Source organism: Gopherus flavomarginatus, chromosome 2 (genome assembly GCF_025201925.1).
Source record: "Gopherus flavomarginatus isolate rGopFla2 chromosome 2, rGopFla2.mat.asm, whole genome shotgun sequence".
In the NCBI taxonomy this organism is placed as follows: Eukaryota; Metazoa; Chordata; order Testudines; family Testudinidae; genus Gopherus; species Gopherus flavomarginatus.
The window spans coordinates 80914084-81031671 of NC_066618.1; the positions used below are offsets into that span (position 1 = coordinate 80914084).

Sequence of the window (117588 nt, forward strand, 5' to 3'; positions counted from 1 at the left end):
TCAAACTGATGTTAGCTAGGAAAAAAGAGCATCTGACTTCCATTAAGGAAAATGGGAGAACCATTGTGTTGAAAACTGCTAACGCAGGTAATTAGCAATTACATGCAGAGTAAATGGGATATTTATGAAGCATTGAAGTTATGTGATCTCAGTCATTTAACTGTCCTGAGTCCTAACTGTAATTGACATTCATGAACCTGTCTTGATCAAAAAATATTATATAACAGTTTATTAGCAGGATCAGTTTATTAGCAGGATCACTTACATTCCAGATAAGCCACATTCAATACATTTATTTTTGGTTAGCTAATGTTATCTTTGTCCCGTGATAATTCACGTATATACACTCTATGTATGAACTTCTGCATTTATGCCTTGATTCTAACAAGGAGTTCCGTGCAGACATCAGCCTATATGGAACGATTTGCAGGACTGGACACAATTTGGTAATCCAAAGGAAAAACTTGCTCTCCTTGATTTGACAATAGGCATGTGTTTGACACAGTTGATTGCTAGCTGGTTTGGTGAACTTCCCCCACACTGAGCGACCAGCACCTCTTCATAGGTAATATAAACTCTCACTCTTCATGTGAGTTCCTTCTGAAAGTATTGAATTGGAACCAGGCATTTATATCTGTACCAATATACACCTGTGAAGGTATCTGTAACCTTCAGATCATGTGCTACTTGCAGGTCACTTAGACTAGAGCACAGCCCACCACCACCGCATTAGATGTCATTGTTCATCTCATTGTCCTTTGTCTTGCATTTTTCCCAAAAGTGCTAGCCAACATCTTCTATAGTATAATGCTGAAAACCAAGTCTCTGGTCCACAAGTGCCTACAAGGAAAAGAAATTTCTGATTGCAGATGGCTCTTTAACCCATTTAAGTCATGACTAGATAACTTTCTGGGAGAGCTACTATGGCTTAAGCAAAAGTTATTGACTTGATGCAGAAATTACTGAGTGAGGCTGTTTGGCCTGTTGTACAGGAGATCAGATTAGATTTAAAACTATCCTTTTTTACTTTAAAATCTATTAATCTGATCACATGAAAACAACAGGGAAACAGAGAATGAGACCCTTAATTATTAAATGCAATAAATAAGAATGCTTATTTATAGGCCAAGCAGAATTAGAGCTACAGTGGTGTGTATGTATAAAATATAGCATACTTAAGTTCAACACCATGTTTATCACCATTTCTTATAACACATCCTGGATGTACCTGCATATGATTCACCTGGGCTTTGGACACAGAGGCCTAACAAATGGTAAGCACCACGTGTCTCCTTAAGGGTGGCAATTTAAGAATTCTGCAGAAGCCCAGATCTACTTTTTTTACTCAGGAAAGAGTCCAGAGCTCTGTTCTGACTAGGAATTACCATAAGGATGAAGCCAAGGAGTCTGACTGGGACGCATGGCCTAAGGTGGGGATCTCCTGGCAGATAGTGCGGAAATAGCTGTCAGCCAGGAGTTTAGATCAAATCTCATTGAAATTAACTCCCACCTTCTCCTCTCCCCAACACACACCTGAGCAAACCTCCAACTGGAAATGATACGACTTGAGCAGAAAACCCAGAAGCCACAGTTCTGTTCTCATCTTCTATGGCTATTAATGTATGTTGGGAGGCGGGTGCTGGCCCCATATTGTTGCTTTTAAATTAATAGCTGAGCACTGGAAGGTCAAATCTCTTATCCTCAGCAACATGACAGAAGTGGTGGTAAAAGCATCTGTCCAACAATTCAAAGTATCACCAGTGACAATCAAATAAAACAAGAGGGGTTAAAACCTTGGACTGTCTCAGTCTTTAGTCTGCAGAAGAACAAAGACAAGGCTGTCTGTACTAGAGGTGTTTTCTTTTAGTGCAGTGAAATGATCTGCAAAGCAATGGTTACTACTAGTGACTTACTCCTTTATTAGGAATGCATTAAGAAAACTATACAGTTAAATAAAAAGGTCTCTTATTTCAGAGGGAACGCCAACATCAAACTAGGTTTATTTTAAAAATGCTAATGCAATTACCAGTATTTGCTTGTAAACTCTGCAAAAATGACATTTAAAGTAGGGCTGTCAAGTGATTAAAACAATTAATCATGATTAATCACATTGTTAAACAATAGAATGTCATTTATTTAAATATTTTTAGATGTTTTCTACTCAGAGACAAACAAGTTTGTTTACATTTACAGGAGATAATGCTGCCCACTTCTTGCTCAAAATATCACATGAAAGTGAGAACAGGTGTTCTCATGGTGCTGTTGTAAATGGTGTTGCAAGATATTTGTGCCAGATGCACTAATGATTCATATGTCCCTTCATGCTTCAAATACCATTCCAGGGGACATGCATCCATGCTGATGATGGGTTCTGCTCGATAACAATCCAAGCAGTGCAACCAACACATGTTCACTTTCATTTTGAATCGGATACCACCAGCAGAAGGTTGATTTTTTTTCTTTTTTGGTGGTTGATTCTGTAGTTTCTGCATCAGAGTGTTGCTCCTTGAAGACTTCTGAAAGCATGCTCCACATCTCATCCCTCTCAGATTTTGGAAGGCACTTCAGATTCTTAAACCTTGGGTCAAGTGCAGTAGCTGTCTTTAGAAATCTCACATTGGTATCTTTGCGTTTTTTTTGTCAGATCTGCAGTGAAAGTGTTCTTTAAACAAACATGTGCTGGGTCATCATCCAAGATTGCTATAACATGAAATATATGCAGTGGGGAGCTGGTTTGCACCGGTTTGCAAGAACTGGTTGTTTAATAACTGGTTCAACACCCTCTTCTAAATTTAAGGGGCTGGCAGGTGAGCAAACTCTGGTCCACGGGCCACATCCAGCCTGTGGGACTGCCTTGTCCGGCCCACCTGAGCTCCCAGCTCGGGAGGGTCCCCCGGCCCTTCCCCTGCTTCTCCCCCCATCTCACAGAGCCCCAGAAAGCCATGCCGCTGGTGCCAGTGCTCTGGGCTGCTTTGAGCAGCATGGTAAGGGGGCTGGGCTGGGACTAGGAGGAGGGGTAGGATAAGGGGCAGGGGCCAGTTGGAAGGGGTGGAGGTTCTGCAGGGGCAGTCGGGGACAGGGAACCAGGGGGTTTGGTAGGCATGGGAGTTCTGGGAGTCTTTCGGGGTGGTGGAGGATGGGGTCAGGGGACAGTGAGCAGGGAGAGTTGGGTAGGGGGTGGGGTCCTGGGGGGAAGGTAGGGTGGGGGGTCTCAGGAGGGGGTGGTCAAGGGACAAGGAGCAGGGGGGATTGATGGGCTGTGGGTTCTGAGGGGGCAGGATGTGGGTTGGGGTCAGATGGGAGGCAGGATGTGGGTTGGGGTCAGATGGGAGGGGACAGAAGGGCACGTGGGGCTTGTACCTCATCACATGGTTCCGTACCAGGTCTTCGGAGGTGGGGGGAGGGGGTGTCTTCACTTGCTCCAGGTGAAGGACCTGCCACCAAATCTTGGAGTGAGTGAACACCCCCGCCCCCGCCACTGAAGTGCCAGCGAGGACCTGGTAGGGAACTGGTTATTAGAACTTTGAGAGCTCATCACTGAATATATGGCAGAATGTGGGTAAAACAGAACAGGGGACATACAATTCTCCCCCAAGGAGTTCAGTCACAAATTTAATTAACACATTCTTTTTTTTTTAATGAGTGTCATCAGCATGGAAGCATGTCCTCTAGGATGGTGGCTAAAGTATGAAGGGGCATATGAACATTTAGCTTATCTGGCACTTAAATACCTTGCAATGCCAGCTATAAAACTACCATGCAAATACCTGTTCTCACTTCTTGATGACATTGTAAATAAGAGGACAGCATTATCTCCTGTCAGTGTAAACAAATTTGTTTGGCTGAACAAGTAGGACTGAGTGGACTTGTAGGCTCTGAAGTTTTACACTGTTATGTAACTGCACTCAAACAAAACAAAAAATCTACATTTGTAAGTTGCATTTTCACAACAGATTGCACTACAGTACTTTTTATGAGGTGAATTGAAAAATATTTTACAGTGCAAATATTTGTAATAAAAATATACGGTCTGATTTTAATTATAACACAGAATACAATATATATGAAAATGTAGAGGAAATCCAAAATATTGGATAAATTTCAATTGGTATTCTGTTTAACAGTGTGATTAAAACTGTGATTAATCATGATTAATTTTTTGAATGAATCCTGTGAGTTAACTGCAATTAATTGGTAGCACTATTTTTAAGTGACCTCTTGAAAGTGCTGCCTGTTGTGTATAATAAAGTTAACCAGACTTTGTTTCAAACAGAAGTTTGCCTCATGTCTCAAGCTAAAACTTTCCCTACTCACCTCGCTTCATTTCTGTGAAGCATGATATGCACTAATTGGTTGCTGTCCTTCATCCAATATGTGGCTGCATTTCCCTGTGGCATCAAAGTGCTATGAAACTGAAGGCATATTATATTATCATTTAGACTCACTTTGACGCCTACAGTAATTTTTGCCATAACTGAGTTGTTTGCTGCTCACTGAATTTCCTTAGAAAATATGTATCTGCCAATAGGGAGTGGTAGTCCAGGTGTTCCATCAGTCACGTTATGCTAATTCCAAATTTATTCAGAAAGTGTTTGAGTTGTAATCCCTCAGTTACGTGAATTGTTGTGCTTCAGAAGCTAAATTACCTGAAAACTGCACTAAATATGGAATTCTGCATTTAATAGTATAAAAATATTATGGTACAACAGAGGCACCTCAGGATCAGGCCCCCATTGTACCAAGTAATGTATAAAACATATGAAATGTATCCTTGCCCAAAATAATTTATTTCCTTCTGGAATTGTGCTCACTGGTATCAAATAAAACTTAATTGTTTTCCATCTAGGATAAACTCTTTTGCTGATTCATCTTCCTGTGTTTTCGGAGTTGACATTCAAGCCACATCTCAAATGCCTTACAGTAAGCACCTGACATGCTAGCCCTTCAGACACACATTTTAAGTGAACAAATTAAGGACCACTTCCAGCATTCCTGTAAGGAAATGGGGAATAAATGACCAGCTTGTGGGGGGAGTTGTGAAACTCAGTAGGAGCCTTATCCTGAGGTATTTGAGCACCTGCAATCCCCAGTGAAGTAAATGAGAGTTGAGGATGTTCAGCCATTTCTGACAATTAGGCTGCCATCCAAAACTACTAGCAAGTGAAGCTTGTTTAGCATCCTCAACTATTTACACATGTGTTTGCTGTTCAAATCCCTGCATTTGTTCAAATAAAACAGCAAATGGTTTGTCATAAAACAATGCACTACACTAAAATTGACAGTGATTCTAAGGGTCGTTTCTTTTCTAGCAGCCTGGGGGATTTGAGACAATGGCTAACCAAATCTTATGCTTCAGGGCTTTAGCAAGTCACCTGTGGGGGTCAGGAAGGAATCTTTCCTAGATGTACAATTGGTTAAAACAAAACTTATGCATGGGGTCTCAGCAACACTCAGGTTGGTAAACCCTCTGAGGCCTCTCCAGTGAATTGGCCCTTGGCACATGCCTACGTTGTCCATTCCTAATCTGGCCCTGCTCTGAAGTGGTACAGAGAATCCTGTTTCTAGAATGGCTGGCTGGGGTTTCTTGCTCACATGCTCAAGGTCATGCTAATTGCTCGATTTGGGGTTGGGAAGGAATTTCCCCCAGGTCACATTGCCAGAGACCTTGCGTTTTTTCACCTTCCTCTGTTATATGGGGCATAGTTTGCCTGCTGGGATCACCTAGGCAAATGTCACTATTGCAGGGACCTCACACATTGGTGTAGTACCTTGGTCTTTCTTGTTCTCTGTCCATGGCACGCCAGTTCAGTCTTCAGTTAGACCAAAGCATTTCAGTCCCAGAAGTCTTTGGGGTTCATATCAGATTATCTGGTGAAACTTAGTGGCATATGATAGACACAGGGTCAGATTTGATTATCCCTTCTGACCTTTAACTCTATGAAACAGAAGTACAGAGTTTGTACATTAACATGGTGCATGATAGAATTCTAGTCAAGTTTAGATTGACAACAGAAAATTGCATATTCCCTATATAAATGACCTTTCTTTTAGGAACTTGACAATACCAATGACAGATGACATCTCACCAATGACGCATTGTCATGTCATTCACTTACATCAGTATCACTAAAATCATGGCTGAATGTGACTGTATCAATGACAGCAAAACTGATTATTGAAGCAATTTCTTAAGTAGTTTTCTTTTTTTGCAAAATTTTAATAAGTTAAATAGGCAACAGTAACACGAAACTTAATGAAGTCAACTTAACCAAATACTAAGTCTATGTAGATGACTCATATTAACATAATTATACAAACATTGGGTGTACAAAAAAGACTACAAATGAGAAAAGTTAAGATTTTAAAATATAGAAAAACCCTGTTGCTTTAATCTGTAATAGCACTCTTGCTTCTCCACTAGATATCTGTGACGTACAAACTTTGACTTATAGCTAGTTTATCCATTCATATTATAATACATCTTAATCTAAGATCCCTCCCCCCACCCAGCCACGATAAAAAGTTGCTAGATAAAACCAGGGGGGTTCACTATGAGGAGACCTATCTCAAGAACTTGTTACAAATATCATGAATGTTAATCAAAAAGCACTAAAATTAAGCTAAAACCAGGGAGTTTGAGTGAAACTGTGTCCAAGAGCTGTAACCAGCACTAAGTGAGTTTACCTCAGCACTACTCATTAAATATTCAACTGTTGCTATCAAGCTATTTTGATCACAAACCTCGGATGCACAACATATTTTTCTTTCACTACTTTTGATTCTCCAGAAGAAACTGTAGTCTTCTAGGAATTTGCACAGTGCCTAGCACAATAAGGCCACAATTCCAGTTGAGGTCCTGGAATTCTACTGCAATATAAACAAATAACTAGTCAGCAGAAAATGTTCAATTAGACTGAATTTGTCTACTAATCTTAGTGATAAATTCCTACCAAACAAGATAGATACATGCTGGAGTTTGTATCTTGCCAATTCCAAAAACTCAATCATGAGACTTGGAAAAAGAAATTTGGGTCTCTCTTTATTCGCAGCCTGGTTCTTAAGCCTTTACAGTTCACATTTTCAAGCTTTTCTTCCAGCTACAGGGGCTAGAATTCAATAATGAACACTAAGCAGCTCCCCAATCACATGAGTCCATGAACTGGCTGTTTCAGAAATATACCAATTATTGCAAGACTTGTGATTAAAATCTCAAGAGTTGGCAATGCTGCTATTAGCACCGTCTTTTCATAAGAACCGGGATGTCCCACTATCTCCCATGCACGTTATACCAGATCTCTTCTCCACCTCCTCATCCTTATTCTATGGATGCAAAGCAGTGGAACTTCTTATAGTTCTACACAGTAAAACACCCCCTCAGCGGTTCGGGTGAACCTACACAGCCTGGGTAGACTCATGTTAGCAGAGCTAAAGCTATGGCCCTAAAAATACCAGCGTGCATGTTGCAGCTCAAGCTCTCAAACCTAAGGGATTGGGTGGGTTTGAGATCCTGATCTCAAGCCCAATGTCCATAGTGAGTCAGTGTACTTGGGCTGAGAGGCTCACTCCTAGCTGCAGGGTAGACATACCCTGACAGGCCAAAGGAAAGGGAGGTGTATACACTTGCTGTAGTACCAGTCAACTGGTAGTGGTAGTCTTATGCTACAGTTATGAGGTCTTCCACTAGGTGTGTATGTGATCACTGCAATTCACTTAAGGAGTCAGAAGGTTAATTAGTTTTCCAACAGAAATATCAGAAAACTTGTTAATTCAAACTAAATCTGATAAATCATTAGCTTTCCATTGTTCCAGAAATAAACACTTGACTCAAAGCACTATGAATCTAAAATACATGAATTTAAAATGTATCAAGTACAAGATAAATAAGACATCTGATCCTTTGTTGAGTATTTGTGACATTATCCAGTGTACGATCTGGACTACTGAACAGCTGTGTCCCCTTAATTCTCTAACCTGGGGTGCCTTTTACACTGTCTTGCTGTCAGAACATCCACTCCTGACCTGCTCTCACAGCCTTCAGCACACAAATTCTCTCCAAGCTAAGTACATGGGCACTGACCAGTCACTCATTAATTTAGCTGCAGAGTGATGCCTGCAAATTTTTAATCCCAGCCTTGTCTACCAAAATGTGCATTTTTGTAGTGTCCAGCATGCTACTGAACAATGCAAGCTCACAAAGTCCATTGTTTCATCAAAGGAAAATGATATATGCACCATCTTTGCAATCCCAAATAGTTTCCCATACAACTTAATCCAAACATACTAGTGAAGATAAAACAATAAGAAAAGTATTAACAGAGAATTTAAGTGATTACAAATATTGATGCATAAAAGTCAGGATTAGTTACAAAGAAAAATAAGAGGTATTTGCTTGCCTATTACTAACTTAAAAGCAAAGGTTTTGTCTCATCATACCCTGTAGTAAATCACCATCTTCTCCAATTTAACTGGTAATTTCCCATGTGAAACTGTATCATATGCTTTACTGAAATCCAAGTAGATTAGATTTATTGCACTTCCCTTGTCTAAAGTCAGTTATATTCTCAAAGGCGACCAGGTTGGTCTGGCATGATCTAAGTTTTGTAAAATTATGTTGTATTTTATTCCCAGTTACTGTTCACCTCTGTCCTTGACTACTTTCTCTTTCAAAATTGGTTCCAAGACTTTACATACAATTGAGGTTAAACTAATAGGCCTGTAGTTTCCTGGATCACTTACTTAAAAACAGGAATTATATTAGCAATTCTCCAGTCAGAGGGTCTGAGCCCTGAGTTTAGATTCTTTAAAAATCCTTGCTATTGAGCTTGCAATTTCATGTGCCAATTCCTTTAATATTCTTGGACTGATATTATTTGCTCCCCTCTCCCCAATTTAGTCCCATTAAGCTGTTTGAATGAGAAATTACCACATCTGAGGTGGAAGTCAACCTCTGTATCCTACAGTAGAATCTTATAACATCACATATAGTGTGGCTACACATTTTAACAGGATTATGATATTCAGCAGATTAATTTTCAAGATACCTCACAAGACCAAATTTGTACAAAATTTATCATAGTCTTGTGAAAATGGTGACCATAATATAGACTGTTAGAATATTCAGTAACTAAACACAACTTTAATTTTTCCCCTCATATTGCATTTGTTAAAATTTCTTTATCACAGTTCTACATGCTTCAGGCCCAGAGGTACAGTGACTTGAAAATAGGCTCACTGATGACATCAGAGCTTGTCTTGCTGCAAACCCAGCTTTCTCATCAGCAACTCTAACATGATTCTGGCTTCCAATAAAATGGACCTTCACATAAGAACAATAAAAAACACTATGGATAGTAGATTCTTAATCCTCACATCTCCAATGATCAAGTGAAGAAAAGACTTTAAAGAATTATGTGGGGGACATGGAAGGACTTGTCACAATCATGGACTTCAACTAATTTAAAAAGCTAAGACAACACAACTCAGCTGTGAAATTTTAAAAGCTCTGCAACTTTTACAAACTGTTAATACACACTGGGCCTACTGGAAGTTTCTTCAACTTGAAATGGAAGTCTTATCCTACAACTTTAGGAAACTATATCAGGGATTTTATGACATCTGCATATGCAGTGGGCACCTTGTAACTAATCTAAGTCACTGCTCTGGGTTGGGTCTCATCAAGATTCTGAGAGAGTTCTGACTCCTCCCTAGATGGATGACTTTCCATATAGCACACACAACTGCAAAAACTAGAAATGTTTAACATTCTGCATGTTGGTATTTCCTACTTCAGCAAATCAAATGAGTGACCATTTTTGTAGGGGTACTACAAAAACACTCAATGCCAGAAATGAGCTTCTGAAATCTGAACATAAATCTGTAAATTGACCAGAACATATCAATATTATCTCTGATTTGGATGACTTTTTAAAAGTTAACTGTAAACATAAAAAGAAAGAAGCTTCTTCCAGATTTGTACATTTATTGCCAATTTTTGAAATCTAGAAACTGAAACACCTTTTAATTCTGACTTAAGGGACCTTGCCTAATCCTGGTTTATAACAGACAATGGGAAATTGATGAATATTTTGCTGAAAAACAAATTTCTTCCTTCAGAATATGCAGTTGAAATTATGCATTTGTATAGAATGTCCCCACTACCAGATGGTAGGGAGGATTCAAATTCACTTGCAATTAAGCATGAGTTTTAACTCCTGAAATTAAATTAAACCCCCCCACCTCCCTACACTTTCTGGTTTGCTGAAGATAGGCAAGAATGCGACTGATAACACGGATTGCAGTATGTGACCTTATATCTGCCACAAATACATGCTAGACTATTTTCAGTAAACGAGGAGAGCTAGCAGACTTCAAAAGAAGGGTGTGTGTACACACATAATAGCCTTATTCTTTGTCCTCTCCCTGGCCAAATTCCATAGCCATATTAGCAGAGAGAATAAAAATAAAAATGTGCTTTCATCCACTTCAGCATTTCATGTTATCTTAAAGCTACTGGCCTTTATTCTAGAGGGTACTTTTTATAGAAACAAAGACAATAGCAACATGCTGCAGAAATCACTTAATCTCTACCCACCTTAAAATCTGACTTTTTAAAATAGATTCCTTCTAAAAGGGGAGGAAGAACCTCTAAGCGGAAGAATAGATTTCTATTTCTGTGCAAGTAGTGATTCTTTTTTGTAACAGAATGTGAATTGTCCTACAAGACAAAAGTTTAGAATAAATCTTTTGCCAAGAAAACTATAGCATGCTTCCACTAGATCAAAATTTTGGCTCAGTCTGAATGAATTTATAGAAACAAACCCATCACCTCTAAGAACTCATCGCTGAAATTAGCTTATTTTTGCCCAGAGCTGAAATTTTACAAGTAGGTAATGATCTATTCATTAACTTATTATGTAAATCCTCCTCACTCCAATTTTCAAGATCAGAACAGGAATCCTGTGAATTGTCTTAAGTGTTGAGACAGGTGGCTTTCTCTTTTTAATATATGCAACATACGTAAAATTCTTGGCATGTCAGCTTGGTCTTGATTGAAACTAAGCTGCTCTACCACCACTAATTAATTATTTTCATTTTGCTTCATAGCCTTATTGTTGGAATGTCTTTATGCTTTACCACAGACATGTCAATACTGTAACTGAAACCTTTTAATAACACTCTGTGCTGGAGTGCTCTTCTTTTTCCTCTTGTTTTAAATTCAAGGAACAATCATAGTTTTCCTCTGAGCCGTAGAACATTTTACTCCACTATCGAACTGGTGGTATCTTTCATCCTGGCACTAGTACTGCATCATGGCTTTAAGCAATGGTTGGTGTTGAATGGATGTGGTTGAAATACTGTAGCAGGAGCCTCTAGAAGGCACTGTGGCTGTCTCAGCTGGGCATCCTGCTTGACATATGGTGCAATTTAAGCTGCTGTCCCAGGATAGTGTATAACATGCACTTTTTCTTCCTGGCTTGGCTAGCTCTGTTGGCTATTTCTGTGAGCAGGGCCATGGCACTTCGCTAGTGTGTGTGAACAGGGGTGCCATCATGGGTGTTAGAGTCCTATGTACAACAGGGAAACTCACCTTCTGTGAAGAGTCTGCACTTGAGAATCCTACTTGAACAGGGGCAGTTGAGAACATACCAGCAACAGTTGAAGATCCTCACTTGTGTTAATGTAGGGGAAGAGCAGGCTGTCTAGAAAGACTCCGGTGCGGGTTTTGACCTAATCCAAAACGCAAGCTGCCCAAGATGAGGATTAGCTGGGGTGTGCTCTGTATGAAATCTTCAGGAGAAACAGAAGATGCTAGGGGGAAAGAATATGAGAGCGAAATATTATGAATATGGAAGAAGGTTAGACATCTTTCCTGATTACAAAGTTAGAAAATTAATTAATCTTGTCTTGCTGACAGATAATTGAGGCTAGAGTCTGAAATCTTTATAATTATGCTACAGAAGGAAAAGATTTGAACAGTCTAATGTTTAAAGAAACATTAGGCATTTTAGTGTTGGTGGTCTCAGATTACATGAAATGAACCATAAGTATATCGTTATTTCATTGTCATTATGGGGGAGAACGAAGGTTGTTTGGGTACCTAGTTGTGCATTTCTTACATTAAGGTTTCACTTAAATCTGCCCCCCCAAAAAATCATAATTAAGGCTTCACTTAAAATAACACTTTATGAAAATTTTAAAACATCCCTGGGACGTTTTTACTCTTAACTTGCTCGTACATATACTCAAACTTAACTCCATCTTAGCATCCTTTTCTGTTCTGGGAATTCTATACACCGGGGGTTCTCAAACCAGGGGTCATGACCCTTCAGGCGCAGTGGTCCCCAACCTTTTCTGTGTGGTGGGTGCCGGACCAAGGACTGTGGCCGCCAGACAAGCAGCTGCTGAAATGCCACTGAGAAGCGGCAACATCGAGAAATGTTGCCGCCAAAATGCTGCCGAAAAGCAGCAGCAGCATCGACAGCATTTCGGCAGTGATGCTTCTTGACGTTGCCACTTTTTGGCGGCTGCTTGTCCGGTGGCCAATAGGTGGAAGCACATAGATGCCCCAGCGGGTGCCATGACACCCACAGGCACAGCGTTGGGAACCCCTGCTTCAGGGGATCATGAGGTTATTACATGGGGGTCATGAACTGTCCACCTCCACCTGTGAACCCCACTTCTCCAGCATTTATAATAGAAACATAAAAAATGTGCTTTTAATTTATAAAGGGGCAGGGGTCGCACTCAGAGGCTTGCTATATGAAAGATCACCAATACAAAAGTTTTAAGAACCACTGAAATGAAGTGGCTGCCTTGTTAACTATCAGATACTATGACGGAGGAGGGGAGAAAGCTCTACAAATGACACAGTGCACTCACAAAATGTGCATTGCTATAAATGGAGATCTGTAGCATCAACCTTTCTCTACTTGACTCTAGTAGCATAAGCACTTTGATTTTACTCTCCTCTACAATGTGGGAGAGGTAAGAAAGTGGATTTTCACTTTCTTCAATCCCTTCCACCAGGAGGAGATTCTTTGTTATGAGGGAATGTTTTCCTCCTGAAAAAGCCAGTTTATGAAGTAGGAGGGTACAGGGTGCTTGGGGAGGCTGAATTATCATACTTCAAGAAGTAAACCTTTAAAATTCATTTTTTAAGAGAGGCCCCAATGGCATTCCCTTTATTTCCCCAAATTGGATACCAATGTCTCAGAACTTGGCTTCTCTCTTGGCATCTCTTTGTTATAGACCATTTAAAAAAATCCAGGGATGTTTTAGAATATAGAATTAATAGTTTTTATAACCTGAAATATTTTCCAGGATTTTAAAACTTCTGTACACTTCAACTTCTCATGAGTAAAATGAAGTCCTGGACAAGCTTTATTCTAGTAACTTATCAATGTCAATAATATTTAAACAAATCCATCTTTAAAAGGATGTTTCAGTGTTGGTCTTGTGGGGAGGGGGAAGGGTCATTTGGATTTTTACCTAGACAGAACGGGGAAAGTGTTTCAGAATATATTAAACAAAATGTAATTGAGATGAGAATTTTTTTGAAATGCAATATCAATATAAAATACCCCAAAATTTTATTTCAATCAGTGTTCTGATTCTACTTTCAGATCAGATTTTTCAAATACCCATTGGTGTTACGTACTTTTTTGCAAGAGTTTTAGTTGTGGAGCTTGAATATCTTGTGGTTCTGCCTTTCATATTCTAGTTAGTTAATCACCTTCATTCTTCTAATGATTCTGTTGGAATTGAAACAAAATAGAAAATATTACTCCTTTGATTTTCAGACTAGTGTTCTATTATATTGTGAGACTTCAGAGTAGTATTTGTATGCATATAACTGATGACCATGAATATGAAGATAGGTGGTTTTTGTTTTTTGTTTTTTTTAAAGCAACTTCCATTTTTAATTCTGATTTCTGGTATTTATCTTCAGGCTTTTAATGTCCTGTTTGCCAAATAGCTCCTGCTAAAACCAAAGCTTTTGAGTGGAACCTGAAACTAATAAGGCTGTCCTGACACTTTGGTTTATCAGGCTCATGTTAGGGTCAGAAAATTTCTAAAAACTGCTGCAGTGGATTGAGATACACTAGTATTATCTAGGATTTTTTTAATGAGCAGAACCCTGTAGATAGGAGTAGGGATGTTGGAAACAGAACTAGTCACAATTTCTTTTAAGAAATGCTTTATAATTCAGATGAGATCACCAAATAATAGATACTCGAGGTCAGACTGAAGTTGTTTAGGCCCAAATGCTGAAGTCCTATGGCTTACAGATATAAACACTGTTTTTGTAGTGTTATATTGGAAAGCAAGTGTAAGTGGCATGTGGCTGTAAATATTGGCAAAAACTAAAGGGCTTGCACTGACTCTTTCCTTGCTAAAGAAAAAATGTTAAGAAATGCTGTAAACTTGCATACTTTGCCTTAAAATAGCAGTTGGAGTAGCTTTCATAAATTAATGCAGTAGCATGAGGACTCATTTAGTAGACAACCTGTCATTTAATTTTACCTGGTAAACTGAATTATCCTAGTTAGTTTCCCATTTATGCTAGCTCCATGTTCTTCTTTGGTCTAGCTCATTATAGCTCCTTGACTAATGCTGATCATAGCAATGAGAAGAAATAAACATGACACTGTAAAAAGCATAAGAATGGGCAGGATATGTTTAGCTGTGTTGCTATTCTTGCACTTTCTCCAACTGACACTAAGCAGGACACAATTTTACAGATAGGTCACTAAAATCTGTATGTTGGTGATCCACTGTTACAATCGTAGTCTTTTTTTGGGATACTTTGCAGTGGCATCCCTAAACTCTACAGGCTCACTCTCAGACAGCATGGACTACCATCTGTCATGGCAACTCTTTGGGCAGAGCCTGAAATCATACATTATATATCTTTAGAACAACTAACTTCTCCTCCTCCTCCCCCCCATGAAAGCAGATATTTTTTCTTATCGCATATAGGTTAAATCAGCACTTGTGTACTCCCCTCCCAAACTGTAAACAGTCAGAAGCATATCTGCATATAAACAAATACTCAGATTTAAATGCTTTATTTCTTTTTAATACTTGATCTTGCCTAGCTGATGGCTTCAGAAAGCCATACTAATGAGTTATGAGACTTAATTTTAACCTTTTGTAATTTGGTTGCTGTAAACATCACTTATGAACTGACAGATTTTTTTCCCTCTTCTCTTGCTGAAGACTGATTGATTAGCCTGTCACTTCAGCTTTGTTTGACAGGCTGTCAGTGAGATTCCTTGTATGACCATCCTTTATATTTCTTTAAAAACCAGGTGTCAAGCCTGCATTAGCATGCCTAGATCACACTTTGATCTTGAATGACAAAATACATCATGTACTCAATACAACATTATCGCCAAAGGAATGATTGTGTTTAAAAGATCTACTCTGGATGCTCAACACTTATATTGGCATCCCAAAGGATGCTCTCCATGTTGTTGGAGTATAGATGGCCTCTTATTAATAAGAGGCTATTTTTAGTGTTTGGTTCCCTTCCTAGTGGGAAGGGTTGGGAGTTATCTTTATTTCCTTTAAGAATGAAAATATATCCTGGAGTTAGACATCTTAAACCAGAGTTTTCTATTTTTTTTTAAATGTACTCAAATATTCCTCTTTCAGGTGGTTGGAAGCATACTAATCTATGAAAGCTAGCTAGCATATATGATATGCTAAAGCATCAGCTCAGTGTGTGATATTGGCCTTCATAAAAGGTGTGACTGACAGTCTTAGTGAACATCATAAAAGTAGCAGAGGAGAATTAGTTGGGATTGAGTCACAGGGAGGAATGATGATTTGTGGAGGCACTGGGCTGGGATTAAGGTATTTGGTTTGTTGATAAATTGCATAGTCAGTTGTTTGATGACACTTTGGATTGTTATGAAATGTACTCAAGACCAAATAACCAATGTCAGTCAGGTGTATTAATAGGGTACATGAAAAAGGGTTTATATGATGCCAGTCTCTGAAAAGCAGTCCCATGCAGCATGGTAAATTAACCTTTTGCAGAAGGTATGCTCACCAAATTACACACCTTGCCCAAGGTCATTTAATCTGTGCCTCTGTAAAATGAGGATAATGATGCTTACCTTCTCTGTATAATGTTATATAGTACTTTTTAATCAATAGGTCCCAAAATAGGAATATATTATAATCTGTTTGGGATAGGGACTGTCACACTGTTTGGACTGTGCCTAATATAAAAGAGCTTGATCTCAGCCGGAGCCTCTTGATGCTACTGTAATACTAATGAATGAGGTGGGCACCATCCATCTCTCAACTCCCTTATCTACTGTCACATGAATGCTCTAATGCCAGTCTCAAGACCAGCATCTCTGATACTACAACACAGTAGCACGGAGAGCTAAGGCCCAATCAGCCTGTTGGAATCAGGTCTGGTCTTGAGGTGCTGTGATGCCCCTGCCTCCAGGGGCAGGCTCCTGTGAACGGCAGGTTTCTCAGGTAAAAGGACGTTAGCAAGAGCACTAAGCCCAAGGGGAGGCGGTGGAGCATGCAGAATGGGGGGGGGGGGGGAGGTGCGTTACTCAGGGGCAGTGTCTGTGCAACCTGGCACGGGGGCTGTGCGGGCAGGGCTGCGAGGTGGCTCAAGGTGGGTGGGGCTGTGCAAGCAGCTGGGGTGGGGACACGGGGGGGGGGGCAGTAGAGCGTGGAGATACTGAGTGTGATGGTGGGGGCGGGGCTAAGAGCACGATTGGTAGGAACGCTTATTGGGTGTGTGTGGGGGGTCTGTGGCCGCTACGGGGCAGCCGCGGGGGGTCGGTCTCGGGTCAGGGCGGGGGAGAGGGTCAAAACGGGGGCTGGGTTAGAGCGTGCAGCACACGGGTTCTCGGGGGGCGCGGGCGCGCCCGAACCGTGAGCCCAGCGGCGCCGTGAAAGGAGCAAGTCTCCGCTCCTGAGACAGGGCGTGGCAGAGGCGCGCACACGCTCGCTCGCTGCTGACCTTGGGCCGCGCGCCTAGGGGAGCAGCGGGAGGCGGCGGCGACAGCTCCGAGGCGCATGCGCACCTACAACTCCGTCTTCACAACCGGCCCTTCCGGTGCCGGCCCCACGGGTAGCGGAAGTGGATCGAGCGCTCGGGGAGGGGGGATGCGTCTGTGCCGCCGCCGCCGCCGCACGGAGCCCAAGCAGTGAAGTGCCGGGGGGCGGAGGAGCCGTCGCCTGCGCCAGGGGCGTCTGGGGTGAGCGGTGGGGAGGGGGACAAGCCGGTGGGCGGAGGGGGTCGGGGCAATACGAAGCTGCGCTGGGAGACCCGGGGGGGCGGGGGAGCTCCGGGGGTGGTGGGGCAGGGAACGAGGGGGCTCACCGGGTCAGAGCCCCGTCTAGCTGCCGCCCCGGCGTGGGGAGCCGTTCTCGGTGGCTGGGCGCTGGGAGCTGCCGGAGCCTGGTGTAGGAAACGCGTCCTGCGCTCTTTGCTGGGGCGGCTTCTGTGCTGGCTTCGTTACTGAGTCTCCCTGTTTGGTGTGGCTGCTGGGTAACTAATCCTCCCGTGGCAGCTGCCAGCCAGCTAGCTCACCCCGGGAGCGTGTCTGTCTCGGTGCGGGCGGGTGTACGCGAGCCAAGGGACCCGGAGATCCGCTTTTACTTTTGCTAGCGCCCGTTTTTCTTGCAGATGTTGCTGCAGGTGGGGGCAATGGGAGCTGTGTAACTGCCTGGGATCTGGGGCGGCTCCCTCTTCTCTGTGCCAGCTCCAGTGCTGCTGTTGCTAAAGTCTTTGTAACTAACAACCCAAGTTGCAGTTTCGATGGAAAATGAAGGTAAAACTCTCATCAGAGTCATTGACTTCATTGGACCCCAGAGAGGGTAGAGGTGGAGGGGGTTTGCATGTGATTTGGTGGTCGTAGGTCATACAGCTGTTTGTACACCAGTCTAGGTTTACACTACTGCTTTGACATGTTCATCTGGTAGCTGAGGGTTTTATGAGTTGCTGCATCTTATTCTGCAATCATACCTTATACATCATAGAGCTATCATCTTTGTGGCAACATCTGTTGAACATAATTGTGGTGCAAGCTTTTTGTTTTGTTCATTCTCTGCAAAATATAGTGAAATAAATTCTCCTCTAGAATGTCGTAACAGTAAATAGATCTCTGTGGTCTTATTGACACTGGAAAATGCACATTTAGTTGCTTTGAAAATAATGAATTAAACAGGTGTCCTAAAACTAGTGAATTCTTTCATTGGTGGTTATTTGGATTGCCAGTTCCTCAGAGAGAGAACTAATATTGAAAATTGGAAATACACCTCTACCCCGATATAATGTGACCCGATATAACACAAATTTGGCTATAGCGCGGTAAGGCAGCGCGCGGGGGGAGGGGGGCTGTGCACTCCAGTGGATCAAAGCAAGTTCAATATAATGTGATTTCACTTATAATGCGGTAAGATTTTTTGGCTCCCAAGGACCGCGTTATATCGGGGTAGAGGTACTTTTTTTCTTTAAATTGCATAATTGTAGTTCTGTTTTATGGAGTTAAAACAGGTTTCTTCTGCGTATTGTGAATAAGTCATTAGAGTAGTCTTTCAACTCTGTTTTTTTCCTAATTGAGTAACAGATGTTATGGTGTTCTGATGATTATGAAAATGCATCACTGAGGAATCTCACATTCGTAGTATCTTGAAACATCATACATAATAATTTGTCTATCTAAAAACAGGCTGCTTTGTTACCATACCACTTCCTTCAGGTGGGATATCTAAGTGTTCCAGTAATAAATTTACTAATAGTTGTCATAGTCCAGTGATGACCGCGCCCCAACCTTTCCTATAGTTTGAACCCCCCATGCACATTACTACATAGTAGCAGTGCTGTAGCCAGGTTTTAAGTGTAGGGGCAGCAAAAATAAAAGGCTCCCTCCCTTGGCTCCTCCTCTGGCCACAGGCCCCGACTCCTCCCATCCCCACCCCCCAGATTAACTGTGGGGCTGGCTCAGGACTCCTGTGCGCTTCCCGGGGGTGCGGATACCCCCCCCCCGCATCCCTGGGAGAGTCTCTTCTGCCCAGCACACTCTGCAAGTGTCCCCCACCGGACTGTGCCTCCTGGCCCCACCCGCAGGGTCCCGCCGCCCCCACTCCAGGGTCCCCTGTCCGGACAGCACGGCCTGCGCCCCTGCCCTGCAGGTCTGGCCTCAGGGAGCCCTTTGCCCAGACCCCCCCAGTGCAAGACACCAGACCCCCGCTGCTCACCTTCCGTCCTGCGCCACTGCCTGTCCCCGCCCTGCTCCCGGCGCTCAGTGCGCTCCACATGGGGCTCGCCAGCCAGGCGGCCTTAAAGGCACAGGGGCCCTTTTGCCTCTTTCCACCCTCCGTATTAGCAAGGGGCGGGGAGTGCTTGGCTGCTGAGCCCTGAGCTGCCGCCACAGAAGGTGGCTGCGGTGATGCTGAGGCTGCACTGAGCCCTCGCTCCTCTGGCTGTGCTACTGCCAGCGCTGGCCTGGCAGGCGCCGCTTTTTGAAAACTTTCTGAGGGGAAGCGGCTGCTTCCCCTGAACCCCGCTAGTTACGCTACTGCATAGTAGGCCCATCTGAGAATCTCTAAAGCAGTGGTTTTCAGCTTTATTCTTCAACTGGATCACCAGAAAGAAAAAAATTGTGGATGCCCATGACTCAACAGATCTGGGGATGAGGGGTTGGGGTGAGGGCTGCAGGGTGGGGCTGGGAATGAGGGGTTCAGAGTATGAGGGGGGGCTTTGGGCTGGGGCAGAGGGTTGGGATGTGGGAGGGAATTAGGGCTCTGGACTGGGGGTGCAGACTTGGGGGTGGGGCCAGGGATGAGGGGCTTGGGGTGCAGGAGTGGGCTCCAGGTTTGAAGGGGCTAAGGGCTTAGGCAGGAGATTGGATTGGGGCATGGACTTATCTCTGGTGGCTCCCAGTCAGTGGTGCAGCTGGGATACAGAGACAGGTTTCCTGCCTGTCCTGGCACTGGGGACTGTGCTGCGCCCCAGAAATGGCTCACAGCAGGTCCAGCAACTAGGAGGAGGCATGCAAGCAGCTCCACTTGGCTCTTGCTTGCAGGCACTGCCCCTCCAGTTCCCATTGGCAGGGAATTAGCCAATGGGAGTGCGGAGCTGCAGCTCAGGGCGGGGGCAGCATGCAAAGCCCCATGGCCCCCTGCCTAGGAGCTGGACCTGCTGTTGGCCACTTCTGGGACGCAGTGCGGTGTTGGAATAGGTAGGAACTAGCCTGCCTTAGCCCGGCAGCACTGCTGATGGGGCTTTTAACAGCGTGGTCTGCAGTGCTGGCCAGAGCCACCACAACCAGTACTGGGTTGTGACCCACAGTTTGAAAACCACTGCCTTAGAGCAGCATGGTTGTGGTCCCTGAAACACGGACACCTCCCCTCACCCTGGGCTGAGAACCCCTGTTATAGTTCATGATAAAGTCAATCTGTCAAAACTTGTCAGTGACATCTGGATCCTCTGCAGGTTTTGGATAGGTATATTTGTGGCTTTGGAATTTCCTTCAGCTTCAGCTGAACTTAAATCTTCTTTTTTTTCTTCTGACTTCTGCAGGTTGTGTTTCTGGAGAAACTTCTATTTAAAGCTAAGAAAATAGTGCTAACTCCAAAATCAAAATGAATTCTACTCACGATGGAATGGATTCATGAGACTGTTAGGATAGACTTTTTTTAAGTCTCTAAATTGACAGTGCTGTTCTTCCTCATTTTGTCTGCACTGTGTGTAGTTTCTCTTGGTTGTGTTGGTCTTTCAGGCAGCAACGGGAGAAATTATTTTAAAAACAAGATGGTGATTGTAGAATCACAGAAATTTGCAAAAAGATCAGTACTTGTGGCACCTTAGACTAACCAATTTATTTGCGCGTACGCTTTTGTGGGCTATAGCCCACTTCGTCGGCTGCATAGAATGGAACATATAGTGAGGAGATGTATACATAACAGAGAACATGAAAAGGTGGGAGTTGCCCAACCAACTCTGAGGCTAATTAAGATGAACTGTTGTCAGCAGGAGAAAAAAACTTGTGTAGTGATAATCAAGATAGCCCATTTAAGACAGTTTGACAAGAAGTTGTGAGGATACTTAACATGGGGGAAATAGATTCAATGTGTGTAATGGCTCAGCCATTCCCAGTCTCTATTTAAGCCTAAATTGATAGTATCTAGTTTGCATATCAATTCAAGTTCAGCAGTTTCTCCTTGGAGTCTGTTTTTGAAGCTTTTCTGTTGCAGAATTGGCACCTTTAAATCTGTTACTGAATGGCCAGAGAGGTTGAAGTGTTCTCCTACTGGTTTTTGAATGTTATGATTCCTGATGTCAGATTTGTGTCCATTTATTCTTTTGCGTAGAGACTGTCTAGTTTGGACAAAGTACATGGCAGAGGGGTATTGCTGCTACTCTGAAACCTGTTAGAAATTTGCAGTGGCACTTGAACCACTTGTAGGTTTTAGCCTGTACAAAGTCCTAAAAAAAAAAAATCTTTTAGTTCATTACTTTGAGAACTGAGAGTTCTTCTTTGCCACTCTGATATTGTTAATGAGTTTCTTATATGGAATTTAACACTTTTATTGAGCCTTCTAAAGGAGTACTGTACTCTAATTGAAGAGCATTAATGTGGAACAGCAGGGAATGTATGCTAGAGAACACCTCATAGTAGGACATAGACTACCCATTTGGAACCCTAGTTAGCTTGTTGCATTGATTTTCTTCAGTAATCTGCATTTCAAACATATTTTTATTGTAAAGAAATACCTAACTTGTTTAAAAATTGAGACTATTGGAGACTGAGTGTAAAAAAGATGAAAATAACGTTAACAGTTGAATGTAGGTAAGCATAAAGTGTTTATCCAGCCTGAATCCTGTATGCTAGAAATCGATAACAAAAATAAGGCTTATAATTTTTGTATCTGTTACACTGTAGAGTTCGACCTGGGGCCAGCCTCAGCCTGTGCCCCCAACACCAGAACGGCTCCTGGTCGAGCCTGCTGAGCAGTGCAGGCTCCCTCCTTGCTCCTGGCATAACCCCTCCCCTTTCCCTCCACTGGGCATAGGGAGTTTCCCTGTTCCCTCTCCTGACAGGGCTGGGGGAGTAGCCCCACCTTCCTGAGTAAGTCTGGGGAGGAAACTTGACCCTGATGGACAGAGTTAATCAAGTGTATATCTTAGCAGAAGTCCCAATTATCCCTTCTCCTACCCATTACCACCACTGAGACACAAGACTTGGGGAGGTGGGAATGGCTATTGAAGGGGAATTGATCGTTGCCTTGTTGTGGGTCCCACCGTGCCAGAATTAGTCACTGGAGGGAACTTTAGGAAAGGTCGTGGGGGGAGGGATAGCTCAGTGGTTTGAGCATTGGCCTGCTAAACCCAGGGTTGTGAGTTCAATCCTTGAGGGATCTGAGGCAAAAATCTGTCTGGGGATTGGCCCTGCTTTGAGCAGGGGGTTGGACTAGATGACCTCCTGAGGTCCCTTCCAATCCTGATATTCTGTGATTCTAACTTTTCTAAACATTAGTTGCAAAAGAAGGGGATTTCTTAATCAGTTCACAGTGAGGAGAATATCTATAGGAATAAATCAGTAAAGCATGTAAGCTTAATGATAAAACTACATTTGAAAGTGGAAGTATCTTCTGGAAAAAAGGAGGCATCTTAAAAGATGAACAGCTTCAACTCTGTTAAATTTAGATAGCTAACACTTGCTATGTTAATACACGCTTTCTGTCTGCCATCAGCTCTGATTTATTTTCTGAATTAATTTAAGAAATGCCAAACCTGTTTTGTTCTTGCTGCCAAGATATCTCATAAGCTATTGCGTTACTGAACCAGTAACTAATGCAGTACAGTCTTTCTTCGTGAGGACAGATGCATTAAAAAACAGTGTAGTGCTTTGAAATTCCGAAGACCAGATTTCCTGATTTTTCTAGGGACAGTCTTGATATTCGTGGCTTTGTCAAGCGCTATATAAGAGGTAGATGGTGGTATTATAGTATGGATGATGCTACGCGTATCTCATCTGCCTTAAGATTAGTGAGAGAAACTGAGGTGCAGGCAGGGGAAATGAGTAACATACCTGAGATAAAAGGAAGTCTGATCCAGAAAGAGATGTATTGTTTGTTCTAAGTGATATTTTATAATATCAGTTTAATTTAAAAACTAATTCTTTGTAAGTGCAGGTCACTTAACATCTATGTTGTGAAATGTGAATGGAGAAGCAAGTGTTCAGGGATTGAAGTAATTGAGTAATCCATGGTATTTATGGAAATGGGACAATACACAGAGAAAATAAAATATTGAAAATGTTACCTGTCCTGTTCCTGTTCTTCCTTTCACTTTTCAGTCTTTGAATTATCTCTTCCAGAAGTTTGACAAGTGGTTCTGTTAATAAGCATCTATTTTTTTGTTTTGCACATCTGCTATTCTCTGTCCCTTTCCTTCCCACTCTTCCTTGTGCTGGGTGAGCTCATCTTCCTTTCCTATCCTGGTCAAGACTTTTTTTTTTGTGTTTGTTGTTTTTTTACAGCTAGATATTAGGAGCTTTCATTTTAGCAGCTCTTCTAGTTATCCCATCTGAAGTAGCACTTAATATCATTTCTAGGAGAGAAAGGTGGGTAAAGATTGCAGTTAGAACTAAAACTTTCGTTTTACATTTTGGAAAAAGGATATTAAATTCATTTAAGAAGGTCTTGCTCTGAAACACTACTACTTTGGGTCTTGAGAGTGGATTTTATTAGTCAGAGCAGTGAGTTTAAATGGTTCACCTTGAAAGAGGAAACATTGTTCTACTAATTGACATTACCCTCTGCAAACTCAGTTTTGGTAAGCAATGATGTATTAACATACAGGTATGCTTCCGGGAAGACAACATTAAATAAATTTGCCCATTTTTAATTCCCTAATGGGGTCAAAGTGAATGAGAAATGCAGTGTTCCCAGAAGCTGGAATTCCCACCAGTGTTGTCCCAGGACCTTGCTTGTGCCTCCATCTCTTGTATTGAGGTTGACAAACTGGGAATGTTTAAGCTGAGGCTTGAGACAAAGCTCCAGGTGTTTCCTGGTCAGTTGGAGGATAAGGAACACTAATCTGATACACTTTTTATCCAGCTCAAGAAAAACACTTCCAACCTCAATCAGGGAGGTGAGGAAAACTCCCCTCTGCCCCCCCCCCCACGCTCCCCCCCCAAAGTTAATCATGGAGCACAGAAAGTAATACAAGATTCACTTCATAAGCAAATACTTATTCCTTAATCATATGCTGTTCAAAATAAAAAGCTTGCAATTCCACATGTAGAACAACACAAGCTGATGAACTAGTAAGGCTTATCCACTTTCTTGTACCTGCCCTTGGATACAGATGCGCTTTTACCAACTTAATTTTTTTTTTGCCATCTATCTTGTTATAAGATTTTGACCAAACTAATCTGAATGTGCTAACACTCTGGATTGTTGCTAAACTAGAGAGAAAGGAATGCAGGTTTCTGTAAAACTAACCATTCTGGTTCATCTCTGTAGTCTTTAACTTTATTCACACAATTTTTCACCATTCTGCAACAAATTGTAACACCCTTTTTGGCAGACATAGGCCTGGTGTAGAAATCTGGATATACAACTAAATGCTAAGAAAGAAGAAAGGAACCTAGGGTTATTGTTCAGTTACCCAAGTTGAACCTCTTCATCCTGTTCTGAGGTCAAACTATAATCTCTATTTGGGATCAGTCATGCTGACAAGTGATACAGATGTTCCCCGACTTATGCAAGCATTCCGTAAACCTGTATGATAACCCAGATTGTTTTTCTGCCCCCTTCCCTCCCTGCCCAGAGCTCAGCTGCATCCCCCACACCCAGATCTCAGCTGTATGGTGTGTCTGTCCCCTGTCTTCCCACCCCCCCCCCCCGCTTGCCCAGACACCCCTCTTCCCTCCCCAGGGATCAGGAGGGTGAGCATCAGGCTGTTTCTGTCCCAGGCTTGCACAGAGTTTTCTGTGTACTGCCCTCTCCTTCCCTTGGTGCATGCTGGGAACAGCAGCTACCAGGAGCCACCTAGCTCCCTCTCCCTTCCCCCAGCAGTGTCTATGTGCAAGCTGGGCTCTGCCAAGTCCAATGGCCCCTAGTGGTGACTAGAAGCACTGCAGCCCATTTCTGTGAGGGAAAGGAAATTTTGTGTGAACGTTAATTTCTGCAAAATTCTGTGTTGCACAGTGGTGCAGAATTCCGCTAGGAGTAAAATAGGGTTGAAATACAGCAGACTAAGGATATAGCATGGAAATATAATTGGTCTGCCACTCTATCTGCACTGCTACAAGACTCCTAATTTAACTGGTTCACTAATCACAGTTTAAATTTAATGATAGCCATGTCAACAAATTACAGAAATTATAGCAAAAATTATGAAGTTTGTCTTAGTCTGTATACTACAAGACAACACAGAGGTTGTAGTGAAGAGAGTGGGTGCTTGGTATACCAGGATATGAGAGGCATTTTGTGCATAGCAGGAAGCAATTGTTAAAAAAACAGAAGTGGTGAAATAGAAGAAGGTGGAGGTGATTTGTAAATATGACCCTGATGAGTTGTGGGGAAGAACACAAGCTAAAATTATACATGTAGGCCAGAATGGAATGCTGCAGGCACTTGAAGCTGATGATAGATAGACTTTCATTTTCAGTAGGACAGAGTGAGCTGGTAAAGGAATTCAGAGATGGTGACATGATCACATCATGTGAATATAAAGTAGTGGGGGGTTGGGGGGGGGAGAAACACACCTAGTAATTGTGGATTGGGTGGCCTAGAAAGACCATTGTGGGTATCTTGGGCTATGTCTACACTACAGTTTGTCAGCATAAGTTTTGTCGCTAAGGGTTGTGAATAAGCAACCTCCCTGAGTGACATAAGTTAAACCAATGTAAGTGCTCGTATGCACAGGGCTGTGTTGGTGGGAGAGCATCTCTCGCTGACACAGCATCTTCTGTTTGTGGAGGTAGTTTTATTATTCCAATAGGAGAGCTCTCTTCCATTGGCATAGACCATCTTCACCAGACTGCTGCATCGGTACAGCTGCAGCAATGTGTGTAGATGTGTCCTTGAAGAAAAGAAAAGCTTCAGTAATGAAGACATAAACTTGGGGAGGGGAAATCCATATTTAACTCATTTATGACCTGTTTTGTAAACCATATTAAAAGGGAAATTTACTGCTCTTCCTTTATTCATTATTCAACTCTCAGAAACCTGTACTGAATACACTAACTTTTTTAGCTCAATATCTGCAGGAAAACTTGTTACCATAAGTAGGCTAATTTTGCAGCAAACTAATGTTCAAAGAATGTCAGAGTTCAGTGTCCTGAAAATTATTCCTAGACATTGTAAGCTGTAATAAAAAGTTGCTTGAGTACTGTATATTCTCTTTCATAAGCCTAATATTTTTGGTAAAAAAGTGACGCATCAAAGAGCGGGGGTCAGTGTATAAACGGATCTATACCAAAATTTGATTATTTTAAACTCTGTGGAATCATTGAATTGAATATCTAATACATTGTCATTTTGTTTACCTGGAGCGTCTGCTGGCATGGAGCCCCTCAGTGCCCTGTGGCCGTGGTTTGCCGTTCTCAGCCAATGGGAGCTGTGGGAAGTGGCTGATCTTTAAATATTGACTAATTTTGAAGGTGAATACATATTCAGTTGTTATAACAGGTTTTTGGTTAGATTACATTAAAATAATTCTATCAAAACTTTTGAGTGTTTCTTGTGATGCCAGCTTTTAAAATATAGCAGGGGTTGGCAAACTTCGGCTTATGAAAGAGTCATACAGTTTTTGCTATTTTTACCGAACCACCTTAGGGGGGTCAGCTTATGAATGAGTATATATCGTATGTTGTTTTTAGTATATATTAAAAGTAATTGGAGCTGTGTGGTTGTTAAGGGTATAGCTGATGGTTTAGAAATACTAGCTCATGGAGCGTGAGTTAATAACAAGACTACCTACTTTCTAGTTACCACAGTAGTAGAAGACCATTTATTGTTTTGCAAGCCATTTCAGTTTTACATTAACAATATTTTTTTCTTCAGTTAATCCTCTAGTTTAAACTGAATTGCACACATGGTAATATATAAACTCATTTCTGTTTGCAAGCTGTCTAGTTCTAATACAGTTTTATGTACTGCAGTTCAAGCGTACACACTTGTAAAACGTGTATAATCATTGGAATGTAGAGGCTTAATGTTTGCACTTACAGTAGCACCTTTCATCTGAGAAACTCAAATTGCGGCTTTATAAAGTGTGTGGTGTAGGAAGCGACTATTGAGGGCCACAAAATATTCTTCTTTCCTGGTCTGATCATCTCCTCCAAAGGTCACTTCACAGCAAGTAATAACTAGCTTCCCGTGATTCAAGAGAACTGACTAAAACATATTTTAATCCCCTGTACTTCCAAAATGTCCTAAGTGAATTGTAACTAGCCACAGACACATACCACTGACAGTCTAGTGGAAAAGTACTATCACCTGCACTCTTCTACTATCAACGTTCTGTCCCCAAAATGTCACCTCTGCTCTCAACATTGTCTCAATCTTGGTTTCTGGCAGAATATTTGACATTTTCCAGATCTTTCAACAAGTACTTAATGCAGTGTTTCTTGTTCTTATGTCCTGTCTTTGTCTTTCAGTGTGTTTGAATAGTAGCTTGGTTGTCCCACATGTTGCTTCTCTAAAACCCCAAAATGACAGACAATGGGAAAGAACCATGGCTGTCTTTGTCGTTCATTCTGTGCTCAGGTATACTGGCAACAAGTAAAGCCTTTTAGTGAGCACCTCAGTGCATTCTCAGCTGCTCTGGTGCCAACTTTCAACCTTGAAGAGCACGCCTTAAAGGTACCATTGTAGACTTTCCTGTGTGCCGAAAGACTTTAGGCAATGACTTTGAATATGTTTTGAAATCTTCAGAAGATTCAGTTGTATTCCACACATGAAGGCACTCAGAACAGATATGGAGGATGAGGTTCAGTTTAAATGTATCTGTCACTCTTATTCTTTAATATGTCTGTGACTCCATATTTGTATTAAGGCATCTTTATTTGGGAGATGTTTGCTTTCCTTGAGGAGTGTGTGCCAGCATTCAGGAGATTTACAAAGTAGCCACATAATTCGGAACCCAGGGAATAATGTTTTGTGGATTTTCAGTGATTTGTCTTACCTATACTAGAGAATCTGTTTTTGAACCGAGAGCACAACTTTTCCACTCTTTATAAGAATGTCCTTGCATGCTCATGTTCTGCTTCAGGATATGTTTTTTTTCCCCCCTCTCACTTTGCAGGGTAGACAAAAAAATCAATTATTTTTTTTACAAAATGAAAAAAAATCCTATTTATTTTTATTTAAATGAGCTTTTCCTCAAAGCACTTTATAAAAAAAAAAAAATCCAAACTGAAGAGTCTTTTGATTAAGATATATTGTAGCTTAAAGATCTACTCATGGAATGGGGATTATAAATTCTAATCCTATAGTATGAGACAATATATTATGTTTAAAGAAATTTGTAAATGGGTCCCTAATCCATGAACTATTGGAACTCAATCTTATGGGGTTCTAGGAGCTTCTGTATAGATTATTTAGGTTAATCTTTCTGTCTACCCAATGGGACTTAGTGCTCAGTCTATCAGATGCCATCAGAGATGCATAATTTTGTAGTTCTCAAACTGTGGATTTGTCTCTCCAGAGATAGCATGCTTGTTAACAGCAAAAATGTTTGTTTTTAAATAAATAAAATATAGAGATGAGAAATAAGGCCTCAACCCTATTGTCCCTCTGCAAATTTGTGTACTCAGTCAATCCCTTACCTCCCTAAAAGTACAGTTTCAAAAAGTTCAATGAATAGAAGATTGTTGGAGGCAGAATAGATCTGGACAAGGAGAAGTCTGGAGACAAATGTGAGAAGGGAGGGACAGTCAGTAGAAACAAAAGTGAAACTGTTTGAGCAGCATGTTCCAGAAGTCTTGAGATCTTTCCGAGTGTAGCCTTCATTGATTTGAGATCTACCATACCATTCTCACTAGAAGGGAAAACCTATAATGACAGCAGGACGTAAAAGAGACCCAGTTTGGGAATAAGAGCCATTCAAGAAATATATGTTTGCTGATGTTTTAAAAAAAGTCACACGAGTGAACTGGTGGAATTCACTTGAACAGCTGGTTTCAGAGACTGTTGAAGTGATAATCTCACTTTTAACAGCAGTAGCTTTTTCTGCTGGTGTGGACGAATTCCTTTGAACTAATTCATTCCGAGCTGAGAGATTGTTTGGAACCTGAAAAAGCAGGAAAGCTTGCTTGTTTATAATCTGGAAAAGAAAAACAAACAGGAAAATGAAGGTGAAGATGACTGAGTTAGCTGCAGAAGCCAATATTTGAAGTTTCTCATGTTGACCTGGCTAACAAACAGTCAATGTAATTTTTTAAATATTTCATTAACTATTTTAGTTTAACAATTTTAACAAAAACAAGCTTGATTTTAAAAAACTTGAATGTTTAACTAAATTCCAAAATTCATATGCTTGTTTTGTTAAAATACATGTTTGCTGTGGGGGGGAGGGGATCCAGACTACATAACATTGTTTTATTTAACTAAAACAGCAATTTAAATGTCTTTCTAGTGACTTTCACCTCCTAAGGGCTAGTCTGCACTGACAACACTAAAGCGCTGCTGTGGCAGTGCTTTAATGTGGCCAGTGTGGTTGCGGTGCAGCACGGGGGAAGAGCTCTCTAAAAATCCCAGTTCTACAAGGGGCACAGCTACCAGTGCTGGAAGTGTGGCTTGCTGCGTGCAGAGTGGTTTTATTTCATGCCCCTGAGCAAGGAAGTTGCAGCGCTGTAAATTGCCAGTTTAAACAAGCCGTAATACAGCATAGCAGGAAATCCTCCAAATATTGACAATTAACCTGTTGAATTGGAGACAGTTCACTTCCAAAGACTTCATAAATGTCTGCTTTGATTACCTTCGATTGAAATAACCAATCAATCATTCATTTTTTGATATAGATGTAAAACTAATCTGAAAAGTTTTCAAAAGAAATCGCTTAAAAATGTACAGCATATACCTTCTAAGAATGAAACCTACATCTATCTCTGAGTTGTGAAGAATGTGTACTAAGGTTATAACAACCAACCAAAATGCACTTTTATGTAGAAATCCATGATTAAATCGAGTCTTTCTGATTTAGTGATTTAAATGATGATTTAATCAAATCCACCCTGTCACCTTGATTTTGGACTTCTCCAAGAAATCTGTCTCCAGTATATGCAATGCACCTTTGGTATGGTAGACATCCTTTGAACTTTTTGTAGACTTCAAGAACGTGGATCTTCTAAAGTTGGATGCTAGATGAAAACCTCTCATCTGGTCTTGCTCTTTTGAGGTTGTGTGTAGTTACAACAGATTATGCTCTCATCCTATTTGTATTCTGAGTTGGGGAATGGATGGTGGAGAATTTTTTAGCATCTTTATTGATTTACAAATAACATGAGGGACTTAAGACTGTCAGGGCTACTAGTTGATGGATGGCATGCAAATGCCTGCTATTGGCTGGTGTCCAGAGAACTCTGAACAAAGCATGTACCCAAGACACTAGTTCTATCACTGCATGCCCTTATAACAGCAACACAAATTAAGAAGTTTAATTATTTTAAGTAGAGGATTAAAATTGCCAATATATCTAGTAATTGTGGAGTCTCTTGCCAGAACTTGTGTGAACTGGATGTATATATGCAGTGTAGTTGGAGCTGTCTGTCCCAGGATATTAGAAACAAGGTTTTCTGAGGATACTGCAGGAAACTACCATATCTGTACAGAAAGTACTTGCATTGTAATCAGGCCATCTCTCAGTCTTTCATAAACAGATCCAGGCCTGTAAATTGCTTTCAGTAAGGCATTTTCTCTAAAGCTTGAATCATTTTTACTCTTTTCTGTAGCTTCCAGTTTTTCAACATCCTTTTTTAAAATGTGGACACCAGAACTATATACGGTATTTGTCTCCTCAATACCACGTGCAGTGGTAAAAATCACCTATATGATACAAATGTCCTACTCACTGCTCCCCTGTTTAGACATTCCAGAATCACATTAGCCTTTTTTGCCATAATATTGCACTGGGAGTTCATGTTCACTTGCACGTCTGCTATGGTCCCTAATTTTAACTTTTTAAATTTATGTAGTAATGGGAAATTTGAGGATGCAACTAGGAAAAATAACCTTTTAGTTTGTGAAATAAAACGTAATGTTGAATGAAACTAACAGTAAATTAAACCACGTAGAGACAAAGCTGGGATCTTACAGATTCTTCCCTGCAATTTAAGAAAAACTATACATGCTGTATCTTGTAAAATCCAGCACATCATTGGCTATTGTTCAGTCCTGACTGTCAGAATCCTTTTTGTTCCCGAATAAGTTGTGATAAGGAAACTAACCAAAATTAGTCTTGTTTTAATACTATGTACTTTTAAACAGATGTGGAGTCTTGACTTGCGTTTCTGATTCTTTTATCTCTGACTAGGGAAGTAGAAGACTCTTTATGTAGGTCTGTGATGCTAGATTGTGAAGTTCTAATTGGTCTGTACAGCTTATTGTCATTGGTGTTACTGAGTTGTTACTCTGAAAATTGCTATACCATTGAATTTCTCTGTGTAAATCCACCATGGGTGCCAGGAGTTACAGCACTTCCCTGCTAGAAAAGGTAACTAACTTCTCCGTTGTCCCTAAATTACTGTATAATGGGTAAGCTGAAGAGGTTGCCTGAAGTCAGGAGAACCAGTTTTCTCATTTTAGAGCAGTGGAACCCACCCCACTCCACCCTCTCCTGCAAAAACATGACAAGGAAATTGGATGGTGGTGATAGGGCATATAAATTCTAGGGACTCACACAAGAAATTTTGGGCAGGCAGAGAGAGGCATATGCTTCTGTAGTGGGGGGAGAGGTGCTTTAGCTGTGGGAACCAATCAAGGTGAGAGAAAGCAAGCCTACCTAAAGTTGTGAGGAAGAGGTTGGAGTCAGAAGTCAAGCCATGAACTGTAGCAGAAAATTCCTGAACATCCCCCTGCCCTCCCCCGCCCCCCACTCCCCCCAAAAAAACCCCATGCCAAAATAATGCTCCAGAGTGGTAATGAAACTGAGGCAGGGAGATGCATGTAGGATTTATCTTTTTGTACAGATGTCTGCATTTCTTGCAATCTAAGCAATAGTGTCTTAGATTTTGCATAGGCTTCTTGTATATGTTATGTGCTACACCTGTCATGTCCCTGAAAAGGTAAACTAAACCAGATGCTCTTGTTTTCAGGTGGAGTGCTGAGAGAGGGTGCCTTAAGAAATAGGGTTGTCTCAGGAGGTCAATACTAGTTCCAGGGACTGGGCAGTTAGAGCATGAGGTCTCAGCTCTCAGAAAAGGGGGCTAGATAGAGGATCTGTACCCTGCGAGTATGCCTAAGAACCCCAAGATGGGCAATACCTGCATTCTGTTCAGATTCTGGAGGATTAAAACACGTGGGATCCAGCAGTTGTTTCCCTCATAGCAGGCTGGTGAGTGCTTGAAAGAGGGTATTTGACTAAATCTGTGACATTAATGGAGTAAATTCTCTAGAGGGGCAAGATTCCTTTGTTCTGAACAGCACACAGACTTCTGATTTGGTGTGAAATTGTCTGTATTGAAATTTTTTTTGCCATTAACTTAAGTGGACCCGTGGTTTCACTCTGGGGTCTACAGCTACATGTAACTACATAACTTATCTTTTAAAATAACAAAGTAATGTTATTGGGAGACTTTTTTGCCCATGCCTCCTCTTAATTCCCTACTCTTTTTGCTAAATTCTCTGCTGATTATAATCCCTGGTAGTTCTGCCGTAAGACTTGTCTCTCCGACATGCAATGAGATCCAGTACCTCCCGTTTGGACCATGCTGGAGCTCGTCTGCAAATCTGCGACTGCATGATCTCCTGTGATGGTGGACTGTGCTGATGGTCACCTGTGCTGATGGTGACCAAACAGAAAATGAAATTCAAAAGTTCTCAGGGCTTTTCCTGCCCACCTGACTAGTGCATCGGAGTTGTGTTGTCCAGAGCGATCACAAGGAAGCATTCTGGAATAGCTCCTGGAGGCCAATAACATTGAATTGTGTCCACAATACCTTTAACCTGGGATTGCGATCTCAATTTAAGTGCTGCTCCACTTGCCCAGGTGGAGTGCAGAAATCGGACTAAAGAGCCCTTTAAATGGAAAAAACTTGTTTGGTCATGTGGACAGAGTCATTTTTTTTTTCTGAATTAACTCTAATTCCAAAATAAGACTAGTGTAGACCAGGCCTTAATTAATCGGAATTTTTGACTAACTAGCATCCCCAATTCCCACAACATGCCAGATAACAAAATTAGTCTTAATAAAATAAATTTTCCTCCCCCCCGCACAGAATGACTCTCCTTTGGAAATAGGCTTTTAGAATTTTTATATTTAACTCTTGATCTCCATGAAGCCCTCTTTACTCATCTTTCTGTCATGCATGGAAGTTTAAAACAATTCCTTCCCTCTCATTTGTCTGAGGCAGTTTTTTTCAAATGTATATTTGGTTGTGCTTGGATCAAAATTTTGTTCCTTTAGAGTTTGTGCTAGGAAGGCACTTAGCTTTCATCTTGGCAGACACATCTCTTGTAGGTCTGAATGAAGTTTCTTTTCATTTTTCTAATGTTAGGACACTATCATTGTCCAGCACAGAAGAATACTAATGTACCACAAACAAGCTAAAGCTATTTAGCTGCTGGAGGGAAATAGTTAATCACAGAGAAACTGCCTAGTAGCAATGTGAGATGGGTCTGGTTTCATAGTGATTCAACCTGAGGGTGTATCTACACTTAAATTCACTACCGCACAGTGTCAGTGGGGGGAGTTACAAATTGGTGTTGGTAATCCATTTCCCTGAGAGGTGGTAGCTAGATGGATGGAAAAATTCTTCCATTGACTTAGTGCTGTCTACCTGGTAACTTAAGTTGGTGTAAATATGCCACTTGGAGGTGGATTTTTCATGTCCCTGAGCAGCAGTTATGCCAACTTAATTTTCTAATGTAAACCAGGCCTGGGTCTTGAAAATGCTACACTGATAAACATTATGTAAGGCTCCCACTCAGTGACTTAAGTATATGATTTAACTTAAATGTCCGAGTACCTAATGAAGTGCTTTTCTGGTAATGCCTGTAAGTAAGTAACCTAACAAAGCTCCAGCGTAATGCACCCAGTGTACTGAGATCGTCTGGTATTTTAAACAGAGGATTGATTTCTGTACAAACCTACTCAGAGCTGAAGTAATGGATAGCTTTACATACAAAAACACTTAAAGTTGAGGTTGCAAGGTCAAGCATTCAAAAGTTAGGAAATACCAGATTTAAGCTTGCTACTGCACAGCCTCTCTTCTCGTTTGTAATTAACATGTAATATGTCTGACCTGTGGAACTCAGAGGTGGGACAGCTTTGCTTGGTCCTCCAGGACTAAGCCTTGCACTTCAGGCACCAGAGTTTCTGCTTCCTGTGGTGGAACAAATTGACAATTCAGTTTCTCTCAATCACTTTTGTATTTTTAACTTCGTTTTCAACTTCTAGCTGCACTGTCCCTCTCCTCAACTGACCACTCATTAGAGCATTAAGGTTCTAACCCTCTGGTTCCTCCAGTGTGGTATCACTCTAGCAAGCCCTCTATATCTCTCCACAGCAACAGAGAAGCTCTGTAAACATCAAGCCAAGTCCAAGAGCAGGTTTTCAAGAGCCTGAGGGCAAGCTGTGTCCTGCTGCTGCAAGTCTGACCCCTGTTGTGCCAGGACATGAGTTTTGAGCTGGGCACTATGCTCTCTCAGTCTGCATACTTGGGTAATGCTTGGAAACTCTAGAAGCTTTGTGTCCTCAAAAGACATAAGCATTCCCTTAATAAGAAATTGGCAGAGCTTGTGAATGTCTTACAGCCTCAAACACCTCTGTAATTGTCTATAGATCGAACAACTGGTTGATGGCATCCATTAACAGTTTCCAGGACACTGCATTTCATCTAATTTATCCTTCCAATAGATTTTAACATATCCACACCCTGAATGAATCCCAGATAGAAGGAAGAGTGGTGGTGGAAGAAGAGGGAAGTCTGAGGAAATGGGGGCATGCACATGTCCCCAAGGGCTTATCTGCACTTATATAGAAATGTGTTAACTTATATTGCTCAGGAGTGTGAATAATCCATATACCTGAGCAGCTTAAGTTGTACTGACTTAAGTGCCGGTGTATAGAATGGCCTCTCCCCACATATAACTACTGCCTCTGAGGCAGAGTTGTTGCACTAAGCTGATGGAGAGCTCTCCCATCAGTGTATCTTCACCGCTCTCTAGTGTAATCTATCCCTTAGTATGGGGGGAGAAATGGGGCACACAAACCCTTGGTGAGGAAGAGATTGGGGATCCTGATATGGGTAACATGGGCACACAGAGCTCCAGCCATGGGGCAAAGGAGAGGCATCAGACAGAGGAAGATGTTCTTTTCCCTAGGACTCTGTGGGCTCACACAGGTCCCTTGCCAGGGGGACCCTATATGGGAAAGGGAGAACAGGGGTGCACACAAAGGTCTTGATGTGGGTTAAGTGGGGTTACACAGAACCGCTGGCAGTAGGAGTTTGGGAAACACTCATGGGGGAAGAAGACAATGGAGGACACACACAGCCACTGCCATGGTTGATGTATGCAGGGCTGCTGGTGTGGGAGAATGGGGGATTGTGATATGGGAGGAGGGAAGGAATGGGGATTGCACAGAACCCTGGATGGGGGAGATTGGGAGAGTTGCAGGGAGTCCATAAAAAGGAGAGCAATGAACAGGTGGCACGCAAGGGGTGGGGATGTGAAAAGCCCCTGATGTACACAGTGTGCTGCGCCTACATAAAATACGAAGTATGTGGCCCCTTGCCCCCAGCTTACACTGTTAATGAGCAAGTGATATAAAAATCAAGGTTTGAACCCTTTCTCCTTGGATTTCCAAACTGAAGGAGTGTTTAGTGGGGCTTCTCTCCTCACTGTGACTCCCTCACAGTACTCTATATCAGGCTTATTATTCTTTTCCCTACTCCCCCAAATGGCAACGTGTTTGTGTGTGCAGAGAAGCCTTGTCTCGGGTATCTATGGAGTGAGAATTGTGGGTGTCAGCCTGGGGACCCTGTTAAGGAGCACTGAATGCAGCCTGTGCTCGGAACAGAGGCACATAAGGACTCAGCTATGCCATAATGGGATTTCCTGGGGTGAGTGAGAAATCAATTCCCTTTCCATGTTAAAATGGCTCTTGATTTAGTAAAGCCCTGAGTGTTACTTAGTCTCTGCTAAAATACTCAGTGTTAAGGCTTTCAGTTTCCCCTCTCTCTCTCCCCAGAAGAGAGAATGCAATAACTTTCAGGAAGGGAAAGTAGTTGTTTGAGCATTTTTAGAATCAGGATTTTTCCTGTGTATAAGGCTTTGTGGACATAAGATCCAAATGGGTACTTCTGGTTAAAACCAAGTGTTAAACTAAAATGTTACATTAAAGACAACTAAGTTGGGAGATTGCTAAATCTGAAGGTGGGTGCAGCTGCTGCTCCACTACTGAGATGCAGTCATACCTTCAGAAGGAGACTTCCTTCCAAAAGATCCCATACAAATGAGGAGACTATATAGAAACCTCAAAGTCTTGACTGAAGCCATTCAAGCCATTCAAAATACTTATTTCCTATCCTTCTAGGGAAAAGCTACTAGATAAAAAGCAAGTGGCTCACTATCTAGCAGTATGATCCTTGCTTTGAGCATGAAAATGAAGGGAGGCATCAACCTTCATTATCAAATGTAGCATAGGAATCTGTACCAACACCCAGGTTATTCTAGAAGGGACTGTTCCTCTAGCATGGGAAGGGGCGGGAATCTAGAACAGAAGCTCCCAAGGAAGGCCCAGAATAGATTTTCTTTCCAAATCGCAGGAGCCAACAAAATCCTCAGTGTGACAGACGAGCATCTATACAAGAGTTTGCTATTCCTGTATGAGACTCTTTTGATCTACCCTCTTCATACAGAGTCTGAAACAATGCTTGGTAGTAGTCCTAGCTAGGCTCACCTTGCACATTATGCAGCTCTACGCATTGATGGACAATATGCCAAAGTGTAGTGTTCAGAGAAACAGAGCCACTCAGATTATCCAGGTGTTGAAAATGATTAATCCATCAGTTGAAAATGAAGAACTTTTTTTGAACCCAACTGAGAATGTTCAGCTTGCTGTCAGAATAGGCATGTCTGTGGCCATCACTTTACCACCTTAGTAAAGACTTAAAATCCGCAGCAGCTCCTGTTGGTTTTAAAAAGCCTGCAGGAAGGTATGTTTTGGATTGGGAGTAGGACTCAAGATATGGAACCTTGGGGGAAGCTGAGAAGGTTGGCGAGTAGATGGCAAATGACTTCGGAAGCTGCTTGGGGAAGGGGAAGGTCTGCTGGTACTAACTGGGCCAAGGAAAGTTTTCATTGCTTTAGAGATCTCTACGGGCACCCTGACTTGGGGTAGTGGAGAAGGCCTAGGGGAAATGAAAATTCCAATCCAGTTGACTTCTTATTGTTTTTGGCAATGGTATCCTTTTAATTAAATCACTTATGCCCTTGATAGCACATCATAAATCCAAGATCATCCTGATCTTTGCAGAAAGTAAAAGTAGCTTTGTAATGCTACCTGTGAAAGTCATGGATTCCATGAGAGTCTAGCTCTTCTTGTGACTTTTTTTTTCTGCCTCCATCTTGTTGATGGAAGACTTAGTCTGCATTCCTGCAGAGAAGGTGGTGCTGATAAAGATATTACTGCCATTCCCAGGAGGACAACTGCAAATCAAACCTCACCCTGTAGAGGAGAGATTTTTAAATTAATCCACTAGAGAGGTATAGTGTCTCTGTAACCTGCTGCCTAGAGGGATCACCATTGAGACAAGGTTGCTGTTGGTAGAAGGATGCCTCTGAACAAGTGTCCTCATTTGGCAGGTGGGGAAGAGACAGTCACTTCATAGATGCTTATCGGGACTTAGAAATGCTTTAAGGGCAATGCTGATGGGGAGTAGTGGATACAGAGTTGACTTTGGTGCTATGGACAGTGTGTTGAGGATTGCTCCCTGGCAACACTGTTGCTGGCACAGAGCAGATGTGAGGGGAAATGAAGATGTCACTGTGGGATCTCTTCTCTGGGTGGAAGGGAGAGGTGAAGATGTTTCCATAAGTTCAAATATACACTCTAGGCAACTGTCAGCTATAACTGTATAGAAAAGCTACTTCCTATACATAAAGGGATTTAGGTGTTGTGTGTATTATATACACTTATAAAGGCACACATTTGCAAATGCATAATTTGCGATCTTGAATTTCTTGATATTTAAAAATGACTAAACTGGCATTAGCAATTTTAAGTGGTTGTCCAACTAAGACCTTAATTCTTAATTTGAGAAGAGGAAACTGCTTTTTTTTTTGGTGGGGGGGATAAGGGGAGGTGGGAGGGTGGCTGGAAATGCTTTCAGTCCTTAATAGATCATTTAACTTCTCTGCAATTCCATTAAATATCCTTGCCAGCAGAAAAGAAGAATCTTCAGTACAATATTGATGCACACTACTGATATCTCACAATGTTAAACATCTTACTGCTCTGCACAGTTTATGAATTATAACAACATGAAACTCTTACCGCACCTGACTCTGAGTATAATACTGGCTCATATAGGCTTTTTGCATCTTATAACTGTTCGTTTTGGTTTGTTTTACAAAACCTTTTTAAATTTTCTCCATACCCTGCTTTAAAGAGCAGACAACATTGCTAAAGGCTTCATGAATTAGCCAGTAGAGAACATAGAGCTTGGAGTTTCAGAGTAGCAGCCCTGTTAGTCTGTATCCACAAAAAGAACAGGAGTACTTGTGGCACCTTAGAGTCTTAACAAATGTATTTGATCTTAAGCTTTCGTGGGCTACAGCCCACTTCATTAGATGCATGCAGTGGAAAGTACAGTAGGAAGAGCTCTCTCTCTCCACCCACACACACACACACACACACACACACACACTGTCTCTCTCTCTCTGTCTGTCTCTAATGAGAGTGATCAGTTAAGGTGAGCTATTACCAGTAGGAGAGAAAAGAAAGGTTGGCGAGGTGTGAGGAACTGCGTGTGTGTGTGTGTGGAGGGGAGGGGGGAATAAACATGGAGAAATAGCATGAAGTGAAATCCATCAGGGAGTTGTCAAAATTACTTTTGTTTTGCTCAACCATTAAAATTAGTGAGCTAAAGGATTATACATGCATGTAATATTTAGGATCTACTCGGTGGAACATTACCACTTGTTTGTTAATGACATTTCCTGACAGTCACCTACTTAGTCTTTTATATTGCACAGTCACTGCATTAAGCTCTGATTTTTGAATGTGCTTTCTCAAAGTTAATACAACTATTTTGTTTGAGTTGCATTTTTATAGTACAATATTGTATAGTTACTGGATGCCTCACGTAAGTGAAAGTGAGCGCTCTACTGACTGTTGAAATGGAGAGATTAGTATATCATGAAGTTAGCCAGATTTGATCACCCTGGAGTGTAATTATTGAAACAATATTAACAGTTGTGTTTTTTATATCTTAGGTTGCAGGTTTTCAACAAATACCTAATGGTGACAATGAGACAATGATTCCTGTACTGACTTCAAAAAAAGCAAGTGAATTGCCTGTAAGTGAAGTTGCAAGCATTCTTCAAGTAAGTCGTGTTTTAACTGTTTACTTACTACAATACTGCTATAGTAGCAACTATTTAGGAGGCTACTTAAGATTCTGTATACACTCTTATGCAAATAGATACAAATATTGGCTTTCAGCTTGATTTCAGCTACACCTCTACCCCTCTATAACGTGACTTGATATAACACGGATTTGCATATAGTGTGGTAGTAGCAGGGCTCCGGCGGCGCTTTAAAGGGCCTGGAGCTCTGGCTGCTGCGGGGAGCCCCGGGCCCTTTAAATGACTGCTGGAGCCCTGCCACCCCTACCCTGGGGCTGTGACAGCGGGGCTCCACCAATGATTTAAGGGGCCTGGGGCTCCCCGCAGTGGCTGGAGCCCGGAGCTCTTTAAATCACCACCGGAGCCCTGCTTGCCCCTACCCTGATGTAATGGGTTTCAGCTATAACACGGTAGGGATTTTTGGCTCCCCACGACCGTGTTTATAGCAGGGTAGAGGTGTATTAGCTATTTTGAATGCAAGCCTGATTTTTTTTTTTAAATTGACCGTTGAAACTCTGTTTTGAGAAACCTTTCATTAAAATTTCAAGCACCATTTCAAAATAAAATAGAAATTATGAGCAAGTGTCTCATACAGTATCTTAAATATTTTTCTAAAATTCATAATTAAAGTACTCTGCCATCTAAAAATCATGTCCCATGAAAGAAAAAGCAGGTACTTTTTATCACTGCCTTTGAGAATATTTAAAAAAATAAACAGAATTGCTCAGTTCTCTTTACAAACTGCTAAGACTAGGCTTTCTAACTTAATTAGATGTTAAAGGCTTTTAAAAATATTTTTCCTTTATGACTTTTCTTAAATAGTTTTATTAAAATTATTTCGTAGACATTATTCTTGAAGCAGATATCTATCAGTCAGGTTTGGCGGTGACTTAAATCTGCAATTATATGTGAATAAGATTATAAATTTGACTGTTTTAGTTTAAAAAGGCAAATATTTTGCATTGGAAGTGCCAGTTGCTTGTGAGACCTCACTTTTTTTGTATTCTACCAAGAAATGTTTTTCTCCTCCTCCTCCTGGGAAGCACTGGCATAATGTCTATTTGTACACATGCTCTTGAAATATTTTGTAGCAACTTGACTACATTAGACAGTTTAGTTTGACATCTAATAGCCATTGTGTTAATTGATCAAGTTTTTTTGAATTATTTAAGAATCCAGTGTGTGTTGAGGACTTGGTCAACTTTAAAGTGTTCTGAGTTGTGCAAGCTCTGTAAGGCCATGAATGTTGGCTCTGTATCGACAGAAAAGGTTGTTTGTTTTTTTTTGTGAAACACCATATTTTCTGCACTACTTTTTTTCCTTCACCTATCCCCCAAATATCCTTAAAACACTTTAGCAGCCCTCAGGATGGGTGGAACATTATCACAGTGTCCTGAACCATCCTCCACCTGACACTTGTTCAGAGTTGGATGATCTGGCAGTCACTGCGGTTCTGGATCCAGACATTTGTACCGATGCACCAACACTGGATGAAGTAAAGTATGCCATCTCTAAACTGAAAAACGGACGCGCAGCCAGTGCTGATGGCATCTCCTCAGAGCTGCTAAAATGTGCTATTGATCCTGTAGCAGAATCACTTCTGGCCATCTTTCCTCTGGTGTGGAGAACTGGAACCCTGCCAGCCGACTGGAAGGATGGTATTGTGATCTCACTGTAGAAGGGCAAGGGACCATGCAGTGAATGTAAGAGCTACAGGCTGATCACCTTGCTCTCCCTTGCAGGGAAGGTGTTCCAGCATGTTTTGCTGGCACACCTGGAGCCTTTGCTACATCAGCAGTGTCATCCCCAACAGTCAGGTTTTGTGAGGAACAGGTCCACATTAGATGCCATTTTGGCCCTTTGCTTGTTGTCAGAGATGCATCGCGGGTTCAGGGAAACCCCTGCATGCAGCATATGTTGATTTTAAGGGCTGAATTTGAATCAGTAGACAGTGTCACGTTACAGAAGGCCTTGAAGGGCATAGATGTCCCTACCACTCTGCTGGACTTGATTAGAGAGCTGTATAATAAAATCAGTGCCTGTGTTCATCTGGGGAACTGGATGTCAGCGCCTTTTAAGTCAGTATCTGGCGTTTAGGCAAAGTTGCATTTTGGCCCCTGCACACTTTTATCGGGCAATGGATTTCATAATGTAGCATTTCACGAGGTCCATAGTCATTGAGATTGGTGATCTCTCGCTCATAGACCTTGACTGCGCTGACTACAGAGCCCCAACAGGTTTTGTGAGGCACTCCAGCATATGGAGGAGGCATCAGCTAAGATTAGTCTCTTTGTTTCATGGTCAAAGACAAAACTGCAAAAATTTAGGACGAGGTCCACACGCGACTCCAATCTCTTTTGAACAACAAAACTGTAGAATCAGTTTCTAGCTTTTGCTATCTGGGTTCTATACTTAACAGCTGCTTCAGTTCTCACACAGAGGTTCTCCATCAGATTAGCATCGCAGCATCTGCCATGAGCCGTTTACAACGGATATGGAATCAACATTATCTTAGTATGACAACTAAGTTCAGGATTTATTCGAGCTGTATCCTTCCCATACTGTTGTACAGCTGTGAAACATGGACACTACATTGCCCAGACCGGACAGAGCTGGAGACTTTCCAGACAATGTCATTTGTATATTGGGCGTAAAATGAAATGACTTCATCTGTAATACAGATGGTTATGGTCGCTTGAGCCTACAGACTATAGAGGCCAAAGCCTTATGCTTTTCAGACATGTCACAAGGATGCCGCAAGACATCCCAGTGAACGCTGTTCTCTGGGTGTCTTGTAACATCCAGGATAAAATTCCAACAACCGAGGGGTGGAGGCGGTGCACAGGCAGACCCCTCCCTATTACATGGGTTCATCAAGTGTGTTCCGATATTGGCCTCTCAGGCTGTCAGGCCTTTGTGGTTGTGCAGGAATGGACCGAGCTGAATGGCAAACGATTGCTACGACTGACTATTTGGCTAAGCTTTGAAGAAAAGGAGGAGGAAGGAGGACTGGGAAAACAGTATGAGGCTGAAGCAATCTCATAATTCCTTGTTCAGGGTGCTAACTCTGACCAGGCTTTTGTCTGTAAATCTTGGGTCAACTTTCAGGGTACATGGTCTTTTGCTGCTGCTTTGATTCCAAAGGTGCACATGCTCTCTTGGTTAATATGAAGTGGATGGAGTTTTTGGCCAGTAAGGGCCCAGTACTTTCAGAATATGATCACTCTCAAATTGTTGACAAGCTGAGTCACTAAGCCCCTGACCTAATCCTCAAGAGCCTGAATTCTGAATACATTTTGGCAATCTATCTGGGTGGGATGAGGGGGTTTTGCAGAGAAGAGGTATAATCTGTTATGGATGTGGAGCTGTTTTGTAATATGCCATCCCTGTGTAATCTGAAGAGCTTAACTTTTTTGCTGCTGCTTGTAACCCACCATTTTTTTATTTCCTTATCACCAGTATGTGCTATGTGTGGAGTCAGTAATTGCACATTCTCTCCATGTTCCAATAGGCTGATCTTCAGAATGGCTTAAAAAACTGTGAAGTTTGTCATAGGCGGACGTTCCATGGATGGAATGAGTTTGATATCAGTGAGGATGAGCCACTATGGAAAAAATACATTTCTCAGGTGAGTTTGTGGAAGTTTCTCATGGACTGTCACTTTGTTACCCCCCTGACCTCAGTGAGAGGGAGTCTTGCCTGTGGCTGGTGGCATTCAGTCGCTCATTCAGCCTTTCAGTTGCTCAAGCACGCTCCTCTGGGCTATGCAAGCCCTATGTTTGCCTTGCAGGTTAACAATAGGTACACACCAATTCCTGAGTCCCTTTGAATTGCTTCCCTGTAATATCCAGCCACTGACACTGGCTGCTTGCAGAAATCCCAGATCCTCTGCACCCAAAGGTACAGGTTACCAGTTTTGTCTTAAGTCACCACTCCTATAAACTACACAGCACTTGTGAACATTCATAAATAAACCTATTCTTCTTTTACTAAGAGAATAAAGATTTGAGTAGAAACAAGACTGTGATGGATACAAATGGCTACAATAAAAATAACGAAGTAAACCTGGTTCTATCCTTATTTATAAAGTTACCTTTCCTATCTCAAAGTAGGTTCTTTTCCTCTCTCCTTCTTCCCCCCTCCCCCCCCCCGCAAAAAATTATTCAGACACGGCTGGTTTCCCAAGAACCGGGATCTAAACATTAATGAAAACACCCCTGCTCTACAAAGAGTTTCTCAGTGAATGCATTGAGTGTTTCTCCTTCCTTCCTCTGTGCTACACAGAAAACAGCCTTTTGATTCTATTCACAAACAGGGTGAACCCTTGTCTTGTTTTATAATTCCTTTTTGTTTATCTTAAAATGATCTTGATTGTTTGCAGTCGTCTCTGATTGAAAGTTTTAGTGTTTGTGCAAGGCTAAACAATTGAGCCTTGCGTTGCATCACTGGCTAAACAGGACAGGGTGATACCCCAAATGAGCCATCACCAAGACACTTTATCCCCTGGTGACTAATTTAATTCAAAGTCCATAAAGCATATTTTCAATAGAAATACATTATTTCTTAAATATTACCCATGTATACATCTCACAATAATTTGGAATCTTCTCCAGGAATGAGCTTTCTGTAGATATCTTATGCATTATTCTTTATGGATAAATATCCTGTATCGTGTATTTGGTGTAGTGAGTGATCTGAAGTGCGAGTTGTTTGCAAAGAACACCTTAGCCTAGAAGCCTTTGTCAGTTGTTCCCTCCACTGGGTTTTAATTTTTAGTACTTTGTAAAGAAGATTGCTCTCTAGTCTTCAGTTCTCCACTTTCATGGCCTTACTCTGGTACAAACATAGAAGTGGGTAAACTTAGTACAGTGATCAGTTAGGAATCCTGTAGTGTAAAATAGCTGGTTTATATATTGAGGCCTTTTATTGAGCAGTGCACAAAGGTGTTAGACATAATCTGTTTCTGAATCACACGTTCATGAATGAGTAGTCTAACCAAACTGGAGCTGGAATAATTAAGAGTTCTCTGGAGGCTAAAATGTGAACGTAAATCACCCCCTCTAGGTGGTGATGTATAATGATATGATAAATATATAATAAGACTCTTGGGTAAATTTTTCACGCCGTGTGTAAAGGTATGGACCCCAAAGAAGATAAGACAATTAAAAAAAAAAGACAACTCTGCTCCTGCCCTGCCCCCATTCCAACCCCTTCCCTAAAGTCTCCACCCCCTCCCTGCCCCTATTGGACTCCTTCCCTGCCTCTTCCCCACCTCCTTCTCTGAGTGCGCTGTGTTCCCACTTCTCCCTCCTCCCTCCCACAGCTTGTTACACCATGAAACAGCTGTTTTGCAGCAACAACCGCTGGGAGCGAGGACGCGGCGTGCTTAGAGGAGGAGGTGGTGAGGTGAGGTAGCTGGGGCGGGGTGGGGAGCGTGGCTGCTGGTGGGTGCAGAGCACCCACCAGTTTTTCCCCATGGGTGCTCCAGCCCCAGAGCACCCACGGAATCAACGCCTATGGCTCCTATAGATCTGAAGCAAGCATGGTGTGTATCTAACAAGAAATCTGGATGTACCATAAAATAAGAAACATGAATTGAAAATTAAATGCATATTTCTACCTTGACATGGTAAAGTATGGGAACCAAGTTTGTCTTCCCTAATTTTAAAGCATTTTGAATCCCGCTCAAACATCTTTAACAAGTCTTTCAATACAAATCAGTCTAGTTTTAAAAGGTAATAAAAACAGATACAAAAAAATTACTCATCCTGGGAAGATGGAAATGAAGAGATCTCCATATCCAAATCCACTGTTGTCTTACATACTGTTAAGAATTTCTGTATTCCTGCCAAGAGAGCCATTCAGGTCCCTTCAGAGATTAAAGAAGATCACACATGTTTTAGCAAAATCTCGGTTACCATTTGAAGACCTGTTTCTAAACCACTCATCTAAACAGAAACTTGGTTCAATTAGTTCAACTTCATCCAAGGGCAACATATCAAACTTGCTGCAAGAGGGAGTGTTAGTAATTATTCTTCCAGAGTGTTACTGAATTACTTTTTCCTTTTTTACTTTCAGTTTAAAAACCCTCTTATTATGCTTCTCCTGGCTTCTGCAGTCATCAGTATTGTAATGCATCAGTTTGATGATGCTGTCAGTATCACCGTGGTAAGAAACTGAAATTTACCTTGTCTTTGGGTTTCACTTTTAAAAAATGGATATTAGGTTCCAGTAAACTGGCATTTAGCTTGGAAAACACTGGAATATTAAATTAATGTGCACTGTATCACTCCTTTCTAACTTATAAGACAAGTTACATGTTCAATAACAGCCTATTCTTAATTGCAAATGGAAAATCTTTTCCGCAATGTACAGTTAATAAAACTAGATCTTGCATTTGTTAAAATGTTTGACCAATATATTGACTAGCTCTCAAAGTATATGGACAACATTTACTAAATTAAAACAAATGCCAGATCTAAAAATACTGAAAGTGTTTGACATGTTTGTTTGCAACTGTCAAGGTAGCAATAAGTCTGTCCAGTATTTCTCTTTGATAGGATATATGTTCCAAATCTTGCTGACCTTTAATCCTAAATTGTGGCTGCATTACACAATTGAACCATGCTTCCTGTCAGTGACCTATTAAGAGACTCCTTGTTTGTATGTTAAGTTCTTTGAAAGATGCAATCTAGAGTCATCAGCATCATAAAAGTACATTTCAATTTTTACTCATTTTCATCGAGCCAGAAAGAGAGCAAAAGATGCTACCAGAAAAAATAAGCCTTTGTAGAAGTCTGTAGATAAGTGTGAAATAAGCAATATGCTAGTGGGCCAATAACATATTGCTAATTTGTCTGTTTGCTAATTTGTCTGTCTGCAGTAAAGAGGAAATTGTCACTTCTAGTGACTTCAAAAAGTGTCAAGTATCAAAGGGGTAGTCGTGTTAGTCTGGATCTGTAAAAAAGCAACAATGAGTCCTGTGGCACCTTAAAGACTAACAGGTGTATTGGAGCTTAAGCTTTCATGAGTGAATACCCACTTCATCAGACCATGCAAAAAGCTTATGCTCCAATACACCTGTTAGTCTTTAAGGTGCCACAGGATTCATTGTTGCTTTCAAAAAAGTGGTGTCCTAAGTACGTTGTAAATTGTGATATAAGGTGGGTGAAGTGGTTTAAAAAAAATATTTTTATTGGATCAGTGTGTTGGTGAGGAGACAAGCTTGAGTCCTCTGAGAGCTCTTCAGGTCTGGGAAAGGGAACTCAGTGTTGCAGCAAAGATAGTGGCCCATTAACACCTCTGCAGTCGTGAGACAAAAAGAGGGTTAGTGGTTACAGATTGGATTTATGACTTATTACAATAGTGTCTCTGTTCAGTCCATGATTTTTCTGTTGTCTAGCACAATATTAAGCTCCAAGGCCTGTCTTCTGAAAATGTTGTTGTGCAGGTTTCTTTTCAGGATCAGGATTGAAAGGTCAGATATATGGTGTTTGCTTTGTGTAAAGTGTTCATGCTCAAGTGTTTTATCTTATTTTCCTGTGTTGGTTCATTCAAGAGTATGTGGGTAAAACTAGACAATCACTACAGTGGTTAGGTCATTTAGTGCACTGAATGAGGTGCACCATGTATTGTGACAGATGTGTAGGATCCATGGGTCTTGTAAGATGTATGAGGGGGGTGTTAACCATTGTATCAGTGGAGATATGTTTGCAGGTTTTGCATCTGTTCTGGTAGCGTCTGGTGCCTCTTTAAGTGGTTGTGTCCTGGTTTGTGGGGAGTTTGCTTCTGATGGAGATGTTGGGGGGGGGGGGGAGGTTTCAGGAAAAATTTCTTTCAGGATGGGGTTCCCATTGAACCTGGGTTCCAATGTGGGGTGGTAGGTGTGCAGTCAGGTGTGTTTTTGAAGCAGGTTCTCTTGGTGTATTTGGGTGGCTTGTTTCATGATGTGGCCTACTAAAATTGAAAGGTGGATAAGGAACTGGTTAAAGGGGAGACTACAATGGGTCGTACTGAAGGGTGAACTGTCAGGCTGGAAGGAGGTTACTAGTGGAGTTGCTCACGGATCGGTTTTGGGACCAATCTTATTTAACCTTTTTATTACTGACCTTGACACAAAAAGCAGGAATGTGCTAATAAAGTTTGCGGATGACACAAAGCTAGGGGGTATTGCTAACACGGAAAAGGACCGGGATATTATACAGGAAGATCTGGATGACCTTGTAAACTGGAGTAATAGGATGAAATTTAATCGTGAAAAGTGCAAGGTCATGCACTTAGGGATTAATAATAATTTTAGATATACATTGGGGACGCATCAGTTGGAAGCAACAGAGGAGGAGAAGGACCTTGGAGTATTGGTTGATCACAGGATGACTATGAGCCGCCAATGTGATATGGCCGTTGAAAAAGCTAATGCGGTTTTAGGATGCATCAGGCGAGGTATTTCCAGCAAAGATAAGGAGGTGTTAGTATCGTTATATAAGGCACTGGTGAGACCTCACCTGGAATACTGTGTGCAGTTCTGGTCTCCCATGTTTAAGAAGGATAAATTCAAACTGGAACAGGTTCAGAGACGGGCTACTAGGATGATCCGAGGAATGGAAAACTTGTCATATGAAAGGAGACTCAAAGAACTTGGCTTGTTTAGTTTAGCCAAAAGAAGGCTGAGGGGGGATATGCTTGTTCTTTATAAATATATCAGAGGGATTAATATTAGAGAGAGAGAGAGGAATTATTTAAGCATAGTACCAATGTAGACCCAAGAACAAATGGGTATAAAGTGGACACTAGGAAGTTTAGACTTGAAATTAGATGAAGGTTTCTAACCATGAGAAGAGTGAAGTTCTGGAACAGCCTTCCAAGGGGAGTAGTGGGGGCAAAAGACATATCTGGCTTTAAGACTAAGCTTGATAAGTTTATGGAAGGGATGGTATGATGGGATAGCTTAATTTTGGCAATTGATCTTTGATTACCAGCAGATAAATATGCCTAGTGGTCAGTGATGGGATGTTGGATGGGATGGGATCTGAGTTACTTCAGAGAATTCTTTCCTGAGTGCTGGCAGGTGAGTCTTGCCCACATGCTCAGGGTTTAGCCGATCGCCATATTTGGGGTCGGGAAGGAATTTTCCTCTGGGGCAGACTGGCAGAGGCCCTGGAGGTTTTTCGCCTTCCTCAGCAGTGTGGGGCATGGGTCACTTGCTGGTGGATTCTCTGCAGCTTGAGATCTTCAAACCACAATTTGAAGACTTCAATAACTCGGACATAGGTTAGGGGTTTGTTATAGAAGTGGATGGGTAGGGTTCTGTGGCCTGCTTTGTGCAGGAGGTCAGACTAGATCACATTGGTCCCTTCTGACCCTACAGTCTGAGTCTACTTCTCTGGTGGTATCCTTGTTTGGCAAAGGTGATTAAATGTGTCAAGTTGTATATACTGGACTTTGGTGCATATTCTATGGTATCGGAGTGCCTGGTTGTAGATAACTGATTTGAGTTTCACATGGCTAGTGGAACTACAAAGTTAAGTGTGGTGGTCTGTGGGTTTCTTGTTTGTGGTTGTCTGTAGAGTTCCATTGTTAAAGCTGGTTGTGGTGTCCAGGAAGTTGATGCTAGTGTAGGAGTGATCCAGAGAGGTTAATAGACAGGCAGTGGTGGTTGAAGTTGTGGGGAGTCTGACATCTGTTCAGAGGATGAAAATATCGTTGATGTACCTTTTGCGGTGTCAGTGTTTTCATGGTGCATTTGTGCAGAACTATTACTTCAAAGGGGGCTGGCATATTGGGGAGCCATCCTAGCACCTGTGACTGTTTCCATGGTTTTTGACAAAGTTTACTGTTGAATGTAAAATTGTTATGGGTGAGGATGAAATGGATAACCCTCAGATATCCACCCTAAACATCACCAAACTTATCCATTTTGCAAATATTTGAAGTAGGCAATTATGCCATCATTGTGAGGGATGTTTGCTGTATAAAGTGACATCTATGGTGGCAAGGATGGTGTTTTGAGGGAGATTTTTAATATTGTGGAGCTTGAGCAGGAAGTCAGTTGTGTTGTAGAAGAATCTGCCCCGTTCCTTTTTTTTTTTTTTTTTTTTTTGAGTGGTTTGAGAATGGTAAGAGTGCTGTGGTCCAATATGATGGGTCTGCCTGGATTCCCTTGTTTCTGTATCTTGGAAAGCATATAGAAAGTCATTGGGGTGGGTTTGTGGGGAATGAGTTTGTAGAGTCTTTCTTAGCATTGTTTGGAGAAGGATTTGGTATCCTTAAGTTCCTGGGTAAATTGTGGTGTGGTTCTTTCTAGTAAGTGCTATAGGAGAGTTGTTGGATGGCCTTATTAACATAGTCATCATGGTTGAGGACTATAATGGTGTGTCTTTTTGTCTGCTGGTTTGATCGTTAGCTGGTGGCTAGATTTCAGGAACTGTATGGCTGTCCTCAGTGGTGGAGCGATTATGGTGGATGTGATTAAGGATTTTGCAGTCCAGTTTTTTTCTCTAGCAATCAATGTAATGATCAAGAGTGTGGTTTTATCTGCTCTGTGGTATCCAGTCAGATTCCTTTTTCTTATGACTGTTGATGGGGACGTGGTAATTATAGGTGGTGGCGTCACTGTAGAAGAATTCTTCTCTGCCCCACCACAGAACTTGATAGCGTACTAACATGGAAAAAAAAGTTCAGGCCCTTATACTATGCAGTCTGTTCCACCTTGCATTTTGCTGTGATGTTGGGAGTTCTTTTCCTAGACCTGAAGAAGAGCTCTCTGTCTCTTGAAAGCTTGCCCCTCTCACCAACAGAAGTTGGCCCAATAAAAGATATTACCTCACCCACCTTGTCTCTCCTAATAACTTGGGACAAACATGGCAATGAGTACACATCATACAACAATGGTAAATTGTGGTGTCCTTTATATCAGAGGTCAACAGGTGGCAGGTACAAAACTGAGCTGGTTTTAGGCTCACCACCGACTTTTTTTTTCTCCTAAGAAGTGTTACTTCTAGTGCTAACTCTGGCAGGTTAGATAGAAAGATGCAGCTTTGGGTGTTAAAAATCTGGTGACTTCTATCTGAAGATGACAAAATATGCAATTCTGTAGTTTAAGCATAGTGCTCACTTGGGATGTTCTGTTGTATCTAATGCTCTACATGGACATCTAATTCTGTTATCTACCAATAAGGTGTGTACTTAATCAAAATTCAATTAGACTTGACCATTCTCCTTGGGATTTTAATGGATGGTGTTAGTGTATCTGTCCCTTTGAGCAAGGTAAACAAAAAGGGAACAGAGGTGGCTGTAGTCTCTGCAATACAGCATCAGAAGTATCAGAGGGGTAGCCGTGTTAGTCTGGATCTGTAAAACCAGGAAAGAGTCCTGTGGCACCTTATAGACTAACAGACGTATTGGAGCATGAGCTTTCGTGGGTGAATAATACCCACTTTGTCGGATGCATGTCATCCGACAAAGTGGGTATTCGCTCACGAAAGCTCATGCTCCAGTACGTCTGTTAGCATCAGAAGAGTACCTGTGGCTATCAGTGGGTGAACATGGGGGCTGAATTACCTAAGGATACAGAGAACAATTACAGCTAAATTAAACCTCTTCATAATTGTTTTTCTGTTTCTGGTTCCTCCTAGTTAATCCACCTCTTAATCTTGTGGTTGCTAAAATACACTCTTCTGGAAGTTGTTAGAGAGGCTTTGTAATAACTTTTTAGATGAAAGTGCAGAAAATCTATCCAGCCCCTTAACTTTGAGTAACTTGTCTATAATAGTACACAGAACCTCAACAAGAAAATCAGTACTGCTGGGGAGTAACCATGCCATGAAGGGATGTAGAAAATATACATTTCACACTAAAATACACAATGCTTTGTTTACAAAACATATACGAATATCTCAAAAGTAAGGCTTAAATATATTCCTTAGAGTAATTAAATATCATTTCTGGTTGCAAAGTTGTAAGTATCTTGGTTAACTGGTTATTTCCAGTAGTTATAGTACATAACTCCAGCACTTTTGTAATCAATCTTCATTCATATAGGTATAAGTGAAAAGAACATGACCATATACCAGTTGGACTATGTACCTCTCAGGTACCTTTGTACATCTGCCTGTTGCCACCTTCTAGAAATGTGGCACAAACAGCAATTTTTTTTCCAAACTCTCAATCTCCTTGTTCAAAACATGTATCTGCCTATGTGTTTGAAATTGTTTCTCTGTAAGCCAATTGCATGAAAGTTTTAGATACTCCCCCAACATAATGATAAAACTTGTATAAGTTGCCTATTTTTTAAATAATGGACCTGTTTCAGGTAGGATAGCTTTGCATGTACTGGCAAATATAATAAGCTAGAGCTAATACGACGGTTTACCTGATATTTGGAATTTCAAAAAATTAATTGCTTTTATTTCTGTTCAGGCAATACTCATTGTTGTTACCGTTGCCTTTGTTCAGGTAAGAACTCTATTTTGCCAACTTAAATTACATTAATACTTATAAATTCTATGTAAGCAATTGCTGGAGTTGTCCTGGAGATATTGCGCAATTGTGAATGACAAAGATTGTCCATGCTTCTCAATTTTTTTCATAACAACCTTAGATCTTGTCCATAAACAAACCACTTTAATCTGTGTAATTAGAGTGGTACACTTACACAGGACTAGCTGTGTCCACTCTATGGGAGCTGTACTGCTTTAACTACGTTGTCAAAAAATCACAACACTAATAGATATAGCAGTACAAAAAATAGACTTTTGACTATATAGTTTTTCTTTTTTTTTCAGTGACCACAATAGGTTTGTCTTAACAGACTGGTAGCTCCTAAAGTATGGACTTCCCTGGCTGTTTCAATGCAAGTTGTTTTTTCATTGATCAGATACCATACTGATGCAAACACTTTATTCTAAATTTATATGGACATCATGTTCAGAGCAGTCTTCATTTTTTATCTTGAAAAAGTTGACTGGGGGGAAAAAAATCATACTTCACAAAGTATTTTTTCGCATTGAAAGTTACGTACAAAATACAAACTTGAGTTTTTATAGCATCTGATCTCCAAAAGTGTAAACTGTCTATTTTTGTAATGACAGAAAATGGACTAGTTTTCGACACTGTAATTCAAACATAAGAGTAGTTCCAAAAATAGCGTCTGAGCTGAGAACCATCAAAAAAATTTCAGCTCAGAGTTTTTTCAGTTTAAACCACTGAAAACATGAACTCTCAGTGAAAGGACTATCTCAGCAGTAACTTAATCTTGCTGGAAGCATTGCTCTAATAAGAACAAAGTACTAAAGGATAAAGGAAGGAACCTACAGGATTCTTTAGCAATATATTAAGATCATGAGCTTGTCAAGGCTTGCAGTATATTTTTCTTTTACTCCTGGGAGAATTCAGCACCTAAAAATTCTGCCAAAAAATTAAAAATTCTGTAAAATATTTTATTTGTCAAAATAATGCAATATAATCACACCATTTTCAATTATTTTGGTAATTGATGTAAACTAAATACAGGAGAAAGGTGACCACTATTCAGCACTTCCTGAACATGAGAAAGTTAGGTTACAAATACTTGGTAGTGAATACGCTGCATTGCAGTTATAATCCTGGTTGGCTACTTTGGGAAGTGCTTGATTCTGTTTGTCCTGATGTTTTGACTGCTTAATAAACATATTTTATTTGCCCTCAAAGTCTTTCTCTCGCTTACCCATTTTAAAAAAAAAAAAATCTAACCCCATTGTGCCATTCTGACACAGGAAAAAAGCGAGAAGGTACATAATTTTCCTAGCTGAGGATTCCCTTACTGTCATTTACAATAATGCTCCTTTACACTCCTCTGTCAATGTAAAAGTTTTAAGGCTCCTTTACACGTTTTATGCTCCTGGGGGAGTTGACTAAGGGTATGGCTACACTTGAAATTTCAAAGCACTGCCGCAGCAGTGCTTTGCTTTGAAGTGTGAGTATGGTCGGAGCGCCAGCGCTGGGAGAGAGCTCTCCCAGCGCTGCATGTAAACCACATCCTCTATGGGTGTAGCTTGCAGCGCTGGGAGCCGCGCTCTCAGCGCTGCGGCACTGATTACACTGAGGCTTTACAGCGCTGTATCTTGCAGCGCTCAGGGGGGTGTTTTTTCACACCCCTGAGCGCGAAAGTTGCAGCGCTGTAAAGTGCCAGTGTAGCCAAGCCCTGAGAATGGAACATTGACAACTATGAGGGCAGGTTGCTATGTTTTTGCTCTGCCTCAGGGGACAGAACCTGCCTCATGCTTACCTCCAAAGAGCCCAAAGCCCTGGCGCGGTGCAATAGCAAGTTAGAGGGACAGACTGTCTCTCGCTCCTTTGCACACACATCCATTCTCCTCCCTGCCCCCATTCACCACTGTGGCTTACGCTCTGCTGGCTGCTCTTGATGCTTGAACAGAGGTCCCCAGGCTGCCGGGGACGGAGCTCGTATTCCCCTCAGATTTCTTTGTTTCTCTATTTTTTTTCTGTGGGGATCAAAGAAATCTGCAGACTATATGAATTCTACACCCCCTGCAGTGGTGCAGAATCCCCCCAGGAATAGTCTTTGCAACACCTAGTATCTCTTGGCCTGATTGGGTTCTCTGAGTACTACCTTTAATACATAAGGCTGGCTTAAGTAGTAGGTACAGTTTTACAGAAAACAAACAAACCTGTTGATCAGTAATTTTTTTTTCTCACACATTATTTGTGGTCAGTTTCAAAGGCTTTCTCTCCTCTAATTGCATCTTTATTTCACTGCAGGAGTACCGCTCAGAAAAATCTCTCGAAGAGCTTAGTAAACTTGTACCTCCCGAATGCCACTGGTATGGCGCCTTCTACTGTTTCAAACTTAAACTAAGTGACAAGGCTGGTTATGTGTTAAATTTAATCTGCTGTGAATGTAAAGGTGCTTTGGGGAAAAGCTTACTGTAATTTACATAACCCTATGATTCCACATTAGCATGTCAAATTGTTACTGTTATAGAACATGTTAAAGGAAAAGCTTTCCAACTGTAAGGATGGTTAAGCATTGGAATAGGCTCCCAAGGAAGGTTGTGGAATTCTCCATTATTGGAAGCTTTTAAGAACACTTGTGACAAACACCTGTCAGGAATGGTGTAAGTTGGATTCAGGGGGCTGAACTTGATTACCCCTCGATGTCCCTTTCAGCCTTCCATTTCTATAATTCAGTGGATCTGACCTTAGAAATAATTAATTTTTAAAGCTTTTTAACTTAAGCATAAAATATCACTGTGTATCAAGACACTTAGAATGGTGCAAATCAGGTTGTTTCACACCACAGTATTATAAGGACAATCTTATTCTTGATGTCTTTGTTTGAAACTAAAGTCTTTGGTTGCAATGTAGAGCTAATCCACTTAGAATCAGTTCGTTTTTATCCTGCCTGTAGTACTATGTAATAGGGATTTCTGCCCCCAAACAAAATGCAGGGAAGTAATTCTTAAATTGATGATGCACTTCTACTTTTGATTGACTATATATGTGTTCTCCACAGTGTACGTGAAGGTAGGGTGGAACACACACTTGCCAGAGACTTAGTTCCAGGTGATACAGTCTGCCTGTCAGTGGGAGACAAAGTCCCTGCTGATCTACGCTTGTTTGAGGTATGTGTTCAAACCAATTTTAAAAGACAATTTCTGGAGGGGGAAGGAGGCGGGAGAGACAGAAAAGGTAAATGAAAACTTATATACAGGAACAAAGATTATTACAGTCTAGTGGCTGTAATACTTTGTTAGTAGAGAATGCTAGTGTTTTGCTTCCAAGATTTAGATTTTTGGGCAGTGTGTGATACACATACATATAGGTGGCTATTAATTTTCCCTGTAACATATGTGGGGGAGTTGGGAGGACCTGATTCTGAAGACCCTTTCAATTTTAACTCCAATTTACTGACTTTTTATTAGTCAGTTAAGTACCTTCCCTAAATACATGAAATACAGCAAGCTATGAAATGATCATTTTGTTTTGCCAGTCTGAATCATGTATCTTGTAGTTTGCAGCTGATTTTGATTTTTGTTGAATCTTTCCTCCTATTAATCTTATTGGATAAAACTTAGACATTCCAATTTGTTCATAATTGAGTATTTAAGAAATTCCAGATGCTTATGTAATTGTGCCATTCTATTTTATATCCTTTACATCAGAAATGTAATATATAAAATTGTCTAGTTTACTGAACATCTGACTTCTAACATGAGTATGAGTAGCAGTGTCCAGATGTTGGCAATAACACTGATCATATATATAAATCCTCCAAACACAACAAAAAGTGGGATATATATTTCTTTTGCTTTCTGTGATCCTTACTTCTCTTGAAGCTGAAAGTTTTATGTTCTTAATATTGGTCTCACCTGTGATGTTAAGCATTTTCAGGGCTCTCACATTAAAATTTTCAGAACTCTTGTTGAATTGATTGGAAAAGTCTTGGAAGCACTTGCTGCTTGTTATTGCAGGTTTTTCTATGCAGTGTCCCAACCAGTTCCCTTTTGAGACTTCTTAAAAAAACTAGTATCAAATATAGTTATTAATCTACAATGCACTCTTTTATTGCTCCTGTCTTATATCTGTCATTAGCTCCCTCTGACACTATCAAGCCATGGCTGCTTTTGCATTCCGTAGTCTCTGCCCTAATGCTGTATTGTGCAGCATCATTTTCCACAGAAGTGACATAACATTGTTTTCTGTTTTTGTTATACACTTGCATTGCTTTTGTTGTCTCACTCATAAAATTTACAGCATGTTGTGGTAACGCTACTTGTCACAGCACCTTTTCTGTCCTCTGTCTTGAACCATACATAGCAGCCATACGTAGCAATAGGCCAGATCAGTGCTTACCACCTTGAGCTTCATAATTACTGATGCTCTTATTTTGCAATGGTTTTCAAATGACAGCCATTCTCCTCCATCTACCATTGTAACCCCATAAGCCTCTCTCTCCAACATGGTTGTGGGTTTGTGTATGTATGTCCTCTCCCAATTCATACTTGATAATGGGTTCTAAATGTCCCTTCTTAAAAACTTGAAGGCCAATTTAGGTTTTCTGTGGGATGGCTGACCAGGTTAGTTTATATCCTGACGGTACACTTGACTTGGACTCTAGTTCTGAACTGCATCTTTTATGTTCCTGATGTGGCAGAGTACAGTAGTTATGCTCAGTTTTAGCATAGGTACAAAGGCATGATGGCTGTAAGCTACTATAGGTATTTCCTGTTCCAGCAGTGCTAAGGGATTGGATGAGAAAGGGGAGCCTTGTAGGATCAAGTCTACGTTTCTTATCTTTCGGTCTCCGTGTATGGAGAAGCACCAGGAGAAGTCAGAGGAAAACTAAATTCAAACTTCTGAATTTGTACAAAGTTGAGAATTTTTACATTAGATTCAGTGATACCTGTGTTAGAGTAGAGTTGCTTTAAGCATTTCCATTTTAAAGGGTCTCTTCAAATGCTTCTAACTTTGTCAAACTTCTAATTTTGGGCTGAGATTTTGTTCTTGATTTTCATTTTGAAAGCAAAATTTTGGCTATTTTGAGCGTGAAAAGTTAAGCCCTTTTGGTTCAAAAAAACTTGCAAAAAACCATTCTAGTGCTTATGCAATTTGAAGTGGAAAATTTGAAATTTGACAAGAACCCCTAGGTAAGACGCATCAATGGTTTTGTGAAAATCTGTTCTGACTGGGTTACTGTAAAGGATATTGAAATAAGAATTTGCCATGTGCACTGATTTTTGTTATGACTTTACTAGTTTCCCAATGTTCCATTGGCCTAGAGCATGTGTGCATAAAAAACTGTATGGGGGTGAGGGGAAGCTAGGAAACTCCAAACAATCTTTCAAAGAGCATAAAGATTTCAAAGCGAAGACTCAAAATGAGTGAATGTCAAAGATAAGGTTAACCGGGTGAACTCAAGTCTGCCCTCTTTTCTGTATCTGTCCCAGTTTGAGCATCAGTTACATTACCACAGATTTTTTTTTTCCCCCTGATGAGCCCCCCCCCCCCTCCGCCTCATTTTTCATGCAGGGGTTGAACAGTGAATGAAATAGTTACGTTGTGAATGAGGCAGAGATCCTGCAGAAAATGTGAAGACGTAATTAAAGACTGTGGGCCAGATTCTGTGCTGTGTCCAGAAGTGCTGTACCTGGTCAGGGGAGAGCAAAAGTGATTTTGGGTTATCTGTGCTCTTAGGATTCTGGGTCACTGAAGGGACCATAATGGAGAATTTAGGCATCCATGTGGGCTGCTCTAAGTAATGGCAGCTTCCTCAGTGCTACCTGTGGCCTGCAGCACAAGCTAGAATGGCTGTAACTGTGTGCAGTGCAGGTTTGGATCTTTCCACCTCCACTCTGTATCCCTACTCTGAGGCTTTTGTGGTGCTTAGAATCTCCTATGGAAACTCAGTGCAGTGCCTGTGCCAAAGGTATTCATTTACAAGGAGCTGTGTGAGACTTACAGCCCATTTTCACTGCTGGGGTTGCAAGGTGGAGGCAACAAGGTACAGAATCCCTCTGTTTTCTAGACACATGCTCTTGTGTGCTAATGGTCTGTCAGATGTCCTAGGGTCTAAAATTGGGCTGAAATATCCAAAGGAATCATGATTAGAGGCAGACCATATAGAAAAGATTAGATTTATTGCCCTTTGTACAGATCACCTACCAACTAGGTCCTTCAAAAACACTGAGGTTTGTAAGTATACTATTGATAATGCTTAGGATAAAGTGAGGAGAAATGCACAGTTTTTGTTTAAAAAAAAAAAAAGTGCGTGTTGGTTTGACAGCTTCCAAATATAATTAGCAGATAGGTAAATTACATGATCTGGGTAGTTGAATCCCAAATAGTGTCTGGCTGGATTCCAATTAAGGAGTTATCTCCTTAATTGGTATCAGCTTTATAACGAGTGTGTAAATCCAAGCTATCTGAATTTCTGCTGAATAGGAAGAAACACTTAACTGATTCTCTCCAATTTTCTTAAAAATGAAATGGATAACTTTAACAGCCTGCAGACATTCTCAACGGTGGTTTGCTGTTTGTTGCGTTCTTTGCATGCACTCATGTAATAAAATGTTGTTAGTATTTGTGAATATTCATTTTTCTTTAGTGGGATTGTAGACTGCTTCTGATCCACTATATTCCATTATGTAGAAAATGGAAACATAACTACAGCAGTGTGCACTTTACTGCCTTGGTTTTAAGTCATTTGTTTTGTTTAGCTTCTGTGTCTGAAACTCAGTGTTAGATTCTTTATTCTCTATCGAAACAGTCATTTTTTTTTTTCCTAGCTGCCTTGAACCAATGGAAGTAATTTACTGTTAAGTTTCATAGGCTATTTCTGGAGAAACAAAAGACTGCATTTATTTGTGTTGCATGACAATTTTAAAAAAAGTAACTTGGCAAATGCTTGGAGTGTAAGTAGTTTAAAAGCATATTCTTGAGTTCCAATATTCCTACCATGATCTTTCAGCACAGGTTGCAGGTTGTACACGAACATGTTGAGGTAAGGGCTTCTTGGGATAAGATCAAATCTGCTTGACCTTAGTGACCTCCCTTAGATATCATTGAGAATGAGACTTATTTTATTAGATGCTTAAGACTTCCACTAAAGTATTCATATGTATAAGAGTTTATTCTAAGCCCTTTGTTTACAGGATTTGACTTGTTTTTTTTATGAAAAGCATTGCATTGTTTGTATCTTAGTAGACCTTTTTCTTATCTTGTGCTCTTTTTTAGGTTGGTTTGTGATGAGCAGAGAATGAAGCTTAATCTAATTTATTACTTGACTATTGGCAGATCCTCTTTATAGAAGAGACTTCTAGCTAGTCTCCTAGGTCTATATGGGCCTATGCTTTCACTTCTGTTCTTAGTCAGTGATGGATGTGTTTGTGTGTGTTCTTTAAGAAACACAGTAACTGGTCATTCTACTGTTAAAACCCTGGGAAAACTCACTTTGACAACACATCAGTGTTCATCTGCACAGCAAAGTAGGCCAGTATAAAAATGTGTGGGATTTGAAGATGCAATGTAAACATGTAGTCAATTTCATAGTATCTTAGCATTATTAGAGAAACCTCTGCGAAGGTGTGAATGCTTGAAGAGGTTTCTTTGATGCCCTGGGATTTAAAGACCAAATTTAAATGAAAAGCCCATAATGAGAGTTCACATTAGATGAATGTTGCTTTGCAACTTATTTGTAGGGAAGTGACACACAAGGGTTAGAAGGGTCCTAGAGCAAAATACCTAGGCCATGTCTACATCTAAAATTTTGCAGCGCTGGTTGTTACAGCTGTATTAGTACAGCTGTATAGGGCCAGCGCTGCAGAGTGGCCACACTTACAGCAACCAGCGCTGCAAGTGGTGTTAGATGTGGCCACACTGCAGCGCTGTTGGGCGGCTTCAAGGGGTTTCGGGGAACGCGAGAGCAAACCGGGAAAGGAGACCAGCTTCGCCGCGGTTTGCTCTCGCGTTCCGCGAACCACCCTGCAAACCGCAGGGAAGGAGACCTGCTTGCTCGGGGGTTCGGGGAACGCGAGAGCAAACCGGGGAAGGAGACCAGCTTCGCCGCGGTTTGCTCTCGCGTTCCCCGAACAAGCAGGTCTCCTTCCCTGCGGTTTGCAGGGTGGTTCGCGGAACGCGAGAGCAAACCGCGGCGAAGCTGGTCTCCTTCCCCGGTTTGCTCTCGCGTTCCCGGAACCACCCTGCAAACCGCAGGGAAGGAGACCTGCTTGCTCGGGGTTCGGGGAACGCGAGAGCAAGCCGGGGAAGGAGACCAGCTTGATTACCAGAGGCTTCCTCAGGTATGCTGGGATACCTGCTTATTCCACGGAGGTCAAGAAAAGCGCTGGTAAGTGTCTATACTTGATTACCAGCGCTGGATCACCAGCGCTGGATCCTCTACACCCGAGACAAAACGGGAGTACGGCCAGCGCTGCAAACAGGGAGTTGCAGCGCTGGTGGTGCCCTGCAGATGTGCACACCTCCTAAGTTGCAGCGCTGTAACTCCCTCACCAGCGCTGCAACTTTCTGATGTAGACAAGCCCCTAGTTTCTTGCTTGATCATATATGTACGTACATGCATATAGGTAATTGTTCTATTTTTTATTTATAAATATTCAACTGAAAGTGTTTGCCTTGACAAAACTCAATAAGTTTAGCCTGAATAAGGAATATAGCTTTAGTGAACTGTCTATTTTTTAGGTGATTGGAATTGAGTAGGTGTTAAAGTGTTAAGGCATATAACCTTACTAATCAGAGGGGGAGTAGGAATAGGACAGTTGAAAAACTACTTTGTTTTGTTTAAATATTCTGAAACAAACTTCTAAATATTCAGTCTAATCTTCTAGTTGATGACTGTTTTAGTAAACTGCAGAAATTTAGAATTAAGCAGTGTTTGTCCTCTAAAGCATTTGAGGTATAAGAAAAAAGGAAAAATCTTTACTGAACTAACTCCCCTAGAATATGCTGAAAATCTCATTTTTCTAAAAGTTAAATTTAAAACTTCCGTCACCCTTTCTAATCTATATACTAATGAGCTATCCATGTATTCTGCTAATGCTCTCCAAATTCAGAATGTAACCCTGACAAATAAAATATTGCATATTACAGTTCAGGCTTCAGACAAAATATCTCTTGGGAGTGATTATTTAAATAGTTCAAAGTCTCATTTTTTTAAAGCTGAACAGAGAGACCAACACAGTTAGTTTGTTTTTTAATTCCATAGATAGATTTGTGATACTGTACTGTTCACATAAAGTAGCACTTTCCGTAGCTGTTCAATTCTACATAGATTTTATTGATTATGATTGAAAGATTAATTGCAGTTTTTGACAAGTGTCCCTTTTTCCTTTGATACAGCACCAGCATTTTAAAAATGGGCACTACCCTGGTAACTATTTGAGAGAATAGCAGGAAATAGAAGGGAGATGGCTGATCACAAAGCACTTTAAAAAAGGATAGTACCTTTTCTAATGTTGACTACATTATTTTATCTAGTGATCTATATTCATCTTGCTGTCCAGCACTGATAAAGAATACCCAGTACATCAAAAATAAAATGTTGCCTTTTTTAAAAATCTGGAAGTACCTGAACTGCTGTGATCTACCACAGCATTAATTGTTTTGAGTGCAAACAATGTTTAGTTTTTGAAAGACATCCTTCCGAAGAGATGAGGTATTTTAGTAATGAATCTTTCTATCTGTCCTTACCCTTTTTCCCCCCCTAAGATAGCTGGCGGAAAGTGTAAATTGATTAGATTACAAATAAATGGTGTTCCCTAGTTAATCAACAGCTGTTTACAGAGTGATTACATTCAGGAGAAGACTAGAGTTGTCCCCTTGTGATTGACTTCTGGCTCATTCAAAGGGTCAAAATAATTCCCATTGTCTTTTTAATGGGAGACTTTAGTGGGAGTGGGATTTGACACAAGACTGTTCTAGGTCATATATTTTTATATTAAGACTTCTATTTTTTGTTTTGCAATACTTTTATTTTTTTACCCCATGTCTTAACCTTTTTCTTAATACTAATTCTCCCTCTTTCCGCCAGACTCATTCTTGGGCGGTTCTGCTGATTAAAGGAATCTAGATTAAAGAAACATAATTGCATAGATGTAAATGTATCTCGTGAACAACAAGGCCGCCTTGACTTTTGGCAGGGAATGGTGGTTCTCCCCCACTTCCCCCACCCCCAAAAATGAAAATTAAGTGTGAACAAGCGCTTTAGGGAACAGGCTCCTGGTTAGGAGTTGCCGAGAACGAAAGGATGCAGCGGTGCATATGTACTTGCAGTCCTAATTAACCCTTTTGGTTGGTGGTTGAATGGATCACAATAGCAGCCCTTCTTCGGGTGGGTCTATAGAGAAATTAGGGTTTTGGGATCCAGTTGGTGGTTTTAATGAAGGCAGGTGAATTGCATCTTCACTTATAGTCAGTACTGTGCCTTTACAGTTTTTTCCAAGCCATTAGGGTATCTCTTTCTTGTGTTTCTCTTCTTCTCAAGCTGTCCTTTGGTTTAATACCTAAGATCCCAAAGACTTTTTTGCATTTATTGAACTGGAGGATATAGCCTGTACAACAGCTTGTTCATTTAGTTAGTTTTTTCAACTCACTTCATTGATTTTAAGAACATGCTTAGTTAACGTGTGTAATTTCCTAACATATGCAATACATTTTGTTTCTAAGAAGGGAATCTGAGGGAGAATTTTTAACTGTCTCAGCATTCTGAGTACTTTGAAAAACTCAATACAATACAGATGGACATGAAGCTTTTTCCTTAGTCAGTATGTTTTGTTCCCAAAGGCTGTGGATCTTTCTATTGATGAATCTAGTCTGACAGGCGAGACTGCTCCCTGCTCTAAGTCGACTGCTCCTCAGCCAACTGCTAGCAATGGAGACCTCACCTCCAGAAGCAATATTGCTTTCATGGGAACACTGGTTAGATGTGGAAAAGCAAAGGTAATATCATATTGATAGAGACGAATGTGTACTGCATGTCTTAATTATTTCTAAGCTGCCAGATCTACTTTAAAGTTCATCCATCTATTGACAATGTAGCTTAATAGCTGTACAATATTTACGTTTCTCTTAGACCAATATTTAAAATGCATGATCTTTTGCTATTAATATAGAAATGTTTAACTACCTGGTGTACTATAGCAGAACTTTTTTTTGTAGCTTACTTCAATTACTTGGTTCCAAGGACCTGTGAGGGGGCTGAAAGTACTAAAAGGGGAGTGTGTGTTTGTGGGGAGGATTGGCCTGTGAACACTACAAGTCTCCCCATCTCATGAGCACAATCTGCAAAATCCCAAGTCTTTTACTTCTGGGAACCATTCCGTTCAACAGCACTGGAAACCAACCACTGGGAGTGCCAGCAACTAGCTTGGCCATACCCCACCCAAACTGCCTGGCATCAAAACTCCTACTGATCCATTCCCCACATTCCAGAGCCAGATGTCTTCCCCCTAGCATCATCCCTGAAAAACTCAGGCCAATTATAACAGGCTTCCCTATGCTGAACCTCTGAACCCCACCAGTCTCCATTAATATCCTGGTAACCTCTTGGTTCACATTCTTCTGGGCCTTATCCACAGGAGTCAGTTCATCAGCTCTTTGTCAAACCCACTTTCTGACCAGACCACTCTTTTATGTCTGGCTACAATTGCTTGATCAACCCAACATCCCTTTGAATTCACCCCCCCCCCCAGCTGACTGCAGTGCAGGCCCCAAGATCATTTTTCTCCAAGATTAATAACCAGGACTTTAGGTGGGTGCTCGTTGTTCATTAGTGAATGCACAAAAGGCATGAGCTGATCCCACAGTGTGCCTCTCCTGCTGAGCCACTGAATGTGTACAGATTTAGCCTTGAAACTCAGCTGCAAATCACCAGGTCACCTTCTTGTGGGTCCACTGCACCATAGAGAGCTGGCAAATCCAAACATCAACTATGTTTTGGATGTGCCCTGGAATCGGAAACAGAGCAGGTTAGTTACACTTACTGCCCGTCCTAATAACCCCTTCCATGGAGTGGACATAAACCTTTAGCAATTCAGTTTCCAGTGCATGATAGCCTGAACCTTTTGAGGCCAAAAACCTGTGATGTTGCTGCTGTGCTCCTGAAAGAATGTGTACCAAAGTTAGCCAGGTGGAGACAAAAGTAGGCAAACACTTTTTACATAACTCCAGCAAACAGCTTCCTGGCAAGATATCAATCACTCTTGTACAAGTAGCAGGGCTGGCTCCTGCTTATATATTACTAGGGAAGTTCTAACTGCTCTTCGGGACACTGGTATTCACTGACACATTCCCATAACACCACCAAGACCCCTTTCTTGTTTTGGTCTGTTTTTGAATACCTGAAGTTCAGTGATGCTGCTCTAGGTTATGGCCATATGTCAGTAATTCCAATACCTGCTTGGGCCAGTCAGCAGCTGCTTGAGGCAGCTCACTTACCCTGAACGCAGCTGGAATAGAACAAAGAGGCTCTACATGGCCCAGACTAGAGTTTAAATTAATGAAAGGGGAAGGTGAGGGAACAATTGACTTTCTCCTCTGCTGGCCAATGAATGGATAGAGCAATAGTCCCCAAATTGTGAACCGCCCCCCCCCCCGGGGGAGTGCAGAGGAATGTTCAAGGAGGCATGGCAGGGTCCAGGCTAGCCCCCATTGGGGGGTGGGGAGGGAGCACCACCCAGCCTTGCTCTGCCCTTAGCCCCCTGCTGCTGCTGAGGGGAAGGTGCAGACAGGTGTAAGGGGGTGTGAGGTAAAAAGTTTGGGGACCACTGGGGTAGAGCCTCTAGAAGGGAAGGGGCCACCCCTGCATCTCTAGCGAATGCTTTCCTTCTTTCTACTGGGGCTGTTCCAATCACTGCTGGTCCTATCAGCTTTTTTATTGGTTGAGGCAGATCGGTGGCATTGTATAGATATTGCCTGAGAAGTTACTGAATACTTCAGCAGAGTGTCCAAAAGCTTTGCCAAATTGCTTATCTGACTTGTCCAGAGCATTGATAAAGCTTAAAAAAAATTTCAGTACAGCCAACTAGTCACTATTTGATCCATAGATTGTAAACAAATTGTCAACAACCATTAACAATTTGATATAAAGTCTCAAGTTGGAATGATTTTTATTTTGTAGGGGATAGTGATTGGAACTGGAGAAAACTCGGAGTTTGGGGAGGTTTTTAAAATGATGCAAGCAGAAGAAGTAAGTATTACTACTTCAAGCACAATATGCTTTTTGTAAATGTAAATACTTTCTGCCAAAAGTTTTGTTAGTGGAGCTTACATTGCATTAGTTTCAGCATAGAAATTTGGAAACTAACCTTTTTAATTATTGGTGTCACTGTCTTTTATTTTTCTTCTCTCCTACACAAGTCTGAACTCAGAGCATGAAAGCAGTAATTGAATTTCATTTACATTAAATTGTCCTGATGCTCATCATATAGGAGTTTCATTGGTGTGTCTAAAACCTAACTAATTTAACTTGACTAACTGAACACTAATTTTATTATTTAGAAAACATGTAATGGTTTCATAACTTGCTGAACAAAGGTTTTCCAGAGAAATGACCAAAAATCATGTCTCATACGGTAATGAGAATTTATTTAATCCTTTTTGGCTAAAGTGTCATTGTCAAGACTGACTGCTACAAAATTTATTTATAATCTTTAAATTCCTTTTAAAACACAATTTTTCTTCAGAGAAAAATTACTTTCAAAAGTCTGCTTGTCAAAACAAGGGGTTTCAAAAGAGAAACATTAATGTCTTTTTTAAATCTAGGCAACCTGCCAGAAAAACAGTGCTGCAAGGTTTCTCCAGATTAATGCATTATTGTCCTTGTGGTCTGCTTGCCACTTGGTGTGGGGTTGAGGGGGCGAAGGAGGAAATGCCTTGTATTGACACACACACACACACACACACACACACACACCTGTATTCACAAAGCTTAACTTAAAAAGGAGGATGTCATAAGTGGTGTTTTTGCACCATCTCTTCTTTTCAATAATTAAAATCACACAATTAAATATATATTTCAATGTAGTGTTGCAATTAATTAGCATGTTTCCATATTAATTGGAATGCAAAAACATCAACTACAAATGTTAACCCCCTGCCTTCAACCAAAATAAATGTAACTAATTATTAAAATCTAAGTTCTGTAGGTGGAGGAGGGAAAACCTTGGCTCAGTGCACTTGTATAACATTTTAATGAGTAGTAAGCATATGTTCTGGAAAAGAGTTTTTTGTGAAACAGAAGAAATTGATATCAACCAAGTCATAAATTATAAACTACATCTTTAACAAACTAGTTCCATATCAAGGAGAAATAAATTCCATAGTGAATAAATGTCTAATAAATTAAAATAATGATGCTTTTTGAAAGAGTTGGATTTTACCTTTGTCACTTTCTGTACTTCGCTTATCTAAATTCTCTGCAGTTTTAATTGGCTATGGTATTCATCACTTCCTTTTCTAAACTGTTGTACAATATTGTTGCTGTCCATTATTTTAAGCAATTAAAACTATTGGGTTTCACTCATGTAATTAAAATGACCCTAGTGCTTTTTCATGTTTAGTTTGTATGGAAACTCTACAAAGTTAACTTCAGAAGGTGTTCCATGCTGTATTGTTTGTCTTTTATGATAATTTTAGTTAAGACATCAGTTGTAATGGTTCTTAGTTAATGAAACACTGAAGTCTGTTAAAAAATGAACTATTTTGAGAGAATTTATTATGACTACTGAGCAAATGGCATTCGAGAATGAGATACAAGGGTTCTTAAGTTAGTCTGTAATGCATTTATGGGCCCTCTTTTTTTTTTAATCAGAAGTATTTGTCCTCATGCAGTCTCTTTATTGCTTTATATTCAGTCAGATATGGGAGAATTGGGAGGGTCTGTAATAGGGAGCCTTATTTGGTGCTGCACCAAAATAATGTGCTAGTTAAGGCAATTCCCTGTTTGCTCTCAGCAGAGACCTGAGGTTTCTCTCTTCTCTTCCTGATAACAGAACATTTCCTAAATGTCAGTTGACACTGCAAAGTTCTCAATTATACCTTGGATATTAGGAAGTCGGAACACGTATCCTACTTCCTGGGCTAGACATGATTGCGTCCCTGAGCTCCCAGTTGTCTGTTTCTTGGCATTAGGTGTTATGTATCTTTCTATGGAATGACCAGTTCTGAATCTCCTCCAGATGACCAGCAAATCCCCTGAGATATATGGTGGCCTTTCATGAATGATACTTGTTTAGACCTTGGAAAAAGTCTCACTTGTCCCTCTGTTACCTGGAGCCAGAGGGTTGTCTATATGTTTTCAAGAATTACAGGGCTTCAGATCCACTTTGCCTACTTGTAAATACTCAAGATAAACTGGGTACATCCAAAGCAGTAGGAAGCTGCTAAAGAATTATCTTCTTCACTCTAATGAATTATTCATTGAGGCTTGATTTCTACTTCTCACAAGAGTGGAACAGAGCACTAGATAATGCATAGTGCATGGATATTTCTACAACCTAAATGTGGCTGATTAATTCTACATTTTGGTGGTGTCAACTTTAACAGAGTACCCATTACACTGTTACATTTTAGAAACTTAATGTCATAATTTGTATTGTAGCATTGCTTACATTTTTGTTAAACAATAATTGTCACCCTGAATTCTCACATTTCATCAAGGCTCCAAAGACACCTCTGCAGAAGAGCATGGACCTTTTAGGAAAACAGCTTTCCTTATATTCCTTTGGTATAATAGGTAAGAACTTAATTGTATCTGCATTTGTGCTTTTTAGGAACATTCATAATTCATTCCTGCTAGACACTTACGTAGCTGTAAATGAAAAAATGTTGGTCTTGGAAAATTTTGGGATTTAAAAACACTTTACTTTTCTGCTTGCTTTTAATTTTATTGACCTGTGCTAATTGATGTGGAATAGCAATTGATTGAAAACCGCTAAGCCAACGTTGCTTTCACACTTGTAGATCTTTATTTGTTGCCTATGTCCTTTTGGCTGCTACAGATCTCTTTCCTGACTGTCTTATTTTTCTGATATTTTTCTACTCTAAATCCTCCTTTCTTTTTAGATAGCCATTTGTGCCTCCTTTTTTAGTTCTGAGTCTCAGTGCCAATGCTGTTCAGTGGTTTAGCTGACAGAAATTTTATTTCACTTTTGATGCTGAAGAGTATCACCATGCTAACAGACCCACATCACGCTGGCTAAGGAAACTAAGCTGTACAATGCCCTAAGCCTGGGTTCTAGAGCTGCAATATATAGCACAAATGGCAAGTTTACGTGTGCTTAATGTTTGATCATCCTGAAGCCCCTATATTGTTTTATATTTAAATATACCTCGCTTTGTTCTGTTTGTAGGTATTATTATGCTGGTTGGCTGGTTGCAAGGAAAGCATATCCTTGATATGTTTACTATTGGTGTGAGGTGAGAATTTCATATCAGAGTGAAAAATATTCTTATTTAAACACTAAAGCAAACACTTGAAAATCAGTTGCATATGTATTATGGTATGTCTGTATCATACATGCTGTGCTTTTAAGCCACTTACATTTCAAATAAATGTAACACTGAATGCCACATAAACTGAAAACAGATTCTGCTATGACACAAAAATGGTCAATCACTTCCATTTTTATGCTAAAATGGTATGTATACTGTGCTTGACTTATTTAAATCTATGACCTAATCTCTAGATGTATTTGCAAATAAAAACACAACTAACATCTCTATACATACCGTAATAACCAGAAGTTTAGATTCTGTATAATAGAACCACTAGAACTCAAATTTAAACCCAAAAGAATAAAATTCATTAACTTGGTAGACTCCGGCGAGCACTTGAGTAAATAAATGTCTTGTTTCGTGTCCTAAGAGTGTCTCCCTCCCTCAGAGTGGTAGAGGGAGTAAGTTCCCCAGAAAGAGTCATTCTGTGAAGAGTGACCCTTATGTTAGGTGTCCCAACAATCTACTCTAGGAAATCTGCCTTAGCATACCAACTTTGGTAGTGCAGAGGGAAAAAAGGTGATCTTTTTGGAAAAAGGAACCAGACCATACAGAGCTTTTATATGTCAAACCAGCACTTTGAATTGCATCTGTGAGCAACTAGGAAGTGCTTAGTACCCTCTACACCAGCTGAATTTTTCAAACGTTCATGTAAGATAGTTTTAAATATAGTGTATTGTTGTACCCCAAACTGGAGGTGACAGTGTTGAATCATTGGTGCAGCCAGCATTAGAGAGGAAGTTTGACTTTTCCTAGAGGGATGGAGATTATATATAAAATATGGAAAAGTTTGATGCGCTGAATTACCCTTCTTACCTGCTAATTTGATGTGATTTATGCACATTCAGATTTTATTAATTAGGGTTTGAGGGTCTTAGATGGGGAGGACACTTCAAAGTTGATCTTCCGTCCTTATTTTCACACCATTTTGCTTAAGTATCATAGCACATCTGAATTGATGCATCTGAACAGTAAACTCTTGAAATCATGGCATATTGGTTCATCTACACTGAGTGCCAACATTTTTCCAGACTAAATGTCATGTGATTAGAGCAAAGTAGCAGCTGTTTCCTCTGTGTGTGTGTGGGGGGGGGGGTTTTGTTGGTGTATCCATAAAACACGGTCTGTAACTCGATTGATTTTTATGCCTTTTTTAGTCAGTATGTTGACTTCTAAGCCAGTGTGTTTTGTTTACATTTTTATTGCAGTTTGGCTGTAGCTGCAATCCCTGAAGGACTACCTATTGTGGTAACAGTGACATTGGCCCTTGGTGTGATGAGAATGGTCAAGAAAAGGGCTATTGTAAAAAAGCTACCTATTGTTGAAACTTTAGGTATGACTAACCCAAATAATAAAGAATATTGTGATATTAATGTTGGAGATGACCAAAAAAAGACAATTTAAAAAGTCTGTTCAACTACTGTTAGCAACAATTTTACCAAGAACATGGTAATACTTTAAATACGCTAAATTGAAGTATTTTTTACAAAAATTATTATACTATTGAATTTACTGCAGGACCTGTGATGCATTTTTTTCCAGGTTCTTGAGCCTAGCATCAGAGCCTAGCATACAAAATTCATTGGTCTATGTCATTATCAGGGCTGTAGTTTCACAGGTGAAACAGTATGGAGGAAAACAGTTCACCAATTAAAACACTTATTCTCTTTTCTGTGCTTAGTTAAATAAAATACTGATGGTTTTTAAAATTGGCAGGTTGCTATGTATTTAGGAATAGTACCATTGAGAGATTTATGAACAACACTTCTAAGTTTATCAGTACTAGAAAATTGCTTGGTATGTCATCAGGAAGTCTACATACTTTAAAAGTGGTATGTAGTTTTTAATGTCATACAGGAAGCTGTATTTTAGATATTAAACAAGGACTTGCATCTATATCCTATCTGGTGCCTCAGTGCATTGATACTAATGGATGTGCAGAGTGTTTCAATGCTGCAAGGTTCTCTTAGAGTTCCCAAAATGTCAGTGCATCTCAATGCCTTTATCTCTAGATGCTGCTGCTGTTCTCGCATTGTATGGTTAATAAATCTCACATTCCAAAAATCTCTGCCATGAAACATTCAGATTTAGAATAGTTTAAATAAAGACTCTAATGCAACTTTGACTTAAATTTTAAATGCTGAAGTTAGGAAATTCATGTAGAGGCAAAAAGAGCAAGAGTACTTGTGGCACCTTAGAGACTAACAAATTTATTTCAGCATGAGTTTTTGTGAGCTACAGCTCACTTCTTCGGATGCATAGAATGGAACACACAGACAGGAGATATTTATACATACAGAGAACATGAAAAGATGGAAGTATGCATACCAGCAGGAAGAGTCTAATCAATTGAGATGAGCTATCGTCAGCAGGGGAAAAAAAACTTTTGAAGTGATAATTAAGATGACCCATAGAAGGTGTGAGGAGAACTTAACATAGGGAGATAGATTCAGTTAGTGATTCTTTGCTGCTTTTCCAGCCATTCCCAGTCTCTGTTAAGGCCTGAGTTAATTGTCTAATCTGCATATTAATTTGCATTCAGCGGTCTCTCTTTGGAGTCTGTTTTTGAAGTTTTTTTGTTGCAAAACTGCCACCTTCAAGGCATTGTCTTTGCTAGAGTAATAATAAATATTGTTTGAATGTAAGGAAGAACTTGTGGTTGCTGGAAATAAGAGTGTTAAACTTTTTTACTGTTCCTTAATAACAATTTCTGACACTTCCTTAATATAGTTGTTTGTAGTTCAGTAAACAGGAAGACAAACATTTTGGAAAATTATAGCTCTTAGCAGCATTCATAACTCTTTGCATAGTTTTGTTGAACTACCTATTGACAATTTTTTGTGGTGAATGCTTTGAGTCAGTTTATAAGTAACTAGAAATTTTTTGCCTCTGCTTAAAAAAATAAAAAAACCTGCATTGATTTTATAAAATCCAAAAAATGGAATTGTAACCTAGGTAATTAGCATTGGTTTTTTGGCATATGAGAGTTCTGAAGGAGATAGTGACAAATTAAAACATAAGTCTAGATATATTAACACCCTCCCTCTAATGAAGTTCTGTACCATGAACATCTTATCTCAAGTTCCAAAACACTTGGAAATAAATTTGTCTTCACTGAGGTTTGTTTGCTCATAAGCTACTCATATTTCAAAGAAGACTTCCTGTCATGTGTTTAATTTGTTTGTTTTTTCCAGGTTGCTGTAATGTGATTTGTTCAGATAAAACTGGAACTCTGACCAAGAATGAAATGACTGTTGTTCATATTTTTACTTCGGATGGACAGTATGCTGAGGTATGTGGTAGGAATATTTTTTTAAACTTTTTCTCTCTAGTGACTTTTAGTGCAGATGAAAGGTGCCAGACTGAAATGTGTTAATTACAGCAAATTCAGAGCTATCTGAGGTAGTGTAACCTTCTCCATGTCATTGTGCTGTGTCTCAGTACTGTTCTGGAGGGACCACCTCTAGAGGGAGAGCTAGTTCTGTCCCAATCCCTATTCAGTATTTTGAGATTTCTTGGCCATGTCCCAGTTGTTCTGTCTATAGGGAGTTCTCCATAAGAATAGATAGGGAGATACGGCTCTTTGAGCATGCTGACATCATATTATGATGGCTTTGGTTAAAAGAAAAAAAATTGAGAGGTTGTTTTTGCCATCACTATTGAAAACAAGATTATGGTGGGTACTTGCTGTAGCATGTGAATAAAAATGAAATCTAGCTGTAGTAGACTTCAGAGCCAGGGTATCAAACATATCACTACCTTCATGTTTGCAAAGAAAAACATTTGGTTAAGACTTGTAAGTTAATTGATAGTTATATCTTAATGAATGTGGAGATGAGTTGAAATAATTAAATGTGGACTCCACCACCACGCTAATGTCTTTAGAGTTGACTCTTCAATGATGACACTTTGGTGTTGAGAGTATCTGTTTCATTGCTGATCATTTTATGAATGGAATGAAGAAGGGTGTGGCAGTGACTGCGTGGTGAGGACTGAGAATTGCTCGGAGGGAAATGCACAAGGAGATACAAAGATAAAGAGGGACAACAACAAGAAAGTGGGAAAAGAAAAGACAAATAACTGCTCCTCTTAAAACCACATTTTCTCACTACGTGCACGTCTTCATTTATGACAATAAAGCACTGCACCGTGTCCACACTGTGCTCCTTGTGAAGCTGGAGTGTATCCATATTAGCAGCTCTTGCAACAACAAAGACAGCGATGCATTGTAATAGCTATCCCACTGTGCCACTGGCCACAGGGTGCTTTGGGAAGGGTTTGCAGTGCCTCATGGGGCAGGCATAGTGTCACATGATGTAGGTTTCCCAATCACGTTGTTCCATGGGGATCCTACTACATTGCCAGCTGCTTTTCAGCTGAAGAACTTTGTGTGGATTGGGGGGGGGGACGACACTGTCAGCATTCTGTCTTGTAAGATCAGACAGCGGGAGGAAGCAACCAGCCCTGGGGGAGGGGGAAACCCTGACATCAGCCCCTGCCTCCCTTCCCTGGGCTTTCCACACAGCAGTCTGTGTCTGTCATACCTACACCTGCCTCTGTGTTCAACAGTACAAGCATTCCACATTAATGGTTTGCTTTGTATCCTGGAGCGGAGCAGATCAGCACAGCATGCACAGGCTGTCAGAAAGGGTGCTTTTGAAAGGGCAGCCAAATTCAAAGCAATGAGCAGAATGGTCATTTGAGGCATTATGGGACAGCTCTGGAGGCCAATTACAACACAGAATGCAATCAAGTGTCCACTGGCAATAGAGTGCAGGAGCCTCTGCAAATAGCCTTACGACTCTCATTGAGGGGTTTTTTGAAGCTCTGCAACTAAGGAGTTTCTGCACACGATGTGGCTTGGCAGTGTGTATATGTCTGCAGTTTGAGCGCAAAAAGCTGCTTTACTGCACAGAAACTTGCCAGTGTAGACAAGCCCTAAGTAATACTGTGTGATAAGGCAGTGAACAAACGTTAAAGGTGAAATCTTGGACTTACTGAAGGCAATGGGAGTTTTTCTGTTGACTTCACTGGGGCCCGGATTTTGTCCTGTAAGTTTAGTTACTACCAAAAGGCCATATTCTCCAGTTGATCTCTACAAAGCGCCTATTAAGTGGAAAATCCCCTTGATTGTTAATCATTGGAGTCTTTAACTTTTGCCTTCAGCCAACTGATTACAATTAAAAATGAAATTCTGCCCTCTCCACTAAAGGTATAGGGTATGCTCTAGCCGAGTAATCAGAGTTCTGATTTGTTACTTGTCAGGCTTATCAAAATATTCCTGAATATTGGAAAAAATATGCTGTGCCTAAACAAAACGGAGTCTAGTGGCACCTTTAAAGAATAACAGATTTATTTGGTCATAAGCTTTTGTGGGTAAAAAACCTCACCTACCCACGGAAGCTTATGCCCAAATAAATCTGTTAGTCTTTAAGGTGCCACGGGACTCCTTGTTGTGTTTGTGGATACAGACTAACACGGCTTCCTGCCAATGCTGTGCCTAGTACCTGCTGAGTCACTTGTGGTGATATGATGATGAAACACAAGCAAGTTCAGTGGTGTCTCTCTCCTTGCATATACCTTAGATTAAGATCTGTTTTGTAAAAAACATTTCTAACACTCACATAATCACTTCTGTGAGGTTTTTTGCTGTTGATGTGGATATTGTAAAATGACAGTTTAAACCAAGCTATCATAACATCTGTTAAACTGAAATGGACTTGTTGCATGGAGTCAGGATATAGGAATGCTGTTCTGATGCCTAATTATAGATCAGAGGAACTCTGAAAATAAAAATATTTGGGAAAATGTAGTTGAAATCAAACTCATAATTTTCCATGGAAAATTTGCCGTTTTTTAAATCAAAGCCCCCCCCCCCCCCCCCCCCCGAAGTCTTAAATATTTCAGGCTTGGGCTTCTTTGAAGGGAGCCAAAATTTCTCTCTTCCATGGTACTTTCAACACTTTTAGTCAAAACCCCAGTTTTCTAACAAAACAGCTTTGGGAACCATTTTTGACCAGCCCTGTCATATAAATTTTCCAGTCCTGCAGTTCTCTGCATGAATGGTTATTTATCAATAACTGTAAGGTTTTTAAAGTCGGGTACTCAGATCAACTTACTCTGGTTGGCTCCTGCATTCAGGATTTCCAGCTACTTACTATCTGTAACAATGGTTGCCTAAGTGTCACTCCCTTCAGCTGAAGCAGAAAACTCTGATAGTTTTTTTCAAGACCATTTTATAAAGAACAGGAAGAACTGAAAATTTAAACCAGTCTCAACATTTCTTGACTATTTTCAGGTCTGATTTTGTTCCCATTGCCATCAATGGTCATCTTTTTCTTTACTTGAGTAGAAGTAGGATGGTGGGCCCTCCTTTTTATCACTGTTCCCTACATCCCTTCTCTTCTTGTTTCAACAAATGCAATCTTGTGTTTATATTGGGAGAAATGTATAGTGCCTCTTTTCTGTTTGAGTTTTGAAACAGCATAAGAAAAAGTATATTGTAGTTATTTTGGGGAGAAGAGCCTTACTGAGCTGAAGGGGAAAGAAGAAAATAAACACACAGATAAGAATGAAAGTGGCAAAAATTAATTTTCAAAACCATGTACTGGTCAGCAGTTTGGTAACTTGCTTAGTTTCTTGTCTTCTAATTTCTACATTTCTAATTTAAAATATCTCTGTGTGGAAACTTGGAGGGGCTCTATATATCCCTTCAATTACTGTACCCAGAGTTAAGGTTCAGTAACTTCAGTGTGAGCACAGTCATGCCACAAAGGAGGGAAATGAATGAATGAAAAGGATTCTGAATTTTAGTTTTAAACTCTATCTGTATGTTGCTAAATGGGGTTTAAACTAAAACTGCCACAGTCATTCAGACGATCTCCTGTTTCTGATAATGACCAGTACCAGATGCTTGTGGAAGGAACTTTTAATCATAAACCTGCACACATAAACCAAATACCCACAGTGCTAACCTAAGAGATTATTGTAGGGCCCCTGATTGGGGCTTCTCGGTGCTACTGCAATACAAATAGTTAGTTATTTAATTTATGTTTATTAAATGTCTTTGGAGTCTAATCTCTCCCAGGCTTCATCTGCTGTGCTGTTCTTCAGGGCAGCCCACTCTTGCAGCTGCACTTCTGGCTCTCATTGCCTGACCCCCAGCAGTTGGTATGCATTGTAATCCAATTAACAGCCTTGCTTTCATTCACCATCCCCCAAAGTCAATCTGTACACTAGAGACCTTACAGTGGCACAGCTGTACCCGTGCAGCTGTGTCACTGTAAGGTCTCCCGTATAGTTGCTCTATGCTGCCACGAGAGAGCTCTCCCATTGGCATAATTAAAACACTCCCAATGAGCAGTGATAGTTATATCGGCAGGAGAGAATCTCCCTCTGACATAGCACTGTCCACATTGGCCCTTCTGTTAATATAACTTATGTCACACGTCTCTTAGGCCATGTCAACATTAGCACATCTACTGGCGGGTCCTGAGGGGAAGGAAAACCAATATCCTGAGCTTTTGCTTATCACTGATAAGCAGTAAGAATACAACAGTTGACGAATACTGAATTAATTCTGAATTTGAATTACAGATTTAGAAGTTGTGGTCTGATATTCTGTTGAAATATTAAACTGTTCAGATCGAGTTAAATACTCTTTAACCTAAGCCTTCTGCATTAGAAGCTGATTAGGAAATGTATGTGGGCTTTTCACTTGGTATAATTGTTCCATTTTTAAATTACTCATATTCCATTATCTCTGTGGGAGATTACTAATTTCATAAATTCAGAATCTTGCCTTTCAGTCTTCCATTTTATGCTGTATTTGGCTGTTTTTGTGTCTTACAGGTTACTGGAGTAGGTTATAACAGGTTTGGAGAAGTTGTACTTGATGGTGATGTTATTCATGGGTATAACAACCCCTCTGTTAGCAGAATTGTTGAGGTAAGATCAACACAGTAAGCAGTCTGTTTTCATTGAATTAATACAGGAATTTTATATTGCCTTGACCTCTGTTTTATTTGTTTTTTTAGGCAGGTTGTGTGTGCAATGATGCCATAATTAGAAACAGCACTCTAATGGGAAAACCAACAGAAGGAGCCTTACTTGCACTTGCTATGAAGGTGTGTACCTAATTCATGGTGGTTTTTTCTCCTCATGTCAGAAACATTAAGTTAATAGGAATGAGTGTTTAATTAGCACAAATATTTAGCATGTTTTCATTGAAAAAACCTCTCTCCTCCATATAAAGAATCTTTTTTTTTTTATGAAAAATTACTGGGCATCCCAACAATTTAGATAATGACTAGGAGGTGAGAATGGACCTGAAGTAAAATCATGTTAATGTTTGGATCTGATTTTTAAGTTTATGGTTCAAAAATGAAATTAAATTTATGTCCAGAATAAAGTCATTGATAACTTGTTTGTTTTTACTTTGAATTTTTGACTGTTTACAGTTGTCATTTAATTTGGTGCGAGCCCGTTTGTCAAGTAATCAGCATCTGTTCTGAAACTGGAGAGGATTAGAAAAGATAAAATAGTGGCACATGAGCAATTGATTATTTACTGGCACTTTAAATGCTGCAACTCTGAAAGGTGCTATTTAGGTGTTGGATACAGGGAATTTCAGTTGTGTAACTTTTGGTTAAACAAGATTTCCTCTGTATGTTGTGACAATGAACTACTAAGACTACTTGGACAGGGGACAGTGAACCCCGGTACCTAATCTTTCTATGACTCTGCATAGATTTAAATCCATATTGTGTAATGCAGTGATATTTAGTCTTTTTCCCCCATCTGGGACTCAGAATCCACACACAGCTTCTTGCAGAGACCTGTTTAAAACCCCACACCCTTGTGACTCCACAAGGATCAAGGGATTGATTGTATGACAAGAACCCATGAAAACTGGTGGGTGGACTACAACCGCTTCTGCTATCCTTGCAGTGCACTTTGCTATGGGCAGGGAGAGTGGTGCCATTTTAAGATGTGAACCAAGTAGATTCTAGAGAGTAGTGGGGTTCAGCAGGTAGGTGACATTTTTAATCAGCATATTTCCCCCAGAGTTGAGTGGGGTTGGGAATGGAGGTAGAGTTGCAATCAGGGTTGTGGTAGGAAGAACAACAGACACATTGAGTTTTTCCCCAAGGATTTCTGAGTCCTGGAAGCCACAAATTTTCAGATGAACTTTTTGCTGTGGTGGAAATTTTGTTGTGATGCACCTTAAGGTTGCCTCCTGCAATTTGAAAACCACTGATCTTAGTTCTACTGAGGAGATGAGTTCTTCTGTAGTCTTGCTTTAGAATTTTGGGCAAGTCACTTATTGCACTGGTTCTCACTTACTTGATCGAGCCCCCTTTCTTTGTGTCTGTAGTCATTCATGGCACCCCCGGGCCCAAGTACATATACTGCCACCAAACTCTGAAGGCAGGGTGGAGAGCAGCGGCTGCTGGCTGGGCACCCAGCTCTGAAGGCAGCACTGTACCACCAACAGCAGCACAGAAGTAAGGTTGGGAATGTGAAAAGTGATTTGTCTATCTATTTTCACAGCAAATCTAGTGCCACCTTGCAACCTTCTGTACTGCTGCTGCCACCCTGAGGCTGACAGCTGGAGCCCCACTGCCTCCAGGTGGCGGGGAAGGAGAGCCTGAGCCCAGGGCTACCTCCTGATGAGGCATGTTGGGTGAGGGGGAGAAGATCCAGAGCCTGGGTGATGAGGCTCCAGCTGTCCTTTATTCCTGCTTCCCAGGTGTGCATGACCCTTCTACACAAGCCCCAGCCACCTGGGGCTGACAGCCAGAGCTGTTTGTTTTTTTTTTTTTTTTTTTTTAAGTCCGTACACACAGTTCTTGTCTCCCACCCCATAGTTTGGGAACCGCTGACTTAACATGTCTGCCTCTGTTTCCCAGCAATGCAATAGAGGTAACATCTGCCTATCTCAATGGTATGCAAGCTTGAGTCGTTATAAAGTGCTTTTTAAAACCTGGAGAAGGGGTAGTAGAATACTCAAGTATCTGTGCTCTAGAAGTTGGATATATTTTAATGAGTAGTGTGCAACAGCAAGATCTGTCTTTGCACCTAGGTATAACTATGAGGCACTAAGATCTTTGAATGAAAGGTAGAATATTGTATAAGAACAAAGTAGATGTGATTTGAAAATGTAAAAAATATACTGTTTGGTGACTGACAGTGAAACATAAAAAGATGTAGGTTTGCTCATTGGTGTTTATCTAAGCTGGACTAGTGTGACTTGCTTTTAGTTTTAATAGGGAAATAAAAACTGAATGGGTTTATAAATAACTAAGAATGAAAATGAGCCATTTGAACTTGTGACTTGAAAGGCTAGTAGCCTGGTTAAATGAATAAAAAATGGTTTTGATATTACTGTTACATTTTACACAGATGGGTCTAGAGGGACTCCAGCAGGACTATATTAGAAAAGCAGAGTATCCCTTCAGCTCAGAGCAAAAATGGATGGCTGTTAAATGTGTGCACAGGACACAACAGGTAGGCCTTTTCCATGACTATTTCCTCACCCAGTGATGTTAAGTAACTTCCTACAGCACAGGAAATGGTGTACAAGCTATCTCTGTTTAACTTCAGAAGTTATGTACAGGAAGGGAGTAGCAAGTCACCAGCATAGTGCTACACCTGTGAGTGTGAAGGAGAAAGTTTGATAGTGAAACTAGTTTTAATTTTCTGTCTCTGAAGTGGTGGTTGAAAACCACAGGGAGTTATATTAAACATGTATAATTCTAAATTTGAGCTCCTCCATAGAAATCTCATGAGACTGTTAATGTTCTGCTGTTTTCTTGGCAGTGTAGTTACATGACAAGAAGGAATATACCAGTTTAACAGAGGAAGGAATTGCATTATGTGAAACAACCATTTCATTTGGAATAATGGGGAAATTGAACTTTCTCCATAATGTATATCTATCTGTATGTTTATCTCCTCTTCCCTCCCCTCTGCACTCCCTCCTCCCCCGCCACCCCCAAAAAAGTGTGGCAGGTGGAATATTTTGGTGTGAGTGAAAGTAAGAATTACTGTTAAGTCTGACCAGCATGAAATAGCCACAGGCTTCTAAACAGCATGTATCATGGAAGGCAGTGGATCCTGGATTTATGGAATATCCCTCCAGTGCTTATGGCAAAAAAGTTAGCTTGTTGTTAAAGCTTCAGAATAGCACCAGAAACTCTCTAGTTGTGGAGATGGAAAGTTCTAATTCGTGGCCTGCCCACTTTCCATGCTGTACTGCTTCAGATTCTCAGAGCATTAAGTCATCAGCTTTAGGACAGAGTTTGCGGAAGAATTAATGAGAGCTTTTCAGCCTAGATTTGATTTTTAAAAATTACCTTGGGAGCCAAGAGGATGAAAGGATTCCTTAGCATATACTGCAGGCAATCTCTTCCCCTACGCTCAGTGTTTTGATGTTAAGTTTGAACCTTTTCACCACTCCCCCTGTTGATCTCTGAAACAAAGGTCAATTGGTGAAGCCATGATATTTTAAGCTGTTGTAGGTAGTCAGGTTGTTTGTACTGTATAGAATTGTTCAGGTCTTGGGGAAAATTAATGTATAGAGGATTTTAACATATCTATATTTCTTTGACTGGGTAGCTGGCCTTCTAATTTAAGATCTTGGATGTGGGCTCAGGAAATTTGAGGCTACCTCTACACTGCAAATGGAGTTTGTACAATTTTCAGCTTGTATGGATGTACCTGTGCTAGCTTTAATCTAATAAGGACACAGTGGCATGAGCTGTATGAGCCTGCCTGACTCCCTGGGTGGGCCATACTGAAGCCTATGCCACCATGTTCTCCTTGCTATTTTTAGCAAACTAGCTAGATTTAAAGCTTGCACAGGTACATGTACCCATGCCAAATTATACGCAGTCGTAGTGTAGATATAGTCTGTGTTCCATTCTGCTACAGGTTTCTTTCTGTGCTGCAGTTTCCCATCTATTTGCCATTAGTGCCAGTCAAAATGTTTTTTATGGAAACTAGGGCTCAAACCTGATTCATTCTTTAAGATTACAAATTTGATAAAAGTAACTGCATAAATCTAGTATATTTAGACTTTGTACTACACAACTTACTGATTAATAATATTGTGTAGTCCTAATTTTTTTTAGAATACGCATTAAATGGATCAAGAACAGACATCTTAAAAAATAGTCCTCAATGGGAATAATCAGTGAATGGGGATGTTTCTGGCTGGAGTTACACAGAGCTTGGAACTAGGCTTGATGCTGTTGAACATTTTAATCAATGATCTGAAAGTAAATATAAAATCACTGCTGATAAAATTTGCAGATGATACAAATGGAAAGTTATAAATCTAGGAATGAGGAATGCAGACTATATTTACAGAATAGGGGATTGTATTCTGGAAAGCAGTGACTGTGAAAGACTTGGGGATCAGAGTGGACATACAACTGAACATAAGTTCCCAGTGTGATACTGTGGCAAGAAGGACTAATGCAATCCTTGGATGTATAAACAGGAGTAGTGAGTAGAAGTAGGGAGATGATTTCACCTGTATATGTGGCATTGGTGAGACTCATACTGTGTATAGTTCTTGTCCACAATTTTAAGGGGATGTTGAAAAATTGGAGAGGGTGTAGAAATGAGCCACAAAACATGATTTGAGAGCTGGAGAAAATACCATTCAATGAGAGACTTACGGATTCTGTAAATCTGTAAACTGAGCTTTCCTTTTCACCCTTTGTCTTGTTTGTTTAGGATAGATCTACTCTACAGACCTATATCAGAATAACTGTTCAGGGATGTGAAAAATCCACACCCCTGAGCGACATAATTACTGACCTAACTCCGTGTAGATAGCACTATGTTGACAGAACCTCTCCCACCAACATAGGTACCATCTCTCGGAGAGGTAGATTAACTACACCAAGGGAGAAACTCTTCATTAAAGTGCTACCGATGCAGCTGTGCTGCTGTCAAGCTGCCCATGCAGACAAGCCCTACTGCACATTAGCTTTTCAGGACATGAACTGTCTAATGTTTATCCACAATGCCTAATAAAATGCCCTAATTTCAGGAGGGTGTTCTAGATGCTACTGTAACACTAGTAAGTTTATATATACCTCTACCCCAATAGAACACTGTCCTCGGGAGACAAAAAATCTTACCGCGTTACAGGTGAAACCATGTTATATCGAACTTGCTTTGATTCACTGGAGCACGCAGCCCTGCCCCGCCCCGCCCCCCCCAGAGCGCTGCTTTACCGCGTTATAACCGAACTTGCGTTATATCGGGAGAGAGGTGTTTTATGTATTTAGAATTGCACTGTTAAAAAAATTGATTTTCGCTTTAAATGAATGAGTTAGTTCTTACATTGCAGAATGTATGAGAGAGGTTAGAGGACTCTAGTTACTCGTGTGAATTTTTTTTTTCCTTAGGACAAACCAGAGATTTGCTTTATGAAGGGAGCTTATGAACAAGTGATTAGATACTGTACAACATATAACAGCAAGGGGCAGACCCTGGCTCTCACCCAACAACAGAGAGAACAGTATCAGCAAGAGACAATATCTATGGGCTCTGCAGGACTTAGGGGTAAGGCTGCTGTAGTGTACCATCTCTACAGGTTAAACAGCTTAAATGTGTTGCTTGACTCACTTCATAGTAAGTGTAATGCACAATTTTGGAGACCTTAACTTCTAAATTCAACCTTTTCTAGTTTTGTTGTGTTCACCAATTTCTTCAAATTAGGACTGGGTGTGAAACTAGCACTTTAGTTTAAGGGTTAAATAATAACATGACTGACTGTGGATGTTGACATATTGTACCTCAGGTTTCAGTTTCTTCTCCTGTGTCTGACCACCCAAGAGATAAGACTCATCGCCACTTAACTATCTGTCATCTCTTTTTATGCAGGAATTGGTTTATGGGTTTTTTGGGTAATCCTAGGTTCTCCCATTTTTTCTTCTGTTGTGTTTAATCTCATGTGTGGGTTAGAGAGACCCTTCTTTGAGCCAGAAGTTTGTGTGTGAAACTTGCCTGAACTAGTCAGCATGATTGAATATTGGTCAGAGGGGGTTGTTAGAGTTACTGCTGCAGTCAGAGTGCTCAGAAGGAATGGACACTACTTCTTTGGGTGATGGTTCCTATGTGTATTATGCATGTGGCACACATGCACACCATGCACCTAGGTCTGGAATTCCTTCGGTGCAGTGTCCGTTGACCCGCACATGCTCAGTAGCTCTCCACATGCTGCTGACCGAGGGTATAAGAGACAGTGTGAGTCAGCGCCTCTTCAGTTCTTTCTTATTGTTGCATGGCCTGACTTGGAATCGTGTCCTCCTTTGCTATTGCAGAACCTGTAAAAATTTAATTGTAAATTTGTTTTAGATTAAGAATTCTAGTTAGTGTATAGTTTAGTACAGAATAGAATTACTCTTCTTCCGCCTCCTCCTCCTCCTCCCCCCCCAGCTGGGTGACAATTTTCCTGGTCCCAGGACTGTACCCAGGGTCCTGCAATTCAAGAACTGTATCTCCTACCCTCAATCCTTCAGCAGCAACAAGCATCACTGGTGCATGTTCTGTCTGGGTGAAGCACATATCTCTAAGTGCAGTATATGTAAATCCTTCCTACCCAGAACTAGAGAGGCCTGAGAGCTCTGACTGAAAGTTCCTGATGGAAGAGGCTATGAGGCGCTGCACAGACCTGGGAGACCCTTCCCATCCACTGTACATCAGCCTCACCTGACCAGCAATGCCCCTCCAACCACGAACCTCAGAGTGGAGCACTTAACACTGAAGCCCAAGGAGTTGTCACATAGGGCCCCCCATGAGAGTGAGACACTTCGCATGAGCATAAGGGCAGCCCCCTCAAGTGGACTGTCCAAAAGAAATGTTTCTTCCCCGAGCTGGTCCCGGTTGGGTGAGAAGATGTTGTGTACAGAACTGGCTCTGCTGAAGACCCCCATGCTGAAGGATAAGACATGGAAGAAGAAAAAGATCTGTTCTGATGGAGACTGCAGGGGAGAGTGAGGAGAGACTCTCATCAGTCCCATCCACGAGTGCAGGTCTGGACTCCTCATCGGTACTGCCCGCTTAGCCATTGATCATCCAGCTGTCATCAGAACTGGTCCATAAGGAGTATCTATTAGAACTCTCATACTCTGGGCTGTACAGAGACCTTAGTAATGCTGGAGGATATCTTCCTCCTCTATCTGCAGTCTCCACTCTGAGGCCATGCCCTCCTGAGAGATGTCCTTACCCTGGAGGAGGAACTGGTACCGTTGTCTCAAAGAGGCCCCATCTCCATCCATGAAGCTGGAGCACCTCAGTATCCATGGTACCACTGTTACAAACGGAACCATCCTCTGAATTGGAGAAGTCAGAGGAGATGGCTGCACCACTATTTCCGTGAAGGCACAGGAGTCCTGGCAGACAAGTGAGACCTTACTATTCCTCCAGCTAGGACCCAACCAGGGACAACTAGTATCCCAACTAGTAGCACTGTGGGGTCCTTCCTTCTGGCCTTATTGGGGTCCTCGGAACCCCTATGGTAGGCACCCAGACCCCTTTCAGGATTTGTAGCATTCCTCCCCTTCTTGTCCATTGGTGTATGAGGAAGAAGAGCCAGAATCAATTCTATTGGTAACACTGCTTCCAACAGAGGAGCTTCCCCATCATCCCCAGACACTGCCATCACTCCTCCATCGCAGCCTTTGCTGCATGACCACGGCAACATGAACAGTTATTGCAAAGGGTCGCTGATGATCTACAGATCTTCATACAGGAGGTGCAGGACCCTCACCGTTGACTCATGGACATTTTACAACCTCAGGTACTGACCAGGTGGCTGTCCCAATCAACGAGGCCATATCCGAACCAGCCAGAGCAGTGTGGCAAACACCAGCATCTTGAGCCCCTACACCTTGCTATGGCAAGAGCTTGGCCACACTTCCGAAAATCTACTTCGGCAGATAAAGGGTCAAAGAGACGAGATCTCCTGGGTAGGAAGGTTTTTCTCTTCTGCAGGCCTCCGATTTTTGTATTAATTGCCAAGTCTTATTAACATATGATTTTAACACTGGGTTTGCGGACCTTAGACAAGCCACCCATGGAAGACCAAGCCCACTTCCAGTCCTCTGTGGACAAAGGAAGGTTGATATCGAAGGTGGCTCCCCAGGCTGTGGGAGATACTGCAGATGCAATATCCAAGATCTTCAGCCACAGGGCTGGTCATGTGAAGGCTTCAATCATTGGGTTTCCCTAGAGAGGTCCAAAATACTATGCAAGACCGTACCTTTGAGTCCAACCTTCTTAATGAAAAGACAGACGATCCTCTACATTCTGTAAAGGACTCAAAGGTCCACCCTGTGGTCCCTGGAGACTTACACCTGTACTTGCCAGCATCGCCTATGAAGCTTTTTAAAAAAGTGACATCACATTAGCTATCCTCCAGTCATCTGGTACAGAAGCTGATTTATATGGTAGGTTATATACCACAGTTAGTAGTTCTTCAGTTTCACATTTGAGTTCCTTCAGAATTCTTGAATGAATACCATCTGATCCTGTTGACTTGTTACTGTTTAATTTATCAATTTATTTCAAAACCTCTTCTAACACCTCAATCTGCGACAGTTCCTCAGATTTGTCACTTAAAAGGAGTGGCTCAGGTTTGGAAATCTCCCTCATATCCTCAGCTGTGAAGATCACAGCAAAGAATTGTTACTTACTGTAATTGGAGGCTCCTAGAGGGGTGTGGTCCCTATCTGTATTCCACTATCCACCCTCCCTCCCCTCTGCTTCAGATCCAGTTGGATTGCAGTAAGAGGAGGAACTGGAGAGGTGTTGACGTGAGCTGCCTCTTATAGCCTTGGTTGGGAGCACAAGGAGAGCTACTGCGGGTGAATGGACCCTACTTTGAAGAAATTCTGGACTTGGGCATGTGGTGCACGTGCATACCCATGTGTGAAATACAGATAGGGACCACACATCTTGAACCTCCAGTACAGTAAGTAAGCTCCATTTCTTCTGTAGGCCTCTAAATTGTCTGAAGACACAATATTTAAATATTACTGCTTGTGTTCCTTTTAACATAAGGTTGATTAAAAAGAGGGGGAGAGGTGTTGCACAGGAAACTTGCGGGCTGACAGTCCATCCATGATGGTCTTCCATTCGCCTTTGCAAAGGGTCATGGACATGATATATCCACCTTTATTTTGTTTCATGGATTTAGTTTTAGCTTGTTTACAACCTTTATTTTTTAAAAGATAAAGGTTGTAGATTGAAATCACTTATCTTCTTTATATAAACTGACAATATTTAGCCTCTACTCATGGGCCAGTTTATCCTATGTTGGTGCATTTAGCCTCCTATTCATATTAATATTATGAAAAACAGCAATTGTGTGCAATAATCAGATCCTGATACACCTTTCTCCAAATACCAAAAGCAATAATGACTTCCAAAGCTGGGAAAGGGGTATCTGTGTCTGTTTCTTCCCTCCCTCCCCTTGACACTCCTTGGGGAGGCAAGGCACCAAAAAGCAAACCAGAATATATCTAACAGTAGTTCCCATTTAGAGAATTGTGACCTGAGGGTGCTTGCACTATCTCACTTTCTGTTGTAGCCTACCTACTGAATGAGGCCCCTGACCTGCAAATATACACATAACAGCTGCATTGATTTCAATGCGTAAAGTTATTCATGTGTATGAGTGTGTGGTTTTTCAGCATTGGGCCCACAGTCTGTAAGCACCAATCATCCAGTTTTTTTTCCAAATCAAATAAAATTTTAATTCTATCCTTTTAGAAAATATATAGGATGTGTGGTTGAAATACTTATTTTGGACAGGGGGCTGTTAATGTACTATGCTGGTTAGTTATTAAATTGTTTAGTTTTAAAAAATTAACTTATTTTTCTTGTTAAAGTTCTGACCCTAGCCTCTGGCCCTGAGCTGGGACAGCTTACCTTTTTGGGGTTGGTGGGAATAATTGATCCTCCAAGGACTGGAGTAAAAGAAGCTGTCGCTGCGCTTATTGCTTCAGGAGTAGCAATAAAAATGATTACTGGAGATTCACAGGAGACTGCAATTGCTATTGGTATGAATACACCTCTTCCATTAACTATCTTATTAATTGTTACTCTAAAATTGTTTGTGGTGCAAATAAGTAGAAGTAAGGTTTTGTGAAATTTACAAATATATAGACTACATACAGTTTGTATTTTAGTACACATAAGATTGTCACGTGATGTAACAGGAAAGAGTGTATTTTAAACTGAAAAAGCAGCAAAGAGTCCTGTGGCACCTTATAGACTAACAGACGTTTTGGATAGTCTGTAAGGTGCCACAGGACTCTTAGTCTGGATCTGTAAAAGCAGCAAACATGGCTACCCCTCTGATTTTAAATTGAGTTTCCCTTTAAACTATAGCTGTCTGAGATTTGCTGTAATTGAGACAATTTTGATTTAGTTTTGTGTTTTGTTTTTTTTCCCCCATCTAGCAGTAGTGCATGCTCAGTCAATTTAAGAGTTCATTTTTGTAGAGTTTTTTCCCTGTCTGGGGGCCTTTCACATAGCAGCAAGGGGGAAACACACACATAAGAAAACTGGCCCAGGTTACTCAGAGCAGGTATGGTACCAGAAATTATTTTAAACTTTTGTATATGAGACCGGATTTCAAAGTTAAAAAACAAAAAAGCCACTTTCAACTTGAACAGGTTACTTAGTTGACTTCCGTACTTTATTGGTGTACAGAGGAGCTTGTCACAGAGGGGAATTCCTTGTGTGGGCTGATCATGAAGCTTTGTAAAGGGAGTTAAACTAGATTGAAATTTCACTTTTTCCTGAGGCTTCTCCTCCCCCCTCCCCCCCACCCACCCGCCCGCCAAAAAATTCCCATTTTATGACCCCATCCTTTCCTCTACCTGTTCACATCCATGTTCTAATTTCCTATTCCTTTTTTTGGATTGTAATCTCTTTTTGGACAGGGACTGTCATTTTTGCCACATTTGTATAGCACCTAACACAATGGGGCACTGACCTGCTTGAAGCCTTTAGACGTTGATGCGAATATAAACATGTAATCAGAATAGATTTCATGACGTATTTGTTATTTCTCAAGAGTTTAGGTAACTACTCCAGTCTACCGATTTCATAATAAGTTATGAAGCTACTGGAGTAAACATACATGTAGCAAACATTAAGGCAGAATAGAGGCACAAAATCTTATATTCCTTATACTAAAAAAACTGGTAGTCTGTTAAATCACTGTCTGTTTTATTTATTTATTTATTTATTTTTAATTTCTTTACAGCTAGTCGCCTTGGGTTCTATTCCAAAAATTCACAGTCCTTCTCAGGAGAAGAAATGGATGCTTTGGATATTCAACAGCTTTCACAAATAGTACCAAAGGTTAGTATAACACCTCCCCTCTCGTGCCCCCCCCCCCCGGACTAATTACAGTTATGTCATAAAAGGATGTAGTCTATGCTGACAGAAGCATTCTTATTTTTAAAGAACTAAACAGTTATATTTCCTAAGAAACTGACAAGATGGTTTTAATAGAAATTGATGATGCAGTAAATTATGAAAAGCCATACCCTCTAATTTAGGAACATGGAAACTGTCATAGCAGACCAGGCCAGCTGTTCACTATGGGCAAGTCTACATTTCCGCTTTAGTTGATCTAACTTGCATTGCTCAGGAGTGTGAAAGACACATGACCCCCTACAGGATTGTCCTGGAGTCTCCAGGAATTAGATTAATCTTTAATTAAGATAATGTCATGACGAAACCTCCAGGAATTCGTCCAACCAAAGTTGGAACCCTACCCTCAAGCAACGCGAGTTAATAGCAACTTAAGTGCTGTCCACACCAGTGCTATATTAGCAGGAGAGTGTTTCCCACTGACCAGAATAATTATGCTGATGGGAGAGCACTCTCCCGTTGGCATAGAGCTTCTTCACTAGAGGCATTACAGCAGCCAGCTGCATCGATGTAGCGCTTCTAGTGTAGACCTGCCCTTAGTCTGACCATGTCCAGATGCTTCAAAAGAAGGTGCAAGAAACCCTGTCCTCAGTAATTAGGGAATAGCTTGCCCAAAACTTTTCTTGGTCTTTCTCTTTCAACTGGAGATTGTCATATGAGAGATGAAATGAGATTATATATGATATGGTATGAAGCTTTATATCCCTCCCAAACTTTGGGTTTTTTAAACCTTACTAATCTAACGTTCGATGTTTTCATTATCTGTATAATCAATTTTTGAGTGCTGCTGATCTCTTAGCTTCTGATACTTTGTGGCAAAGAGTTAATTGTGCATTGTGACAGGCTTCCTTTTTAAATAGATGTGTTCAGTTTCATTGAATGGCCTCCTTTTCATCCTTTCCCATGAAATGGGAATAAAAGTTCCCAATCAGCTGTGTACATACTCTTCGTTATACCTTTGTCATGTCTTCACTTACTCACCACCTCTAAACTGTGCCAATCTTTTTAGTCTCAAGAAATTTTCCATGCCTTTTAATTTTTTATCAATCTTTGAATTCCCTCTAATAAACCAGTTATTTGCAAAGGGTTGTTAACTTGACTGATGAATAACCTCATTCAGTTTGCAATTTTGGCAGTTGTTAATTTTCAATTACTAAAATTAAGAGGCAAAGTTAACTTGAGGCTCAAACTTAACTCTTCCACAACGTGTGTTCCAAAATATTGTTTTATTTATAAAAGAATGCCAGTCTGCAGAAATGAAGATTGCAACATTCTTAATCTGTGACCTTTATTAAAATCCGGCTAACATGTAATCTGATTACTATAAACCTAACTCCCTAAATACTCCTCCTTGAAAGCTAATTATGTGGGGATATAGTTTGTCATTCAAAGTATTGTTGTATCATCTAATCTTGCAGTATAAATTTCAGCTCTTTAATTTCTCAAGTTTTCAATGTTCATTCTTTATGCTCTTCCTTTGATTAGATTGCAGTGTTTTACAGAGCCAGTCCCAGACATAAATTGAAAATCATAAAGGTATGTTTCTCCAGAAGTAGAAGCGCAGGATAACTGCTAGAGACCTTTATTTTATAATGTATTTACTAAAATTGTTACAGGTTAAGAGATGTCATAATGAAATAGGTTTGAAATGTATTTGGTTGTGAAACAGAAATTTGTTTGGAAACCTCACAATGCCCAGTAGAGAGACTACATGCAGCTACTATTGGGCAGCATAACACTTTTTCAGATGCCAGAGGGTCAGCTGAGATTCAGTGTCACATTGCAGTTGAATTGACTAGTAATTTATGGGAATCCATGTTTCTGCTGCATCCCAAAGCAGAATGAAAAGGCATGGATTTCAAGCCAATTCTGTGGTGGTGATTCAATTCTGAAGCTAAGAAAATGGCTAAAGTGATATAGAAATATTAGAAGAAAAGTAAATAAAGCATGACTACAGAATAGAGAAGTTCTCAAGATAACAATTAGCACAAGCGAAAGCAAAGATAATGAAGAAATCAAACATTAAAGAACAATTGGAATGTAATTGAGAGAAATATAGGAGAACAGTGGTAAATATAAACACATGGACTGTTTGCTATTTTTGATTATTTCTTAAATACAACTTGTGAGCAAGCTCACTTCTCTAAAAGCATAGGTTTTTAGCTGGGCTTCCTGGGGAGGAGTACAGTAACTTTAGATTGAGGTGTGGTGGCTTTTTAAAGAGAATCACATGTAAGAGCTTACTTAAATGGAAACATAATACCATTTTTATAGTTAAATGATTGTAGATAGACTGTTGCCAGGATAGTGGTGTGGACCAGATTGCTCTGATCATTGCCTTAAACAAATTATTTCCTTTTTTGTAGTCCTTACAAAATAATGGTGCAGTAGTAGCTATGACAGGAGATGGAGTGAATGATGCTGTAGCTCTGAAGGCTGCAGATATTGGAGTGGCAATGGGGCAGACTGGAACAGATGTTTGTAAGGAAGCAGCTGATATGATCCTAGTAGATGATGATTTTCAGACAATAATGTAAGTTTCTGATTTTCTGCAAGTATTCAACAAGTCTTAAATGAAGTGTTAAGAAATCCCTCCCTCCTGACCCCCATACTTTGCAAAAGGATATTTCCTTCTTGTATATTTAACTGCAGTTAACTTACAAATTCCTATGCATATCCTAAGAAAATTGATCTTTAGTGCTGATTAGTTTGTACTGCAGTCTAAAAAACAACATTAATGCCTTTATTCAAACCATTATTTTCATGGGTTCTAAATAAGCTTTTTATGTTATCTGGTTACCTTTCATAAGCACTTGGGCAGCTTGTCAGCAAGAGTATGAGGATTTCTATGGAGGGAGTTGTAGGAGGAAAAGGGAGTCTGTTCTTAATTTTAATACCAATGTGCATCTATTTAAGCCTTTAGGCCTAGTCTACACTGAACTTTTTTTCGCCTTAACACTTTCTGCTGGTATTAGTGGTGGTAATTGATAGTGCAGTGCAGAAAAGACATCCATATGTTAACCATTGTAATATGAACTGCTCAGAGCAAGTTTAGACCACGTTGGCGTTGTGTGCTTTAAAAAACAAAGGTGTCTTCTATGTAGTAGTATTACTATAACAAGTGGAGCTGCAGTGATGGGAAACTGAAAGAGAAGTCTAGCATAGGCACAATTAGCTTAAAAGTTTAAACGTTTCTTATATTTATGTTCAAATAAATCAAGGTGTACCTGCTGATGATGCAGTCATTCCTCCTAGAAGGAACAAAAATCTCATAGTAAAAGTTGTTTTGAAAGCAGCAACTGACAACTCTTTTTGATTTGGGTTACCGTTCGTTGTTTTGTAGTCATTCCTACAAAACATTAGCTGAAAAAACAGCAATGATATTTTAGTTTAAACCAAAATAAATACAAGATGGATGGATGAGTCTCCAGCCCCATGCAAATGGAGCATGGGGGTGTTTGACATCTCCTCTTGAAAGAAATTACTGAAACTCGTCTATCCTTATACTATAGCAGGAGTACGCTCTGTTGCACTACACTAGTATTATTTCTCATTGCCTGCCAAACTCTACCTTCCAGCTGGCAAAACAAACTTTCATCCTCCCTATCCTAGCCTGTGCTTCTGATTTCCACCTTTACCTTTTCTTTAAGATTAAGCTATTTGTAAAACTGAACTTGTTTTTCATTAAGTCTGGGGAAAATAGAACAGGAGAGTTTCAGAACAACACTCCCGGGCTTTAGCCAACTTTTGCATAAATGATACACTTCAGCACTTACAAGTGTTTTCATATTGATAGATTCCAAGGCCAGAAGGAACCATTGTGGTCATCTGGTCTGACCTCTTGTACAACACAGGCAATCAAACTTTGCCAAAATAGTTCCTAGAGCATCTTTTAGAAAAAGTCCAATATTAAGGATTTTAATCTTGATTTTATTTCCGAGAAGAAAAACTATTGAAATATCTACAGATAAAAGTATTTGCAGGCATGATCAGCTCCTTGTATGTAACTAATTAATTATCCTTTTTATGTTTCTGCTTGCTTGTATTCATGAAGACAAGAATAGGGATGATGATATTGTCTTATTTAGATAGGAGCCCTGGAGTCAAACACAGCCATCTAATCTACAGTATATATCAACTCCTCAAGTAGCCTTATAAATTTCAGATAAGTTAACTTGGTTATGCTCTAAACCTTAAATTCTGAAACTAAGCCCTCTGAAACTCTTTAAGATGATTATTCCCTAAAGGAATATACTGTGATTTTTAGCTGCATAGCATCGGGAAATTCCAGTTTCTTGTGCAAATGGGTTAAAAGTGGCTCGTCAAGATCAAGTATTAAGGTCACCTGTAAGTGATCTTTTTTTTAAGTTGTATCCTCTTATTTTGAAAGTCAAATTGTAGCAGAGCTGGAATGAGAAATTTAATATGATTAAATTAGTAATAATAGAAAAGCTGAGTAAGCATGATTATAATTTCCTAGTGGAAAAGAAGGCTCCTTTTCACATTTTGTGAAACTTATTTATTTAAAATATAATCAACTGCTGGAATTCACTTTTTTCAGACTAGCTTAATATTATTATAAGCTTTTTTTATGTTCCCTTCATTAGTCTAAGTATTTTGTTTTCTTGTTTTTTAATTGCAGGTCTGCAATTGAAGAGGGTAAAGGAATTTATAATAACATAAAAAATTTTGTTAGATTTCAACTAAGCACGTAAGTTTGCAACATCATTGCCAATGTCAGAAGCTTCCAGTTGCACTGTAAATGAGTTAAATTTCATACTGCATAGAACCAAACGTGATAAATATTGGTGTAGTGTACAAGCATTGGTGGTGGTATACACTAGGTTAGAAAACACATTGACCATTATTGTGAAAATTTCCTAATCCTTTCCCTCTCCCCCCATTTTCTATTTTGCTATTAGTATTTACTTAGTATGACTTTGGTTATTTTGCTGTTTTTAAAAACTGACCAATCTTCTGATACCAACCCCCCCACCCCCCAAATGAAAAGAAACTACTTAACCATTCTCCTGCCAGTCTGATCACCCTATAGGGTCATGGTTGGAGAGGTGCATTCCCTCTAGCACAATACCCCTTGCTCTCTCCCTGCCTGGATCACACACATCAATCACATGGAGGGGGCTGATAAGATTGGAACATACCTCAGCCTCCCCTCACCACCCACATCCAATTTGTGAGGGAGGCGGGATGAATTAGTTGGCTGCCACCAGCCAGCCCCATTCACCTTGAAGTATAAGCATTACTGAACACACACCAATGATTCTTGGTGCTGTATAGGTGGTGTAGTTATCAGAGTTTTGTTTCCTGGCTTGCTGTGGGCCTAACCTATAATCTTCTAGGTTCAAGAATTTTTTTACCTACCTCACAGTATTTTGCAGGCTTGGTAGGTGAGGATAATAAGGATGAGTGTGTTTTTGTTTAAAAAAAGAGGCAGGGTGTGCAGAAGAGATAACAAATGTCAATAAATATTATTGCAACTTGTGGCTATACCTGGGGTATACTTGAGCACAAGACCCAGGAGGGACCAGTGAACTCAGCCTAGTGTGTTCTTTGGTCTTTGCAAACAGAGTGGTCCCTTGACTGTGCTTCATTTCCCCTTTGCAGGAGATGTGTAGTAGGATTCAGCAGTGGGCTGAATCAGGAATCATTTCTTGGCTGTAATGTGAGGCCAGTTAATCTTGCACTAGACCCAGTTAGTTCCTAATAGTTTGGGGAGGTCAGTCCCTCTTCAGTATTAATAAAATTAGAGCCTGCCTTTTTGATTCCATTCAGCTGTCTGTGTTTTCCTGTTTCCTGATCAGTATGTAGAGGGAAGTGTCCCCATTCCTGAGTAGAATTTTTTTAGGAAGTCTGGGTAATATTTCACTTGGTTGATTAAGGTTATTAGTCTCTCAAACTAGCAGTTCCACCTTAAAAAAAAAAAATTAATCTAGTGGTTTGCATTCCAAGGAACATAGTTAAAAGTTCAGCTTTCTACACCCTTTTGCCCAAACCAACACAACAAAATATGCACATTACCTGTTGCAAAATATATTAAGTTGTTGGGTGTAGACCAATGATACCTTTTAAAAGATTGTCTGGAAGTTTGAGAGTCCTTTTAGGACTAAAAGACAAACTGATTTTTTGTGTTGCATTAATATAAAGTACAAAACTTCCATATTTTAAACAAAATCTGTTTTGACAGATTAAAGTGGCCCCAATGCTTTGCCTTGCAGTGTTAGGGTTAGTTTTAGTACTTGATTTAAAAGCGATCTAAACATAACATACCTAATTTTCAGCACTTGAAGTGTTGAGTAAAAAGTATTATCAACTAATCTTCAGGAATGTGCCGTGCTTACAATTTTATAAAATGACTTTTCTCAACAGGAGTATAGCTGCATTGACTTTAATCTCACTGGCTACTTTAATGAATTTACCTAATCCTCTCAATGCCATGCAGATCTTGTGGATCAATATTATTATGGATGGACCTCCAGCTCAAAGGTAAAATAAATACTATTTTAATCTCGTGATGGAGTCTGATTCCAGCAAAATAAACAAATACCATGATCTTTTCAGAAAAGAGCAACTTCCTATGTATGTCACTTGAGAACTGTCTTAAACTTCTTTTAAAGTGACCTTTTAATGGGTTTGTCTAAAAACTGGGGGAACATCTTTTACTTGTGCAATGTTGCTACCTATTGTAATGTTTGTAGCATAGCTCTGTATTGTTATCCCTTCTGTTCAATGTGTATACAGAATAAGGAAGACTGACACTTCAAACTGCAGTGTCTCCCGTACGCTGATGACACTTGACTTTATTTCCTTCCCAACAAACCCAGATTCTGTTGCTCTGCTGCTTTCTGCATGACTGGTTGAGAGAGGGATCAGAATAAAAATGAGCTGGCCATAACTTCTCCTTGATAAGGGAGAAGTAACTCTTTTTTCCTAAAGGAATCTGGAGCAATATGAATATGCTCCTTTATTCCACTAGAGTTTGGTGGTCTCTACCATATAAAGATCACCCTTTATTTTGGTCTTGATTCTTATCTAATAAGTGATCTATTAAGGTTCTGGTAACAATAGTTTAGAGTTCTGTCTGTGACTGCCCTAATCAAGAAATAGAATAATGCTTCAGGTACCATACAGATAGATATATCACTTCAGAGAAGAGGGATTTTTGTTGTCAGAAGGACTAGGATCCTTCCTACTGAACAGGGGTGATAGCACTTTCCTAGACAGGGCCTGGACTTTGGCAGGGGGACGGGCTTCCCTAAGTGGTGACAGTGACCCTTCCATTGTATTTCTCCTGATGCAGCATTCCATGGACTACTAGACATCTCTAGTTTTTAAGGGATTTCAGAGTTCTGCATGATGATCAAAAGGTTTGAGTTTACAGCTTACAGTACTTCTAAAAGTGTGTGCCAAGACAGAATCAGGTGAAGGGTGACTGCTCTGAGGAGGCACTTTGCACCAAGTTCCTCTTCAATCGAGTAAACAGTCTCCCTATGTGTGGGAGAGAAGAGTACACCATTAGTTCCAGATTAGGGGAGTTTAGACATTACATAGGTTAAGAGCAAACCTTTTTCTGCTACTGCATGTGTGGCCTATATTTTAGATTTTTAGAAAGTACATAGGAGCTATGGTGATGGGACTATAAAAATTTAAGATGCAGGGAAATACCTACATTAAGCAAAAGAGCAACCCTGCAATTCTAATACTGCATAGCACTTAATGTGGAATAATAAGTACTTGTATGCTTGAGAGGACTCTTGTTTACAGATCTATTCAGAAAAGCAGCTAAGGAATATTCAAAGAGCATTCTCTTTCTGAATTATTCACTATTGATTTGAAATCTTATATTTTGGTGATAAATCTAGTATTCTAAAATGTCTTGCTTTATTGATTTATTTTTTTAAAGCCTGGGAGTGGAACCTGTGGATAAAGATGTTATTCGGAGTCCCCCAAGGAACTTGAAGGACAGCATTTTGACCAAAAACTTGATAGTTAAAATACTAGTTTCATCAATAATTATTGTGTTTGGAACACTGTTTGTCTTCTGGAGGGAGGTATGAAAAATGGACAAATGTTAAAGCAATAAGTGAAACGTCATTTATAGCACAAATCTCATTAATATTAGCAGTTAAATTAAGAATGTGCATAAATTTGAATTTTTAGTTAAATTGGAAACCCTTTCACCCCAAATTGTATGCTGGGCAGCCAGATTGTAGTTAAGAATTTCAAAGAGGTTGTTGAAAGGGAGAGCTATAATAGTAATAGGCATGGTATTAAAAATAGACCCTCTTTGGGCAGGCACCCTGTGGGTTCTCCACTTCAGGTGCACATGCACCTCTCAAGCCTTTTAATTGGAAATTTTCCATTAGTAATGTCTGTTTGGCCTGCACATGCGTCCTGTGCCACCTCATGCTATGCGCTAAACCTAAATAGGGATGTATGGGCAAATCACCCTCAGTTCCTTCTCAGCTGCCTGACCTGAGACAGGGCTTACACTCAAGGTGACAAGTGAAACGTTGATATCTTGTGTACTGTTTCCTATGGTGGTTTTTGTGTAGCATTAGCTTAGTGCAGAAGCCACCCTGCCCCTTCTCACCCTGAGCTGTGTCCTCGGCTGCCAGCCCACACCTGGCCCCAGCCTGGCTGCGCTCCTGGCCTTGCCCCCACCCTCAGCCACTGGCCACGGCTCCTTTCCCAAGCCAAGGTTGGGGACAGGACTGGGAGCAGAGCTTCACTTGGCCATGGGCTCGACTGTGGCACTGCTCCCACCCTCAAGCACAGCCCTTGGCTGCAGCCCCACTCCCAGCCTCGGCCCCCTTATCCCTGTCCATGCAGCCTAGCCCCAGGGTAAGGGATGGAGGTGCAACCATCAAAAGTTTTTGGGGACTAGTGTGCTTAGTTTTTAATGATATAGTCATAAGAGGACTGATGCAACTCTTCTTCCTCCCTTCTGGGAGCCTTATTTTTCCTGGCAGAGTATGCGTGTCCTGCCAAGTTTTAAACACTGCCTCTCCTGCCTATACCAGTTAGTGATGGCCACTCTGTGTCCAATGCTTGGGGAGTCACAGATCTCCAAGAAGTGCAATTTCTGCCTGGCCCTCTAATCCAGGAAGGGAGGACAGGGAGATTAAATTGAAGTGGCTGATGGATTGCTCCCTTAGACTGACATCTGAGTCAGGAGACTTTCCCCACGCCGTATACTCCCCCCTCCCCCCAACAGATTTGGCACCCTTTCAACATTAGCACGTTTCCCTGAAGAAAGGGAAGGCTGTGGAGGTTTCCAAGGAGAGGAGTGTGGACACTCATCTTAAGGAGCCAGCTCCTAAGAGGCCCCAGTCCTCTGCAAGATTCATGGTCTTGGAAGCCTTGACCTCTCAGCTTGATACTGTAAAAGTGAAAAACGCATTCTCTGGTACCAACAGGGCTGGAAAACCCCATAGATTGAAGAGAAACACTGCTTCTACGTGGCCTCAGTACAGTGTACAAGGGACAAGGAGGGAAAGCATAACCACTTTGGACTGGTGTTATCTGGCATAGACCTGCAGTCGGTGCCTACCCATTCAGCACCCTCAGTACCGAGCAAACAGTGGCATCAGAGACCATTGGCACCTGCATCTGTATGGTCCCAATTGATGTACCATATCTTTGGCTGCCATGTTGTCCCCTACTCAGTAGCACATTAATTCAGGTACTCTAAGGACCTGTCTGATGGGTCCTACTGCTCATGGGTACTGAGCATCTCTCAGTAGTGAGACCCTGGTCTCCAGATTATCATGGCCCTTTGGTACTGCAGGACTCTCCATACTTTTCTGAGGGTGCCCCCACATTGAAGGATGAAGGAGACTTTGAAGAGACTGACTTGGTTCTATATGGATACGTAGGAACCCAGTCTGACTGTCATAGGAAGGACCTTGTGCTAGATGACAAAGATGGTGGAACCATCCTTTCTCCTGTATGGGACCCCCAGTGGCCATGTTGGGATCCCTCAGCTATCAGCAGCAGTTTCAGACCACTGGCACAGTCTCATAAGGAGGCTAGAGTTGTACAGTCCTCTCTCCTCTCTAACCAGTCCCCCCTCAAAAGAGGAGAGATGTTTGAGGAACAAGAGGCTAAGGTGGATAAAGAGGACACCCTTCAAACACATAATTCATCTTCTGTCTCCAGATGAGGCAGTTATGCCTCTTTCACTTTCCATGGCACTCTTCTGATACTACTTGAAGTCAAGGACTCGTGGCACAAACTGCTGGACATCCTGCAGTCAGCAATGCCCTCCAGGGCGATGTTACCCAGTATAGAGGCACTCCTGTATCCAGCTAAGATTGTGTGGCAGACACCTGATACTCTTCTGCCAATGTGTAAATAAGTAGATAAGAAATATGTTCCCCCTAAGAACTCAGAATTTTTGTGTTCTCACCCCTCCAACTAACTTCCTGGTGGAGGATGCTGTAAGTGAATAGGGTAAGCAATGCTAATCCAAGTCTACAAGGGCCTGTATGACTAGCACCAAAAGAGAGTAACCTTTTTGGATGGAAGTCCTATTCATCAGCAGCCAGGCAATTTCAGATTGTGAAGTATCAGGCGATCACAGACCAATATAATTTTATAAACTACGATAGATTTATGGCCTTTATTGAATATCTGCTGCAGGAACATAAGGAACAATTGTAGTCTGTTTCAGAAGGACATTTATGCTCTCTTCAAGCATCCTTGAATGCTGCTGCCAGGTCCATCTCCATGGCAGTATTATGTGCAAGGCATCTGGGCTCCAATTCTCAAGGTTTCTGAGAGAAGTCCAGAACACTGAGGATGTCCTCTTCGATGGTGTAAAGGTGCTATTGGAGATCACATAGAAGTCTATGCACATGCTAAAGGACTTCAGGGCCACTTTATGACCCTAACCTATGAATAAGAGAAGATTTAGTAGGTCAGATTGCCCAGAGATGGTGGTCTGCTTAGTTCTCTGGATTTCCGAAGTTCTCTGACCCTCCCAGGAAAAGACATAAAGAGGGGTGCTCACCCGCCTTCCACAAGTACTCAGTTGTCTGCAAATGCAACAGTTTTGATAGGTTGATTTGAGGGTTCAAATTCTCCCACACCTCTAGTTTTACAGCTGGAAACCATTCACCCACCACCCCTTCTTTGACTGCCTTTCCCATTTCCAGCATGCTTGGAGGTGGATCACAAACAAGTGGGCCATAGGGGTCATAATGTCAGATTACACCATCCACTTTAAGTACCTCTTCCCTTCCCTCCTCCTTCCCTGTCTTTCTTCAGGAATCCCTCTCTCAAGCTTATATTGAGACAAGATATGTACTCTCTCCTTCAATTAGGAGATCCCACCTCCTCACAAGGGTAAAGGGTTTTATGCAAAATATCATCTTGTGCCAAAGGAGACTGGAGGATGGAGATTGAGCTTGGATCTAAGACTTCTAAGCAAATTCATAAAATTCCAGAAGTTTGGGATTGTGACTGATGGCTATAACTCATTTACTAGAGGAATAGGATTGGTTTTGGCTCTCGACCTACAAGAAAATAGCCATGCTTCGTTATAGGCCAAGATCATTTCCAATACTGAGTGTTTCCCTTCGGCCTTGCGTGCACCCTAAGGCTGTCAAAGGTCCTGGTGGCAGTGGCTGTTTAGGATTGCTTCTTGTTGGAGGTAGTCTTCCCAGACCTCAACTTCTGGCTACTCAAAGGCCATTCCTATGAAACAGTACCACCTGAAGTGGACCGTCCATAACAATACTACTTAGAGGCTACTCACCTTTGTGCAGTAACTGCGGTTCTTCAAGATGTGTCCCTCTGGGTGCGCCTCTACCCATCCTCCTTCCCCTGCTTCAGACTGTTCTCTGTGGGATGTTCAGGTGGAGAAGGAACTGCGGGTGGTTCCCCCGCACATCCCCAGATAGCCTGTGTGTGTTGCCCAAGGAGGCATAGCATGTTTGCATGGGCTGATTGGATGCTGCTAATGAAAATTTCTGATCCAGGGCTCGAGCTACATGTGCACCTGAAATGAGCACCCATTGGGGGACTTCTCTAAAAACCACAGTTAGTGCACAAGGTGAGTAACTTCATTTCAAAGCATTCCTCATTTCTCCCCCCCAACTCCACAAACACGCTTTTCAAATATGTTTGAGAGATTTTGGGCCTTGAAAGTTTGGTGGTTTTTCCCCCTCCTCCTACCCAGGCTATTCTAAAACGACCACCTTAGTATTCTTTAAAGGAGGGAAATATCTAATCCTGTTTGTAATGTATTATAGAGTTTCCTGTACTTGGAGTTGTGCATAAATGTTTGCAAAATCACACCATGAATTTTTAATCACAACCTGAAATCAAGAGTACTAAATGAGATTAGGTACAAGCATGTGTGTAAGTGCTTGCTTGAAGACTTGCTAAATCTGCTTGTTGCAAACCAGAGTTTTTGCTATGTCCAAATATTAGAACAAAACTTCCTTAAAATAAATGCTTTGAATGTTTGCTCTTTTATGAGGTTACATACACTAAAGCCATTTTCTTGCTTTCTTCTGTTAGTTAAGAGATAATGTCATAACACCTCGAGATACAACGATGACCTTCACCTGTTTTGTGTTTTTTGATATGTTCAATGCATTGAGTTCCAGATCTCAGGTATGCAATCCTATATCTAACATAAGTACCATGAGATTTTTGACCCTTTTATATATTAACTACACTTTTCTGTTGAAGCTGTGTTCAGTTCATTTCTGGGCTTCAGCATTTTTCTTAAATGTATTTTCTCATCATGTGAGAGTGATGTTTGCACACACTAAAGCTGTGAGACAAGCTTAGCAGCTCCACAAGTCTAACAGGCTAGCATTTAATTCACACGTCAATGATAGGGTTTTAATTTGGGGTAATTGATGCATGAAATCCCCAAAACATTGGGATAGCAATGCTGACCTAAACTCACAAGAGTAAGAAAACTTAATTAAAAGCTCAAAAGCTAGTCTCTCTCTGTATTGCTGCATGTATGTATTTAATCATCATTCTTCTGTTACAGTATACCAGTTAATATCTTTAGTTGTTTAGAGGCCTTTACAAAACAAAATCCTAGTTAACTTTCTATCCACAAAAAGCAAGGAAAACTTGTTATGCTAGTCTTTGTTATGAAAACAAATCAGTGTAAATTACATGTTTTAAAAAATTGTGTGTGTGTGTATGTGAGAGAATAGACCCTTAACTGACCAGCTATATTTTCATGATACGTTCTTGCTTGAATCTGTTGCACTGACAATAGATGTCCACTAACACTAATTGTACATGTACAGAAGCAAATAGATTCATAGATTCTAGGGTCAGAAGGAACCAATGTGATCATCTAGTCCGACCCCCTGCACAAAGCATTTTATTTTCTTAGCCTCTCCGACCCCTCTCATTTTATTTTCTTAGCCTAGGGCCAGATTTATGAAAGCGTATTTAGGCATTTAAAGATGCGGATAGGTGCCTAGTAGGATATCCAATAGTGCTAAAGTGAGTTAGGCACTTAAGTCTCATTGAAATCAATGGGAGTTAAGCATTTAACCTGCTTAGGTGCTTTTGTGAAAACCATGAGGCGACCATCTGCCTCTTCAGGTGCCTAAATAACCTTGTAAATCTGACCCCTAGTTTTTAATGGATTAATTAGAGCATGTTAAGTTAAATATCAATAACTTTAAAATATTTCTTCAGTTTGTTTTTTAAATTGCCTTTCTAATAGGCCACATTTCTATCTATAAGTATATTTAGCATTGCTGAATCTTTCTGTACTGTTATTGTTGGGTGTCCCTGTCATATTGCCTCTCCATTCTGAAAGATCTCTATCCTTAAACAGAAAACAGCTCAATCTTGAGACAACATCTAATTCATTAAGTATAGAAGTTGCATAGTTATCAAATAAAATGAGATCATCCTATCTTTTGAGAATTTTGTTCTGGATCGTCCCAAATCTGTCACTGAGGTTTTTGAATGTTGAGACAAAAACAAATGATAGGGAAAGAATTTTGAATTGTATAACTAGTTGCAAATAACTAAGGCACAGAAAGATCATAGGATTAAAACTACAGGTATAATGTAATTCACTATTTTATTTCACAGACAAAATCTATATTTGAGATTGGACTTTGCAGTAACAAAATGTTTTGTTATGCGGTTCTTGGATCTATTATGGGGCAATTATTGGTCATTTACTTTCCTCCACTTCAGAAGGTTTTCCAGACTGAGAGCTTGAGTGTACTGGGTAAGAAAAGTATTCTTTTTCCATTTAACTCTGTTTTAGGCATTGATGATCAATCCCCAAATCCAGTGATGGAAGGTTATAGAACATATTTTGCCCTTTATACAGAGATGAAATGCAAATGGTGCAGAGCCTCATCTTATACAGGGTCCTATTAAAGTTTTCTTAGAACTATGATAAATGTATGTGAAAAGCACAAAACAAATGGATCAGTAATTCCAAGATCCATAAATACTTCCTATGCAGAGAATTCTTTTCTAGTGTAAATTCTGATGTATGCAAAAGTGAAGTATGATCAGTTTTTTTTTATTTTTGTTTTTTAAATCACTAAATTTTAAAAACAAGTGTTTTTAAACACACATTCTCTGGTTAATCTCAAATAGAAATTCCGTGTAATTAGGATTGTTTTCATTAAAATGTCAGTCAGGATTTTGAGAAGTTGCCATTTTACACAGTTGCCATCACTTTAAGTATCTTTACATTATTGTTGGCTTGATAAAGTTATGATGGCGATTTTTTTTACTGAGGTTTCCTGGAAATGAAAATTAATTACCTCCTATACAAGTATTTCTCATTGTATAATATCACTCCTCCTTTTTTTATGATTTCATTTCCAAAAAGCAGAATAAGATGTAATTATATTGTTTATAGTAATATGCTAGATATTCTTACTTTAACAAATGTTAATAAAAATAGTTAAAATATAGAATATGAAACATTTCAGTTTAAATTTCCTGTCAATCACAAGGATTCTGTGAAACATATATACATTAATTTTTATCCTGTAAAAATTGACTCTTAAAATGTGCATATATCCAACAATTGGAATGCCAATTAGAAAGAAATGATATCTTATCTTGTTCTGAATTATAGGACATCATGTATGACTTAAGTTGTAGAAAGACTAGCAAAAGCACAAGAAGCAAAGTTTAAAATCAACCCAATTGTCTCTTCTAGATTTGTTGTTTCTTCTGGGCCTCACCTCTTCTGTCTGCATAGTGGCAGAGATCACGAAGGTTGTTGAGAGAAGCAAGGAAAAGATACACAAACATGGAAGTTCTTCTTCGTCGTCTTTTCTTGATGTATGATGCATATTGCATTCTTTCTTTTATTTGCAAACTAGGAATTGCAGTCTGAGGATGTAGAAGAAAGCAAAACAAAGAATTTGGAGGATAAAGAAATCCTGAGGGCTTTTGTCAAGTTCTTTGTTTCACTGACTAAAGATGAACATTGATATTTCAGGACTGTTGAGATTTAAAACTTCCGGCTGTGGGAGTAACAAATGAAATTATGCAACTTTGGTAACATTTTCCCTCAAATTTAAATTCACTTTTGAGATTGAGTGGAACTTTGTAAAGTGTGTCAGAGGGTACTTTAAAGAGAAATGTCAAAGCCTGAGTCCCACCTTCTGCACTTTGGTGGTATACCTGTTAAAAAAAAAAAAAAAAAAAAAAAAAAAAAATCATCTTAGATATAAATATTTTAGTTTTGTTTTTATTTAATTGTTTTCCTTTACTTTTATGGTGGTGGGACTTTGTAACTAATGCAAGGATAAACTTAAACATTTCAGAGGCATTCCTTTTGGTTTAGAATCTGAGGCACCTGTGCCATATTTCAGCTACTGTATTTATTTACTTTATCCTGCAATGTGTAAATGGCTCAAGTAGCTTGTGCTACTAGTTTTTGTATATCCTAAGGTTTTTTTGCACAGGATGCGACCACTGTCTGATCACTTTTTTTTCTTTTTGTGATTGAAAAGCCTATACTGCAATTTGAAGTAAATGTTTGCTTTTCTTAAAGTATGTGTGAATGTCTAACTTGATGTGTTGAATGAAAGTGGCACTTACATCAGATCATCATGCTTGTTTTTTGGCATTCTTGCAGATACCAATTTTGTTTCACTATCAACGTTGTTGTTTTTAATGTACAAACACTGCATTATCATTCCACACCCTTATTATTAAGAACATAAGAGCAGCCATACTGGGTCAGACCAAAGGTCTATCTAGCCCAATATCCTGTCTTCCAGCAGTGGCCAATGCCAGGTGCCCCAGAGGGAATGAACAGAACAGGTAATCCCTAAGTGATCCATCCCCTGTCGCTCATTCCCAGCTTCTGGCAAACAGTGTCTAGGGACACCATCCCTGCCAACCTGGTTAATAACCATTGATGGACCTATCCTCCATGAATTTATCTAGTTTGTTTTTTTGTTTTTGTTTTTAATCCTGTTAGTCTTGGCCTTCACAACACCCTCAGTCAACTCGTGGAACACTTTGCCAGTGTGTTGAGTGAAGAAATACTTCCTTTTGTTTTTAAACCTGCTGCCTATTTCATTTGGTGACCCCTAGTTCTTGTGTTATGAGAGTAAATAACACTTCCTTATACATTTTTCTCCACACCAGTCATGATTTTATAGACCTCTAGCATATCCCCCCCCCCTTAGTTGTTGTTTTTTTTTTCCTCCAAGAAATGTTTTGGTAAAGCTGTTTACAGTAACTTGTTTCATTGAAAACAAGTGCACTGTAATTCTCTTTGGCAGTATGAAATCATTTCCTCCCCAAAGAAGATTAATTCCATCTATTATCTTTGCGTCTTTTTTGTTCCCTGCCCTGCAAAGAAAACTCCATACTGTTTGCTTTTACAGTCTGACTTAGTGTAAATTTCAAGCTTTACTGGAAGAAAACTTTTCAGGAAACGAGGTCTTAACAGGTTTTAAACTTCAGTCTAGAAACTCTGGGAAACTACAGTAGAACTCAGATACAAAACCTCAGGAATGGAGGTTGTTCATAACTCTGAAATGTTTGTAACTCTGAACAAAACGTTATGCTTGTTCTTTCAGAAGCTTACAATTGACCATTGACTTAAAGTTTCAAAGCTGTATTACCATGCAGAAGAAAATGCTGCTTTCCCTTTTTTAAAGTAGTTTAACACAATACTGTACTGTATTTCCTATTTTTTATTTTATTTAATTTTTTGTCTCTGCTGCTGCCTGAGGCCTGGTCTACACTACACGTTTAAACCGATTTTAGCAGCATTAAACCGATTTAACACCGTACCCATCCACACTACAAGGCCCTTTATATCGATATAAAGGGCTCTTTACATCGGTTTCTGTACTCCTCCCTGATGAGAGGAGTAGCGCTAAAATCGGTATTACCATATTGGATTAGGGTTAGTGTGGCCGCAAATCGACGGTATTGGCCTCCGGGCGGTATCCCAAAGTGCACCACTGTGACCGCTCTGGACAGCAATCTGAGCTCAGATGCACTGGCCAGGTATACAGGAAAAGCCCCGCAAACTTTTGAACTGCATTTCCTGTTTGGCCAGCGTGGAGCTCTGATCAGCACAGGTGACCACACAGAGCTCATCAGCACAGGTTGCAATGCAGTCTCCTGAGAATCGAAAAAGAGAGCTCCAGCATGGACCGCACAGGAGGTACTGGATCTGATCGCTATATGGGGAGAGGATTCAGTGCTAACAGAACTCCATTCCAAAAGACGAAATGAAAAAATATTTGAAAAAATTTCCAAGGCTATGATGGAAAAAGGCCACTCCAGGGACTCAGTGCAGTGCAGAGTGCAAGTTAAGGAGCTCAGACAAGCGTACCAGAAAACCAAAGCAGCAAACGGAAGGTCCGGGTCAGGGCCGAAAACATGCCCCTTCTACACTGTGCTGCATGCAATTTTAGGGGGCTGCGCCGCCACCACCACCCCACCCCTGTCCGTGGATTCCGAGGTGGGGGTTGTAATCTCAACCATGGCTGAGGATTCTGCAAAGGGGAAGGAGGAAGAGGAGGACGACCTTGCAGCGAGCACACAGCACTCCATTAGCCCCAACAGCCAGGAGCTTTTTGTGACCCAGACGGAATTACCCTCCCAGGCCACTAGCCCAGACAGTGAAGCCATGGAAGCGACCTCTGGTGAGTGTACCTTTGTAAATATAAAACATGGTTTAAAAGCAAGTGTTTTTTAATGATTGATTTGCCATGAGGGCTTGGGATGCATTCGCGGCCAGTAAAGATACTGGAAAAGTTTAACATGTCTCAGGATGGAGCAGAAATCCTCCAGGGACATCTCCATGAAGCGCTCCTGGAGGAACTCCAAAAGCCTTTGCAGAAGGTTTCTGGGCAAGGCAGCCTTGTTCCGTCCACCATGGTAGGACACTTTACCACGCCATGCATGAAGCAAGTAATCGGGTATCATTGCATGACAAAGCCTAGCTGCATATGGTCCCGGTGATTGCTGGCATTCAAGAAACATCCGTTCTTTATCTCGCTCTGTTATCCTTAGCAGAGTGATATCGTTCATGGTAACCTGGTTGAAATTCAGGAATTTAAGGGGACAGAGATGGCCATTTTCCTACTGGGCTGTTGCTTAAAAGAAATCCTTCCTTGCACGTAGCCAAGCGGGGGGAGGGGAGGAAGGATAGTGCTGAGCTTTTTTGTATTTGGCTAGCAGAAATCTTCCCAGCTACCAGCCACGTGGTGGGGGGAAGGGGGGTGATTAGCAGTGATCTTCCATGACACCAGCTGTGCGGTGGGGGGAGGGGTAAAGCAATCATCCTAGAGAATTGGCTGGGGGGGGTTGGCTTCTGCTGCTGCATGAGGCACTGAGGTCACTGTGTATATGAAGGCTGGAGAAGCCGAAAGACAGTGGCTTACCATGGCAGCATGCAAGCTGAATTCTGATGCCCAGACCTGCGTCTGTGAGATCTGTAACACCAGAGCTGCAGGCACTCAATATTAAGATGCAAAATGCGACCTTGTAGTGAAATCACATGTGCAGTGTAAGGTGAATAGTGTTGTTCACTGTGAAAGAGTATAACCATTGTTCTGTAAAATGTATCTTTTTAAATATTTCTCTCCCTTTTTTCCCTCCCTCATGCAGCTGCACATTTTTCAAGCCTCCCTACTCCATCCCGAAGGCTATCTCAGATAAGGCGGAAGAAAAAGAAGACGCAAGATGAAATGTTCTTGGAAATCATGGAAGTAACTTGCAGTGAAAGAGCTCATCTGAATGAGTGGAAGGATATGGTAGCAAAGTACAGGAAAGATGCCAGTGAACGTGAGGATAGGAGGGACCAATGTGAGGATAGGAGAGACGCTCTAGATGAGAGGTGGCAGCAGGAAGATTAGAGGTGTAGGCAGGAAGATCAGCAGTGGCGGGATGCAGCGCTGGAGCTGCTGCGTGATCAAACTGATATCCTCCGACGTCTGCTGGAGCTTCAGGAAGAGCAGAGGGGTCACAGAGTGCTGCTGCAGCCACTGTGTAACCACCCTCACCACGTTACATATCTTCCTCACCCAGACGTGTAAGAACGCATGGGGGAAGGCTTTGTGCACCCGCCTACTCCACCCCTGTGGACAGTCCAACCAAAAGGCTGTCATTACATTGAAATGTGTTTTTAATGGCCTTTTCCTTGCCCCCTATCCTCCTCCCAAACCACACCCGGGATACCTTGTCAGTTCTCTGCCTCTTTTTATAATTACTTTTTAATAATGAATACATGATTTTTAAAGGATAGTGACTTTATTTCCTTAAGCAAGCTGTAATCGAAGGGGGAGGGTGGTTTGCTTACAGGGAAGGAGTCAATAAAGGGGGGCAGGGGTTCATGAAGGGGAAACAAACACAGCAGTCACACCATACCCTGGCCCGTGATGAAACTTGTTTTCAAAGCTTCTCTGATGCGCACCGCTTCGTGGTGTGCTCTTCTAATCGCCCTGGTGTCTGGCTGCACGTAATCAGTGGCCAGGTGATTTGCCTCAGCCTCCCACCCTGCCATAAAGGTCTCCCCCTTACTCTCACAGAGATTGTGGAGCACACAGCAAGCAGCAATAATAAAGGGGACATTGGTTTGGCTGAGGTCTGAGCGAGTGAGTAATGTGCACCAGTGCACCTTTAAATGGCCAAATGCACATTCTACCACCATCCTGCACTTGCTCAGCCTGTAGTTGAACAGCTCTTGACCACTGTCCAGGCTGCCTGTGTATGGCTTCATGAGCCATGGCATCAAGGGGTAGGCTGGGTCACCCAGGATAACTATAGGCATTTCAACATCCCCAACTGTTGTTTTTCTGGTCTGGGAAGTAATTCCCTTGCTGCAGCAGTTTAAACAGAGCAGTGCTTCTGAAGACGCGAGCGTCATGAACCCTTCCTGGCCATCCCACGTGGATGTTGGTGAAACATCCCTTGTGATCCACCAGTGCTTGCAGCACCATTGAAAAGTACCCCTTGCGGTTTATGTACTGGGTGCCCTGGTGCTCCGGTGCCAAGATAGGGATATGGGTTCCATCTATCGGGCCCCCCGCAGTTAGGGAATCCCATTGCAGCAAAGCCATCCACTATGACCTGCATGTTTCCCATAGTCACAACCTTTTGTAGCAGCAGCTTAATGATTGCTTCGGCTACTTGCATCACAGCAGCCCCCACAGTAGATTTTCCCACTCCAAATTGATTCCCGACTGACCGGTAGCTGTCTGGCATTGCAAGCTTCCAGAGGGCTATTGCCACTCGCTTCTCCACTGTGAGGGCTGCTCTCATCTTGGTATTATGGCATTTCAGGGCAGGGGAAAGCAAGTCACAAAGTTCCATGAAAGTGCCCTTACGCATGCGCAAGTTTTGCAGCCACTGTGAATTGTCCCACACCCGCAAAACTATGTGGTCCCACCAGTCTGTGCTTGTTTCCTGGGCCCAAAATCAGCGTTCAATGGCTAGAACCTGCCCCATTACCAGCAGGATCTCCAAAGCGCAGGGGCCCGCGGTTTGAGATAATTCTGTGTCCATGTCTTCACTCTCGTCGCCGCGTTGCCGTAACCGCTGCCCCCTCCTCGCCTGGCTTTGCAGGTCCTGCTTCAGCATAGACTGCACGAGAATGCGCGAGGTATTTACAATGTCCACTATTGCAGTCTTGATCTGATCAGGGTCCATGCTTGCTGTGCTATGGCGTTTGCACAGTTCACCCAGGAAAAAAGGCGTGAAATGGTTGTCTGCTGCTTTCACGAAGGGAGGGGTGAGGCTGTACCCAGAACCACCCGTGACAATGATTTTTGCCCCATCAGGCACTGGGCTCTCAACCCAGAATTCTAAGGGGCGGGGGGAGACTGCGGGAACTATGGGATAGCTACGGGATAGCTACCCACAGTGCAACGCTCCAGAAATTGACGCTAGCCTCGGACCATGGACACACACCATCGAATTAATGTGCTTAGTGTGGCCACGTGCACTCAACTTAATACAATTTGTTTTATAAAACCGGTTTATGTAAAATCAGAATAATCCCATAGTGTAGATGTACCCTGATAGTGTACTTCCGATTCCAAATGAGGTGTGTGGTTGACTGGTCAGTTTGTAACGCTGAGGTTCTACTGTAGGTCAGTGAGACTTGTAATTTAAAATCTCTAGTACATGCTATGGAGTAAATTTGAACAGTAGTAAATGACTAATGTCCTTGAAACATCAGGCCCTGCATATCTTACAGCTTGCTTCCTATAGATAAGTTATTAACATGTATTGTTGAACATCTATATTTAATGAATAGCTGATTATTAATGTTTTTACCACTCCCATGATACATATAGGGATTGACATTTAGTCTCAATCTTTTTCAAAAGCATCTTGTATTTTAAAACTGCAGAAAATCAGATTACTGGCTATCACAGACTTAAAACACTGGTCATATTGCTCTTTGCTAGAGTAATGAGTTAATAGTTCCTTAGAGTGTTTTGTTTTGCAGAAATAGAAACCATTTCCTACTCTGTAGCGCATGAGCTGATTTTAATTTTCAGATGTTTCCACGTTGTAAGAACAAAATTATGGGAAATATAGTGACATTGACATACTATTTGGCTTCTGTTGAGTCCCAAATCCTCACTGGCGCCAACGGAAATCAGCTTTTAATTTATTTTTGAAGTTACTTATTTTCAAGCACATTATTTATTGTGAGTTTAGGTGAGCCTATTGCCAGTCATGGTACCTGGTTCAATTAAGGATAGAGGAAGTGTTTTGTTTAGGAAGCACACTAAGGTAGTAGATGTGAATAACTCAAGAGTATTTTGCTGTCCTCATGTTCTCTCCCACTGTTGTGATCATGGGAATTGCGCTTGTCATGCATAATGTTGAGTAGGACAGTGTTCCTGTTGCAGGGTCCTGGGACGCTTCCTTATCAGCCAGGAGTATTCTTTAGCTGGGGAGAATAAATGACTTTAGGGAGAAAACTGGTAGCCTTTATATTAAGGCTTCAGGAAAGAAAACAATCTATCCACTACCACAGCTCCAATCTGTAGATCAGTTTCTGAAAGCTTGACTGTTCTGATGGAGAGATGTTTTAAGACGGGTAAGTTCACAGCAAAGCCAACAGAAACCTAGATGAGGCTAAAGTTTGAACAGCTGGGAAGTATGGAAAGAAGTGTTCTAGAACTCAAAGAAATGCATACTGTAGAACTTAGTCAGAAGTGACTAGAAGCTACAAATTCACCAGATACAGATAAATGAAATCTGAGCATTAAATCCTCAAAATGCAGAAGAAATAACTGTGCATAAAGAATAAGAAATCAAATGGCATTGCAGTAGTGTCATGGGAGGGATAGGAAGGCCAAAAAAACCACTTAATTCATCAATGCTGGACACTAGTCTAAACCTGAGATCAAGTTTTTCAGTTATGGGAACCTAAATGTAGGCTCCTGAATTAGGCACCTAAGTAAATGACCTGTTCTTCAGAAGTGAGTGTTCAACAGCTCCAATTGTGGACAACTTGGGTGACGGGGTTTCTCTTGCCAGACCTCCAACTTTTGTGTGACAGTCTGAGGATCGGCCTACAGCATCTCCAAGGGTCACAGATTAGCATCAATTTATTTTAAAATGGGTCTTAACCCTCAGCAATGTGAATCACACTGCCTTTCTGCTGCTGGACAGTGCACTTCCAGTGGCTAGAGTGCAGCAGTGGATAATACCTTATAAACTCCTGTTTAAACCCAAAATGCCACCTGTAATTGGGCAAAATTGGTTAATGTCTTCCTAAATCAGTTAAAGCTACATGTTCCCATTTGCTCTCTTTCTAGTCCCAGTTACTTTAGGGAATGCAGACTTACCTCACCTTGCATTTTAGGAACCTCTTCCTGGTTACGGTAACCTGGAATTGTCCCCTCAAAGTTCTTGCCATCTTACTATGGAACATCATAAAACAAGTCTCTCTGAATTGGCCTGGTGACAGAGCTTCAGGAGCCTTGTAGAAAGGAAGCGCTTATTGGGGTTGCACAAGTGCCCACTTTCAGCACAGAACATTTAGAATTCCCAGGTTCCAAAAGGGTTGTGAAGCCCCAGCTGCCTCAGTTCCTTCCTTTTTGTTTCCATAGCTAGCTGAGAGTTTTGGACATTCTCTTCAGGCCCAGAGCAATCTTGAGCTTTTAATCCAGTATTCCTTATTACAATTAAATGGCATCTAACTTCCTACTGTATCAAAATGTTCAGCACTTGAAAGAATTCTAAGCATCGATGTATTGAAATGTATTACCCACATACACATTTTAACATAATATAGTAAGTCATTAGAAAATGTTTGGAAGGTGATCTTAATTACATATGTTTCCTTTTAAGTAAAATAAATATGTACTATTGTTTTCCACTGTAAATACAAACTTTGGATATCTGAGTCTGAGGGATTAAAAATTCATATTAGCCACTCTAAAAGTGACAGTCCTGTGGCACCTTAAAGACTAACAGATGTATTGGAGCATAAGCTTTCGTGGGTGAATACCCACTTCATCAGATGCATGAGACTAATCTAAAAGTGACTAATCTTACAACTTTAAAGGTTTTATACCTTTTCCTTGATGCACATGTAACCTGATTTCCTCCAACTTTCAATGCATATGCATTTTTAAATTGCTTGATTTTTCTCTAACCTTTAAATAAGTGATTTATTACATTTATCCTAAATAGCAGAATGTTAAATCCTACCTTAACTTTGGAAGAAATTTGTTTTGCATAGCCAAACTTAGTAAAAAAATTTAAAAAATGCAAATTTCAAATGCATTTTTAGCCCTGTCAAAATTTAAAATAAGTTACTCATCTTTTCTCTAAACTGTACATTAAACTCCATTTTAATAAAAAATTATACATCTAAAAGAAACGTTTTTCTTTCTGTCCAAATTGTCAAGCAGACAGACCAATTTAAAGCTTTGGATGTTTACTACAATTATCTCACTGCATTGATACTGTCTTCCACCTCTTCACTTCTTGAGATCAGCTTTGAATACACTACTTCTTGGGGACAAATCCTGAAGTCATTTACTTAGTTTTTGCCAAGTCGAAACTGGCAATAGTTTCAATGATAACATTGCCTGATAAAGGACTTTTAGTTTTATCCCATCTAACTTTTACTGGATAAATTGGTTGGAAGTTGCCAGTGTGGTGAACAGGTCTCAGCTCATTAGAATGAAATAGTTGACTCTTTTTAACCAGTTTATTGATAAATTCTCTGTATGTATGCAGCACTTTCCCAATCTCATCACCTTTTACAGAAGACACCCCCCCCGCCCCCCCCCCCCCCGCAAATAATCAACATAGCTGCTGTCTTGGGCTTTACAAAATAAACATCTGCACCAACTTGCTCACTTACTACCATGAGGCTTTCCTGTGATAGCCTGCAGCTAAAACCTTGCTTCTTGAGACCACCTTGCTTGCTGCCTTCCACTGAAGTTCTTTATTCCATACTGCTTTTTATACCATGCTCATCACAATAGTATCTGAGTACTTGTGACTACTCTAGGCAATCCTGAAGACTGGTGATTATCCAGGGGTGGTTCATTTAATCTGTCAAACTCTAAAATACAATGTGAAAACAGTGATGAAGTACAAAATTTCACTAAATAGAAGCAAGAATCACAGGTATAAAATGATGGCCAAGCAAAGGCATCCTCCTAGAAAGTTTGACAACTTAAGAGTTAGTTTTACTATTTTCAGTCTTTGTGTATTTTGGAAAAGAACTTTAGTTTTGACCATCTCTTTGCTTTGATGGGAGAAGATACACTCCAGCTGAGAGACTTCTATCTAGAAAAATACTTAGATCGTTCTGATCACCTCTACTTCAGATATTTTTTGTCATCTGTGAGAAAGTCTACAAGACACAGGATTGAAAGGTAAGCATAGCCAAAGATGGTGCAGAAATCAAATATAGGTATCCTTACATTTGTTTGTCCACACCAATTGCATATTTGTCATAGATCAGATTCTTTTGAATAGTTGACCATTGGGACTCTGCCTGCACCTAGGGAGCCTTCCAAAGAGTAGCCAAAAGGTATAAGGGGTGGGATGGCCTTAACTGCCTCTCATTCCTTATTTCACATAGCTGTGAGACTGACCCCACTGTGTGTACATCTCTTCACATACAGAGAGTAGTTTACCCAGTAGTAGTAAAAAGTTCAGCTGAGGGCACTGGTAGGATTCCTACCCACCACCACCCCTGCATGAGAGCTAGACCCCATGCTGCATGCCAGACTTCACCTGCATTCACTGCAAGGGTGGTTGAAATCAGCATGTCACTGCTGTGTCTGTTGGGCAAATAAGACTGTTTTTGCGTCCCATGGCAATCCTGTCATTAAACTGGTGGATGCAATCTACCAATGTAGATGGAAAATTTTTTTTTGGGTCAGTCACTGCTCACCTCTGCAGAAGACAGTGCTCCATAAATTTGTATTTGCTCTCACTAAAGCAGTCAAGGTTGTCCCTTAGCTCAATGAGAGTCTGGCTGCAATCTCAGCAAACCATCTTCCAAAACAGACACTGGTATTCTCACCCCACTGCAGTGGAATTTTCTGAAAGGACTGACCCATGCTCTTCTACTAGTCAGAACTCCCTCCACCTCTGGAAGTGTGTTGACTAGATGATTTAATGGGTCCCTCCCTTTGAGCCCATGGCTGCCTGCTTCTTCCATCACCTCTGAGCCTGTGTGGTGGTCAAAGTTGGGGAGATTCAGCTCCTTATGATACAGCTTCCTTGTATGAACCTCATATGCAGTTCTTGCTTCAGGTACTGTCATGATTTCACATAAATCAGTCTCTTCATCTGCTGGTCTTTCCCCATACCTCGTTCTTGCTGTCCAAAGCAAAAATTCCAATATTGATATTGGATAGAGCACTGTCCCCTTATCTAGACAAGACTAAATCAACCAGAGCATCAGACTGTGGCATTTGTGAATGGATGAGAGGACAGTTTCTATGAGGGTATCTAAATGGTTTTCAGACTTTCTATATAAACCTGCTACATGCTAGCAAAGAGAGAGCCCCCAGGACACATCAGGTCCCATTTGACTTGAGCCCCGGCAGCCTCCACCACCTCATTGAACATTAACCCATTGACTGAGAGATGCCTGGTGATGTGCTTGTACTTGGTTTGTACTTTTACTATGTATCTCTCACCTTCATGCAGGCCTTGAGATCAAATGCAAACTTTGCTAGCATGCAATACTTCAGTATTTATACAGGAGTCCTATTACCCACATCTGAGCATGGGATGCTTGTCACCAAGAGTGGAATCGGTGTGGAAATCACTTGAAAGAGCAATTACCTACCTTACAGTACCAAGATTCTTCAAGATGTGTTGTCCACACACATTCCTTGACCTCCCCTCTGTCCCACTAATTTGAGTCTTTATTGGCAAAAGAACTGAGAAGCGGTTGAAGCTGTCCCCACTCCTTATGCCCTGAGCTACAATGGTTATGAGGGTTCTCAGGGTGCAGCCATGGTCCTAATGGATACTGCTATCCAAAAGAATCTCATCTTGTGCACAAGGGATGCATGTGCCCCAAGTGGGCAACCTGCGTGGACAACACATCTTACAGTAACTCTGGTTGAGAAGTTCTTTCTGATGAACAGTGGACACAACTCTGACTAAAGATACAGGTAATGATCTAAAAACCTTTATAACCTTGAGAGAGAGAAACATCACACTAATTCTTGAAGGGGAACAAGAGTAGTCAATACTAGCATCTTACTGCAGGAGTATGTCAGAAACCAAATCACACTGTCAAACCTATATGCATAACTTTATTTAAAACATCTTTATTAAAATAGATTCATTTTAAACATTCCTTTATTTTTGGAATCTTCTGGGAAAAGACCCTTGCTTGACAGTCTCGGGGGGCGTGGGCGTGTATCAAAGGTATCTGATAGAAGAAAAAATAGTCTGCTTTAGGTGGTAGTATTCAGGCTTGGTAGTGACTATTCAAACCTGTTTCTTAAGACAAACACAGGAGAAGAAAAGGATAAGTTTCAGTTTCTTTCCCCAACAGTTCAGAATACCAGAGGCACAGCAGATGGTCAAACTTCCACTGAAAGTCAATGGAAGTCAGGGATCCATGTTCCTCCCTTGGAAACTTTTGAAAATCTCACTGGTGGACACTGGCCTTGCTAATCACAAATTTAAATTTTGCTTTCCATGTCTAGTATGTAGTTGTGATGGCGTAGCTTTCTTGTGGTGTGTGTGGTTGTGTTTTTTGTGCAAATGGTGGTCGGAGGGGTGGGGAGCATAGTGTCCTCTTACTGCTTTACTTTAAAATTGCAAATTTCATTTTTTCTATTGTATTCAAGGACATCAAATGACTGACCATTTTTGGAAAGTTCAGACAGTATCCTATAAACATTTTTATAGAAAAAAATCACTGTAGCAAGATTCATTCTAAAAATTGATCCATGTGAATAAAGTTTTGTAAAAAGGCCAGTTACATTCCAATGCAGTTCACCCACTTCATTGTAACTGTGATCCATTCACAAGGCAGAATTATTTGAATGTCATGTATGTGCTGCTTTTAGTCTTCCACCATTAGTGATGCAAATCTGTTATCACAGAAAGGCTGAGCTTCCAATGTAGCATGCTGTCTGGTAGTCTCTGCTTGACTAGTGGCTTGCTTGTTCTTTTCCTTGCAGGATTTGGTCTTGGTTGTCTCCTGGAAGAAGTCTGGTGCTACAGTTGACTTTACTGCATGGAGCAGATCACAAAAAAGCTGGCTCATCTTTGGAGATGAGATAAGCAGATTCTCTGCTCCATGTGCTGATTTAAGCTCTTTGCATAGTCTATGCACAAGGGTCCCACAATAAAGCCTGCCCGAAGGAAGGAAAGATTAAATTTAGAATCATATCAAACTATAGCTAGCAAAACTATACTGTTTATGTAGTTTGTATTGTTTTTTCTACTAATCACTGAATGAACTCTTTAAATAAAAGCCTTTTAAAGAAACAATCCCAAAGGCATCTTAAGTTCAAATCCAGCTTGTCTGCAGGTACATACTTACATTATTACTATTTCTTAATTTTATTGGTTTTAGAATAAGATAAAATTTGGCCCAATAAAGCCAAAGAAATTTCAGGTGACAACTCAATGTTTTAAAAATTGTTTTGGGTTTAATCAAAAGAATCAATTATTTTAGTAGATATTAGTTGCTGGGAATTAGCTGACATAAATAACTTGTATCTTCAATGCATGCTTTTTCATTTGAGCACTATATAGACCTAGACACAAATATAGTGGAAAGAAGAATTTTACACATCTATTCAAGTAACAAGAAGTTAAGAACTCACTTCTTTAAGGAAGAGACTGCTTTAACAGCAGCTTGAATATTTGAGCTGAATTTGAGTAAAGTGCATTTTTAACCCTACATAAGACTTGCATCTAATGAGGGATGTTTAAAATCAAACTTAACACTGAAAATACAGATCCTAGATAGAAATCATATTTGTGTGTATACCTGTTACTACAGAAGATTAAGAATTATGCTCAAGTGAAAATGCTTAGGATCATTATGCCAGTGATTTCCAGACTTTTACTCTGATTTTTTTCATGTTTTTCAATTTATTGTACCTTTTCCCTTCCTTGATGCACTTCTACATTATGCAGTCTCCTAGTTGTCTGTCTCAGCTAGCGATGCATACATGTTTACATACTTTAGTTCTGATCTTAGTCATTTCATTGGCCTCAGGGTGTGCAAGACATGACTTGAATTCAGTCACAGTATGTACTAAAGTATTAAGGGTAAAATTTTAATTATATTTTGGTTCAAAAGATTTTTATATTGGAATCTTATATGTA

General features: G+C 40.7%; 3 protein-coding genes and 1 long non-coding RNA gene across 11 annotated transcripts in view; 2 read left to right on the top strand and 2 right to left on the bottom strand.

Annotated features, from left to right (window-relative positions):
- Nucleotides 1-247: 247 nt before the first annotated feature.
- LOC127044101 (uncharacterized) lies at nt 248-17425 on the bottom strand. 3 transcript variants are annotated; one of them, XR_007772402.1, is made up of 4 exons: nt 17360-17425; nt 11588-11808; nt 5769-5935; nt 248-840 (listed from the first exon to the last, which is right to left on the bottom strand). It is a non-coding gene; the product is annotated as an uncharacterized LOC127044101 (long non-coding RNA). The 3 variants fall into 3 exon arrangements; XR_007772401.1 differs by lacking the exon at nt 17360-17425 and adding an exon at nt 16997-17074 and having other exon boundaries at nt 5769-5877; XR_007772400.1 differs by lacking the exon at nt 17360-17425 and adding an exon at nt 16997-17074.
- On the top strand, nt 17141-104364 carry ATP2C1 (ATPase secretory pathway Ca2+ transporting 1). Of its 5 annotated transcripts, none has more exons than XM_050938346.1 (28): nt 17141-17234; nt 17666-17810; nt 39658-39768; nt 43301-43417; nt 45868-45957; nt 52207-52242; nt 54547-54608; nt 55301-55409; nt 63085-63240; nt 65420-65488; nt 67960-68035; nt 68652-68718; nt 70005-70129; nt 71991-72088; nt 76648-76743; nt 76833-76922; nt 79201-79305; nt 82221-82377; nt 86709-86879; nt 88094-88191; nt 89752-89802; nt 90633-90799; nt 92909-92977; nt 94654-94770; nt 96188-96335; nt 100813-100908; nt 102373-102514; nt 103469-104364. In XM_050938346.1, the coding sequence occupies exons 2-28, from the start codon at nt 17805-17807 to the stop codon at nt 103597-103599; spliced, it is 2760 nt and encodes a 919-aa protein (XP_050794303.1). In that variant the 5' UTR covers nt 17141-17234; nt 17666-17804; the 3' UTR covers nt 103600-104364. The 5 variants fall into 5 exon arrangements, with proteins under 5 accessions (XP_050794303.1, XP_050794306.1, XP_050794307.1 ...); XM_050938347.1 differs by having other exon boundaries at nt 17221-17241; XM_050938349.1 differs by lacking the exon at nt 92909-92977.
- Nucleotides 104365-105942: 1578 nt separating this feature from the next.
- Nucleotides 105943-107651, top strand: LOC127044080 (uncharacterized). Its single transcript, XM_050938550.1, has 2 exons — nt 105943-106430; nt 107398-107651. Exons 1-2 carry the CDS (start codon nt 106046-106048, stop codon nt 107643-107645), a joined length of 633 nt encoding a protein of 210 aa, XP_050794507.1. The 5' UTR covers nt 105943-106045; the 3' UTR covers nt 107646-107651.
- A 7879-nt stretch (nt 107652-115530) lies between these two features.
- Nucleotides 115531-117588, bottom strand: part of ASTE1 (asteroid homolog 1) — a 9610-nt gene continuing 7552 nt past the window's right edge. The window contains exon 5 of one of the 2 annotated variants that reach the window (XM_050938391.1): nt 115531-116603. In XM_050938391.1, coding sequence (XP_050794348.1) covers nt 116312-116603 — 292 coding nt within the window. In that variant the 3' untranslated portion in view covers nt 115531-116311. The remainder of the gene's footprint in view (nt 116604-117588) is intronic. The other variant, XM_050938392.1, reaches the window with a different exon arrangement.

Coding starts and splice junctions, on each gene's coding strand:
- ATP2C1 (XM_050938346.1), top strand. Junction 79,306..82,220: donor GTGTGCACAGGACACAACAG/GTAGGCCTTTTC, acceptor TTTTTTCCTTAG/GACAAACCAGAGATTTGCTT. Junction 90,800..92,908: donor GATGATTTTCAGACAATAAT/GTAAGTTTCTGA, acceptor TTTTAATTGCAG/GTCTGCAATTGAAGAGGGTA.
- LOC127044080 (XM_050938550.1), top strand. CDS start 106,046: ATGATGGAAAAAGGCCACTCCAGGGACTCAGTGCAGTGCAGAGTGCAA. Junction 106,431..107,397: donor AGCCATGGAAGCGACCTCTG/GTGAGTGTACCT, acceptor TCCCTCATGCAG/CTGCACATTTTTCAAGCCTC.